At 39.8% G+C, this 144,179-nt stretch overlaps 1 protein-coding gene and 1 non-coding gene across 3 annotated transcripts; one reads left to right on the top strand and one right to left on the bottom strand.

Annotated features, from left to right (window-relative positions):
* Positions 1 to 18,141: 18,141 nt before the first annotated feature.
* TRIQK (triple QxxK/R motif containing) lies at positions 18,142 to 75,708 on the bottom strand. Of its 2 annotated transcripts, none has more exons than XM_032183098.1 (4): positions 75,655 to 75,708; positions 58,434 to 58,514; positions 28,126 to 28,211; positions 18,142 to 18,693 (listed from the first exon to the last, which is right to left on the bottom strand). In XM_032183098.1, exons 2-4 carry the CDS (start codon positions 58,492 to 58,494, stop codon positions 18,580 to 18,582), a joined length of 261 nt encoding a protein of 86 aa, XP_032038989.1. In that variant the 5' UTR covers positions 58,495 to 58,514; positions 75,655 to 75,708; the 3' UTR covers positions 18,142 to 18,579. The 2 variants fall into 2 exon arrangements, with proteins under 2 accessions (XP_032038989.1, XP_032038988.1); XM_032183097.1 differs by lacking the exon at positions 75,655 to 75,708 and adding an exon at positions 75,348 to 75,442.
* Positions 75,709 to 112,686: 36,978 nt separating this feature from the next.
* Positions 112,687 to 112,768, top strand: TRNAS-AGA. Its single transcript has one exon. It is a non-coding gene; the product is annotated as a tRNA-Ser (tRNA).
* The last annotated feature ends 31,411 nt before the right edge of the window (positions 112,769 to 144,179 follow it).

The following is a 144,179-nucleotide window of genomic DNA, read 5'->3' on the forward strand; positions in this document are numbered from 1 at the left end:
TTTATTTTGGTTCATAAATTCTTTTACTCTTATTGTCCCTATTTTCTCCCCTGTCCCACGGGGAAAGCAGGAGCAGCTGAGCAGCTGGGTAGGAGCTTGTCTGCTGTCCAGGGCCAACTCACCACAGTACCCCAGACAGCAGAAAGCATCCTGAAAGCAGAAAATGGGCAGCAAGAGGGATGGATGCACCTGGACCGTGGGGAGGGCATGCTGAAGGAATATCTCTGCACTTTCAGCCTCCTATGAGGCCTTACATCAGGTTGCATTACTTAAGATTACATGAGATTACTTAAATGAATCAAGTCTTTTTTGGTTTGGGTTGGGTTTGGGCCTGAGAACAAGTACTGCTGTGTACCTTGTGCCCAGTTCAACTCAGCCCTCTTTCTATCCAAAAGAGCAGCTTCACCTATAACATCTGCTGGACAGAGCACCTGACTTGTGCCATTCCCAGGCCTTGACCAGACCTTGTCTGGCCATAACTGGTAGGCTTGGGCCTAAACCTTGCTGAGGTTTAGGATCCTGCCAAGGAAACAATCCAGACAACTGTGGCAGGTTCTACCATGTTCTGCCCTGGTCTCACTTGCTAGTACAGACGTGGTGGCCTACAAGTCCCTGTCCTGGGATAACCTGGGGGGAGCACATTACAGGGAGCAGGGACACAGCAACCATACTGCTGGTGCTGGGTCCTGAGCCTACACAGGTTCATGGGTCATTTACACATCAATTGCCCCATGGCTGCTGTGTGCACAAGGTGACAGCTTTGTGATCTGATTGTTGCTCCTTTAAATGCCCAAATATTTCTGAGAGCAGGAGCTGTTTGCTCCTGTGAGCTCTGAGGTCTTACATGGGTGTGGGTGCCTTTAGGGTTAAGCAGTGATGGACTGTAGGTTTCTAAATTTTATTCTTGGACTTCGGCGCCAAAGTAGGTGGTCTGAATCTCACCAAAGATAAATTACTGGCAGTGAAAGCAAAGTGTAAACATAGGAAAATGTAAAGGCCAGTGTAAAACTGTATGAGTGCATGGCATTTTCCTCTGGAGGCCCTTGCCTAAGTCAATCTGTCATACAGCGGCTCATCAGGCACTGTCAGACAGATGTCTGTCCTTCCACCTTCCTGTGGAACTGCAAACACAAGAAGAGAGCAATTTGTTAATGTGAGCCCAAAACATGCTTGTTTCAATGGGCCTTCAGGAAAATACAAGACCAGCATAATGAGTGAAATTTTAATGAGGGGTTTTGTTTGTTTGTTTGTTTGCTGCTTTTTTTTTTTTTTTCTCCTTTGTTTCCTCATTTCTTTTGTCTCTCCATTCAGGTATTTAACCATTGCCACTGGCTACTAAAATGCCTTTCAGCTACATTATTTCCACCTTTGACCTTCAGAGCTGGTCTTACTCCAAATTTGTTTTTTTTGAGTGATAAAACACTGCTCTGGATCCCATGCACGGGATCATTTCCCTCTTAAGCAACAGCAAATCCTCAGTGCTTATGTTCATCTACATCAGTTGTTTCACACACACAAGCAGCCTTTAATTGCTGCCGCCAATTAAAAACGTGTAACACAGGCATACACACTTCATCCCCGTGGTGCTGGGCTCGGCCTCCCTTTCAGCTGCAGCTTGAAGGAATACCACTCTATTTATCTCCCTGACACACAGCAAACGGCAGTGTCACGCAGTTCAGCGTGCGCATGAAAAAGCATCTGCGCCGATCACAACGCTATTACTCTTAATCCCTCTGGCCCTGATATTTGTTCACCTCATGCCAGGAGGAAGAATAGGGGGCAGTTGCTCTGGATAAACAGGAACGACCGTGGGAGATGCCCTCAGGAGAAGCTCTGTCATGACGGGCCTTCCCTGCTCTGACAGCGCCGCACAGCCTGTCGGCTCGGCTGCTGCTCCCTGCAAGGGAAGTGGCAGCATGGCAGGCTGCTAAAGGTGTGATTGATGGGTGCTGTCGGTCCCTACCTGTCACCTCATTGCACTGACAGGGGTGAGCTGCACCCCTGGGAGACAGACTTACATTGTGCAGCCCACCTGTCCCTTGCAGTGAGACCCTAATGTCCTGCTGCAGTGCTCCTCGCAGGTGGCGATCTACTCTGCAGGCTGGGGAGGGTCGAGCAAAGAGCTGGAAGCCCTGTTTTTGCTGGCAAGGGCAGTGATATATCTCTCAGAAGTACCTGGAGACACTGGAGGAGCGCTGGCTGCTGCTGAGGGCTGGTTCAGCCCGGGGTTAGGACAGATTCAGCCACAGCTGTGGGGACGTCAGAGAGAGAAACTTGTGGGATGCTGGCACGGCTCCACAGCCGTGCATGTGCAACGTTGAACACGTGCAGAGGGTTCGCAGTGTCTGCCTCTGAGCCCAAGGGATGACAGAGGTGACACAACTGTTCACCCCTGCCTGGGGGAGTCCCTTGTGTGTGCACGTGGCTGCGCTGGCACACGCAGGTGTGAATTCCTCACCCTGCAGGAGCGAGCCTGAACACCATCTGACTATGGCTCTGGTTTTGCATCAACCTAAATAAAACTATCCGGTCAGAATAACAATCTTCCCTGGGAATCAGGGATTTTTTCTTTTTCTTTTTGTGTGTGTGTTTGCTAGCAGGAGACTTAAAGCAACTTTTTTTGACATAGCAATTTAAAGAGGATCTTTCTAGCCACAAAGATCATCTAAATCAAACCCCAGACCATTCAGCCAGCATCAACACAAGAAACGAACAGCAGACAAATCCAGCTGCCTTCCAGCAGCCCCTTCCCTCTCTCGCTGACCCCTTCCCCTCTGCTGCAGGCAGGCCATGGTTGACACCTGGGCAGCCTGATGCACCTCTCCTTGCATCTGGCTCACTGCAGCACTGGGGCTGTCAGGCCACAACACCCCAGAGGGCCCATCCAAAACCCACGGAATTCAGTGGAAAGGCTCCCACTGATTTCAGGGAAGGTTTCATCAGACCCTGGTCCCTTCCAAACTTTCACTTGGTAGCTCATAGGCTGGCACTGGTGGCACATGAAGACTTCGGGGGAAAAACGTGCTGTTCCTCTGCCTGCACGGAGAGCTCTGATGCCGCTGCTGGATCACTCCTTTCATCTGATGCCTCAGATAAGAAAGCGTCTCACAGCTTCCCTTTCCCCTCCAAATCAAAGGCAGCAACTGCAGCTGCACAGCCCGGCGGGTCTGTTTAGTTTCTGTGAGCCAACAGCCACCAGCTGTAGAGGCTGCTGTGCTTTTTGCTGGATGGGAGCTTTTAATTCCCATAGACAATGTGTACAAATATTTCTCATATCAAAATTGTTCCATATCTTCCTAAGTTAATTAAATGCTAATTTTCTAATGAGGTGACAACAATGGCAACAACCTGTTATCTGCATGCTAGCTAGTGCCCGTAACCAATGGGTGAGCACAGAAACCTTGTGCTGTTATTAAACTATATTCTTATATTAATTAATTACTTTTGTGGCTGTATTATTTTGAAGCTGGTCAAAAATGTGGATAGTAATTAAATGTAAAAAACATTTACATTATTTTTGAGATTGCAGAGTTTCTTTGTGGTATTTATTATTTCACGGTGTTGTTATAGAAACCCCTTACACGTTTTCATGCTCATTGCTTGTTAGTTTAGCAAGAAATGCTGGAAGGAAAACTCAGGATAAAAGTGCTGTTCAACATACCTTGAGCACAAATTAAGACATAACAGTTCCCTGAGTTGTGGAATAAAAAGGAAAAAGCTGCTTGGAATTCCTATTAAAGGGTGGCCATATAGCTGTCACATATTCACACCCAGAAAATGACTTCGGCACTCAAAATCTCGCAGAGGTTGAATTTATGTGCCTACATCCAAAACAGAGATTTTGTTGTCTAATCCAGGAGGTTTCTGAACTTCCCCCCACTTCAGCTGCCAGTACAGAAGATCCCCAGACAACTTGATTCCTGCTGATACCCAAGAGCTCCTCAACCTTAAAAAGGTCAACTTGCCCAACATCCTGTTCATGCACCAGATTAGTTGGGACCCCAAAAACATGTTCCTCCACTTATCTTCCCTCAGGACTGCTTCAAGTCCTCTGAAAATTCCTACCAAACAGCTCTGAAATTGGATTTTACATAAAATACAATGACAGCTAAAAATTTCCTTTGAAATATGCTGGAGTCAAATACTGCAATATTTGAACAGGATATGAGAGATACCTTCAATGCATTACTCTGTCTGGTCTGAGCTCATTCCTCTTACACTCTAGCCAGGAGGCTTCATTTCTCTGGAAGTCGGTGTGAGATTTTCCCATCCCTTTTCAGACAAAAGCCGTGGTAATTTGCATCAGGACTGTGATTTTAGAGACGTGACAGCCACTCTGCCTTTGACAGAGAAGGTTTAGGCACCTACCATCAAGAAAGTGTTCAGACGGCGGGGAAAAGGACAAATCCTCATGATGGCAGAGAAATTCAAAAGCCATATTGGAGTAGGGGAGGGCACATGATTTCAGACAGGCTTCTGGCTTCCACTTCTCCCTGTCCTTTGATTGAAGTAAGGCATTGTGCTCCATCCTTGTGAATCTGACATTCCCCATGTGCTGTTCATGGAGTGTGGGCAACCAACTAAGGACCAGGGAACTGACCTACGGCATAGTGCAATGCTAGAGTGTGGCAATAGTTTAAAATATCACTGGACTTGAATCTTCTTAAAATCTGGCATTTTGTATTTGGGAGCTTCCAAACGATTTTCTACCATCAGGCAGTATGGCTCAAGGGGACAAAGGACACATTTTCCCCCACTGTTGGAGAGCAGGCTTTGCTAATGAAGACTGCTCCAGATTTTAGTAGGAATAAATTGTATACACCATGTTTTGATAAACAAGTAGCAGAGTTCCATGTAGATAATTTTGCAGCTATTTTTAAATGGTATAAATCTTTCCACAATGAGCAACAGGTGAGATGCACCTGTAAACCATTTCTTTCAGTGCTTCAGCAGGAGGATGTCCTACAACTGAATTATAAAGTCTGCCAGGAAAATTAAGCCATAATGTGAAATTCATGTTCAAAAGTGTTTAAAACAATTTGTTTACTGAATTCAGACAAATGCCTCCAAACTGTTTTCATTGCATTTAGTGCTAACTGAGCCAAGGCAAAAAATACACTGATAACAAGCTACAAGTCCATTCACATTAAGCATTAGGTAGACAAATACCGTTCCTCTATTCCTCTGTGAGCTTCTTTCTATTCAAAATCTGGACGAATAAATCCTTATTATCCATTCCTAGCATTAGATGATGATGATGATGATAAAAATAATAGTAATTTACATTTCAATATAATATTTAATTCATTCCACCTCTGGTATAAATCACAACATCTGGTTAAACACAGATAGTATCAATGCTGTGTGATAGATTAGGACCAGGAGAAGGGGAAACAGTGTAAATAAATAAACAGTTTAAATAAAAGGAAAATTATTTGAATTGAGGTCTGTAGGAAAGCAACAGATAAAAAATGCTTATCTTTGTGGAAAAGTTCTATAGGGTATAGGTAATCATGAGTTTTTGGAGATTTGCCTCAACCTAAAGACAAAATCTGTATAGCTATCCTGATACCATATTTAGGGAGAGACTGGGGAGAGAAAAACTGCCCACAATGGACCAAACTGTGCAGCTTTCCAGTGACTATGAAATATATTCTGAGAAAATCTTGGGATGAAGTCTGATGGCATCACAAAGTGAAATGCTGTTTAAGATGCCTATCTTCATCCAAATCTATCACATTTATCTTAATGAATTTAGTAGTATTCAGCATCATGGACTTAATTAAAATACATAAAAGTATTTTAATTATTAAAATATTTTAAATTATTTTAATTATTTATTATTTAATCATTAGAAATAAGTATTTTAGTCTGTGACTTAATAGCATATACAACTGTTCAATTATTTTTTGGCAATGAGGGTCTAGGTTTCTATAATTTCAATTTAGGGCTACTCAGAAGTTGCAACTCTGCTATCTTGGCTTCCTGTGAAAAGAAGCCAATGCAAACCACTTGTTTAATGCAGCACAAGAAAACACACCTGTGTGGGAGACAGCAAGCGATACAGCCTTCTGAAGTTCTGCTTAGATCTTGGTCATGATTAGAGAGATACAGCAGTGAAATACACTAGGTAACACAAAACAAGAGAGAAAGAGAGAAAGAGAAAAAGGGAGAAAGAGAGAGAGAGCGAAAGAGAGAGAGAGAGAGAGAGACAGAGAGAGAGAGAGAGAGAGAGAGAGAGAGAAAGAAAGAAAGAAAGAAAGAAAGAAAGAAAGAAAGAAAGAAAGAAAGAAAGAAAGAAAGAAAGAAAGAAAGAAAGAAAGAAAGAGAAAGAAAGAAAGAAAGAAAGAAAGAAAGAAAGAAAGAAAGAAAGAAAGAAAGAAAGAAAGAAAGAAAGAAAGAAAGAAAGAAAGAAAGAAAGAAAGAAAGAAAGAAAGAGAGGGAGGGAGGGAGGGAGGGAGGGAGGGAGGAAGGAAGGAAGGAAGGAAGGAAGGAAGGAAGGAAGGAAGGAAGGAAGGAAGGAAGGAAGGAAGAGAACAACAACAAAAAAAACACTCTTGCTATAATATCCACAACAGCTGATGAATTGCACAACTCGATGAATCCCCACAATTGCATTAATGTTGGGGAATTACAATATTTTCATCCTTGTTTATGTATTGTAAAAGTTCTGTTTTTCCATTTGCTTCAGGAATTCCTAATCCATTTATTTGACACTCAAGAACAAAGTTCTGTCATGTTTTCGATGCAGTTTGGGCTGCTTCTCCCTGCGTAGAGCTCTCTCTTCTTCAGCAGGGGTTGCACATTGGACTGGACATTTCCCCATGTCCTTGCTGGCTTCAGAAAATGTTTTGTCAGCAGAATGGGCCCATGCTGTCACCACATGTGATAGAGCTGAGGGTGATGCAAGAGCTTGGCTGAGCTTTGCAGTCCCACTGAGCCCTCCTCAGTGTCCAGGCCTTTATAATTCTTCCCCTGGGGAAAAGTCTTTGGCTTCCGATTTATCCCCCAAACCTCATTTGGCCTAGTCTAGTCCAAAACTACACTGTTCTGCTGGATGGTTTTAGAAAAGCTGGGCTAATGTTTCTATTGTAAATTAGCCCCCAAGAGGCTCCCCCTGAGCACCAGGAGCCCTTCTGTGCTGTGCGGGTGACGGAGCCCTGGCACAGGCTGCCCAGAGGCTGTGGGGTCTCCTCCCTGGAGCCCTTCAGCAGCCGCCTGGATGTGGTGCTGGGCACCCTGCTCTGGGTGTCCCTGCTTGGGCACGGGTGGCACCGGGTGGCTCCAGAGGGCCCTGCCAGACTCAGCCACTCTGGGATTCTGTTATGGCACAAACTTAGACTGACAGAGAATGAATTTATATGGGAACATTGTGTGCTTTGGAAGGAAAGATGGCTTGCTCACTTACTACAAGGCAATTTCTCCAGATAGGCATTATAATGAACACAATGGGACGATGGTAATGTCATTCATGTGTATGTTGCCAGTATATTGCTTTAGGTTCTTACATTCTCCTTAAGTCATAAACAAAAAGGATAAAACTATGCTGCAGCAAATTTAGAACATTTACATAAAAAAACTGAATAGGCACAGAGTCTTTCTCAAAACCCTTTACTGCCATGCAGACAACAGCTGTGGGCTACCCTAAGAGCAGTTGGTGGCAGCCCTTCAGAGATCACAGTCCCACAAACCTGCACACTCAGAAGCAAATTAAGTACTGGCGTGCTGTGAAGTGGGCCAGCCTGTCACCAGATTCTTCCAAAAGTTACCCATAAGGTCCCAGTGCAGACAAGGGGCCGACAAGCTGGGAGGGCAGCAGTCCTTTGAAGGCAGGGTCACACATCTACAGCTCCAGACTGCCTTCTGCTCCCTAGTGACTTCTGGTGTGGGCAGCTGTCCACTGTACATCCAGATCAGCCCTAAATCAACCCTAAACCAACCCAACTTCCAAGTTTACTTCATTTGTTACTAGAGCTGGATTTAGACACCATCCTCCTGACAACTTAGCGCACAGGCTTTGTGTCCCCTGAGGCTTCGGCTCATCCTCCCACCTGCATTCCTGTCTTGGTTTTGCCTCCAGGGTATTGTTTGCTCAGGAGTGCTTCAGGGATAAGCCCTGTCAATGCTTAAACAGCTTGGAGGGCTGATGCAGCAGCAGGGAGCATCATCAGCCACCCTGGCCCTGCAGGGACTGAGGAGTCCCAGAGCAGGCAATACTATGGGGAGAAGTGTCCTGAGGGCATAATCATGAGCAGACCCCTGCCTTCTGTAACATAAGCTGCCCTGCCAGAGGTGCTGCATCCATCCCTGTGAGGAACGGCGATCTGCATCAGCCAGAGTGAATCAAGCTACCGTCTGTGTGGGCATTTTTATTTATTTATTTTTTTAAATGCAGCTGCCACGTATATATAGAAAGCAAGTCATTAGGAACATTATGGTATTAGTCAAATCAACTTTTTCAGAGGGATGAAAGCTAGAGATGTAATTCACAAATAGTGGGTGTTGGTGGGTGGTAGTGTTACACAGAAGCTTTCAAGCTCTTTTCTCCTGTGTGAGCAAGTTTTCATTCTTGCAGAGGCATACTGTGGAACTGCTGTTAAGTGGCCATGTGAGGTTTGTTTTTCCCAAGCTCCCCAAAGTGAGCTGGCCCAAGGCTTGGATGAAGAGGCAGAACGGCTCCTTTGGACCATGACACTGTTGTGGGTTTGATGTTCTGGAAGAAGGGACTGCTCTGATTGCTGGTTGCTACCCTCATTTCAGGACTGCATATTCAGCCTTACGCATCACTATTATTCTTCCACTGGGACATACAAAGCCCAAACATTTTTCCATTGTGCTTTCCAAACAGGCACAAGAGCATTTTCTGGAGTACTTTATCCCAGTTCCACCTTCAAGGACATCTGTGATGTCTGCCTCTAAATGATTAAGACTAGCATACAGCAGAGCTTTTACAGAATATCTTCCTTTTCTTCCTCATTAGTCTGCAAACTTCAGCTCACAGCCTATGCTAAGGTCAAGGAACACCTTGTGAGAGGAGCAACATAAGACAGAAACTCTCACACATGTGATGGTCTCTGTATTCCTCAAGACTTCTGAGACACAGAAGAACTTGACAGCACACGGAAATGTTGCTGGTGGATCTGTTTTTGATATTTGTCTCTGAGGCACGTAATAGTGGGGTATCTATATAAGCTATAATTTAATGAACTGAGATCTTTATTTCTGCAGCTCTCCAAACTGGGGCAGCTAGGTAGCCTGGTGTTTTGTAATCCTGTTTTACTTAATTAAAGTCTTCGTGTTGGCTGCATGGAAAGATATGTTACCCTGTTACTAGCAGATGATGAAAGGAGGCAGACATCATTAGTGTACATGACTCCTTGCTCAGCCTCCATCAGAGCTGGGGCCTCTGTAGTTCGTCTGGAACAGAATTAACATATTTCTCATTGAAATGTTTCTTTTCTCTCTTGTTCAGCTGCATAACAAGTATACATTCCCCATAACAAGTATTAAACTGTTTGGTTATCTGCAATGTGCCCAGACTTTCACAAAGATTCATTCACAAATGAACTCCTGCTGTTAGGTCAAAGAAGGTCTATTTTAGCACTTGCAGCTCCTATAATATTAAGCTGTTAATGAATTGACCAAGTTTTCATCATACTTGGCATGAGGGATGCTTCTCGTGGCCTCAACTCTGACTCCTGAAGAGCAAGATTTCACTGGGGTCCTCTCATAAGTTTTCTTGGGTTTATGCCATCACAGGAGGGAGTGCATAAGAAGTAGCATCTGGCAGTACATCTGCATCCAGTCCCTGATGGCATCCTGAGATCCATCTGCCCAGGCGCGCTCCTCCCTTCATACAGAGCTTGACATATCTGGTACCCCACTGCCAGACAACCTCAGCACATACGTCTTGCTCCAAGGGAGGCTGAGTCACTTTTTCAGTGCCTCCATCTTTTGTTGACCTCCTTGCTAACCTGATGTAAGAGTATGTGGTCTCTTTTCAAACTGCTCACCGCTCTCTGGAAGAAATCTGCTGAAGGTCTTGACCTGAGCAAACAGACCAAAGGCCCTAAAGTCTTATTTCTTTACAGAGGACACAAAACCAAAGCTGGTATCTGCGATAAATATTGGTAAGTGGGCATGACAGATCTCAAGGCTTTGCAAGGAAGCAGCAAGGAGGGCCACGAGGCCTGCTCTACAGTTAGCTGATCAGTTGAAAGTCAGTTGTCATTTCTTTGTTACTGTTTCTTTGTTATTGATGCATTTTACATTATTGTACATATCATCCAATAGATCCTTTCAGAGAAACCACATAATTGAATACTTAACAGGGATACTTTAATTTTCTTCAGTTCTTGGAAGTACACAATCATTTTTTATTCAGAGTTGGCAATGAAGATCCCCAAACTAGTGGTGGAATGGGAGGGATAACAGATTTGTGGAAGCGACTCTACAGATTTGTACTGTAGGGGAGTGAGCATATGACAAAGGAGTGAGACCTACTTTTATCCTATATACATGTACATCGTAATGAAAACTTCCTTTCAGTATTTATATTACCTTTTAAATTTAACACATTTTATGCCCATGCACCTCTCCCGTGCTGCAGCAATGATTACTGTTTCCAAATGCCCTTGCTCACAGGGAGTATTTTTTCTTTCTCCCTATCTGTACATTTTACATGAAGATGTACAAAATAGAAGCTATCTTCTGCTGCACATGGTATTCATTTAGTGACATGTCTCTTTCATATCTAGGAGCATAACATAGTGTAGCAGAAACATTTGTCACCCAGAGTTTGGGGTGCAGCAATCAAAGGAAACGTTTCAGGTTGTCTCAGATGCATTGCCTCTCCGTCAGCCTGTACCACCAATTTAGTCCAGCCATAGCAGTGTGTATTCAAGAGATTAGACAATCTATCTGAAGAGTTTCATACGTGTTTATTTTTTTCTTTTCAGTTGTCTTTCAGAATTACCCAAAACATGATATCAAGCTGAAAATTTCCTAATACAGAAGGTAAAACCAGCAGTCAAGGAATAATTTCAAAACCTTTGTTCTTGTTAGTCATAGATCTGAAATTTCCAAGAAGAAATTATCAAATTTCAGCATCACAGTCTTTGGAAAAAATTCATACATATGACAAGTAATTCATATTTTGATGCAACTTTAGCAAAGAGAAGTAAATTATTACCATTGTGTAACATTTCAAATGAGATGCTACATTTGACCAAACTGTATCAAACCAAAACAAAACAGCTTTTCTATTAATTAAAGATGATGAATGTCTATGAGAAATAAACAAATAAATAAATCTGCAGTATTGTCATGAATAATACAATCATGTTTTTAGCTTGTCTTACTTTAATGTGAACTCACAAGTCTTCATGTATAAGTGTGAAGACTGTTAAATAACATTCACAGGAATACAGCAGGTTTTAAAGGGCTGCTTTTCATACTCAAAACCTGGAAAAAAATTCCTAACATAGATTGCCCAACTTTACATGAATTTGTGGCTTAGAATCACAGAATGGTTTGGGGTAGAAGGGACCTTAAAGCCCACCCAGTTCCAACCCCCTGCCGTGGGGAGGGACACCTCCCACCAGCCCAGGTTGCCCAAAGCCCCATCCAGCCTGGCCTTAAGCACTTCCAGGGATGGGGCATCCACAGCTTCTCTGGGCAGCCTGTGCCAGGGCCTCACCACCCTCTGAGTGAAGAATTTCCTCCTAACCTCTAATCTCTTCTCTTCTAGTTTAAAGCCATTCCCCCTTGTCCTATCTGCCTGAATAAAGAGTTGCTCTCCAAGTAAAAAGTTGCTCCTCAAAGATCTGAAGAAGCCCCTCTACTGTCTTCTCTGTTCAGCACTTTCTGATATTATTTGAAGGGCAGAGACACAGTGGCATAATGGTAAAGTAGTGCCTGAGACGAGCAGATTGAGAATAGCTAGTTAATGAACAAATAAACACAGATATGACCATCTGAGTTTTAAGAAGGGACAGTCACAAGCTCATTTGGGCAGCAAGAACCCATGCTAGTTATTAAAACAGCCCTGCTTTAATTAGAAAACCATAGCACCTTAGCTCATCTTTTAGAATGAGAAGCTAAAGGAAGCCATCAAAAGATAAGAAAGCAGTAAGGACATAAGAACTCTAACTATGTGGGCCAGTGTGAAGGCTCCTGAGGTAAGAAAGGCTAAATAAAACCTTCCTGACTTCAGATTTTGCTGTCCTTCCCAAAGCAGAGCAGGTCTTTCTGTATTATAGAGTAATAACTACTTGAGGTCTCTTCAGTTTCAGCCATGTGAGAGCAGGGCAGGTGGCAGCTCATCCTGCCCTTGCAAAAGGATTTAGTCTACAGCTTTCCTACCAAAAGCAGTAGGCATGAGTCTGGTATCTGTTTACTGGAAAGCAGTCCTGCACTGAGTAAGGGAAACAACTGTGCAGACACAAGTTTCAAACGGACAACAGCAACAACAAAAAAACTTTTCTGGCACCTCTATGAGAACCCAATAAATAAAAGTAAAAAGCCTCAACCTCTCAGCTTCTCTGTATTTGTGGTAACAAATCAGACTCCAGTGATGGTAGGAGACTCGCCCTCTAGGTTAAGCACTGCTCTGTTCTTTTTTGTAGCCTGTCCAAAGCAATCCAGGAGCGCAGCCTGCTCCAAACACCAGCAGCTCCCCACTGAGCAGGGGTGATGCTTGAGGAGTGCAGAATCAGCAAAAGGGCTCCCTGGCCATTTCCCTCCTCGTCTGTCCTCTCTGCTGTTCGGATCACAGGAGTAGAGAAATGAAGACATTGCCAATATCAGTAAGAACATTTACATTTAACTTAACAACATACACACAGTGCTACTCTATCCTGGCTTTGTTGTCAGTGGTGGTGGTATTTTTAATGTGAAAGTAGTAACAATTAGCCAGGAGCAAATTTACCAAACCCAGTTTATTCCTTACTTAAATATATGAACCATTGATCCACTGAGAAGCTGCTTCATTTCAGACATCTTTATTTCCTCCTGAGCTCCCTCCCTCTTTTTCTTTCCCCCTACAAAAAAGAAAATGTTGAGGGAGCTCTGATTTGACATCAGAATTAGCATTTCTTCCACCCTCTTCTCCAGCAACATGGTGAGTTGCAAGATGTCTGTCTGCTGGAAGAACTGGCCATTTTAGTTCTATTTCCTTCCACTCATTCCCAGGGAGGCTGTGGTAGGACAAAGACATCAGTTTGTCACCATACTCCATACTTACCTCCCGTGCCTCTGCTTTGTAAATTCCTACAATTTCCTTGTGAAATGGCAGACTCCCAAAGATCTGTATGCTGAACAGTTTTTCCAAGGTTCAGTAAAATGAAGCTCTTCATATCTCATAACATCCACATCTCTAACTGACCAGAACAAACACCTTTTGGGAAGAATTTAGAAAAAGTAGATAAACTGCCAGCTCTTATCTACTTTTCAGTGACCAAGAATAAGACAAGGGAATCAGGACTCTCATTTGACTGATGTATTTATTTGTGGCTTTAACATGCAAAAACAGTATAACAATTATAGAAGTTAGAAAAAATATATAGCACTGAAAAAAGTACTCATGCAAAATGAGGCTTCTACTTGAACTATTCTTCACAATCACCAGTTAGTTGATTTGTCCCAATATTTATAGTTCATCGTTAAAACTGCCAAAACTGGCAACCACCAGGATTGTTGTCTCAATTAAGGACAGTAAACAGATTGTCCCATTTTTTTTAAATGAAAAAATCCAAAATGTAATACTTCACAGTTTAACATGTTTATTCATTTAAACGAGCTAAAAAATAGTGGTGTGACATCTGCTTGAGAGACACTGGTACCTAACATTTTGGCTGTCTCCCCACCAATTTGGTTCTGATTAAGGGGGGGTGGGGGTGGAAGAAGAGTAAAGGATTCTGTCAGTTAAATGCATTGATAAACTACACAAAATATTTCTTCACTCTTGGAAAAGTGTAGAAATACATCTACAAAAGAATGTATTACAGCAAACTAAGAGGATGATGGGGAAAAGTGCTGTGATATATCAGCGTCGGCTCTTTCAGGGAAAAATATTGTAAGCATATGATCACAGACAATCTTTGCCAGTTTATTTATCTCATGGATTCATTTCCCAAAGTGCAGGCATAATCCACCACAAAATCTTTTAAGAAGCAGTTCCAACGTCACATTTCTGCTGTCTTATTGATGTGCCATATTGTTATTTTCTTAGTCATAAGCATCACTAATTATTATGCTACTGTAAGTAAAACTTGAAATGCGATCAAGATCTGTAGTATCCTGTTTGTTGGCACTCTAATTTGCATAGTCTGCATTTCAAGTACAGTACTTTACAGAAAATTGTCCCAAATGCATTTGACCTTCACCAGTTGGCTCAGTTGTGCCTTTTATAGGCACAATCCCATATATCAGAGCAAAATGAATCATCACTCTACTGGGAGCTGCTAGCAACATTTTCCTCTCCAAAGGTGCAGCATTCAAAACTTGGCCCTAATTCAGTAGAAAAGCCTCTTTCTTGATAGCACTTCTCCTGGACATGGGATGGGTGGTTTTGTAGGGCTTCCACTGTGCTTTTGTTTAGTTGGGTTGTTTAGAAGTTGCTTCCAAACACAGCTTGTTAGGTCAACTATTCTAGATTATACCTAAATGAAAGGATGTTTGCTGGTGTTGTGCATCTTTGCAGTTATGTACATGTTGTCCCTGCTCCAAGCTGGTCTGATGAATGGAAGGAGCTATGACATACCCTGAATCACATGATGTCCATATGATATGCAAGAGTGAACTTTAAATAAAGCGTTCTTCAACAAAAGTTTAAATACATCTCTAGGGTCCATTAGGGAAATGCTTAACATGCCTCCTAAGCTTCCAGTAAAATATATTTATGGACTCTAGGAAATAGAGTTAAAGCCTTTCCTTGGCAATGCTCACCAGCAGCACTAGTAAAACTACTATACTGAGGCTTCTGTCCTGAGATGGTCTACATGCTGGTTCTGCCTCTGTGGGATCAAAGGGAAAAGAAAAACTGCTGAGGAGATATTTACTGAGCAAAATCACTGCTGGAAGGCTGTCGTGCCTTCCTAGCCAGAGACTCTTCCAGATGGGACATCCTCTACCACCCACCGCTTGAGGGCCCAGTACAGGCATCTCCACCACAACCTCTGCCTGAAAGAAACTTTGTTTACTCCACAAGCAGACTCAAATATGCTTCCCAGAGGTACATATCCTTGAAAAAAAATACCCAATCAAGCCAGGGCTGCTGTGTAAGTGATTTGATCAGCAATCTTTCTTTGAAGCAAGTGTATAAAAGCATTACTTTTATAATAAAGTCATGCTGTCTGAAGTTGATGGGAGCTACACGGAACAACTTCATCTACACAAGATCTGCTGTATTGGTTGGATAAGATGCTAAGGGAAGTTCTCTTTATTGTCTTTTACGTAGGCTACACTTAATTTTAATATGAGCTCAGAGGTTAGAAAGGTATAGAATAATATAAATATTCTAAAGCTGGTGAATATCACTGTGCACATTTGAATATTGTGCTGTCCAGATTGCTTTAGTGTCCTTCAAAATGTATATGTAATTCAATGTGACACCTCCAACATTAATAAGAGCACAAAGATAATACAAATACATTTCTTAACGTAGGCACTAAGCAACTCATACAAAGATAGATGGTCCAAAATTGAGGAGGCATATTTCAATCTGTGATATAATTAGGAGCAAAATAAGCCACATGTTTGCAAGATTCAAATCAGTCCCTATTCTAAATTACCAGGTATGGTCGCTACAGTGCTCTAGAAAGTAAAAATAACTTCAGGTTGATTACGATCTCCTTTGAGTAAATCAGCTGTAATTTCAGCAAATTCATAAATGTTACTCATAATCCAAACTCATTGTTAATGTTATTGTGCTTGTGCCTTTTAGAAAACTAACGATGAAAAATTTTATGAAAGGTGGAGGCTTTTAGCTTTAAAAACAAACATATTGACATGGTTCCATTAGAAATTATTGTGCTGATAAGAGAAACAGTGTACTTGCTGCAATATTTACCAGGTATTTCTGTGTACACTGAACAGAACTCTATCCAGTTTATCTAAGCAACAGAAAATCTTCTCATTACATGAAAATATCTTTCATATAAATGAAAAGGCCTAACCTTAGCGAAGCCAACAGGCAAACTGCAAACTATGGCACTTGTTGGCGATATGGACTGATAAGCCACAAAACAGGAAAATTGCTTCAGTCACACATTTATGCACTTCAGATTTTGTCTGTGAGTCATAATTATGGGAAATGAGATCTTCATGTTCTAAGAACTTCATAAATTTGACAGTAGGAATAGCATGCTTTTTAATGTAACCAATTCAGAAAGCAAGTTATGAGACAACTTGCATGATGGGGATAACCACACATCATTCTGAGACCACATACCACCCAGGGAGCTACATACACACATTAAGAAAGCAATCCTTCCAGCATTTTATGGAACAAGAAAATTGCTCATGCAAAGTAAAAGGAGAGGTCTGTAGGTTCTGTGACATGTGGTGTGGCACTGGTGAAATGAACGGCATGTCACATCCAAGAAGACAGATTGTGATATGCTTTTCTCCACACTGAAAGGCGGGCCATGTGTCAGAAAATGCTTCACCATAAATTCAACATGTCAGTAAGCGTTCGGTCATGTATAAGAGTATTAGCCGCCTATAAGTCATATGAATGTATAAATGTTAAGTTTTTGTGTCTGTAACAGTCATAATTAGAAAATGAGACATATTTGCATGTATATGTTTTTCCCTTTCATATTCTTGGAAGACAGTTGTACTCTGAATTTCTAGAGGAGTTGTTTTGCATTGCATAAAGTGAATGAGGAGTATGAGAGATAAGAAGTGTATCCTTAGGGAGACATAACGTATATGGTCATAGTTACTGTATGGTTTAAAAATTAACTGCATTAATCTAAGTTCCTTAAGAGGTGATAATGGGACTGTGTCAATTTAAAATAAATATATTCTCCGTTATAATAGTTGCTAGGATTTGGTATGCCTTTGTCTTCAAAATCAGTGTATGGAATCTTACTCAGGCATTTCTGGAACAAGTCAGTAAATGTCTCATTTACAATTAAACCTAGCCTTCAGCCCACAGACTGGTATCAAAGATACAACCAAGCTAGTTTGCTAACAAAATTTCAGAATTATAGTAGCTTTTATGGAAGTTAATCTGCCTAACTCATTTGCACATTCAGCACTAATGGCTCCATGCTCTTCTTGGTTTCAAAACGAAACCAAACTAGAGAAAGACTGACCACAAATTTAAAGGATCAAACCAAAACCTTTACAACCATAAGCTCAGTAATATGCTGAAGCTGAAGCAGAACAGTGTAAAGGCAGAATTTAACAGCTCCCTGCAGCTGCTTTGACATATCAACTTCTTCAAGTTGCTTGTGGTTATCAAAGGCATCAGAAATGTTATCTACACTGCATATTCTGAAAGAGACTTTGTGAAAATTAAAGGATGACATAAAGCCAAGATTTTCCCAATTATTAGAAGTGTACATAAAAAAAAAAAAAAAGCCTCTTAATACTTACAACTTCAGACATTAGTTTGATGATAAAAATGATTGTATAACTACAAAGAATTTTTTTACAACATCCCCCTCACAGGTAGAGCCAGTTGATACCACAAACAACAGGAAGACTATAATTAAAATATAATTTTGACTTTATATTAATAATAGAGCAATACACTAATTAAACCCAACATCGACTGAACTTTCTATTTACACTAGTTCAGACAGCACAGGAGGCAAAGAACTGTGTTTCAGAGGCATATGCGAATGCTAGAGCTTCTGTCATCCAGGTGCCATTTCTGACAGAACACATGTGTGCTGAACAGTTGGCAAAAGAATGAAAAAGATTACTGTAGATATATGGGCACACAGAATCTGGGATGACATAAAATTAAGTCCATATAGGAGGTGACAGACTGCTTCTAAAAAGATAATTTTTTCCTACAATGTCTTCCATCTTTGTGTGTGCATGTGTGCGCACACATTTACAAGAAAGATAAAAAGGGAGAGGAAGACCGAGGGTTTTTTTGATATACTTTAAATATAAAACAATAAAAGATTATTTTATTTGGTATTTCTGCTTCCTCTTGGGAAAGGGAAAGGAACTTAATTTGGCTATTAGGAAGCTTTGATTCCTAAATTTACTCAAGGCAGATTCTTCTCCTGTGAAGTCAGCATCAATACCCATGGTAATAATAGCACCTGTCTTTCGACATCAAAGTTCTCTGCCTGAGAAAAAATAATGTAAACAATAAACTTCATGTGTTGTACTGCAGCTCCTGGCTTCGGTGTTAACCAAATATACTTGCCGGGCGTGAGCGTTCTTCCTTTATTTTGGAGATCTGGAATGTAGAAGTAACTGATGTATTGCAAAACTTACTAATTTGGACTGCAAGAAATGGCATTGTTTACTGTCTCACAGTGAAGAGACTGTGTGTTCCTACGTAGTCTTGTTCAAGCTGAAGAAATCGTGATGATAGATTCATTGCATCTGCTAGTTTTCATCTGGATCCAGATCAAGGTCAACTTCACTGGAAATGTTAAGATAAAAGAAAGCATAGAAAGCCAACAAAAATACCAATATAGCTGCAAGGACAAGGGCAACTTCCTGTAGGAAAAAAAAAAAAAAGTAAAACAAAAACTGTTAGAAACACTATCATAATTTAAGATAAATAAGAAATAAATGTCACTTCCCTTCTATAACGCACATCAAAATAACACCAGACGTAGACTCTGCGTAATATATCAATACTTTAATGATTTATTCTTTTTGATCACCAATTCAGAGTGTTATAAAATCCATTCACTTAATAAAGATTTTGGTGAGTTTGATACACTGCCAAAAATAAGACACTTGGCTTAAAGATCTTTGGTCTGACCTAGAAATAGGAGCTTTATGTCCTTTTATTATTCCATCCCTTCCTTTTTAAAAGAAAACAGAATTCATGAACCACAGTTTTGAACACAAATTTAAGTTATGAATTTACACTGTGAATTTTGATGTTTTCTAGCAATATGTTACTGCTTTTTGCCAACAAATTTGTAATTTTTTAATGAAGCAAACACAGTATGGTGGAAGTCAATGAAAATTGCTACCTCTACCTCCCAACCTCCTGGCATGCATTACAATATGGATCTACAAAATCCTTCAGAATTGGATGAAACTTTTCTTCTTTCCCCTCTTCAATAAGGCAAAAAGCACAACAATTCACACTTGCACTTGCCTCTCTTCCCATAAAATACTGCAACTTGCTGCATCTTCCTTAATTAACATAAAAGAGTCTTCCAAAGTATACATGATTTATAGCAGCTTTCAGAATCAGAAAAAATGTTTTTCTACTAAACGTCATATTCACTATGTGACTGCCTATCATCGTATTCTATCTTAAGGCTGGACTCTGTTAAGCTCCAGCTTTACATCTTGGATATAACAAATCAGTGTTATCATTATAACATTACTTCTTGCAAAGTTGCAGTGTTTCTGATTTTTAAGTTTTTTTTTTTTTCTTTTTTCTATGAAAGCACAGCATACTCCCTTTACTGCTGACTCTCATTTTGTTAGACAATAAAAGAAATACAAATTATGTATTTTATGTATTTTATGTAATTATGTTCCTCCAGCTCATAGTAAGTACCACTTCCACAGCTAACAGCACACGTTGCTTCATTACCTATCATCAAGAAGGATTTTTGAAATCATGTATGGGGGTACTCACAAGGAACAGGTCAGTTTGCCCACCCCCACAAACTGCCTACCCTCTACAAAAAGAAGCAATAATCTCCCCTCAGAATCTCAGTTTCACGTTAACCCACAAATCGTCTGCTTCAGAGCAACCTACCCATATACTTCAAAGGAGAGAAATAGTTTAATAAATTTATAGCAACTAATCTGAATTGGTACAGAAGATGCAACATCAGACTTACTTTGCCACTGGGATGGAAAAGAGATGCCTACATCTCACCTAGACAATCAGACAACCTTTTCAGGTGAAGGAGAGGATCTGACCCTCTTCAGTGTAAGATTCCTTCTGTCCTAAACAAGATATCTAAACGACGTCACAGGGACATTCTCTAAAAATGCCTATTTCTCCCCTTAGACTATGAAGGAAGTGTAGATGATGGGTCAGGTGTAGAGACCTACACTGCAGGACAAGTCCCATCTGGGATCTCCAGATTCGTGGTAGCTTTGTGGCTGACTTTGCATGTCCACTGCCATGAAGGAGTTAAAAGTGTGTTAGACTTTTTAAAGTCTAGCCCATAATCTGGCATTCTTCTATAGAACAGCATTTCATTTGCATTTACATGAATGCATTATATAGTTTATCAGAATGTTGGATCAATAATTCAACATATGCCATCTAATAAACTTTGAAATACTACTGCCTAGTTGGTGTATGCTTTATAGGAGCCTTTGTTCTATAGAAACCTTTGCTTTACATTTTATATGGATGATTAATTGATATGCACTTTAAATTTATTTTACATTAAAATCGTTCCTTTGAATTTGCCGAGGCTGTTTGCTAAGGATTTCAGCTACATTTTCCTCTTAGTGTTATCCCTTTCTCTGAGCCTCACCCTCCTGTTTTTATATGATTTGATTAAAAAAAAAAATACATCTAATTCACTAATATATTAAAGGAAAGTGATTTTTGCTTTGTTGCAGTTACAACACGTCAGTATCTCACAAAAGGGCATGGCAGCATCAGACAGGTTTCATTTATTTCCTTGTATCCACAGCTGTGCTCCCAGACCCATCTGGCCACACAGCTACTAATCTTAAGAGGATGTAATAAACAAGTGACATACAACTGCAAGCTCCATCTGCTCAGGAGAGTGGACAACAAAACCGTACAATGCAGGCACCGTTCACACTTGACACAGACAGCAAATTCATTCCAGTATTAAAAGTTTTTTCCCTTGTTCAGATGTCACACTTGCCATGTTTTCTGCTCTACAATCAGGCCACCTTCCCTCTCCTTTCTCCCCAGACTCCCTTGTGAAATACTGTGGTAGCAGCAGCAAAACTGGGGGGAACGTTTGCATTAAAGATTTGTTTTCTGGGATGCGAAACTGGGAAAATCTTGATTTTATTCTCAGGCTGCCCAATAACTGCTTGGGAGCAGTTCTTTAATTTCTCTCTGCCTACGTTTTACAGCAAATAACACCAAGACAACATTACTTTCCTTACGCAGGCATTAGGAAGTAGGTGAATGGATCAGTATTTATTAACCCTGGGAATGACAAGCCTTATTGAAATTCCAAGTTTGTGACTTATGCGAACACCTTAATTCTGAGTTACTGAAGAAGGCTGAGTAAAAAAAATCTAAAATAAATGGTCTAACAAAGGATGCCTGGCTCTTAGCTAGGGATATGCAGCCTCTTAAGAATTGTATCCAGTTTATGAACTTTTATAAACATAAATTTTGCAATGTAAGTAGCAAATGAGATGCTACACCACTACACTGCCTTTGCAACAACCGTACATATTGTCATTCTAATTTGTTTTATACTTATCAGGCTTTGCTATTTGTATTTTAAGCCATGCATAGAAATGAAATGTTAAAATACTCCCCGCTTGGCATATATAGCTCCCTTTCTCTTACACTTTATGGATCATCCCTATCATCCCCCTGCGAAATCCATTTACTCAGAGGATTTCGCCATGAATAATTAACCAATAAGAAGAAGTCTTATAGAAATAAACTTAACATGATCACAGGGCTTTTTCTCCTTTTTTCTTTTTTCTTTTATAACATGGTACAGAACACTAGGAAATAAAATCCCTGCTCTCAAATTCCAAAGTACAGTCAAGAAAGCTTTAAAAAGGAACACAATTTTCTACTATATTCTCTTAAATTTAGAACAATTTCTGCAGAAATCTATTGATTGCAGCTTAGTTAAGTTTTTCAGGAACTTCTCCATAAAGGAAACACATGCCATTGCAGAATAATGTAGATTCAATTCTCCTATCATTTTTGTCAGTTTTATGTCTCTCCATGCCAAAATACTCCAATAACGTCCTCAGATTCCTGATGGAATAAGTTGCAGAGTTGGGATCTAAATGAGATTAAACAGGATATAAAAAAACAACAACATCAACAAAAAAACAACAACAAAAACAAAAAATGGGGGACTAGATGAGGAAAAATGTTGAATATAGTTGCACAGATTTAGACACTGTTTATGACAGTATCATACACCACATATATAACGTAATACCACACTCAGGAAATTTTATTTTTTTTACATGTTAAATTATTTGTTTATTGTCCTCCAAATAGAAGCATATATTTAGTATATCTTTTTCTTTTTTATCAAACACTATCTTAAAAGTAGGTTAAAGTGTACCACAGATTTCTGTCTCTGAAATTGTAAACTATTCCTAGATATTTTTGAAAAGGGATAAAAAGAAAATCACATGGACCAAGGATATTTGTCTTTTTAGAAATAAAACTTACATGGACTTAAAAATAAATCTTCTTATCCCATATAATTTCTAAGTGGAAGACTTTGGCTGGGCATTCACTGTGACCATTTTTTAGAATTTCAAAAAATAAGAATTAAAAATGAATGTTTGCTTGTTAACAAAACATTTAACATCTAATGCAAGGCAACAAAAGTAATTTAGTAACTTTTATCAGTAATTTTTATGTTATAAATTTTAACCATTAAAATTTTCAGATAGCACAAAAACAATTATGGCCTTAAATAAGGAAAACAAGGAACTACTACAAAGTCATCTAAAACATCTGGCTATATGATCACAAAGCAGGATTCATTTTAACATAGCTAAATGCAAGATAATATAGTTGTTATAATTGTAATACTGTAGTACTACAAAGATGCTACTAGATAATATTGTAGCACTTACAAAGGCAGTACTTACAAAATGGAAAACTCTGCCTTGAAAGCCTGTGACTCTAAAAAGGTCTTTTGATTTAAGAAGTAACCACTTCCTCAGCACGATCCCTACATGTGGAAGGGGGGATTTCCAGTAAGGAGATGACTGTTATTTATTTTATCATAGAGAAGAATGAGAGGTAGCTTGGTTACAGCATATAACTATACGCCATATACCTGTATTTAAGTAAGATGCTTCACAGTGTGGGGTCTTTCTACCTCGTTTATAAGAACCTCTTGAGGTCCTGCCGAGGTTAGATAAACTCGGTCTTGAAATAAGATGTAATTTCCTAAGAACAAGAATGAATGAACATTCAAGTAACCTCTTAGGGAGAATACAGACTTCCATGGCCATGAGTCTTTTATGGCAAGATTTCTCAACTAAATAAATAAACATATAAATAAACAAATAACTTATTCAGCCATTGGGAAGAATTCTTCAACTTGGGCATTTGTGAAAGGAGGCCCTGGCTGCTAGCTAGATTTGGTGAACAAAAGCCTCCAGACTGCTCCCTTCCTTCAGAGCCTGGGAAGACTAGAATTGCTTGCATGGTCAGTGCTATATTCTGAATCCCTGGAGTACTAGATTGTCAAAAATAATGACAGTTCATGCTTCTGTGCTTCAGACTTTTCTATAAAGGATCAGAGTAAGAGTTTCCTTCCTTTCCAATAAATTTCCCTTCAATTATATTGATTCCGTTACCGGGATATGATGTTTTATTGTTGGACTCCTTTTCTTTCAGCTGTCCTTTGGAGTGGGTCATAGCCAGAGACTAAAGCCTGAGGAAGATGGACTTCTGCTCCGAGATGGTACAGAAAATCCTCCTAAGCTTCTGCCTGGTGCATCTTGTTCACATGCTGAAAGTCACCAAAATTACTGTGCTTAAGTGTACAGGTCAGGCCAGGGTCAGATGGGAGCAATCTGATTTTGTTGTTCACTTTGTACACTTTTTTCCTCCTCTCCCTTCCATTTCAAGGTCAGGGATGAAAATCTGACTGCTGGAAGCACTGGGAATATATCACACTGTTCATTGGTGGTACATTAAGGTGCCCTGCTCTTTTTGTGAGGCACATAAACTGGTTTGAAGACCCAGTACTTTGGGTCTACAAAAGTGCTTGGATTTCCTAGAAGGTATCTGGATGAAATTTTATGATCTGTAGTATATAGGAGGCCAGATCAAATGATCTAATAGTCCCTTGTGGCCTTAATTTCTGCAAAGCTATGAAACTGTATTCCCAACATATCTTGGCAAACAGAGTCCACTAACTTAGCAGATTATGAGCAGCATGAAATCAGAGAGCACCCTTTGCCAAAATACACTAGGAATGTTTTGTTATCTCTTCATATATAACTTGTTCCAGATGAGATAAACTCTTAATAGAGAGCTAGCTAGCTAAACAATAGATTAGGCAGATATGCAGAAGAATGACAGACAGTGAGCTTCCACTTCTCTAAGAAACATTTATTTCTTAGCTCAATCAATGTACTATGCTGCTAATAATTCTCTATGGAGTGGTATTCTGCAGCTGATTACATCTTTGCAAGTGGGTGTAAAATGCTACTGTTCAGATTTGTGTCTGCTTTTCAACAAGAGAGAAAACGTCATCATCTATCACACGGACCACAGATTCATTCTTGTAGCCTGTGAAAAAAAATATCTCCTCAAGAATTCCCATTACTTTTGGCCTCTGCATAGAAAAACCCAGCTATCTGGGGCTGAACTTGAACACTCCTCAAACCATTTTCCCCTTGCCACCCTCCCACTGGCACCTCTAAGAGCTGAGACAGCACCGACAGCTTAGAGCCCTTGCTACTCCACCTGGTCGTCACCTCCAGGTGTACTTCCATCTGCAGGCAACAAAACAACCACAAAGAGAAAATTCAGAGGCTTCCTTTTTGGTACTGCTATAAAGAATCTTGTCTTACCCAAAAACTGAGAGACTTCCAACATATTGCTTTCTCTCCATGTTATTTCTTGAGACAGGGGTCCTGCTTGTCCAAGGCACACCATGTGTTTTGGCACTGTCTGCATTGGTGTCATGTATACAAACAGAGCCAGCACAATAGCTCTTTTTCAATATTTAATTTTTAAGCATGTTTAAAGAGCAAATATTACACTGAATACTAGCATGGTCACCCTGCTTGAACTAACTTTTGATAGTTATTAGTGCTTAGCTACTTCTCTGACATTATCAACATGGATAAAATCTCTCATTGGGGAAATTAAAAAGTACTAAATGGCAGTGACTGAAAGAAACTTTGTTACTTTAAACCTTGCATTAAAATGACAAGGCAATCAAAGTTTGACAAGACAAGCTAATTAGTATGCCAGCGATGAAATGTGAAGGATCTCCAGGGGATCAGTTCTCGAAAGTTTTATGTCATTTATAAGGCTTTTTTTTTTTAAAGCAAATGTTGTCAGCTCTTATGGTGAAATACACAACAGTGGAATTTCATTATCTTCACAGATATTGAGGACTACATCCCCTCTCTGTTTTTCAATCCTTCATTTTCCCTAAATACTTTAGTTTATATCTAGTGGTTGTTCTTCCCATGGATTGGACCCCAGGCTAGAGGTATCAATGAGTACTAAAAAAAAGCCATTGTTTTAAATGGCATTTTCATAGATGTAAAAAATTTTCCTCTTTCCTTGAGAGGTTGTACCTCTATAAGTATGATACGGTTATATCTCCTCTACAGTATTTTTATTATCTGCAACTTAGCTTTTATAGGAAAACGTTAATATACTTTGAAGTGCTGCATACCATATCGTGTACTGAAACCTGGAAAAACAAATAAATGGAGAGTATACATATGTATGTTTTTTCTCAAACATTTAACAAGAGCCTTGGCCATTTCTATTTAAAGTGCTGCCTACTTATTGCATTGCACTGTAATTACACCGCTTTTCTTTCAACACAAACTGAAGTTAGTCAACTGTCACTGCACAGAATTGGAGCCTGCATCGTATAAAAACACTAAAACCTCACCCTTAGAAAGGTGAACCATGTTGTTTATCAGCATCAGAAAACTTTGCTAATATGAAGTGACAGCTGTGACAATACCTTCCCAAATGAAGAGCTCAGGCACACGCAAAGCTCTGAATATTAGGAAACAAACAATTATGTGCATTTAACCTCAAAATAGTTTCAGAACTGTACATAACCTGATGGGTTATATAAGCTCAGCGAGAAGGCTGTATACAAAGGCCTTGTCCTCCTTGCTCCACAAGCACATCCCTGTAGGGAGAAGTAACCACCTTCCCTTCCCTTTTGCTTAAGCTCTGACAGCTTTTGTCAGCAATTAGGAAGCAAGGAAAATGACTGAGATCTGTTTGGGGGCAATCAGAATCAGATTTTATAGCCCATGTGTGCAAGAAATGTAACAGCCAGAAGACAATATTTTAAAGTTTTTGTTGTTATTGTTGTTTTGTTTTGTTTTGTTTGTTTGTTTAAAAGGCAGAGGCAGAATTGCAAACCTCAGACACCTAAAACATTGCAACCAGTAGATCCCCAGGGAACACAACACCCCATGACCTGGAGAACATGTGTGCACTTTGATGGCAAAAGTCATTCCAAGCTGCAACAAAGCTGGCATTCTACAAAAATATGTAGGAACACATTTGTACAGGATAAATTATTCTTGTTCTCCTTATTCACTAATATTTGGTATTCATTATACATGTGATTACACATATGCTTTTCTATTCTCCATCATTTTAAAGTAATAATTACTCAAGATAAAAATGAAACAAAACATGGTTTGAAGGACATATTTTCCTCACTTGTAAGAGATACGCGTAAAACTTGTACATTTCTAAAGAACTAGGCTGTACAGCAAAAGTCTCCAGGTAGAACATCACTTTTAAAAGGTCATGTCATTGAAAGTAAAATGAAAAGAAAAAGTAAAATTTAATAAGAAGGGAAGGAAAAAACATCAAACTCAAAAGGTTAATAATCTATCCTTTAAACAAAAAAGGCAATCTACTTTTTCTCATTAAAACCTGACACACAGCACTAACTGAGGAGATTATGTTGTGAAAACATACTGCATCGCACGGTAATGCTTGATCGAGATCAGCAATCAGGAGCAAAAAGAAAGCACTGTTTCGTGATTATAATAGCAAATTCTGGAAGACAACCAAATACATCATCTGGCAGCTCAACAGCTGTTACAGCTTGGTAGTAATACCTTGGCATTTGCTATAAGCTATAACTTGAAAAAATTGATTTCTCATCTGCCAGAAACAAGAAAATGTTCTCCTTTTAACATTTCTAAAGTTCCTTTCACTAGAATACTCAGGTGTCTGATCTTTTAAAAACAAAACAAACAAACACACAACATTTTTTAACCTTCCTGCTAAGCTAATTGTATATCACTTTGATTCAAAAATAAGTGTGATGGAAAAATATTGGATGCCACCTAAATAAACAATGTACATTCAGCCAAACTCCATTCTGATGACACTGGATAGAACATAATATTCCTGATTGTCTTCCTTCTTCATATTCACAGTCATGATCAGCCAGCCATTATTATACTTCATACCAGCCTGGAACAGGGACATTTCCAAAACAGATTTCAGTCCCTTTCCAAGTATTTTGCTGTTAGTTAAGCCTACTGTTTTCCAAGTCAGAGGTAGTACACAAGAATGTAGACTGAGATAATAATGCTGTGAATTTACAATATTTAACAAACACTGTCTTTAAATGACACAAGAAACTTATTCTAGAATGCCGAGTTCTTAGAAATGGGTATAGGACAGGAAGAGGAAGAAGGGAGATGTTTGTGTATTGTCACTTTTGTAACAATATAAAATCATTAAAGCATTTGTTTTGTGCACAGAGTGGCTCACAGGAAAGATCAGTTTTCTAAGTATACAATATTTTATTGACATTAAAGTATGCATCATAACAAGAACATGGACTACTTAAAACCCTTTAGTATTTCATCTATTCTAGTTATCTTAGGGTTAAGTAAAAGCAATCCATCATAAATATTTTAGATTCTGGCATTCCACTTAGATTTTGAAGTGTCATAAACAATATCTCTCAGAAATCAATATTCACGCAGTACATCTATGGGGAAAAGAAACAAGAAATACACAAAGGTGGTATAAGCTATCAAAGAGAACTCTACCTTCACGCCTAGTGCAGTTTTCTTGGCCTCTGCTTTTAATCTTGTTGCTCTTAACATAGGCCTGGTTTTCTTATAATCTTGTTTTCCTAGAGCAGAAAAACACACTTATTGAAAATGTTGCCAAAAATATATATAAAAAAAGATAAAGAATGTTAGCAATTATTTCAGTTTGAAAGTCAGATCTAACATTTTGAAAACGTCCCCCAGTTCAGCACTTTAAACAGAAGCTGCTTTATAAGCCAGGGGCCCAACCAGTGCAACAACGGTCCTCAGCACAGGTGATGATAGCAACAAGCGAGAGTTGATAAATCAGTGCAGAACTTATTACTCCGAAGAGACATCCAAATACACATACTGACAGCCACCCACTAGTACAATGTTTACTAAATTGTTCTGTAAGCATCACACAGCAAATAAGTAGATTAAAGACGGATGACGTTTTTTTCCCTCACTTTTCAATCAAAACAAAATTTTCGTTACCATTTTTGTTGGTTAGTCATCTCTAATGCACTTATAAATGTGTAATACGTGACATTCTGGTGAATGTAAATGTTTCAAGATTCCAAACTGGAACATTATTTGTGAGTAGCAGAACTCGGAGACATGCAGGTCAGTCCAAGTAAGCATTAATAAAACCACTGCTTCACACTATCTGTTTATAGAAACACGTTACACAGAATCCTCTAGAACTGTCTTAGATGGACTTTTTTGAAAAATATGGGGACTACCTCTTGCAGCCACTAAATAGTGCAGCCAAGTGTTTCATTACTGTGAGTCTATATGAACCGAGTTCAGAGGAAGACATGAAAGTACTTAGAAATGTCATAAATCTTTTATCTCAACTTAATAATAAAGCATAAAATACTTGATATCTCTCAGGTATATTTTTCCGACTTAAAGGCTCCACTACTGTATACTATTAACCACAGCCTCTTTAAGTCCACAGAAGTCAAGGTACTGATACAGTCAGCAAAGGAGGAGAAGGAAAAGAAGAATCCTCAAAGAAAATGCTCAGAGGGGTAGAATCCCAGTGAAACCGCTTTGTCTTTTCAAAAAAGTCCTTTCCTCCACCCCCCACCTGCCCCATGCATACATGCATTTTGTCCTTTTTGCCTATTTACAAAGCTGAGCTGCAATGCTTAAAGCAGAAATCTTTCATTTTTTCTTTTTTTTTACCACTAGTTTTACATCTAGGTTTCATCGTTGTTACATTCAGATAACTTAACCTTCCCTCTAAAAGAGTTCTCAGTAGTTTTGTGCACGCAACACTCCCATTTAATCTACCAGATGGGGCCTTATGTTCACAATCAATAGTGCAATCTTCTCATTTCATTGTCATCTTCAAAATTGGGATATTACAGCACAGTGGAGAAATTCTGAAACATGAATTAAAAAAGAATGATCTTCTCCAGCGATACCCTGAATTCATGGAAACACACTTCTACCTTTGTCCACCTTTTCTGTTTCATTTCTCTGCTCATATTCAATGAAGAGCTCTTCCCTGTGTAGAATATCGTGGATGCTGAACTCGCATTACGAATTTGCTCTTATGGTATAATCTCTCCTCAACCCTGGGGATTATATATTGTGAAGGTCTCTGTATTATCCTCTGGTCAGGTATTATTCATAAAAGAACTGAAATAACTTAGAAAATACTCAGTGACAAAAGGAAAAATAACCTAAACCAAGTGAAAAAAAAAAGCATATATCCAAAGAGCCTTCTTAGAGGATGGAGTAAAGATGACAACATGACTATTTATGTCTGATGTTCCAACATATTCATCCAGTCAACATATCACATTTACAGGACAGGATGACTGCAGCATTATTCTTCAGAAGTCAATGATATCTGAAAGCAGGATGCAACAATGCGGAGTGCTGTAATATTCTGTACAGTTACAGAAAGAAATGCAGGAACAACCCAAATGGTTAAGTCATGAGATGAAACCAGCCTGGAAGACAATGTGTTTCTTCCTCCTGAAGTACTGCAGTCGTACCTTTGCAATGAAATAGTTAAAGAGCTGTCAGAATTTCCATTATAAATGGCAGGAGTTTATAACTCATAAAAATTCACTCCAGGGTGAAATTTGGCATAGGTATACCCCAGTCTTGAATTTTTTTGTTTGTTTGTTTGGAGCCAACTTTCAATAAAGTGATGCAGCTGTTCTTACTTACTCATGAACAAACTATAGAAATTTATCCAGCTGATATGTTTTAAGCACAACAAATACTTTTGTTTAGAAGTATAAAACTGACAAGGACTAGGTTCAATTTCAGTTCTCGTAATTCAGATTTGCTGTTCTCCCATCTGGGGTAAATAAAGCAGGACACACAGAGGTTTCCCATCCTGTGATGCAACAGAGTTAGATAACAAAAACTAGAAAGCTTTGTAAGGCCCATTAGGAATGAGAAAAAAGTCAGATACTGATCCCCACCTCCTCTTCCTCACATTGCCCATTCTCCCTCCTCCTCTCCAAGGACCAACTGTGAAGGTGACTAGAGCAATGGTAAATATTACACAGTCTATTCCTAGAAAAGGGAAAGATTATCGGTGTTCCTTCACTCAGTTTCAAACATTCTGGTACTGTTTAATCCAGTACTGTCAGTATGGCTAAGACTGTATTCAGCTTATCCATAGAATATGTCCAGATTTATATTAAATCTGATATGAACAACTAAACCTCCCTATATAACAAATAGGCTATTTTAATAATGACTCTAGAGCTGGTAGTTCTCCAAATCTATGCACCTGTCATTAATTTACCATTCTCCTTGCTAAACGTGAAAGCCAAAGGAAAAAAATATATATGGTAGGGAAACAGTCTGAGTCCACGAAGTGCAAAAGTTTAAAAAGGGCATCTGTGAAGTCCTTTGTAATGAAAACCAGATTTAGCTATTGTACTAAAAGACTCTTAAAACATCTGAACTTTCTGAGGCCTTGGGAAAGACATCTGCACTACAGGACTATAAAGAACTATGAAATGCAAAGCCCCTACCACGTGAATGCTGATCATTACCACCTGGAAAACAAGCAGGAATAAATAATAATAGCTCCCTATGTTCTTTTGAGTCTGCAATTTCAACCAGTTGGAACACGTATATTCACACTCCCGATTTCTTCTAGTTTTATCTACCTCATCCTGCAAGCTGTCTTGTACATTTATCTGTCAGAGTCATCAGCTAAAGCTGTTTCTTCTTCCCAGGAAGTGACCGTCAAAGCCAGTTAAGATGGACTCATCAGACAAAGCCTCATTTGTCTGCTTTACCCAATGTCTATTCAAGACAGACAGAGAGTTTTCCTGAGGGAACATAGGAGGGCCAGAAAAGAAGCCAAAAACATAGATTTGGAAAATTTCCAGACCAAATCCTACTTTCTGTATTACCTAAGCAAAATCCTTTCCTCTTGTACTTCTTCACATTATCATTATTATCAATTTTTCATTTCTTCTCTCAAACTCCAGTGCTGGCTTTCCTTTTTTTTTTTTTTTTTTTTTTAAAACAAACAAACAAAACCACCTACCTTACTTTTTTTTTTTTTTTTTTAATTTATTTAATAAACTCACAACTTCTTTCTTTACAACTTTTCTGAAGTCCATCCATCACTTTATTTCAGTTTTTAAGGCCAAAGAACTAGTCCATGATAAGGAAATTTTTCTTACTGACTACAGCCATCTATTCCCTGCTTCTATTGCGCCTTGCCAGTCCCTCCCAAGAACAGCTGCAAAGACCATCCACCTTTCCATTTCAGTGCTTGAAGTTGTCTTCAGAAACTCTCCAGTGCTCACCCTTCATCCCACCCCTTTTATCCTGTCCTTGTCTGCCCATTTTTTTTCCTGCTCCTTGGGTGGCAAAAGGACCTCAGTAGCAGCTGAACAGAGTTGTGCCCATTTAAAAATCCTTTTTTGAAACTTTCCAGGAGTGGAAATGGACTCTTCTATTGGCTGTAGACTTAGAAAAGCATAAAGATAACAGTGAAAGATGGGGGAGTTTTTCAGCTACTAAACACAGCTGTATTGTGAAAAATGCCAAAGTGTTTCCCTCAGAGCAAATGTTAGGTATTCATACAATATGCAGCATAAAGTTGTTTCTCCTCACGTAACTAGGATTAAAATGCTATGGATTTCACAAGAAATGTTGTGATTTTTCTCTATTCACACTAGAGAACAAGATCCCAAATATCTCCTATTCAATAATTTTAATAATAGATTAGAGAAGACCTGATCTGGTATATTCAGTATTCTCTTTAACTAAACACCACAATTAATGCAAAACTTAAGTTAAATAACACTTATGAGCTAGATAAGTTCATTAAGTGCTGAGTGACCTTTTTTTTTTTTTAACTCTGCAGAAATCCTGTGACATTACGAGGTACTATGCATAAATATTTTTGCATAGATAACAAACTCTGTAACACATGTAACTGAGAATGCAGCACGCTGAGCGCTATATGTTAAGAAAATGGACTACACCTAAGATTTTGTAAAGATGCTGCCATTTACCATACAACCTGAACCTATATAATAACTTCTTAAAAAAATATTGGATTCCCGATCCTTCTAGATGTTTACTCTTTCATTCCAACAATAGCTCATTACTGGAATTGAATAACTGACTAAAGACTGCCTCTCTGCTTCTCAATTCATCAGGCTTAAGCAGAAACAGGACTGCATCTTTGGCCTTTGTTGATACTGCTGTCCAAGCTTATTATCATATGAATATCTAGTTATTGTTTTATAAATGTTCACATTTCAGGAGCTCCCTGCTTTCTTTTCTCTCAGTAGACTTTACAATATCCACCTTCATTATCATCATGTGGCAGCACTGCTCTTTGCCTGCATTTGCTACTTTAAAAATTAATGCACTGCTATTTTCTGAATACTGTACTGCGTAAGCTGCTTATGAGTACATTATGCTATCAAGCGAGCACATGCAGAAAAGCTTCCTAAACTGTTATTCTTTCAATGAAAATACAGCTGGTTCTGCTTCAAAGGCACTTCTTTTCACCTGCAAATGGACTTGCTCCTACACTTATTCCTCAATTCATTGTCTTTTATTTGTGTCTGCAAATCTTTAATTGCCTTTAATTAGAAAAAAGTAAATTCAGTGCTTTAATCTTGCAAATACATTCAATCATAATTCTGTCTGGGATGAATACCAAGTTCTATTCACTGACTGATCTTTATAACAAAGGTATATAAATTTATTGTCCGTTTATATAGACCACACCAATTAAGCCACAATGGAAAAGCAAATAGATAAGAGTCAAAATATTTGAAATGAGAAATGTGCAATCTAAATTTAATTACTCAGACGAATTATTTGAAGATGAGTTATTTACAGCATGCCAAAAAACCTGACAGATAGTAAAATTTGCTAATCAACATTACAGATTTAAAATTCCTTTCAACACTTTCAGTATAATTTGTAGCAACCAACAAACTGCTGTCCTGAATCTTTCTGTGCCGGTATTACAGTCATAATCAAAACATTATTAAGATTTTTTTCTACATAGTAGCAATACATTTCATATGCTAAAGTATTGTTTAAAGCATAACAACACTATAGCTACTGTGTAAATTTTAGTTACTGGTAGTAGTTTAATTAAAATACATTAATGTAACTGATGCTGACACCCAGACTAAAATGTATACATAGATAATTAGAAACTAGAGATAGATTGGGGTAAGCTTTACTGTCAAACTGGAAGTGTGAAACAGCACACCTAGTTAAGCAGGAATCATTGTCATTATTATTGGTTTGAATTAGTGAAGGTTGCAGGAACCCTCCCGTGAAATCCTACTGAACAAGGACAGAAGAAAATGGTCCTCTGGACTTTTTAGGGTTTCCACAGTCTGCCTTTGAGGAGGTCCTTGATTTCCTCACTGTAACAGGGGTAGCAAAGGGCCACAAAGATGATGAAGAGCCTGGAGCAGCTCTCCTACAAGGAGACGCCTAGAGAGCTGGGACTGCTCAGCCTGGAGAAGAGGATGAATCTCATCACTGTCTGTAAATACCTGAATGGAGGGTACAATGATGGCCATCAGGTGTTTTACAGTCGTGCCCAGTGGCAGGACTAGAGGCAACAGGCACAAACTGAAACACAGGAGGTTCCATCTCAATGTCAGGAAGCACTTCTTTACTGTGTGGGTGACGGAGCACTGGCACAGGTTGCTCAGAAAGTTTGCACAGTCTCTTTGCTTGGAGATCTTCAAAAGTCACCTTGACATAGCCCTGGGCAATCAGCACTAGCTGGCTCTGCTTGTGCAGGGGGTTGGACTAGATGATGTCTAGAGGTCCCTTCCAACCTCAACCATTCTGTGAAATTCTGTGAATCAGTAATGTAACTGATGTGCACCAAAGGAATTGCCAACATGGTTTCACTAAGGGCAGATTGTGCCTGACAAATATGATGGCCTTCTACAAGAGGGCTACAGTATGGGTGAATAGGGGAAGAGCAACTGGACTTGTGCAAAGCATTTGACACTGTACCCCATGATATTCTTGTCCCTAAACTGGAGAGAAATGGGTTTGACAGATGGACCACTTGGTGGGTAAGGAATTGGCTGGATGGTCACACTCAAAGAGTTGTGGTCAATGGCTCAATGTCCAGGTGGAGATCTGTAACAAGCGATGTTCCTCAGAGGTCAGTATTGGGACCGGCACTATTTAACACCTTTGTTGGTGACATGGGCAGTGAAATTGAGTGCACCCTCAGCAAGTTTGCTGATGACACCAAGCTGTGTGGTGCTGGAAGGAAAGGGCTGCCATCCTGAGGGACCTGGACAGGCCTGAGAGGTGGGCCTGTGTGAGCCTCATGAGGCTCAACAATACCAAGTGGGAGGTCCTGCATCTGGTCTTGGGCAATCCCAAGCACAAATACAGGCCGGGTGGAGAACAGGTTGAGGAGAAGGACCTGGGGGTGGTGGTTGAAGAGCAGCTCAATATGGCCAGGTTGGATGGGGCTTTGGGCAGCCCGATCTGGTGGGAGGTATCCCTGCCCATGGCAGGGGTGTTGGAATTAGATGATCTTCCAACCCAAACTGTCCTGTGATTCTGTGAATTCAATAGCTTGCAAACACAGCAAGTTAACTGACTCAAAAGTTCAAGTCAGTTTGTACTTTCAACAATTCCATAATTTTACAGTAGTTTATTTTTTAATGGGATGGAATAAAGTTTATTTTTTTCCTATATGCCCTGAAACTCCTGCAAATGGACTGTCTCAGTAGCAGAGTTTTTCTTTAAGTGCCTTTATTAATGCCAACAAGTTAGGTGTCTGGTATGGGGAAGGAAGTGTTTTCTCAAGTGCTCTGTAAAATCATCCAGATCCACAGAGGTATGAATGCAACTATCATCTAAGATGTGCGTACAGAAGTATATGCTTAAATGATTTTCAGAGAACTTAAACTAGTCACTGTGCATTCAGTGAGTAACAGAATTTGAATCCAGTGAAACTCTGTGAAACTCTAATCATAACTGACATCTATGTCTTAAATACGCACACATCACCTATAACTCTACAACTTCAAATTTGGAAATAACTATTGGTCTGGGAACCTCAAAAAAAAGCAAAATTCCAAAGAAAATTCTGTCCTAAGCTCAGTTAAAATCAGAAGCAAATCACTTACCAGTAAGGGTGCATTTAGGGTGTTATAATCTACCTTTGAGAACTGGTGCCAGAACTCTTGTTCATATGCTTGAAAACAGGACCAAGCCCTCAAGTATTTAGTATAGTTTTTTGTGGTCTCAATGTCACGCAGGCTATTCAAGTACCACTCTTTTCCAGAAAAACAGAAAAGAGGTTTTCTTGTTTTTAATTGCTGCGATTACAGAGTTTTTGGAGTCTCAGGTTAACAGAAACACTTTGTTATGTCTTACACATACTCAAGAATACGTGTGTATTCAGAAAAAGCATGAAAACCCCCCACAGCCTCTCTCTTTTTTATTCAGGTTTAATGGCAGCTCAAATCACTGACCATTTTTCAATCTTGAGAGACAGAACAGCTTGACACTAATAATACATTTGCAAAGGACACATCATCATTTAACACAACATTAAGTGCTCAGGGACAACTTTTTACCGTAGACACAATGTGCTCTGAGCTCAGGGTTGACATTTAATGCTACAAAGATAATCCAACCAGTCATTCATGAGGGGTAAATTAATTTTCAAGCAACTATATTTCAGCTCTAAGCCAACAAGAAGGATGCATTAAAATGAATAAGTTCCTTGTATGCTGTCTGCAAGATTAAAAAAAAATATTAAAATAAAATCAAAATATAAAGCATCCTTAAATATATCAAAATATACCCATTTAATTATTGATATCTTTCTCTGATTCCAAAACGCAAGTCTAGTAATATTTGTTAAATATAATATTCTGACTGAAAACAAAATCCCTTAGAAAATCCCTCTGAATTTGCTCTGAGTTGCCATGAAAAGCAGTATTAATGAATGCTTTACATTTAAAATCTCAACCAGGGATAGATTGACTACAACGGGCACTTAAGAAGTATAGAAAGGTGCTAATTCAAATACTTTTATAAGGACTATTTCAAAAATATACATAAAAGTTTAAGAAAATACATTTCAGAAAGCTGGTTATCAATAATGTAGAAAAAAAAATCAATACTTTAAATCAGTTAATTCAGTCATGAAATTTCATTATTTTCAACACCTGCAGAATATTTTCAATTAATTGTAAGACCATAACAAAGGTTATGAAGAACAGCAGCAAAAATATTGATGACAGAGTTTGATGGGCATATTTTTTCATACATTCAAAATTAAATAATCTTTTTAAACCTTTTGCTTAAGCTCAACAGGTGTGTGCTGACAGCTATTAAAAAGCAATAGCTCCATGTAGCAAGGAGTATCTTGAACACCCATGATGACAGTTCTCCAATTAACCTCTCCAACAATCTCTCTAACATTTTTCATTCAGACAACTATGAAAACGTTAAATACCTTTCTTAAAAATAAATTAACATAATTAATTCAAAACAGGTCACTGGGTGAGTGTTTCACTTCTTTTCTTCTCCGCTTACATAATATATACATGCATTAATGTGTGTATGTAGTTTTGAGCACATTTTTATTACTTTGCTATGGAACAACTACCAGCATTTGCACTCTCATATACACAACCACGTTTTAGTATAAATTCTGAAACTGAGGAAAGCAAAACAAAAATGTGACTGCTTAGGAGCAAAGTACCAACATTGACATGAGTACAAACATGCTTTTATCAAACATTTGATTAGATTTGGGGGAGAGAAGGGAAACTATCCAATGGTTTCTTTGACAATCAGAGGTGTGAAAAAGACAGCACAATGTGTGGTAAGGGCCACATAGCACACAAAGACGCTTTCTGCTTTTTTGAGACAGGCTGAGCCCAGCTCCAACTTGGCTTACACCGATTTTATTAACTTTGCTGGCTGCAAATAGAGGAAAATGTGATATACCTCGTAATAAGTGGAAACAGAGTTACAGACTTATGGTCAAAGCTTTCTAGGAAGACAGACACAGCATGCAGCACAATCCTTCCAGAGCCATGCAAGGTCTGCGAGTGCTCCTTCGTTCTTTGCAATCTCTGTCTTTGCAGCCTCAGACTTTCTTTAATATATTTTTTTTCAAGGGCACACTCATAGCCTTACCTAATAGGTAAAAAAGCCAAACAGGAGGAGATCTACCAAATAGAAGCTATGCAGCAAAGTCAAGAGAAAATGGGTGTCATCGTCATAGTCACCGACACTCACAGTATCTGGAGGACCTTCCAACAACCATGTTCAGCGCAAACACAGTAACTGCAGAATCACAGAAAAACAGGTCTGGAAGGGATTTTTAGGAGTTACTTTGTTTGTGTCCTCGCCCCAGAGGAAGATGAAGTTTGGATGGATGTTTGTCTACACAGCTCCTAACAGCCCTTAAAAAGGGCAACTGCACAGTCTCACTAGTTTTCCCCTAGTTCTTCACAAACATTATCATGAAGTTTTCCTCATGTTCAATATCTAACTTAGATCTTCCTTACTGAACTCTTAGAACATTACTCTATCATAAACTTGGAGGACAGTTGACTTATTATCTGCTTTTTTATATATGGTAATCTTTTACTCCTACCTCTTTACTTTCTCCCATACTGAATTTGCAAACTAAATTCATCATCCCATTTGCAATTAAAATACTGGGTCCAGAACAGACCGCTATGGACCCCTCATTACACTTTTACAAACAGACACTAAGCCATTAATAACCACCAAGTACAGTTTTCATAACAATTTGGTACCTATCTTGGAGTAGCTTCATATTCACACATCTCTTTTTTTTATCAGAATACACTGTCAAAACGCCTTGATAAAGTCGAGGCATATGGCACCTCTTCCTTTTCTCCATCCTTAAGATTTGCTACTCTGTCACAGAAGAAAATCAGATTGGATTGACAAATCACATTGGCTGCTACTTACCTCCTGGTTGTGCTGTAGATTCTTACAAGACACCGTGTGTCCCTGTCCTGAAGGGTGTGAAAGATGAGGGAGCTGCGTTCGATCATTTATGAATATTATATGTCCCATCTGTTGGATTGTTATTGTGATGTTGGCTGTGTAATTACTAGAGGTTAGCTCCAGTAAGAGTGAGCTCGTCCTTACACAGGAGGGCAGAAAATGACTACGAACAGTTCTCCACGGAGAGTATTTAAAGAGGATAAAGGAAAATGTGGAAACTGACGACCAGGTCACCCAAATTCAGCTGCCCACAATAAAATATATCTATGTAACAGATGCTCCACAAAACATCTTCCCTGTTCTTCTCACCCCCAAAACTAGAGGCAGAAATTTCTCCCACTTTCTTAGATAAAGTAACATTTTTTTGACCTTACACAGAATATGAGTGACTGAGGTCACAGCAGAAGTTAAAGATCCCCTGCCAGTGATTTTTTTCCCCCAAAAAAAAACCAACACACATGCAAATGACTCTAAGACCACGATCCAAAGAAAACCAATACCCCCTCTCCTCTTTCTCCACTGAAGAAAACCCGTTCAACCCTCTGAACCAGAAAGAAACCCTTCCAGACAATGCCTCTGGCAATCAGTTTAACCTCTGAGCGCATGACTGGACCAAAGCAACCACTGCCTAAAAAAACATTTTCAATACCAGTAATGCAAAATTTATTCCCAATTACTCTGATGTATATCATGCTGGTGCCAGACAACATCACTGAATCACTCACGACAGTGGTTGCTGAATAAGCACCGCAATATCACCACGCACTGTAATATTAAACCTTCTGGATAAAGGGTCGGTGGTGCTCCAGGAGGTCAGCAGAGCTTCTCTCCCCCTCTGATACAGTTAACCCCTCGCTACCTGATGTGTCCAAAAATAATGATTGCACCCTGTCGCTGCGGAGAATCACGGGGAGACAGTGGCACCACGTGGATCTGTAATCACCCCTTCACCCATGGCCCTGCCAGTATGAATTTGTCCAGTATTAATACATTAGCTGTCATTAAATTCTATATTTGATTTTAGGAGAATCAAAATAGACTTGAAGCAAACAAAGAACTTTGATAGAGTCACATTATGAGCCAGGGGCAGAGACTTGGAGACAGTGCAGCTAAGGAGAGGCTAGGCTGACTTCCTTCTAATGCCTGCTTGATGAAAACATTTTTTAACATTAGCCTGTGTCTTTGCCACCAAGACTAAAAACATTCTTTGCTTCAGATTAATGCGCTGGTAATTAATCACTGGTGGTCACAACTTGCCAAAGAAAAGCTCTCCGACTCTGAACCAAATCATACCTGAATTGGAGCTAGAACTTGTGTGTAAAGGATTAAATGTAGAGATTTAGTCCAAGCATGAGATTTGTGGATTTTGCCTAGGAAAGGAGAAGCTGCAAGCCCTGAGAGAGACACCCTACGAACACTCACAGCCAGGAAAAACACTTGAGGACAACACTTGATCTAAAAAGGGACAGAGTGGGGGAAGGAACTAAAGACGTCTGGGTGAAGGGACTTGCATGAGGTCAGGCACCAGAAGAATGGCACAACTGTGATCCTGAATGTCTTAACTCCTGATCCACTGTCTTATCCAGTGGATAATGCTTTTCTCAGAATTGAAAATAAATTGGATGCTGTCTGCCAAGATGCAGTAATTCCTTACTAGTAAGTCATATCATTCTGGACCAGCTGTATGTTACAAGACCATCCCAAAATACAAGTTGTAATTTATTAATTCTGCCTAAGTAAAAGGTTTGTAGTAATACTGTCAGCATTTGCAGTTCTCACTTCAATGAAGCATATTGCAAAGGATGCTTTGTCAGACCTATATATCACTGTCACTCCAGGAGTCAATGCACTGACAGCCTTAGCAGAGGTGGATGTTACAGGATACTGTGGAAGTGATTATGTAAGTTGGAAAAGCAGGTTTCTGGAGTCTCACTCCAGCAATGCAGAAATCAGAGGCTTTTAATGGAATTAGCGGAGAAGGGAACATCTCTTGTATACATCACCATTATCCCTTGAGATCCTAAAATTACTTGTGAGGAATAATCTCTCCAACTCACTCATAATTTTAGCACTCCTAAGAACTACGTATCTTCAGTTCACCCATAATTTAAACTTCTTTCCTTCAACAGAAACATCACCTGACAGGTCTTAACTAAAAGTGAATGACAGCAATAGCAGCTTACTTATAGTGTAAAGGCAATGCATATTTATGAGCTCCCAGAGTAATGGCTTATGGACCTCAGAACTAAAGGTGTAATAATGTCTTCAAGGCACATCAGAAGGCACAATTTTACCTTCAAAAGCCAAACTGGGCTGTAGCCAGTGATGAGATCTGTGTTTGTATTAAGATACTAAAGCTTGCTGCTACAGAAAGAAAAGATAGAGAAGCCTGTCTGGCCTTTACGTTTATCTTTACTTTTCCAGACTTACTATTCCATCTTTCTCTCCCCTTTTTGAAGGCTCACGGAAGAAGAACTCCATGTGTGTATGTAGCATATTAGAACATGTAAAATAACATCATCTTAATCCAGACTTCAGGACTGGACTTGACACCTTAGAGGAGAATGTCTCATATCCATTCACTGTACCCATCAATATAGAAACAAGAATAGCTAGACTTGGCTTTACACCTCCTCTTTAGGCATATATATTTGTCAATTAACTAAAACACCATATTTTTTCCAATCACATTGCCATCAGAGCGATGGCAATGGCTTTATCTGAGACCTTTTGATTTTATTTCATTATCTCCAGAATCAGCCCTCTGTTGATGTTTTTATGAATCAAGTCAGTCCGTTTCAGTAATGGTTTTATTTTGAACCTGACTTCATTATAAACAATTTAAATAATGAAAGGCATCTACGAGGGCAGTTTACTCAAAGAAGAAAGGACTGTTCCCAGCATATTTTTTTTCCAAAACTTAATTCCATAGGACGACCTTCTAAGTATGTTGCCTCTTGTAGGACACATAAAAGCTGGAGTGACTGCTGAGGAAAACAGCCTAGAGTCTGGGAAACTATTCTATTAGAGCAGATAAAACATGGATCTGCTTTTTATTCCTCAATCTGCCACAAAATTATTGTATAACCCTGGGAAATCTCTTTTCCTCACAAGACTTTGGTACTCATCGAAAACTCTGAGATCCTGGTGTAATGGTGTAATAGAAGTGAAAAACACTCATGAGCGTTATCTATTTGAGATGATTCTCTATTGGCCTATATTAATTTATTTTTTAATATTTTAAAATTACATTTACAAATATAATGAGAAACAATTAAAAAGTACCTGAAAAAGTAACTGAATCTGCTAGTGACCCTTAAAGTCAATTTCTTATTCATTAAAAATGCATGTTAAATATTTATAAACCCATGCACAAAGCAATTTCAGTTTCTGGAATTAAAAGCATACACAAATGCTCTAAATTAAACAGAAAATTAACTTTTAGCTATGCCTGCTTCCTCACAAACTTACTGTTGACATTGGTCTGATCACAAAGGTCCTAAGTAACGTCCCCCCTCTCTTTTTCTCTGCTGAAGAAATCTCTTCATGTAAAGTCACAAAGTATGGACTAATGGGTGATATAGGACGCAGAATTTCACCCACACACTGTTATGTGCAGCCCAGCAATTCGGTCCTAGATGAGGTGCATCTGCTGGGGGTTAGTCCAAATGTGCAGCACCAGCAGAGACTCCTCCGCTTCCCGTGGCAGGGTGCTCTCAACAGAAAGGACAGGCATTGCTCAAGACAGACAAAAGAGGTTATTTGTAAACTCCCAGAACAGTTCTCTATTAACATTCCTCTCTCTGATTGATTCTTTAAACATACCAGGACGGACATATTTATTATACATAGCATGCAGAGTGAAAAAACAATCAATGCATTTCTTTTTCAGTCATTTTTCAGTCCCTCGCAACCTAGAGGTTTGTCTCATACTCAGAGTGAATTGCTTTTGTGAATGTCTTGTTTCATAGATAGATTGATACAGAAACACAGAACAAAACAAAGCCACACACCCTCCCTATGGCCTGTTTTTGAACAGTTCAGTTCCTCAGAAGAAAAGAGACATGACTGCACTTCCAGCAACAATGCAGTCCTTATGACAAATATATTTTTCACAGATCCAGGAAAAAGCCTGTGGATTTGATTAAGCTAAGTTCTAAGAACTGGGCAAAGGGATTTTGTATATGCATAATAGGGACCACTAAATTATTAAAGCAAAACTAGTGCAACTAACATTTGAGTGAAAAGTGCATAAAATGAAGATTTCCATCAAGTTGCCTCGTAGTTCTTTTGATGCAAAATCCAAAGGAGTGTCAGAAATACAATGCTAATTTAATGTTCAAGTTCTAACCAGTTTTTTTTTTTTTCTTCTTATGATAAAAAGGCTACAGAGTGTGGCAAAAGAACTCACTGAGAATTCACTCAGTGGTGTGGCAGTGCTTTATTTTCTATTGGTCCTCCACCCTCAAAATAACACATAAAATTCCCGAGATACCCACCTACCTGTATTTTTAATGCAGATACACATACTAACAGGTATGAAGGCAGGCACTGAAAAGTCAAGGAATTAACATAAATTGTCTGTTCCTAATCTATAGCTGAATGAAGAACTCAATTTTACAATAATGTTCAGAGGCCCCTTCTCCATAGAGAAGTAAATAAGGATGATAAGATTCATTGATCAAGGAGTATGGTACGTAACAAGTGAGACAAGGGACCAGAGGAAGATAACAAATGCATTTTTGGTGAGGATAATAGACAAGGACCAAAATCTCTCTTCCTCTCTCAGCCACATTTTATGTATGACCTTGGACAAGACTTTCAAGTCCTAGATTGGTCTTCCTTCTTTTTTTGGTAGTAAAAGTGTCGAGATTTTACAAGGTTAAACATATAGCAATGTCCTCATTCTTCCAGGGCAGCATCCCTCACCACCATCACATAGCAGCCCTGGCTGATACGTTATTGACCGACAGTCCAAATAAATGCATGTACCTTGATCACTTTCTAGTCCAGGGATTTCCCTAAATATAACCCACTTCAGTCAATATAGCCACCTACTGCAAGATACTCTGGGAATGAAGCTCTTGCAATCTCCCCCATCATAGTGTCCAGTTCCACGATCACAGCACTTTTATGCTGAAGACTTCAGCAATGTTTAGTGCTACATATCCACATAAATTTAATTTAAAATGTGCTAAGCTAAAATTGTTCTTGGGAAACAACTGATTTTGCATATACTGTTCAATACATAAATAGATGGTTTTACTTCTGAAGAACTCTACCTAAAAAAAAACACTTTATGATGTGATTATTACCACACACATATATTATGTGTATTATCACACACATATATTATGTGATGTATGCAGTGCAGACCACCCATATTACCATGCCCTTATTCTATAGCCTTTGGCACCTGCTATAAACTCTATCCAAACTCTTCCTATTTACTTACTGAACGAAATATGTTCCTGGGTTCCTTAAAAACCTACAAATGCTGTGTGCTTCTCTTTTCTGTCCCCTTGGAGATGAAGTATTTACTAGAAGTATTTGGTATGAACCTTTTGTTTTGTTTCCCATTGACATTTTTTATGACGAGAATGCCTGAGTCAAATCCTATTCCTGCCAGCAGGACATCCCACAACAGCTAAGGCCAAGGGATAACAGAAAAGTCTCATCAAAGACGTATCTTGGGATTCCCCAAGAAATCATATACTCTAATTACTAATACACTCTCACTCTCTCTCTCTCTCTCTCTCTCTTCCTCAGTACTGTCCTTGTATAAAATAAAATATAAACAAAAGCAACAATATCAAATGTACCTAGCAGCTTATCAAAACAAAACAAGAACAACCAAACAAAAACCAGGAGAGATGATGCTACGGAAATGCTTTGAAAGTTTTACCATACCACGTTGAGAGTACAAGCACTGAAAAACAAAATGTAACACGACTACAGATATGTACCCTTTTTCTTATATCTCTCTCCTTCCATCCCAGACTTTCAGTATGAATTTCATCTTCACTTCAACAAGAAGAAAAAAGCGTGTGAAATTCAACATGATCTTTTCAGTTCTCCTTAAATTTTGATTTTGGTGAAAACACCCAGTATTAATTTTTCCACAAGTAAAACTACAGGCAGAAAGTTATGGTAATCCTTCCAAATGCATTTTCTAGCTATAAATATCTTGGAAAGCTGCTCCACTTCACAGTGAAACTTTGTCCATATGGAACATATGACTAGAAAGGACTTTGTGAACTACTGAAATCCAGTATTCTGTTAGTGAAGGCACCCATATCATTCAGTTTGGTTCAAAACTGATCATAGGAAACTATCAGTTGGAAAGCAATCTAGAGCTTTTCTCTTCTCTAAACTACAGGCAGGACATCACTCAAGAACCTTAGTCTCCTATTGGTAAGAAATCACCGTCTGTTTTCCAAATGGGTCTCTTTATGGACAATTTAAATACAGTTACAGACTGGGTGCATATGGACTGCTGTTTTTCCCTAGTGTTCACTCCTAAAACATTCACTAAGAGCAAACACATTTGTCTTAGCTTGTGTTTGGCTGGCCTAAACAAGTTAACTTCAAAATTGTTTTTATTTTCTTGGTCATACTAATAGTTCTTTCAGCATCTCTCTTTCAATTCACTGAAGAGCAAAACAGTAATCAGTACTTCATATGCACCATCACTTTATTCAATAGCTGTAATATTTCTTATCTCTACATTCAATACACACAATGATAAAACACACAGTTTCATTACTATATTTTGGGTGATCATTGGAAACAAAGGCTCCTACCCTACCCTACCCTATCCTACCCTACCCTACCCTACCCTACCCTATCCTACCCTATCCTAATCATTATGCCAGTACCATTCTAAGTAAATACACCCTGCGTTTCAGAAGCAAATAATCAGAGAGTAGGTCAGAATAATTCAGGCTGGAAGGGACCTCCGGAGGCTACCTGCTGCAGCCCACTGTTCAAAGCCAGGCTAACCTCAAAGTTAGATCATGTGGATTAGGTCTTCATATGTGCCAAAAAGTCTCCAAAGACGGAAATTCCACTTCTCCAGGCAACCCCTACCAGTGTTTAGCCTCCTTTATAGTGAAACTTTTCCAGAATTGTTACCCACTTAGCAACGCACACAGTTCTTTGATACTATTTTGACAAGAGACAATAAAATCCTAAAGCAACAGAAGCCCTTCCAGTGTCTAAGAGTTATTCATTTTTTATCTTCGCACTTATGGATTGGATTTTGCTCCTGGTTAAAAGGATGAGCTTCTGAAATAACTTTGCTCAGTTCAGTAGTTCAATACCTGTTCCAAACCTCCACCAGAGTAAAATCCAACCTTCCAGCCACAGCCTCTTGACTGTTGGAAGTGCTTCTATTTAGACTAAAAATTGCCTAAAACGTAGCTATATAAAGCAAAAAAGTTAACACTGAACTATGCGTTTCAATTTCTCTTTTTGCACTGGGGGAATGACAAAGATGGGGAAAATGATCCTTCATGAACTATTTTTTTTTTTGCTTTAGTTCACAGTGAAACATTTTATTCTCCCTCTCTGAAGAGTATGTAAAAGCACTTCCCTCTCTGTCCCTTTCATGACGATTACTCATTAGAATTTAATGGTTTTCTCTCCACAAACACAACAGATCATATTTGCTTTTTCCATTAAGCCATTTGGGCAGAAAATCTTCCACAGAATATATGCTACAGGGTCTGTGGTTTTCCAAGCTCCCTATCAAGATACACAGAGCCTCCTGTGCTGCAGACAGGAGTCTGATTTTCTTGTACCTCTACCAATCATTTCCATCTGGTATTGTACTTAACAGGCTGATTTTCTGAGACACTTCACACTGTGAAGTATGCTAAGGATTGTACCTTCAGTTCTATTTGATTTGCAATTTATTCAATGTTTCTCCCTGTACACTTCATTCTAGTTTGCACTGTTCCCACCTTTTCCAGAAAAGACACAGAGGACTGCAGTCTAGCTTTTCTGGAAGTATTTCTTCTCTGAAGTATTTCTTCAGAGATAATCTCACTAATCATTTCATTCTGTTTCTTTCTAATCTTTGGTAGGCACAATACACAGTACTATACTTGACCATAATGAAAAAGGCTGTGCCAAAAAAGAAACGCATTTAGGTTTGGTTGTGCCTTCCACACATATGAAAGACAATGTCATTGTTCTCTGCAGAGAGTACAAAATATCTCCCAAAATAGATGGACTTAAATGATGGTATTTGTTATTCACAATATAATTCATCAAGATCTGACCCACAGACATCACCCAACTGAAATCAAAAGTGATTCCAAGGACATCAAGTACCTACATAGGAAGCTAATCCTTCTCACACTGCCTCCTAATCTGTCCAATCTGCGTGTTAGATGCAATAAAGGCTCTCTATAGACTGACTCGAGATGTAGTTTGGCTTTACAATACCTTCAACAGCAATACCAGCTTATGGCACTTGTTGGCCTGGGTTCTGGCACGTGTCTCAGTCCCTGCAGCGTGCCATCCTGCTCTTCAATACATATGAACTCAGCTGCACGCAGCCAGATGATGAAGCTGATGAGGGAATTGATTCAACTGCCCAGCACATCTTTTTCTTCAAGCTGGGTCAAAACAGCACACAAACAGCTGTGCCATCACAAATGATGGTGTAGTGTACACTGTGATATGGGGACAGGAGCAAGTAGCAAGATTCAAGTGCCTTAGGTGGGTGTTGCTAAAGGTCACTTTGTAATGTCAAACTGCACCCTCCGGCTATCTGTTTGCAGGTGTAGTGCATATTATACAATGCCACTAGGAACTGGGATTGAACTCTCTGCACTATCCAGTAGCTAGCACAGTCCCTGATGCAGTTTGTGCCCAAGGTAAGCAGCTGCCAGGCAATTCCCACACATGGTTCAAGAGTTAATATGGGCCTGGAGCAACTTCCAGGAAGCAGTCTGCATGCAGCCACTCTGTTTTAGGGATAAAGAGTTTAACAGTATGGTCAGGGGCGTTTGATGGTAGTTAGCCTCTGTGCCAGAAAGCAGTCCCAGGCTTAACTTTCACATGCAGACATAAAACATCAGCCCAAATTCAGACTTTTCACCTGTTAGAATAAAAACCTACAGAGATTATTCTTATACCTCTTCACTCAATACCTCCAAAACTCCTACTTAGATTCTACCTTAATTCCTTCCAGCTCTTCAGCAACATTGACTGAAAGTCCCTCAGGCAAGGCCTACACAAATGCACACTCATCCAGACCACGCTCTGAATTGGCTAGGTAAAAGCCATTTTTAAGCTAGGTGATGCAGTGCCATACTGCGTGGCATCATGGCCGAGTTAATTAGAATCACAGAATCATCTAGGTTGGAAAAGACCTTCACGATCATTAATTCCAACCATCATCCAGACCTGCCAAGTCCCATCTCCAACCCTTGTCCCTCAGTGCCATGTCCATGTCTCTTAAATACCTCCAGGGATGAGGACTCCACCACTTCCCTGGCAGCCTGTTCCCATACTTGACCACCCTCTCCATGAAGAAATCCTTTCAAATGTCCAACCTAAGCCTCCCCTGGTGCAACTTGAGACTGCTTTCTCACATCCTGTCACCTGAGAAAAGAGACCCTCACCTTCCTTGCTGCGACTTCAATCCGTGCAGTTGCAGAGAGGGATGAGGTGTCCCCTCAGCTTCCTCTTCTCCCAGCTAAACAACTCCAGCTCCCACAGCCGCTCCACATAACTCTTGTTTTCCAGTCCTTTCACCAGCTGCATTGCTCTTCTCTGCACGATTAGTGCTGCTACGAGGCAGGTCAGCACGTGCACAATGCTCAAGGGGCCCAAAGCTGAAGGATTTAACACACCCTCTGAATTCAGTCTTGCAACAGCTTCAGTGAATCTGGGCCACTCTCATCAGTATGCCATAACCTTGAGCTGAAGGGACCATGTCTAATGCTGAGACACTGTTTCCTTCCATATGCTAGTTCATTATCCAGCTCCTCGCTGTTTTGACTGCCAACAAATAATGATGTTTTTCAACACTTCTCCGCTAGGAACTGAATGCACAAACATTGCATCATAAATGCCACCCAACATCTGCCAGGCAGTTACCATCTTCCCATGACTATCACCTAGGCTGAACCTGAGCAAGTGATTTAGTGATGAGCTGTGTCACATCCCGTTACCTATTACATCCTAGATCATTCAAACCCCAGTTCTAACAAACAAGAAACATATTGACAGGTATTTGGTTAAAATACCACAGGAAAATTAATTCAAAACAATTAAACATGTATTCTAAATTCAATGTTATTTTGTTACTGAAAAATCAGAAGTCCTGATTCAGGTTATCAGTACTGCTACAAATCTTATAGCATCAATGCAGACATGGTACAAAAGATAAGACATTCACAGAATGTAAACTAAGGCAAAGGTAGCCTTTTTCTACCCTTCATATTTAACAGGCAGTCAAAACTCTTGAGGATATTATTATTTAATATATAAGTTATTTTAGAACAATAGCTTTGCAGAGCAAAATCCGCTCAGTCAGTCCAATGTTAAATAGCTGAGGTGATTACAAGAAAAAGACTTGAAGTAAAATATTTCAGATACTAAACGATAGATCAGTGACTTGCCTTATATTATCTGTAAATTTATTAACTGCAATCAGAGCACTCAATCAGAGCAGAGTACTGGTATAGAACCTACATTCCACTTCACATTATATAGCTCTTTTGTTCCCTTCATGGTGCTGTGCTGTACTGATCCAACAGCTACACAACTGAAACATCTCAAAATAACCCCGCCTATGTGAATATTTTCAATAGTGCATAGTTTTGATCAGCCTTAACCATCAAGTAAAAGCAAATGTCAGTCGCATCATGCTTGCAATTTCTGTAATTCCAATTCAAATTAAGCAATTGCCTTTTTATATTTTCATTCTAGCATTTTGAGCTCACCAAGATGCTTCTCCTGCTATTTCACTTCCCATCCAACACCCAAAGCCTGAAAGTTATATTTAAGACTCAGCAGGCAATCCCATAAATAGTTCAAGACCTTGTAAACCACAATGAAGCCAGTTCCTAACTTCTTCCAAAATAAGACATTATAGAAGAAAAAGCCTCCACTGAAAAAAAAATACTTCAATGCAAATAAGTTACAGAAATCCCTGTCAACATGCAATTAATGGACCACATGACAACCATCACCAATATGTAAAAATCCATTACAAATTCATCCTGCAGAAGCCAGATGGCTGTTCTGTGGTCATGCTTACCCAGAACACAGACACCTAACACATTTTTTTATGGCCATAAATAGGTGTGATTCCTGCTGAACTGGTCACGTCCTGAAGTATGAAATACAAAAGCCCCTCCAGTTAAACCTCTTGAAATGAAGAGAATTGAACCAAGGGGATTGTATGTGTTTCCTTTTGCTTAGTGGCCCCTGCAAAGCTCACCAGCCTCCTTGCTGCCTTCATTTCTGCTAGCCCAGACACTGAGGGAGCAGCACAGATTTAATGGAGTGCCACACTCCACTGGGAGACAATGGCTGGGCAAAACCTAACAACACCAAATAAATAGCTCAACATCTTGTAGCATTGTAACTGAAGACATGTGGTTACAGATATGCATTATGTTCATCTTAAGCATAAAGCAAGAGCATCTGTGGAAGTATGCACTGACCATTTCATTTTTATACCTTCTGCATTGCTGTCTGATGATAAAAAAAAAAAAAAAAAAAAAAAAAAGAGGAAATCAGATATGTAATTCGTTGCTCAAGTCTCCTTGCATTTATATTGAAATATTATTACTTACAAGTATAAGCACATGGAACACAAGCGAATGAATAAATATAAATACTGTATACATAGAAAAATGATGTCTGAGATTTTTTTAAGAAATGTGTCTGAAGTTAGATTTACAGATCCACATTCAGATGTGAGTACTTTGAAGTCTACCCTTCATGCATATGAGATAAGATTTTCAAAGGCTGATACAAGAATTTCTAAAATTGTTAAACTGCTCTGCCTCTAAATGTAATATATACATGCTTATGTGTCTACAGCAAAATTTTTATGTATTTTGGATAAGATGCAAAGAGGTTGTTTTAGGATGATTTTTGACTGCAAAAATGAATCCACTGAAGAATGGATCAGGCAGCTCAGAGAAAGCACAAGCACAAATATGTATCATTGCAAGAACCCTGTAGACACCAACTACCTTACAGGAACTGCAAGTGCTTGAAATAACACCATACTGAAACGCAGCTCAGCAATTGGAAACAGTGAGCCAAATTTCACTGTCATTTACACCTATAAAAAAATTCATAGCGACACCACTCAGTGAAATGGTGATGTTGTTGATGAGCTTAAAATAAGAGCAGACTATGAGCCTCCATCTGTATAAAAGTACTAAACATGTGTAGTATAAACGTATAGTAGAAGTAGCATAATCAAACAAGTTCAAAGAAACAACAGGGATTTACTGTGGAGAAGGGATGGAAGCCAAGGGAGTTGGATTCTCCTATGAAGACAGGCTGAGGGAGCTGGGGTTGTTCAGCCTGGAGAAGAGAGGCAGACCTTACAGCAGCCTTCCAGTACCTAAAGGGAGCCTGCAGGAAAGCTGGGGAGGGACTCTTTGTGCATAGGGATAGGGCAAGGGGGAATGGCTTTAAACTAAAAGAGGGGAGATTTAGGTTAGATATAGGGAAGAAATTCTTCACTCAGAGGGTGGTGAGGCCCTGGCACAGGCTGCCCAGAGAAGCTGTGGAGGCCCCATCCCTGGAGGTGCTCAAGGCCAGGCTGGATGGGGCTTTGGGCAACCTGGGCTTGTAGGAGGTGACCCTGCCCATGGCAGGGGGGTGGAACTGGGTGGGCTTTAAGGTCACTTCCAACCCAAATCATTCTGTGATTCCCCACCTTCCTCCTTACCATCATTCTCCACAGCACATGGCATGCTGCAGATTCCCCTCCTGTCCCTGCTCAGTAATATCCATACAAACACAAGTACATATCCAGACCTACCATCACCTTCTACGCTCTCAGCAAAGGCAATAAAATACAGCTTTACTGCTTTGGACTTAAAAAAATAAGTGAGCGCATACCATACGTGCTTAAAATCCATCATCAGTCTTCACAGAACGCATTTAAAAACATCCCAATTGATGAAAAATGAGGATTGCATTAGGACAGCTAGTCTAGGTTTCACTTCATAGCACTGTTTTCCTCAGCTGCTCTTTAGTTTCCAAGAAGTGATGCCACTGGCATAAAATTGAAATTAAAGCAGCAATCACTGGCCAAAAGATATAGTTCAGTTTTTGTGACAAAGAAATTCATTCTCCATGGCACCATCTCCCAGACAAAAGAACGACTACACGTGGTATGCATGGCACATCAGCATAAAGTATGAAACTCAGCATAGGAGAAGATTGCAAAACTTGATGACACTCTCATGTAATAGCAAAAGGAGTGGTCTTTTTTCTTCCCCTCCACTTCTCTTTATTATGTGCTTAATAGTATCTTTTTATTTAAAAATTCAAGAGATTAGAGTTACATCTGTATAAAAAGTCCTATCTATTTATTGGTTTGTTTTTCTGCCCCAAAATAAATACTAGGAGAGGTCTCTTCTTTTTTTTATCTTGACTTAAAATTAGTCAGAACAGCAGGTATTTGTTTCAGTACTTTTCCCCTTCCCATCTTTCCCCTAATAAATAGTTGACTGATACCAAATATGGGAGAAAAAAAAAAAAGATTATTAAAAAAAGTAGGTTGGAGAATTTCACTCCATTGACATCAGTCCTGGTAAATATTTGCTTGTCACAAGGGACAGCAATCTCAATGATGAAAATACTGCCTTCTGGTGCTGTGCCTTCTCTTAGCAGACAAAAGATACAGGAATTACTGTTTTGCGATAAATGGTGTGATTTCGAAATTTTCAGTACAAATTCAGTCCAAACATATTTTTTGCTGCTGTTGGTGTTGTTTCAGAAATGAAATCTAAAATTTTGATGCTGACAACAAACATATCCTGATCCAAAACAAAACAAAAAAAAATCACATTTCACTTCAAAGTATGTAATGTATTTCAGAAAAAAATATCAAAACATAACAGTTTTTCTGAGCTGAAAATAAAGACAATTAAATTTGAGTACGTATGGCACCATTCAGGATAAGAAAAGCAGAGGAACATTAACTCTACAAAAAAAAAAAAAAAAAGAAAATGAACAATAATGGAAAACAACAAAACAGGTGAGGTGGTAGACAGTAAAGGGGTTGTTTTTAACTGCAGGGCAATTGGATATGGCACACTGCCATGAGAAGGGCTTCCTTCTGGAGACAAGGAGGCAACAGGTCCATGCTCAGGACTGAGCTGGTGGCTGGAGGTGGGAACTCTGGAGACGTCCATGCTGCTGCTAGTCACATTCTGCTCATCCCTCTCTCCATGACCTATTACTTCATATCGTCAGTGCAGATATCAGTGCACAAAGCACTACTGGCTGGGGAGGCTGGTCCCCATTGTGGTCACCCAGCTGAGGTACTCTGTGCTGGAGGCCGGGAGGCCACTGAGCCCAGCCCTGACCAAGGAGCTCATGCTCTTCTCCACAAGCTCTTCTCCATCTCATCAGGAACGTAACCTCTGACACTAGGAGGAGGTGCCTTATTTTGGACAATTCTCCAGCTCCCCACACTCAGGAGTCGTAGAAAAGGGGCCACTTCACCCACAGAGCTGTAGTTGTTCAGGCTGACAGCCCTCTCTCCACACCAGGGTCTCCAGGACTCCCACTCTGTGTTACTCCCACTGTGTTACACCAGTGAGCACCACCACCACCGAGCCATCACGCTTGGTCTAGCACCTTGTGCTTTCCGAGACAAAAAGAGAATTTATTTTCATTCATAACTTTCACTCCTCCCCAGGGGCCGCACAGAGCCTGGCTTACCCCAGAGCTGTGCCTACACATGTTACAGACATGCAGGATCAAGCCAGCGAGTCCAAGGACTCAGAGCAGACAATAAGCAGACCTTTGAGTCTACAACTTGGAAGTTGAATGATTGGCAAACAACCTCTCCTCATGAAAAATTATGTTACAGCAACACAATAGTAATGTGAGCCAAAAGTATGTCTATTCCTGATTTGTAGACCAGGTTTTAGTTATACTATAATCCTCTCAGTATGCCTGCTTAGGATCCCGCAATCACACGAGTCATGAACACTACCCACAAATCCTGCGGCTCCTATGCTGAGCAAGTGACACACCAGATGAAGAGGGATGGAAAATATACATGTGGAATTGTTCTGGGAACTTAAAACGCACATAACAGTAAACAAAGCAAATATGGTGCAAAACCTGTTGCTATTTTCACAGCATTTGTGAAGCAAAGCTACGTAGATGCGGAAAGATGCATGCTTCCTCACACCTCTCCTCTGATCCCAGCAAATTAAGCACAGCAGCACAAACAGCAGCAGTGATAAATAAATGCTACGCAGAGGAGCGCCTTGTCTGCTGCTGCATTGTGGGGGTGTACGTTGTGCATGCTCAGGTATAAATTTGTGTATGGGAAAGACAGCTGAATAAAATCACTCTTCCTCATGCTTCCCTTACAGTGTGGGCTGCTGGAGGCGATTGAGCACAGATAAACTCCCATGGTGTTGTCCTTCTTCCTCTCCTCCTTCTCCAGGCACTGTCCAAGTCAGTTTGAAAAGGCTGCTGCTGCCGTCCTCTGCCTCACCTGGGGACAGTCTTCAAGCAGCCAGTGCTAGTTTGGTCTGATAAGCAAAAACTTCCCTTTACTCCCTGCAGGAAAGGCAGTGCTGCTGTTGGATACTGGTGCACTTGCAAGCACTACAGACAAAGTTTGGCTGGTGGCAGAGAGGTGGCTGGAAGCCAGCTGACACAGAAAAGCAATATCAGTCTTTATTCTGGGGGAACCCTCTAAAAGCAAAAAGCAACTGCTAATGGCACAGCAGCAAACAAAACACAAGCGATCCCTCACTCGTGAAGGAGAGAAAAAGAAGAATGAACTGAAGCGATCAACATGAACTTAAACCATGGCATAGGGCAAGCATGTGGTGTGCCGTATGGAAACTCAGAACAAAACAGAAAGCTTGGAACAAAATGAAATTAAAAATCTGCTTTTAGTTCAAATTACTCCACTAAAAACCTAATTGAAAATTGTGTTGAAGTTGACATGACTTTGTGACATGTTGTTCTTTGAAGACTGCATTTTCCATCCAAAAAAAGGTACTAAGAATGTTTCAATCTGGCTACCTTCTATTCAGCATGGCTAGGGAACAGTAAATCATGAGCTAAAAAATAACACCATGCCATTAGTCAGCAAAAGATAGCTGTTCAGCCAGCAGACATCACAATATTTTCAAGAACCCATACATGCTGAACACCTGGAGACAAAGAATAGCGATCATTCACACATGGCTTTAGAACTGTAAAGGGACTTGATAAATTAAGTTTTTAGAGACAGGCCCCATGCAGCATCCCCTTGCCCACTGCTTCTAGATTATAACCTATCTGGGAAAGGCAATCCATCTCCAAAACACATGATCCTTCTGTCTCTCTTTTCCCACAGACAAGAACGACCTCCCAGAAGCTACAGTCCTGGAGAGTGACAGTGTTTGGTGAGCTGAAGGGTCTTCTACTAATCTGCCTCACACTAATGCATCCCTGCAAAGGTATCTAAGCTGCCAAATCTAGGATTATATGAAGACTAGATTTTAAGAGAAAATTGAAATTCTTCTTTTATGATTTTTAATAAGTATCTCAATGAAATCAGGTCATGAAGAAACAGATTAAACAGAATTAAAATTAAGAGACTGGAGCACCTCTCCTACCAGGAAAAGCTGAGAGAGCTGGGACTGTTCAGCCTACAGAAGAGAAGGCTCAGTGGGATCTCATTAGTGTATACAAATACCTAAAGGGAGGGTGCAATGAGGACAGAACCAGGCTCTTTTCAGTGCTATGCAGTGACAGGACAAGAGGCAGTGGACACAAACTGGAACACAGGAAGTTTTATTCAAATATAAGAAAAACACTCTTTACATTAAGAATAGTCGAACTCAGGAACAGGTAGCTCAGACAGATTGTGGAGTCCCCATTCCTGCAGATACTCAAAAGCCACCTGGACATGGCAATCTGCTCTGGGTGGCCCTGCTTGAGAAGGGGGTTAAACCAGGTGACCACCAGAGGCCTCTGCAAACCTCAAACATTCTGTGATTTTGTGACTAACAGATGAGTTATCATCACTTGTATAGAAAAAATAAATAAATAAATCATGTAGTAAAAAAACAAAACAAACAACAAACAAACCAGTCTTCCATACTCATCATGGTCAGAAAATCTGTTTATTGGACCAGGTTAGTATTTATTGTACTAATAGACCTTGGGAGCACAAGGAGAATAAAGGGATAGCTCCACTAAGTTCAGTTACCAGGCCTGAAGCTATCCTAAGCTGCCTATATGTAAAACTCAAACACACTTGCAACATTAAAGTATAAAACCCTACCCATAAATTTTCAGCTCCCCCCTGTTACATTCATTAAGTTCAGTGGTGAGAGCAGCAAGCTAATTTCCATCGGCAAACTCTGCGGTTGTATTAGTGAACAACCAGAGTGGGAGCTGAAAAAAATACAATCAGAGCAAAAGGCAATGGATAGTCTATTTCAGTTCTTGCTCTCTGTCCTCTAAGGAATAATACAATCACAGAAACTGGAGACAGAAAAACACCTCATACATTATATAGTTTATTTGCCTGCCAGTGTGAGATTCTTCCCTACAATAATTTTTAACACTTGCCTTTGCCAAGCTAAGAGCAATGCGTCACTTCTAAGGAAAATGAGCTTATTATGAGACCCCTCAGACACTGCACTTTGCAGTACCCAATAGATCACGGTGCTGCATCGTATAACAGGGAAGGTGCCAAATTGTTCAGACAACATGCTGTACAAACCTAGCCCGAAACAGAAGAGCCAGCTACATAACAGCATCCCTCTGAAAGATGGGCCCCTGTGTACATTCTCTTGTCTCCTTGCTACAACACAGCGTCCTCTTCCCTGCTCAAGTCACTGCGGATCAGTCCTGGCACACAGGTGTGAGACATGCAACCACGGTGCCGAGTGGCATTAGCGTGCAAGAAATAGCTAAAGCTTTGAAGTGTGAGGTCATTTTGCAAGTCCCATACTTAGTGGCAGTTTTACCTTCTCACTGGTCCTCCAGTGGTCCAGCCTGGTCCCAGGAGGATCCTGCTGAAGGCAGAGCCTGGGCAGAAGAATTTCCTGCTGAAAGGAAAGAAACTTCACGAACCAGAGCCCTGCCATGCTGAGAAGCCCTCTCAAGATCCCTACCATGCAGAAGACTTCAAAAAACACAACTCCAATAGTCACTTGAAGGTGTTTACAAAAGGAAGAAAAGCAGACCTGCAAGAGGTAGCTGGTAAAGCACTGACCACAACAAAAACCATGCAGAGATGATGTCAGAAAGCTGATGCAATAAGCCTCTCTAGACACCCAGTCCCATGGGAGGTATTGTCTTGAAGATATGCTGAGGGGTTTCTACTTCTTACCTAACCCACTCTGGTGAAGTATTTGAGGTGTCATCTTCTCCTAGGCAATAGTTTCCTTGCAGGGTTTTCTAAATTGCACGAAAGCACAGAGACCATCTGAACATTTTCAGTATATTTGCTTCCCATCTGTAAGTGTACTTGGAGATTTTCAACCATATTTCTAACTATCTCAGAGAGCTAACCAAGGAGGTCTGCCACACTAACTGCCCAGGATTAGGAAACACAGAGCATTCTGTAGCTAGTTTTTAAAAAAATTAAAATAGTCCCTTACTTTCAACTTTAAATGCAGAAAAGCCCATTAAAACAATTATATTAAAATGTTAAGGTAGCACTAAAAAAAATAAGGCACACTAAAATTACAATTGTTCACATAACCTTAGCTCTTTCACCATGAGAATGTGCATTATAAACAGCCTTTTCTTCCCAGACACTTGCTGTTTTTCCGCATATTTAAACACAGATGTGAGTGCTTAGCAACTGTGAAACAAAATCATTTACTTAAATAACTAAGTATAGATTAAATTACTTCACTTTATATATGTACTTTTAAAACATTGTATCTGTTTTATAATAATATTTTACACCTAGAGAGACAGACTCCTTATATATGGATTGCAAAAATTAGTCACTTACCTTCGCATATAAGCTATGAAATAGGGATTTGTGTCTGCTCTGTGTGTATCTGTGCGAGTGTATGTGTTTGTGCATGAATACTTTGCATACAGGTACCTATATTTACAATGGGCAGTAACAAGAAAAAAAAAAGTAAAGAACTTATTCAAATGTTAAAAGTATTCCATAAATGTGAAAATAAATGTATTTATACCATGTAAAGGTCTGTACATGTATCATTCAGCATATCAAAAATTGTAAACAGTATTTCTTTTACAAATTTCCATATTTCAAACTGGAGACAAACAGGAAAATAATGAAAGTTTGAACAGTTCAAAAACATCACGTAGCCACCTAACTGCAGCCTTTCACTACCATTCCTAAATACAGAAAGTGGACTTTTTAAGTTACACAAAACAGAGTCTGTATAAAAGGTTTTGCTGAATGAATTAGTCAACAGCATACAACATATGTTTTCTTGGAGTGTCCATTATTTTGCATCACTTATTTTAAGCAACACAAAGCTTTTGAGGAAAAATAATACATTTTGTTAAACCAACTAGTCTACCTGCACAAAACAGAGGTTTTTTTAAGCACACAAAGTTTTCTTCAGATCTCTTACCTATTTGTTTCCTGTATTGGTCAACAGGAGTCCTTGCTGTAGAGGCATCTTTTCTACCCATTGTTTTCAATTTGAAAATCACTGTCAGTACCAGAAGGAAAAAAAAAAAAAAAAAGACATTATTCCTAAATAACTTACTAAGGAAATCAATGATTTGTAACACCAACAGAAACTGTAACAAACAGCATTTCAGCATTTACTATATTACATCTATTAAAGATGGAAGCCTACCCAGAGACACCGAGACACCGAAGTTAATCATCACCATTCTAAAAACCATTAGATAAATTCTAACCATACCTTTTTCCCCCACTGCATAGGTTATTAACATTACCAAATGCTTGTTACCTTGAGTTTAAAAGAAAAAAAGTATTTTAAACTGATTGTTCTGTAATTTAGTTTTCAGTACTACTACTGAATTTCATCCCATGTATATATATAGATATATATAATTAGTAAACCACGGAGTGAATGCAGCATTGTGAGCTTCTCCTATTACTGGTACACACATCTGTGCAGGAGTCTGAGGCAGGACGAGGCAGGGTGTGTGCACCCACAGGTGTACCTAGTCAAAAAACCTGAGGGATTTCTCCTCAGGCCACCTTGAGCAGAAGATAAGATAAGAAAATACCTAAAATACAGCAATCTCCCACTCTCCTACCTTCCTGCCATGGTCCTTAGAGATCCACAAATGGAAAGAACGTGGAGATGGAAGGTGAAAGCTGTGAACTCTTCTGTGAACAAGCATCACTGAGCAGCAGTCTAGCAACCCCCCATGTAACGTGCAATGCCTTACGGGCCATCATTCATACCCTCACAGGGTTGCTACAAATGTCTCAAGAGATACCATAAGAATCTAGAAGAATGCTCGTTTCATCCTTTTTTCCATAATCAAAAAATACCTAGCAAGTCACAGTCATTGCTCTAAACACTGGTTTTGAAACTTTTCAGCTAGGCTGGAGACAACCTTCGTCACAGTGATGATAAATCCCACCATGTGAAGACATCCTTCATCCCACACTTGACCATCCGTATGCCACAAATGTCCTACCATCAAGCCCTGCACACACCATAGGACTGATGTTCTCCAGAAGTGCCTGATTTACCATCTCAAGCGCAGATCAACTCCAGCAAGCACAACAGTTGGCCAAGATATGCCACAAAATTAAGTATTTGCCATTTCCCAATGGACCTTGATGAGGACAGTGCCAAGGGCAAACTCTGCGTCACCACAAACCGTCTGCAGATTGTGCACATATGGCCTTGAAGTATGGACAAGTTTCATGTTAGGCACCACCATCTGCAAGAGGAGCGCGCCCCGGTTCTGCCAAGGCACGTTGTCTGGGGAGTGTAGCCCTTGAAGGCACTGCCATGCCAAACCATGTGCAGAAACACATGCCAAGTCTCTACTGAATGGGTTACGGTTGGTGTCACAGCATTCAACAGCCACGGCATTTCATTCTTAACTTCAAACAAGGTTCGAAGCAGATGATCCCATCAGTGATTTGTGCATTTAAAACCATACAATCTCTTTTTTTGTACTTATCTCTTTTATAAGATTTATTACAATTTAATCACAGAATCACAGAATTTTCTAGGTTGGAAGAGACCTCAAGGTCATCGAGTCCAACCTCTGACCTAACGCTAACAGTCCCCACTAAACCATTTCCCTAAGCTCTACATCTAAACGTCTTTTAAAGACCTCCAGGGATAAATGTCAAATGACAAAACTGCCACAAACAGAGACTGAAACAGGCTCCTTAATTCAAAGGGTAGGATACGGGATGTAAAATGAACTTTGGTGCTCAAAAATCAGCAACATTGCTAATGCAATAACAAGATATAAAAGAATACTTTTTTTTTTTTTTTTAATCTGAATTGAAAACTCAAAGTGCTCTAATGTTTCCACACATCACTGTGGTTTAATTCAGAGAATATTCTCATTTTATCTAAAATGCATAAGCAGGAAGCTGTAATCCATCGGGGTTTTTCCCCCTCTATTATGCTTCCCAGATATTCTCTTGACTGATACTCTTGCATAGCATTCACGTTGTAATAACAAGAGTGGAAAATAAAGGTAACACTCCAACTTCCAGCTAGTTGAGGAGATAACAGATATTTTTTTGTGCTGCAGAACTAGTTCTTGGCTTGTTTTATGCCACTGCAAGAAAGTGTTTTGACTTGCCTTTTGCAATTTCAATAGCCTACAAATGTTTTGTAACAAAATGTCAGCTGTGAAAGATGTTTGCAGTCTTAGCAGTGCCAACAAAACACAAGAGAAGGCAGACAAAAAAAAATTAATTATTTCCCGTTATTTGGGAACATGGCTGGCCTACTTTAGCAGAGCCTCTGCCCACGTGGCTCGGCACCACGGACCCTGGCATCTAGAACCTGAAAAGGCTGCGGCTCTCCTTTGTTCTTCAAAGCCACGCCGCCATCATCCTGCATTTCCACCGCTTTGATGGTTAGATAGCAAACGCCCGGGAAGCCCACGGAGACATTAGCACATACAGCCGCAACGTCTAATAAGACAGCTATTTGCATAAAAGATCAGCCACAATTTAAAATGTGTTGTGATAGATGTGGAAGGGGAATAGCAGATCTATATTAGCATGTACGAAACCAAGCTTGTTTTCACAATGTAATTCCCCGGGGACCATGGCTCATCACCTTCTCTTGCGAAGAATCCTCCATTCCCCGAGGAAGTAACTTGCTACGAGCCAGAGTTAAACTGAAATATGGATTAATAAGAGATAGTATTTATTATGTATGAATCTCGCTGTAGGAATGGCTTCAAACGCAACTTTCTGATCAGATTTCCGTAAAGGAGAAGCCAGGATCCTTTATGACTCCTGAAACCATCTGAAAAGAGACATTCCCCTATTTAAAATAGCAGCGGTCATCCCGCAGTTATTGGTCATGTTAAATTTCCTGCAGGAAATTTGTCTTTTTCAGCCCATCCCTTCTGACAGCAGCGGGTGGAGGACCTGGCCTCTTCTCCATGTCTCTGCAGAAGAGGGACCACAAGGAGCAACATGCGGCAGCCGTTGGGTCCCTGGCATGTCAATGATTTTGCGACCACCCGAAAAGATGCAAAGGAGCTGCTCTTTTCACAGGCTACTAAACGGACTGCAAGAGAGATTTCAGATCACTGGAAGTCAACGTGAGCTCTCAACTTCTGAGCTTCTTCAAAAGAGGATTTTAAGAAAATGCAGCGAGGTTGACTGGAATGATTATTTGTTTATTGCTATTTCACAGACTCTACAAGGTCAAAGGGATTTCTTTGTTTTTGTGGTTTCCTTAATTGTTTTCTCACCGTCTTTCCCTTCCCGCCTAGTAATTCACTTCTGAAGGCTTACACCCTCAGAAGAACAGATGATTTTTCTTCTCCTCCTGTTCTATTCATTAGCAGTGACTGATAATAATTAATGCACACAATAAATTGCCTATTATCACCTCCAACAGTCAATAGCATTTTGTGTTATAAAACAGTTCTGAAAGTCCATTCAAGGGATGACCACAAGAGTGTTTAAATCCCAATGCACGATTCTTGACCAAAAAAAAAAAAGTAAAGCCATTATGTTAATGAAACAGAAATACGCTGTGATTGACTTCAAAAATAATAATAAAAAATAAGTGCAGGGACTATATAGCACAAAGACTGCACTTTATGCATTCATGGTGCAATACAAATGATTAATAATAGTAATAAAGCTTGGAGTGTCTATCAGAGAACACACAAAGACCTACATATGTGCGTATGTACCAACTACCTTAGCAATGATATTTGACAGTCTCCTATGTCTGAATTCTTCAACAATAAGCTGCCTCAATATTAGCAGAGGACACCTTAAAACAATAAAAATAATGTATGGGATGACTGTTTTTGTTGCTGAAATATAACTAGTCAGTTTAAAGAAACACTAAAAAAAAAACACCGCAGAACAGAAAAGTACTGTGACGAGTTGTAATTGAAAATGCAGGTGAATGCACAATGAATATCTGCGTTTATTAAGAAACACCTTATCTTTAATTACAAATGGATATCAAACTTAAAATTCCTTTTTTTGTTGTCTTTTTGCTGGATGCAAGGCAGGTTAATAATTTCAACTCATAACCCAAACCATTTTTGAATATGATTCAAAGCCTACTGTCAGTGAAAGAACTGTTTTTCATCAGTCACTTCCATAGTCCACAGTTTAATAAATAACAGGTATTATGGCTCTTACAAGATACAAGAGATAAAAATAGCCTTTTAGCCTCCTCAGGTAGAATCCAAGGAAGGCACTGGATTCTCTGTGGTCATCAAAGACTAGGTATCTCTGCATTTAAAGTGAGAACATGTCTGCAAATATATATTTTGGACATTATTGCTGTTATTTTAATTGGCTTTTTTGTGTACCACCTAATTACAGTAACTGTATTCTGTGAATAGCAATGGAAGGAATTTAATGCAAGCAACCAGCAGCCAAAACTGCAGGAATAATGCAGCTGAATATTTTATTCACACTTTGGTCAGGAATAAGAATTTAAAAAGCTTTACTAGTACTTAAAAAACATTCACTGGCTGACCTAAACATGTCTTATTCATAAGTCTTACAGCAGTCTTCACCATTCCTTTGGAAACTTTCTCTCAAAGGATGAACATGCTTTTTCAAAGGAAAAAATACTTGCCCGTAGTGCTTCTGGTAGAATCTAGCTCTGCTTTCCTTGGGGACTTTTTATTTCTTTTTATTTTTTATTTTTTTTTAATAAAAAGAATTTTAATTTGATCTTGGAAGTAGTGGAGATCACTTTAAATTCAGTTAAATTTGGAAAAATTAAACAAAAAAAGCACAAAATGTATAAAGTCAGGTGGAAAAAACGTTGCTCAAATAACCCAAGGTTACATCCATCTAGGAATTAAAACTTTTATTCTGCCATGCATCGGGCCATTTGGTAGCTCCATGTAAGCAGCAGGCACAGAACTCCCATTGCTACTTCCAGGAAAACTTCTTTGTGCTTCGGGGAAAGGTGCTGCTCTGCTCTTAGTTACACAACACCTACGAAACCCATGAAATTAGCTCCAAATTTATGTTCAAAAGCAGTACACCAGTAATAATATTCCATATGAACACTTAGTATATTCTCTGGGCCACTTCAAACTCCTGAGCAGTCATCAAAACCAATTACAAAAAATAAATTCCAACAACAACCCAGATTAGTTCCACCTAATTCCAGGAATGTGAGACACCTAAATTCTGCAGAAAGGCCACCTCAGCTGCCTTTGCAGTGCAAGAAGAGATGCAATTGTAAAGAAATCAAAGCCGAACCAAAGCCAAATCACCTCTAGGAGTTCTGTCTCTGGGAGACTATGCTCCTAGACTGCAAAAATAAAGATCTTTTGAAAGACTTCACAGTGATGTAAATTTGTTTTTGTTTAAAGCAAAAAGAGACTTTTAAAATTGTCAGTGGTTCCTCCTATGCCCAGCAAAGTTTGTCACAGCTTCTACAGGAAGAAAAACCAAAATGTATTTGGCCAAAACTCACTTACAAAAACATTACTTAGACAACTTAGACAGAACATACACAACAAACTGTGCAGTAATTGGTTTTATAGTACAACTTATAAAAAACATGGCATTTTGCAGATGTGTGTTGCTATTTTAGGGATTATATGCACCTTACATTTACTTTTCATTATTAGGATTTGTTATTTGTCTCTAGAACCAAATTCTCTACGGATTTCAGAGCTGAACAGAGCTATACCATCTGTGGAACATATATACTTTTTAATTTGAAGACAGATCTTCGTCCAACCAAATTTAAAATTGCAAACTTTCAAAGCTGGAAGTTTTTTTGTAAGAATATATGACGGCATTGGTGCGTCAAGAAAATACCCTTGAAGTTCACGAAGGAGAAAAGAATCCATGTGGTTCACTTCTGCCTCGCCAGACAGTTCAACGTGTAGTATTTCCCAGAGGAAAGAGCTAAAGGGGAAATCACTGCTAAAGGGAAAATTATACAATAAATGACACCATATGCGGTATTTCAGAACTAACATTCTTCAAAATACCATAATCTGTTTAAACATTTTAGGGGGTTATGGTACAACTCAGGGGTAAATTGGTGGAAAGAGGCTCAGGCGGGCACCTAGCCCACCCTGCGCTCTCTGCCACCCGAGTTAAAACTTCATCAAGTCCAGAGCAACCATGGGAAGCAATTACTTGTTCTGCCTCAGCACATGAGGCAGCCACAGCAAAGGTTTTGTGGCTCAGTTAAATACAGGCAGCTTTATTCCCGCTTTGATCGCCAGCACGCACACCTTCAGCACTCATTTCCTTTGATGAAGTAGGGGATAATTTAAATAACAGGTATAAAGCAAGGGGTCAGAGACCTTAAATTTAAAAATCAGCTAAGTCTGTCTAAGCACTTCACTTTTAATATGTTATGAAGTTACAACTCTTGCATTTAGTAGAGCACCACGTGGCTTCACTGAGCTCCTATCCCCAGACCTCAGAAACTTTTCTTTGCCCTGCTGGATGGCACTGTACGGGAACAGCAACTTCTTCCTTCCCTTCTTTGAATTAGAAAATACTCCCTTTATTCGTTGTCGCGTTGGTTTTGGGAAGTGACAAAAACCCGATTTTTTCCAGATGTTACTGCTTTCCTGGATTTGCCACAAGTCATAGCTTGCTGGGTGCTTTAATTATACACACTTTCTAATTCCTCATTTGAAGATCTTAAGCTTAGGCTCATCTTTGATGGAAATGAAATTCCTATTTCCTCCTTAAATTAGAAGAAATATTTAGGGAGTAATTATACTTCCCTTCAGCATGTTCACCTTAAACTGGAGGTCACAACCACCCAGAGGACCGAATGTCTGATTTTTGACATTTTCAATGTTGCAAAACGGGACACAACCTTCAGTGAGAATAAAATAGTAACTTTTTGATGTTATTCACAATAAATAAATGCATATTAATATATTATTTTGTTTCCATTGTGCCTTTTCTTTTTTTTTTTTTTTTTTTTTGCTTGTGTTATACCATTAGAAATACATAATTTCTGGGTGAATTATTTAAAAATTAGAATTATTCGAAGAAATACATCAAAAGACCTTTTGAAACTGATGGAGTTCTTCCTTGCCTCTCATCCCATTTTTCAAAAGTTACATTTTAAAGTGCATTAGGCTAAGTTTCAGCTTATTTTTTCCCCATTATTTCTATTACTGATATTCCAACTACTTCGACTTCATTTTCATTGAACTTTGTCTATCGTTCATGGTGAAATACAGCTCTCACCAAATAGTCCACCCCAACCTGCCGATCAGCCTAATACATCGAAACCAGAAGAAGAAAAGAGAATAGCCACAAATCAGCCACACAGGCAAAAAGCTGAGAGGCAGACAAGTGTGTCCTTCTAGTCCATATTTCGCTGCAGTGTAATACAATGTCCCATCACATATGACTTCAAGCCGTAATAATTGCTAAAACTGGCCACCACGCTTTTAGTCTAACAATTGTCTCACTTCTTACCTTGAGCAAGCACGCAACTATTGAAAGCAGGCTACAAATGGTAGCAGCAAATAACACTTCAGCACACGTAGACCTAATTGTAACACTTCAGCAAAACTGAATTATTAGCTCCATTGCAAAACCCAGTATTCAAAAGGACTTAATGTTCAGAATAAATGTGTTTTTTTGTTGTTGTTGGTTGGTTTTTGTTTTTTCCTCTGAAACTACTGCAGCTCGATAAGTATTAAATAGCCTCATCTATAAATGAAGAAAAACAGTTGTATGCCCCTTTTGTTGTCTCCCATGATATTTTAGGGATTCAGGAAAGCAACTAAAAGCTTAATACACTCACACACACACACATACATATTCTAGTCACTATGTAAAAGAACCATTAAGTGTAAAGAGTTTGAGTTCAGTGGGTTTGGCATCTACATTTTCTTCTGTTTTTCAATAACTGATTAAAGACAGAATAACCTGTTAACCTTCCCCACAAAGACCAGAAGAGGAAGCTGCCATGCATTTCCTTAGCCTAACTGCACCGCATCATTTTTGCAATTTTTCTTTAAAATTGTCTGAGGTGAACACTGCCAGAAAACCCGAATCTACAGGATTTAGCACTAACATAGCAAATGTAAAGTTCAGCCCTACAGCACTTAATAATGAGCTTAATAGTCCGGCTTAGTGAACAGACCCATCGATGTTAGCAGCAGCATTTTCAAAACCAAGTCCTACTCTACTAGCTTTGAAGGATTAGGCCATAATTGGGTGCAGAGTTTAATACAGCTTAAATAACATCGGTTCAGTAGGTTCCAAAGTAGTTCGAAACAATAGCCCAAGCACACTCTCTGCAGATTACATCTAAATTGCTCAAGACTTGGCTCTCCTGAAACCTACCTAGACAGCCCATTAAACACAATGATTTTTAAGACAAAGAACAAAGTAATAGTGTACACGATACCATCTCTTGAAGAGGTTTATATTCTATTTGGGCAAAAAAGTGAGCATAAAATCAGTGATATCTATCAAAATACGAATCTTGAAGGAAAAAAAAATGAATTAAAGGAGTGTATCAAAAGCAGGATAAAACCTTCATATGTGGAAACAGTCAAATGAAAAAAATGAACTGTGATAGACATCAGAAAATGTGTTAAACTCTTTAGTTGCCCTGTTTCAAGGCAAAGAGGACAAGCGTGGAGTGCAGCTGGAAAAAAAAAAAAAAAAAGGCAGCAAAAAGAAAAATCAGCAGACGGTAGAAAATGGAATAATGGTAGGTCATGTGAACTTTTGAAGGTGCCTGGTGCAATCATTCAGGCACATCTGCCTAGGTCCTTCCTACAGCCTCCCTGTAAACTTTATGGCCATCCTGGTTGTTTCGATACTATTTTTTTTTCTTATAAGGCAAGTTAATGAAAGCCTATTATATAGTCTAATATAGTGCAACCATCTTTCCAGGTCTTCGCTCTTCCCAGAACTGACAGTGCAGGTCAGGATGCTCAAAACCAGACAAGTTTGGTCAGAGAGCCATTTCCCTGAGCTTTTTCTTCCAAATACCATTCTCTCCCCTTGATGGTCTCCTTGAGGTACAGCACAGATTCTATAGAGTCCTTCTATGGTCAGGATACAGAATTGAACAGAGCCTATACAATATACATCACTTGTGTGCAGTAAATGACAGAATGCAAGTACTTTGGATTCCCTACTCTGCATATATGGCTATGTTTTAGTACTGTACCCACATTTAGATCATAATTTCCATGGGTATATATAAACACACATGAAGATAAACAGGCTCTCTTCTCATGTAGAACTGGAAGAATTCATCCAGAAGCTTCGCTTCGTAAATCATTTCAGATGTATTTTACTGAAGCCATAAAGGATATTAGCAAGTGCACTGGGACCTTTTGTTTTAAATTACTATGATCTGTTACTTTAACAGAAGTTACTAATATTATTTAACCCCACTGGTGTACTTAAAATGAAAATAGTTTGAAGATTTTTTAAATAGGTTTTGTCTCTATAATAATCATTTTTCCAGAATACCCTCTTCCTACTTAGCTTGTTAGTCCACTGCTTTGTATACCCAGAAAGCTTCTGAAAGAACCCAGACCTGCAAATTATCCTATCTTTCAGAATAAAAAGTTAAAAAGCAATCTAAGAATGCTCTGTTAACCTTTTTAATCCAAATTACAGAAAGATACATTCACAAATTAAATTGTATATGTCAGAAAAATCTAAAGAAAGAAGCATCCATTCTTGCTTTGACCATTTTATGAACACAGATTAAAAAATCCCAAATTATCAGCTGCTGAAATTTCTTGTGGTTCCTCTAAAATCATACTTATATTTATTCATGCCTAAGTCCAAGGTTGAAAAAACACATTATAGAAAGCTTTCCATGATGCACTCAAATATCAAAAAAGAAACAATGCTTTCTGCATCGTGTGGAAAGGAAAGAAATGACAAAATCACAGGGGTGCCTCTCAGGATCACCTAGGACACCTAATACTACATACATAGGAGGGACGGGTGTCTAACATCTTGCTGAAGCCCAGCATGAGTGAGGTAAGGTAGACGTGTGGTCAGAAATATCATGGTAATCTTAAACCCACTTTCGCACAGGCATAGTGCCAAAGGCAGGCACCACCACCAAAGCACCACTGCCATTAGCAGCAGTAAGCCTGTGTTTTCACCATTTTTGGTATTTTTTTCAGGATACACTTTTCTGAGAAATTCCAATTAGAAACAACAATCCAGGACTGGTCTTACCACAGGGATTTGAACTGCCTCCCCACCTCCACCCCACCCTATCCTAGGCCGCACCAGCCCCTTTTGCCTCTGTCCTGCGCCAGAGGCACCTTTGGCTGCAGGAGCTTCCTTACAGACCTGAAGTTTCTCATGGCCCCAGCTTTCCACCCAGATAAGATCGTTCATTCTGCATACACAGCACTCCTACTTCCTAAATACATTTGCAGACAGATCGCAGTCTAACAAAGAGACTCACGCTGTGGTGATCCCAGCCATGCTATCACGAAGAAGCCAGGCTTCTTCATCAGCCCAGCAGTCACTGAACCACCACAGTTTGTCACACTATTCCTTTTACGTTTACTCCCAGACAACTGGCTGAAACAATGAAAAGCATCACACCTGAAACTAACTCTGCTGAGAGCCCCCACAAGCTCTCATCCGCTGACAGTGGCCTCCAGCCATTGCTTCTGAGTGCTGGCAACTACCCAGCTCTTTATCCATTTTATTGTTACTGTACAGTCCTAATTTTTAAATTAATTTTAATCTAGTAACAGTAAATCAAGGACCTAATCAAATTTAAATGTTAGCTATACGAATAGGGTACTTTCAGTTTGACAGCCAAGACACAAAAACAAAACAAATAATCCATTGCTTCAGGTTAACTGTTTCCTTTTGGCAGGGACATAAGTAATACAAAACTGGTCTTGCAGGAAAGTGATGTAATCTTAATTGCAGGCAGCTTAATCAGCTCCACACACAATGAGTTCAACACCAAAACTGCCTACTGGACAATTTCTGTGGCATACTCACTACGTGACCGAAGGATTTATGCTCTCTAAGAAGAGCTTTTGGGCATGATCACTTTTAAAGGCAGACAAAACCAGGAGGTGAGAGTTGAAGAAGAGGTGATGATACGGTAAAGCCAAGCACTGAAATGTCCCCTGCGCTGATTTGGTTGAGCAACAGGTGGAAAACACGGGTTAGCTGAAAAACAAAGTTAAAAATGTGTTCACCTGAAACTACAGGGGAGTCTCTGATTAAGATGCTGCTGCCCCCAGCTCTGTGCTGGGGGTGACCTGCCTGTAAGAAAAGGCAGTGAAGTGGGGTGTATTCTGCTCCAGGAGCCCTGTTCACAGCCCATGCAACAGGTCAAGATATTGAAAAATAGATTTAGGTTAAGGTGAGGGAAGTAAGATGCAGGTAGGGCTGACTCTTCCCTGCGGGCTGCAACTGGAGCTGGAGGGATGGGGAGAAGGCGACCAGCTGGCAGCATCTTCAACCACCGCATCGAGGGCTTCCCGAGCACATCTGTCAGGGCCAGTTGTGAAAAAAACTGAGAGCAAGAGTTTGTAGAATTGAGAACTTCATATGCACAGATTACAATGAAAACACAATAGCCAAAAGCACAAAAAGCTACAAAGGCTGATTGATAATGTAAATGTGAGCAGGAATTACCATGGGTAAACTTAACCTTTTCTTCATTTACATCACACAGTGCAGCCAGAAAGAAAACAGTCGAAACTTTGAAAGCTGCTATGCTTCCAAACCAATCTGTTTCCCCACTACAAAAAACAGTTCATAACATAAAAGGTTATTCTGTTTCATTATTTATTTTATTTCAGTGGAAACACATGAGGATAAACGTGGCTTTCTGGCTAGAGGCAACTAGCTACGGGCCATGTAACCTAAGCTTTTATTTTGTTGTCTTACTTAAGGATAGAAATAACAGCATTAGTAGCTGACAACAAACTGGTCCTGTGCACAAAATGGTGTGCATCAGCATGCCCTCTGGATTTTAACTTACCAATACTATTCTCAACATTAACCTAATGCTAACCTTTGCTCTTTTCCTCTCTCATACTTGCCCTTTCTTGCACAAGTGCCTCCTCCACTGTAAGCTTCTGCTGTCAGAACAGTCCTTCCCTGTTTATTCACTTCACCAGCTCAACAGCTATTTCTGGATTTTTTATTTTACCATTCCTCTCCTGACGGCATCTCCTGACCCTCCTTACATGTGCTCTTGTGCTCACATTCACTAATTCATCACACTGTGGCTTTCCAATTCTGTCTTGTTTTTGATGGTAAACATATTGGATGAAGGATGATGCCAAGAACAATCACAACACATGAATAAACAATATTTTGTTGGTATATGAATTATCACATTAACATTCGAAAAAGTCCTGGGACACAATAAACTATTGTATAAGCTCCATTGTATCATTGTAATATCTGGTTAGAGAGGCAAAATCAAACTTTAAAACATTACAGCTGTTTTTTAGCCTTGCTGTAAAATAAAGTAAAATAAAGTAAAATAAAGTAAAATAAAATAAAATAAAATAAAATAAAATAAAATAAAATAAAATAAAATAAAATAAAATAAAATAAAATAAAATAAAATAAAATAAATAATAGTAGAAGACATTGAAAACAAAGGAATTAGCACTGTCCATGTCAAGAATTTCTGGAGTGAGTGTTTACTTAATGCACTGAATTATAGGGGTAACTACACAGAGCCTGTGATACAAAAGTGCCTGGGGTGCCATGACATTTTCCCATGACCTTCAAATATAAGTCTAATAAAAAGTAAAAATGTATTGGGAATCATAGGTGTTGCAGACAATTTTGGGATGTTAAAGCTGCATTAATGCAAGTCCTTCTTGGAAAAGCATATGCAAGTGCTTTTTCTTCTTCTGTGGCAGTACCAGTGGCCATCTACTTTTGTTGTTCCACGAAACGGAGTTCCTCTATAAATGGCAAACACTGCAATTTTTCTGGAGCCATTTTTCCTTTTTATCTTCTTTCCAGAGTGGAAAAAATCTTACCTGATTATTCCAAGCGTCGAAAAATACTTCAAGACCAAAACTGATTATTAAAGAGTTGTAACATAAATTGTGATTCTTCATCTCTTCTACCAACAACATCATGATGTTTATGTTGTGCATAATATTGCAATGATGTATGAGATCATCAGCTTGCTAACTAAAAACAGTTTCACTGTGCCTGTGATTGATAAACTATGGAAGTATTAAAACATTAAAAATGTTAATCTTTGTAATAATCTCCTGAAAAGTTTTTATATTAATTTAAACCATCGATCATTTTAATATTTAATCATTGCAGACTTCATTTGAAATGAGGATAGCCATTGCACTGAAAAGCACTTCATCTTTCATTTTAAAAAATGATCAGCTTGTATGTATTCCGCCATGCTCTTTACATTTTTTCCCCAAGAAAAAGTAGACCTGTAAGCAAATGAAAAAAATCTACAAAAAACAACAGAAAACTATAAAGCGGAATCAGAAATATGAACTTTTGCAGTTCTGCTTCCCAGGAATAACTGCATTATAATGGTAGTATTGGAAGAGGGTCAGAGGATTGAAGGAGATGTCTATGTTTCCTTCTCTTTATGTATTTCATAACAAACATAACAATTTACTTAAGAAGAATAAGCACTTAACGGAGTGCCTTGGCTCTCCAAGGTGACGTTAACCCATTTCAGTTTTTTTAACTTGTAACCCCATTTTGTAACATTAGCCTACATTAGGGATATGTAAAGACTTTCCAAAGTATTCTAACCTCTCCTCTTCTGTAATTCACAGCTTGTCTTGCCTAATGAAAATTCAGATTAATATGGAAACATCCCAAAGGAAAACAAAACCAAGAACTTCCTAGCTATGAGAAATATCTCAAGGAAATTCTATAATTAATCAGAATTGTAAGTAATGTTGATGATATTCACCTGGTTTCTTCTGAAAGATTTTAAAAAATATTTAAGAAACAAAAATTAATTCATGGTATCAAGGAACAATTTACACAGACAAATCCAGGGCAAATGTCTTCATTGCACTACAAAACAAACAAACAAAAACCACAAGTTGTCTTGTTTTCTGTATAGTCCCTATGAAAACTGGTTGTTTCCTGGAGGTATTGCCATAAAGTGCACCAAGTTTCTATAGTCCTTTAAGACTCAGCTGCAAGATATGGCTGAAATATCTGAACAAAGTAGATCCTGGCTATACACTGGGCAGCATAGCAGGTTAATATATTAGCTTACGTGGCCAGGTATTCATTCACTCTTTGTGATCAATAGTGGGTTAGAGGATTTTCCCATACCTGCCATAAAACTCACACAAATTGGCTTCCTTTTCTTAAAAAAAAGCTGCAGTGTGATGGCAAGAGGTATGAAAAAATCAAGGAACAGGTAAAAGTGCATATGGAATCTTCCAATGTCCATAAACTGATTCTGTGTAGTTCAAGTTTATGAAAATTTAAAAGAAAAACAAATAAAAGCACTGACTTTATGCATGATTTTTTAAAGAAAAAAAAATAATTGTTGCATATTATATTTTACTGAAGTCTGTTTTAAGGAAAGACGTGGAAAAATCCTATACATTAAATATGATGCAGTAATTGAATTCAGGAGCTCAGCTGTTTGCATCTGAAGCAGAAGGGATAATCCTGTTTTTACAGAACTTAATAGAAACACATACATAGACATATATGTGTGTATATATAGACACAAGATTTAAAGTTAATTACACGAGAAGTTTTGCCAATTATAACAGGAATTTCCATTTTAGTGATCGGATATAATCTGTTCAAACCTAGGTATTTGAAAAGCCCCCATATCTATGTTGAAATAACTGATTTTTTTCTATAGAAAAAAAATACTACAAAATTTTAGACTAAAAAATCAACTGTAGAATATCACTGCAAACTCTTCTTTATTAAATCAATAAACAGAATAACAGAATCATTGATGTTGGAACAGAGTTCTTGAGGTCACCTAGTCAACATCCCTACTAAAACAGATTGAGCTAGCAGATTATAAATACAGAGTTATACAATAAATTATAAAAAGGATTTATATGTTGAAGCAAGAATAGCAGAAAAAAAAAAAAAAAAGTGAACAATTGTCAACTCTTTACACTGGTGATTAATTTATTTCAAAGTAAACCCTTCATTGTTTTCTCTATGCTCATACTTAGAGTACTGACCTGAAGTACACTTCCATCTTCAGGGCTTCTATAAACACACAAAACAAGTCCTAGAGGGGTAAGTCGTACTAATTCACAATCAAAGATAATCATGCCAACAAAAGCATCTGCCAAGATTTTCCTTTGTGAACAGACAAGCTATTTTCTGAACAACCAAGTTTGTCCCTAGCCCATTTTGTACCAAGAGGTGAAGTGATTCAGCAAGGCAAAACATGCCAAATAGCAATACTTAAGGAATAATTCAAATTTTGCCATAACTGTAGATCTTCTGCATCCCTTTTACAGTTTCCCACTACGGAAGTCACTTATCAGTAGCGAAGGCTGGAAGAACCAGTCTTTATTAATAGGTATCCTCGCATCCTGATCAGTAAATAGCTCTCTATTTTAGGAATGAGCCGGATCCTTAACAGCAAAGAACTTGAGCCCCTTAGGATGTCACTGAACTAGCGTGTGGGAATGCATGTGCCATACCTACAGCCCAGTTACACCATAAGCGCTCTTAGAGGGGTGTTCTGGCACTATACTCGATCGTCATCACTACGTAGGCTGTTGAGACATGCAGCAATTTTAGAACCATATGAAAATGCTGGCAAAAAAACCCTACTGACTTTGCACTTAGAAACATTGCGGTTCCTGTATTTCTGTCCAGGATCTTCTGAACCTAAGCACGATCAATGCACTCACGGAAAACACAAGGGAGCCCAACATCCCCAGAGGTCAACACCCACAAGGTAAACACTGCAAAGGCAACAAATCCAGGTTGTATCTCATTTAGTGCCTGTGCAGAGGCAGCTGATGCAGCCTGCTGACCACATATGGCTCCGTGTGCCTTGGTCCCAACTCATGGTCTGTGGGGGAGCAGCCTGAACACGCTGCTGCTAGTTGTCCCACTCCCAGCCACCTGGAAACCCCACGGGCAGGTCTTTACATGGGATGGGATTTTTACATGGGATGGGGTTTTTACATGGGACAGGGCTGTACATGGGGTCAGTGTTCTACATGTGAACCCAACCAAGCTGCCTCTGTGGGTGCCACATGAGACTTAGTGCTCTTGAGGGCGCATCCTGCAGCCCATGGTGGCCTCGCATGGACCCATTACAAGCCTCCTGTCAGCCCCACCACCCTCAGCAGCCCCTTGGCAGGGCCAGCGCACGCCTCACACCCCTCCCTGACCACAGAGCCCCCCAGCAGGGGATGTGTTTCCCACAAAAGCAGCCTTGGCCGGCAACCCAGCCTGGCACAGGCTGCCTGTGGGCACAGGGGAGCAAGGGGGCTGCCAAGGATTGCCTCAGGGCAGCGGGAGGCGGGGGAAAGGGGAAAGCCCTTTCTGCCCACACCCAAAATGGCCGCGGCGGCCACAGCCGCTGCCCCCTCCCGCCCCCCTCAGCCCACGTCCCGTGGGCGGCACCCGGGCGCCGCGCTGGCCAATGGCGGAGGCGAGCGCTTCCTCCCGGCCAATGGCGGCGGGGCCCCGCGGCGGGCAGCGGGGCCGGCCGAGAGCGCCGCCGGCGCGGGCGCGCCCTGCCCGCAGGCCAATGGCGCCCCCGGCGCCCCGAGGAGGGGGGCGGGGGAGATAGGGGGGAGCGGTTGCCATGGCAACCGTGGGCCTAGTGACTGCGGCCGGGCCTAACCCCGCGGCCCGCCGCCCACCCCGGGACGCGGCGCGGTACCTGGGGCCGAGCGGCGGAGCTCCGCCTCCTGCCTGCTGCCTGCTCCCTCCTCCGGCGGCGGGGCGGTGTCCTGTGCCGCCGGGCCTCGCGGCCGCCCCCCGCCCCAGCGCCCCCGCCGCTCCGCCTCCCGCTCCAGCCCGCCCGCAGCGCCGGGCAGCGGCCTACGTGGGGCCGGGGCGGAAGGGGGGCCGGGCCCAGCCCTCGGCACCTGCGGGTTGCACGGCCCCGGCAGCCCTGGAAGGGTGCTGGGAGGTCGGGCGGGCGCTGTGCCCTGCCTCACATCCCCTGTTCAGTCCCCACCACCCACCTGTGAGTCTGCCAAGCAGGCGGAATTCAAAGCATGTTGGCCACACGCACCACGATCCCGCCCGCCCCCATAGGGACGTACATTTAAGACCCTAAAAGCACCCGTATGGCAAGTTGCCTTCCCTGCCAAGTAACCTTTCACCATCCCGAGACGATGCCCCTGGCACCACATAATTCATTTACTTGGGTGCGAGCGATCAGCCCCTGCCTTCGAGCGGCATGCTGATTAGTATGGCAAGCGCGCGCCTCGCTCCCTGCAAAATGGCACTTGATATTCGGGGGTAACACTCCCCTGGAAGTAGAGATACACAAAACGAAATATTTGCATTTGTTTACCTCTGCAACTTAGGAAGTGAAAGCCCTACCCATATGAACTTTTCCCGTCTTTCTAGATGACATGAATACAGAGCGGAGAACCAGCCTGAAGAAAAGTTGATTCATCAGAGTTTCTGTCTGGCACGCGTACCAAACCGCAGGATTTTCTCCAGTCATTTCTGTAGCAAGCTTAATGGATGGCTGAAACAAAACAGCTTTCTTAGAAATACAGCCAACCCTGACTTCAGCCGATGAGAAACAAGGCGTTTTTGTACCTTTTCTGCCAAGAAGCCTCATGCTAACACTATGTAGCTCTTGGAACAAGGCAGCTCACTGGCCATGTTATGTTTTCTTCTTAGGGTACCTGCCCCATGTGGGACAGAGTGTGTTGCACCCACAGTGGGCACAATCTCTGATCTTTCTAACTTCTCTGTGTTCAGAATTTGTAATGATCCTGTATTTCTTTAAGCTCTTAGCAAGAATCACATACATGTAAAATACTTACGTATTTTGTTTCCATTATTGTTTTAGTATGGTTCAGTTAAACTCAATTAATGATTATGCTCACAGATATTTGGATATAGTAGCATGTGCAAAACAGCAATCACACTCAAATAGCTGTTACGCATGGTTTTTGACTAGATAATCACAACCAAAAAATAAATAAACATGAAGGAATACCGGAATCAGCATAGCTAGTTACATGGTTTTGTATTATCTGAACAACTGCTGAGGAGTTTGTCCTTGTGAGACCTCATAGCAAAATGCATTCAGTGCTAGTTCAGTTCCACATAATTTCTCCTGATCGTGGTATTCATTTCACTATCAAGTTATTCTCCTAAACAACACAGCTGTGTATGACCAGCAACCTTGACATAGAATCCTTAAAGAGTTAAGCATAAGGAATTACAATTTCATGAAAAGGATCTCTACAAGCACTGAAAAACTTTCGCCATTTTTAATTTCACTGTCCTGAATATGTTTCTGAATATATGTAATCTGTCTCTTACAGGCATAAAAAACACAAGAAATAGAACTACTGAATATGTAACTACAACTGAAATGCATATCAATCAGGGAGGAATAAGTGCTACCTTCTATTGATGTTACCACACCCATCAATTTGTTGCCAAATCCCTTTAGCAAATGACTTTAAAAGTCCAAACCTGTTTCTTAAAGCTACATGGTTTCATTTCATCTCAGGAATTTTCAAAGAAAATATATGGGCTGTTGTTTTCAGTGACTGTCTTTTCCTTCAGGTTACTCTGACAATTTAACAAAAATCTGTTCCTTTTTGTTCTCTTTCTATGCAGTAGTTTTCAACTTTATGATTTGTGAAAATTTTTTGAATAGAAGTTGAATTAAGTTAAATTAAGTTGTTAGCATAGGCTTGCTTTTCCTTTTTATCTTTTGTGGAGCTCCTAGAAGCATTCCATGAGCTTCCAGGGCTCAGCAGATCAAAGGCTGAAAAACAATGCTCAACATCTTTGTTCTAAGATGACAGTACAAAGTAGACTAGCACACAGAATATTAACTCCCCAAAATGCAAGAACTTTGTCTACTCTCTGACCTGGTATCTCCCCGTGTATGTCTAGCCACCAGATCAAGCTCAAAGATATAAAAGCATGTTATTAATTCTTTTTGGTCCATTCATTTTGTGATCATTATCAATAAAAGTTCTGTCCCATCTCCCACTCAGGACTTCAACCCAAATTTTGCCAACAAAACTATTTAATTGGTGTTAATATTCAGGCTAATGTTAAATCTTTCAGGTAATACCTTTCTCCAGAACTCATAAAAGGTACATAAAAAGTATTGCCCATCCAACCACATACCTAAAACTCTTTTTATGCTCCTGTCACTTCACAACAATGTCATTTTGGGCAGCTTTGACAGATACAGTCTTGCTCTGCTTGTATCCAAGCAGAATTGCTGCTGAAAGAAATAATCCCCTTATCTCATTCCTTTGTCCATGTCACTCCACCCCTTGCATCTCTCCAGTGTTCCTATCTGTACGTGGTCTCTGTAAGCACTTTGCCTTCATTCTGAAGGCCTTTATTCTCAACCTGTCTTGGTCCTCACTTAGCTTTAATATCTTGCTTCTCACAACTGACTAACCCAGGATACTGGATTCCACTGCGCTTTTATTCATTTTGTTTATCAAATCCTGTTGTGCTTTCTCCCATGTAACAACAGTACTCTCAGACCCATCCAAAACCACAAGTACGGCAGAAAATATACTGCAGCTTGATGCCGTTGGTGTGCTGAGCTGCTCCTATCACACTAACCGGTACTGCCTAATTAATTATCCCATATTTACCATTTCTGTCTGCTTGTTCGTGTCTTTTCTTACATTTCAGTCGCAATCTCTTTAGCACAGGTACTTTCTTCGTGCTCTTTGCTTGGTTAGTATTTAGCACCATGGTTCCTAAAATTATACATTCTTAAAGCATCTGCAACATAGCCCATAGCAGAGCAAGCCCTGAAAACGGTCCTCATCCCTGCTCCCCAGGTGAAGGGACTGCCGAGTCCATCCTCTCTCATTCTAGCCTTCCAGCTGGAAATCTCAACGCAGTGTCAGTCATGATAGATGGTGCATTTTGTGACACAGACAGCCTGCCATTAGGACAAACTCATTTCACTGAAGAGCCATCTGATGGTAATGACTTTCAGTCACAGATTGACCTAGGCCGGCTTGAATCAGTGTGCTGGAGGTGAAAGGCTCCATATTCCATTACCAGTCCTCTGAGCCATCAAGTCTACTCCATCCCTCCCCTGCTTAATCTGTATTGATATACTTGGTAGCATTTTCCTAACTGCTATCATCCATACAGATGTCTGCCGTCATTTTGTTGATCCAGTCAATCAATACTACATTAAATGTTACCTTCAGTTTACCCTTAATTGTCTAAAGTAGATGTGGTATTTTCATTATTTATACAGCCATGCCATTAAATTATGCATTCCAGATTAAAAGAATAAGAGACTTGTTTACATTATTATTATTGCTCTGGCATCAACTTTTGGATTTCTGTGTAAAGAAATTAATCTCCTATCGGAGGGGGAAATGGGGACTGACAAGCATTAGCTCCTGTTGCCTCTGGGACGTAATTATGCTTGTAAATAGAAAAACAGAAAAATCATAAGCTTAACACAGTAGAGACTCTTGAAAGTTTCATCTCAGCATGAAGCTATGTTTTAATTATTATTTTTGTCTGTATTGTTCAGATCGACAGTGCACCAACTAGAATAAGTGCTTATCCTAGTTAATTCTTCATGAGGCTTATGTCACTGGTAGATGCATTTAATTTATTTCCTTTTTCTTTTCTTAAGCCAGCACTGACTAAGTGGTTATCTATAAACATTCAACAAAGGTTTTACTACATCAGGGCCAGATCCAAAGCCTATTGAGTCAGTTGGAAACTTCAAAGGTCTTTGAACAGGCTCTATTGCAAGACAGAGGTAATCTATGATTTGTTTGGGAACCTAGAATGAAAATAAACTTTTTTTTATATTCTGCTATATTAACAGATTTTCTATACAATAGAGACCGTATATTCTTCTGTCAATGGAGTTTGGACTCTCTGGCCCCCCCTCTCCCTCTAATACAACAATTTTGTACGTACACAGCTAGACAAAGTGAGACAAAGCTAGCAAATTCAAGCTAGACAAAGTGAAAATAGAAATAACACATACTTTTTCTAAGCATGATACTGAATTCTTCACTGTTTTACTGAATAGCCTCCTCACCACCACCACACCTCAAAGCTTTGGAGAAGCTAAAGAACAAACTTGGGGGTGATAATCATCCCTTTCACCTCTACATTCTATGTCTCTACTTAGCACACTACAATTAATGGGTGGTTCAGTATTTTATTTGTTGCTTTACATTGTTTGGCCTTTTTTAGTTACTACTTAGGAGACAAACTCTTTTCTGAATAGTTTATTTGCCTTTTAGTTATTCATATCACTCATATTTGAGTGATCTGGAAACAGAAATTAATTAATCTTCACTGCAGACCTATAAGATCGCAGGCTAGTGGCACTACAGTTTTACAGATGGGGAACTGAGCCACAAAGACCAGGTGAGAAGAGCTGGGAAACTAAAGACCAGCACATCTGAATTCTCTACCAGGGAAAATGGTTGAAGGTACAATAGCAAATGGAACTGGATGGATGTCACACACAGAGGAAGATACATCATAATTTTTGTAGCTGAGGTCATGCCTTTTGCATCTATTAGAGTTCTTTGAAAGACTCACCTGAAAATGTTGATAGAGGTGACTGATCAAAATATTGTAACTGGAAGGTCAGAACAGCTAAGTTACTATGGCATAAAAGGGAGGTTACTTCTCTTAAAAACAAACAAACAAACACACACACACACACAAACAACAACAACAAAAAACACTAATTAATAAGGTTAAGGTTAGGTTAATTCTATATCTACCCAGGACTGTTCTTTCACACTGCAGTCGTGGCACGTGCCCATTATATTATGGTTCTTTGAACCTTCTCAAGTAGCGTGGCTCCATTCAGGCTACCTGTTAGTGACCATTCCTGGCAGATGATGACTTGTGCTTCAAGAAACCTGAACCACGCTTCGCAATAGTTTGGCAGAGAGCTAGCTGGCATAGGCCAGTACTGCACTGGAGACTGTTGTAGCTATTTAGTAGCACAGGTGATGAAATGCAAGTGCCTAGGATCAGCCTCTGGCAGGGCTCACTGTACTGTTAGAGGCATTGCCTTAGTGAGGTATTACCAGCCAAGAGAGAAATCCTAGAGTCACTGTAAACAGTTCTCTGAAAATATCAGTTTGGTGCTTGGCAGAGGTCAAAATACCAAAATAGACTGAGCCAGATTAGCTTAGAAAGGAACAGAGAGCAAAACAGAAGTCATCATTATACCACAGTATGTAACGACAGAGTGTTTGCATCTTGAATACTGTGTCTCATTACCCTGTCTCAGCAAAAATATGTAGAACCAGCAAACATTACAGAGGTGGGTTAACAGGGATGATCAGATTTGGCTACTGTACAAGAGAAGATTAAATAGGTTAAATAAAACCCTGCATCCTGGAAAACAGAAAACACGAGAGAGGCACACAAAGTCATTACTTGCAGAGAGAGCGTAAATAAGGAGCAATTATTTGCTGTTTCCCAAAAAATCAAAAATAAGAGGGCGCCAAATAAAATAATCAGGCAGCAGGTTTAAAACAAATAGAAAGACCTTCCCTTCTGAACAGAACACAATTAAATAGTGGGATCCATTGCCAAAGCTTCCTTTGGTTTGTGCTCATAAAACACTCAGGAAAGAGGAATCTATCAAAGGCTATTAAGACATAAAAAATATAGCTACAACCTGTGAGTCAGAAGGTCCCTAAACTGCAGACTGACAAAAGCCGAGGACATTTGCTGGGGACTGCTCTGTACTCGCCCTATTCTTACACTCCATTCCTACGAATTTGGTAACAGTCCCCACCAGAGAAAGGACGTTAAAGTGGGTGAATCCTTTGTCTAACTGCAAACAGTTGTTCACATTAAAGAAACGTTGGGTATCTGGATGCCACTTAGGACCTAGGTCAGAAATTTTGGAGTACACCTGCATTCGGCCCTATCTCCTGGATGTCCACAGACCAATGCTGTAGCCCTGTCTCTGTCTCTGCCACTCACTGTGACAGATCACATGAGTTTCAGAGAAAGTGTAGTTCATCATAGACACCTGTACAACAGCACCTACTAGAGATTTCTTACTTTTAGGATTTTTTTTTCCCACATAATTTCTAGGGCTATCTGCTGCAGTCTATGAGATTTTGCAGAGTCCTTTCTTAAAATATGCATGATAGAAGTGTGTGAATTGTTCCAAAAATGGTCCCATCAACAACAAATTCAGAATTAAGGCATGTCATTTAACCCTGACTATTACTCTATTACATGATTTTATATCCAACAACTGAGTTATGTGCTTTGTTTTGGCGAAGTGCATTGAATTGTTTGGAATTAGTGGCCATAATAGTTTCAAAAATTTGTTTTTCAGGATAAGGCCACTTTTGTAGGAATCAATTGTAATTATTTGTTTGGCTTCAATAAAAAAAAAAAAAAAAAAAAAAAAAAAAAAAAAAAAAGGTGATTCTTATCAGTCTGTATATTAATTCCAACCTCAATGTTATTTACTACCTGCCAACCTTTTTGACCTCCTCATTTTTAATCAACATTAATTTATTCCATTATTATTCTAGCTGGAGCATTGGCAAAACTCTTAAAGCATGAGTAGCCTGCTATCAGTCCCTACAAAACTTCAGTCGAAGTCTATCTACCTTCAGTAATAACTACTTTTTGGGATCACCACCTATTTTCTTTGTGTCTTTAATGTGCACTCCAAAAGGAAAGTCATGCTTTACCATTTCTTCCCACAAACACAAATGGAATGCCTCCTTAGCTTAGCAACAAACCTTAGAAAGAGGGTCTTTTAGCTGGACAGCCTAAGTGGCTGTTTGCCTCATGGCTAGGGGCTTTCAAGGTGCAGGAGCATCCTCCAGGCTGCTCTCGGGGCTGTGTTTGCTGCTGGTCCTTCTTTGCTGCCTGGAGGGAAGGTGGTGGTGCCAAGTGTCTGATGGGGCAGCCTCCCCACACACCTTTTCCCTTTGGAAACATGAGGCAGACAGATCCTTCCTAGAAAGATCCTGGTGTCACCTGCTAGAAAAAGCAGATGGGATTTTTTACCCAGTCTGAATTCAAGGCTAATGTGGTCACTTTCTCTCTCAGCACTTCAAACCACTTAAGTACAGACATAACTCGTACTTCCTGGCTAGCCATGAGCCCAAATACATAAGATAATTAGTTCCTTAATTCCCCTTGACTGCGATAAGGCTTTGTGAGGTTCATTCTCCTCAGTGAAATCTGTATCTAAATGTCATCACAACCAGAGTCTGGATGCCTGCCCCTAAATCTCAAGCTCTTAATGGTGGATGGCATTTGTGGAGAGCAACCTCATTCTCCTCCTTGTTTTACAGGAGGGGAATAGAAGGGAATGGTAGCAAGCTGAGACTCCTCAAACCTTACAAAAAATTGCCAAGCATGTTCTATTTAACTGAGGAAATACTGAATTGAAATGATGCACCTTGGTGCTCTAATGTTTTATCTCAGCTACTGCATGTTGTGTCTCTTCTTGATACTGCCCTGCCTTAATGGCTGTGTGGATTCTATTTTTTTTTTATGAAATTTATATCATAATAGAAGCTAAATTCACCTAGAAAGGATATTCTCTTGGTTAGTATGGCCAAAATGCATCACATTTTCATTTTCACGTTTAGAGCATTCACTGACTCAACACCTTTATTCAGGGAAAACACTTACCCAAAATGAAGGGCACAGAGATCTGAATGCAATTGCTTTGTCACATTTTGTAAATACATTATTACTAATACTGCTAATACTAATATGTTGAACTATGCACCGTGTAAATATACAACTCTTTGCCTGAAAATTTCTGAAAATGAGCTTCTTGTAACACTAATGAGCTACACAGTAACAACAAAGTACTGGACACGGTTTGAAAGGGGGATCATTAGCTTCCAAGGAGCTGTTAAAAATGTCAACATCACTTTAGGATAAGGCACAAAAAACTGCCCAGTAACAAGGTGAAAAGCTCTTTCTTCAATGTTATGTGTAAAACGTGTCTTAAGAAATTGGAAATAACTGCTTTTTTTCTGGAACATTCTTGGTTCAAGCCCAACCTGTATTTATAAATAAAAATTGGTTTCATAAAATATCAGAAATTAGGATTAACTTTCTACTGGGAAATCTGTTTCAGGATAATTGAATTCTGTAGTGACAAAGAGGAAGTACATGCAAATAATTAATTAGCAATAATTCAGTATGGAGAATTAATACTTACTCTGCATAACAAGGCAAAAGGTATCATAGCTGAAAAATATTATTCTTAGTTATGAACATTTTTGTGTGTTTTTATTTTTATTTTTTTCATCCAGCATTTAGTCTTTTCATTCTTACTGAAAATATCATTTATTCCAGAGCTATATGCAAAAATCCTCATTCTGCAAACATTTATGTATCTGCTTGATTTTATACAATCCAGTTCTGAGTTAAGAAAAGTTCTGGCTTCTAGGGACTTCAGTTCTCAAGCACTTCATTCTCTAAATCAGCTTAAAATAAAATATTTTTGCCTCCTTAACAGACTGCACGTTTTCATGTTAGCAGAATAAATAATAAATTAATGTGACAGGAGGAAGGATAAGTCTGAAGACTGAAATGCTGCAGTTACAACTCTAACCCATTTTGAGAAAAATTTGATCAAAGGCATTTCATGAACAGAATTTTTCCCTTTTGGGGTAAATTGTCTTTACTGTGTGAAGAGAAGCACTACTGGGAGCAGAGAATCTTGTTTTGAAATCTATTTTCCTAGAATGAGTGCTTTACTTTTGCAGTTTCATAGCCGTTAGTCTTTTTCCAGCACTAATCATGCAAGTGATGTCATAAAAAGTAACTTTTATAAGTTTTAATCACATATATTTCAAATCTAAAATAGGCTGTTCAGACAATACACTGCTTAGAAGACCCTATTATACCATGCAGTAGTGTGTGATGAGGAGATGCTACATTTATTTTAGGAGAGAAAGAAATCTGTATTTCATTTGTTACACTGCTAACTTCACTTTAGGTAATTGCATTCAGCTTTATTATTGCCCAGAGCAATAACTGATTGTTAGTTATTGAAGTCTGAAATGATTTTCTCATTTCCCAAGGGAATCTGGAGATTTACATGGTGCACAGCAGTAACTAATAGATATAATCTGGTCATAATGTAGCCCTATAATGTGTTATTTACTTGTTGAGAACACGGATGTTGAACATTTTAACATTTCCTCAAGAAGTGTGGCAGATTTTGCTGATGATATGTGAGCTTTAAGTGTGCACTACTCTTAGTGTCGCAATGGTTGAAATGCCAGCAACCATTAAAATATATATATATAAAACACTGGGGACCACATATAGGTACGGCTGAACTGCACATTGGACAGCTTTTATCATTTTTTCTCCCCTAAAATGTATAAAAATGAATTGAAAGTAATCTATGATATGTAATATTTCATCAACTATAGATTCTAATTACTTTGTCTTAGAATTTTATTATGACATGAAGATAATTGCACCAGGATGTAGGAAGGCTTTTATGGAGCAGATCTTGCTTTTCTTGCTCTCCTCTGAATTGTGCGCATCTATTTCAGTACCTGTGTATGTGCAACCCTGAGTATTTTCGGTGGCTGTGTACCTTGTTTTATGAACGTGCTGTGGCATCCTGTAGTAAAAGGATATTAAGGGTGTGTTGTCACGAGCAAAATGTCCCTGGTTGTATTCTGGAAGCAGCAGACATTTTGAAGATGGGATTCAGCTGCCTTAATATAGGCATCTCACTCGGTTTTGCATGCCATGGTGTATTCAAGGCTTCCCCATAGGGATGGCACCTAAAGCACGGAGCCTGCAGGGCATTTTGCCCTCCTGAAGCAGACAGGTGAAATGCTTTCGTGTCTAGTGACGCCCCCTTTTCTTCAACAGGCTGCCCCTCTGGATGCTGGCTCCTTTTACTTGGTGCCCAGCACAATGGACCCCAGCCTTCTTATGACCTTCTGTTAATACAGGAAAATGAACCCTGAAGAAGTCACTTCAAATTCAGCAGTTTTCTGGTGCATATGTCTGTCTTTCAAGCCACATTCAGAAGTAGGATCTTAAGGAAAGAAAAAAAAAAAAAAGAAAACTTGGGTTCATCCTGGCTTGCTTAGTTAAAATACTCCATTTTGAGGCTACAGTAAAATGACCTGTTAATAAACAAACCACTAATAGGAAGCAAAGTGATCTTTGCCTTATGATATATCCTGGCAATGCATGTATGCAAGTACCTTATACATGATACCCAAATAGATAACATACCAATGGCTGCATTGTATAGTAGTGTCACATGTTTTATTAAAGCAGGTTTTCCTTTCTATCAAATATGAATGTTTTATGAGGGTTTCAAAGTATCCCTCGTGGAAACATTACGGAATCTGTTCTCTTCTCAGCCCGCAGGGGATTTGTGACTGTTATTCACATTAAACCTAATGAGAATTACTGACATAAATACCTGGTGCACCAAGATACAACAAGGCCCTTTGTCCTTAGCATCTTCATCACTGCACAGGCTCCACCTCTTCCTTTTTTTTTTTTTTTTTTTTTTTTTTGTGGAAGATTGCTTGAGGAAAGTCCTCCTTGACAAATCATGATGTGCTACTTTCTTCTACTGCAGAGACAGACCCTCTACCACACAGCAAAGGTCTGGATGTCACTTTAAAGTTTTATTGGGATTCTTATTGGGTGGGGAGGGAACCAGAGGCTTTTCTACTCTCTGGATTCAGCTCCAGACTGTTTACTGTCTGGATGGAAGATGAAAGGAAAGCGAGAAGGAAGAAAGCAGTAAAGCGAGGACTGCAGGAGGAAAGGGGTGAGTGAGAAAGGACAGGACGGGTCTGTGCTCTGATAAAAGCAAAGTACACAATTAAGAGTTAAAAGCTATCCCTTCTCAAACAGCGATCAGAAAGAGCAAAATAAATGCTGTCCAAACAACACCATCCTCCCTTGAAACCTCGTCCCTTATTATTCTCCCCAAAGCCAGAGCAAACAGCCAGACTGTGCCTGGGAGTTAAGAGGCTCCTTAAAGCCCACAACAGCTTTCAACATGAGCTGCTCAACTGGCAGCTCCCCTCTGTCCCCACACACACTCCAGAAGGAAGGTGCTTCATCTGCTCTACTCCTCGTATGCTAGCCTAGATTCACTGCCTCAGCTGCACCTGCACACGCTATAAATAAAACCACCTGAAGCAAAAAGCCTGGGTTCCAGTGGATAATCTTGCATATTATGCCGTGATGGATCACTGCCGATAACACGTACTAAAAATGTCACTTTTCACACTAAAACCATATATCAGGTAACTCCTGCCGTGGACCATCAGCCAAGGCCACACATATAATCACTAACAGATTATGGCTTGATTTTTTTTTTTCCAAAGGATTTTAGTCAAAATTAAAATGTCTCAGTCACCCCAAATCCCGTAGTGCTGTGCATTTTCCTCTATCTTTGTTCTGATCTCCTCTGCCTCCAGTTGTGCTACATGCTCTGCTAGTTCTTTTTTCCCACCTCAGTCACCTCCATGAAACTCTTTTGTTCCTGCTCTTGCATATTATAGAGAGGTCCTTTGTTGCAGATCCTTTCAAACTTTTCTGTGGACTTTTAGTTAGCTTCTAGTGATAGCTGTCACTGCACTACTTCTGCCCTTTTGCTAATCCTAACAGCCTCAAATTCCTCCTGTAAAATTATATGTTTATTTTTTTACATAGGATTTTTTTTTAGATAGCTAAGAAGTCTATATGTAGAAGATAAGCTTTTGAAAACTTGTCATACAATAGCTTAACTTATCCATTTATTTTTTTTTCTAATTGCCATCTTCAGACAATCTCTGTTGTATCCCACTTGTATGCACATCTGTCTAGTTCTGAACATCTCTCAGCCTTTTAATATCAGAATCCTCTTTCCCATGCTAATGATAAATCCAGCATTCCGTGATGCCTTTGTCATAATTCTGGGGACTCTGGTCTCTCTCTCACTGCTTCAAGACTTATCACCCATATTCCAGAAAAATTAGATGGATCTAGAAAAGCCACTGAAAACCTTTGGATGCTCAGATGGACAAGAAATGTTTGCTACGGAAATGAATTAACATTACTTTGCTGGAATACATGCCAAGGGTATTGGAGTGCCTGGTAGGAACTAGTGCCTGCTAGATGATAATATTGGTCAAATAACAAAAAGGGTATGGTAATACTTTTATAAAAGAGTAACAGAATAACAAACCCAAGAACAGAACAATTTTTATCTGATTATTATGAAGATTTCTTACTATTTGAGAGCAGAGGGACTGGAGTAGATTTTCAGTGGAAGTATTTGTAGCAAAAATAAATAATTAAATAAATAAATCGATAACTTTTAAGATAGATGTTATGAATTATTTGAAGGAGAGTGCCTGGTGTGGTGCTTGTGATTGCCAGGACATAGACTGAGTGGTCCAGGGGTATTTACTGATCCTTTTTTTTCGCTGAACTTGAAAACATGTCTGTGAGTGCTACATCCCTTTCCCAGATGCTATATAAGCAATCACTTCTGCAGTGTAGTTTTGTTGATTCTTTCCAGTCTACACAAAATACTGCTAACATTTCTTTGTCTGAAGACATTTGTCTGATAAGATCAAAGTCTTTTTCTTTTTCTTTCCACGTTTTAGAAAAACAGACTTACTTTAGTCGTATTTCTTATCTGCATTAGTAAACAAAGTATGAATCAAAATGCATGTTCCTTGCTAATGTCTTGAAAACCTGACTCTCTAACTTAGTAAATCTGATTTTATTGAAGCCCCCACAACCTATTGGATAAATATGTCAATATTGTACATATCCTCTTTGGCTTGCTACTATTTTCCTGTTTTAGACAGATTAACTCAGCAAATAAACTAAGTACACATTAACTGTATTGACTGCCAGGTGAATAACTTATCAATTATATATACCTAGCTTAGATTGCATTATCAATAAAGAAACCAAGATCTATTAAGATCAGCTCCTAAAGTTAACTATTTCACTGCTTACTGCTGTTTGGCATTCTCGGACTGTATATTAGATCTACGACAAATGAAGGACAAAGTTTCTTCATTTCCAGAAGACTTTTATTAGGAAAAGTGCTTTCAGTTGGAGGCAGTGGAAGTTTCTACAATTCTGCTGTCCATCAAAGCCTGACAAGCAGACCTTCAGCTGACTGAACCTCGGTTCACACTATTTTATGATACCAGTAATTGTCACTGGTGTTTTAATTTCTCATAAATTGTTTCAGCATCTTCTTACATCCCCTTTCCACACCTTTCTTCTGAACAAAAGAAAATAAATATTTAAGCAGTTGTTTGGTTATCTGCCCATGCAAAGGACTCAGCCTTCTTAAAATCATACCTAGACCTCTTAAGCTTTTGTACTAAAATATGACCATGTTTGCTAGCACATATTTGATAGGGACATATAAGGTCATAAAGATTTCCGTAGACCTTGAGACACAAACTCTAACACCTGATCTCTTCACTCTTTATAAGGGAATGTGGTAGCAGAAATGCCACTGATTTATCAAAGAAGAGGGCTACAAACCGACTGGTATTATTTCACATTGTCTTCCATTAAACTACCAAAACTTTAATCAGGGAAACAAGGTATTTTGAAAGAATGGAACAACACATTCGGCAATGAAAGGGAAATCACTGCAGTGTTCTTGTGATGCCTTATGGATTAGTAATCTAATTAGTAATTAGTGGTGCATTCATCAAGGTTGGACCCATCACCAAGGAATATGACAGTGCTTTCAGGAAGGAAGCATCACCGTCCCTGGGTACATGGGGTAGTTATCCTGAACCACAGATAAAATTCCTACATAAATTGTTACACAGTCTTTCACCCATATTTTACAACTTAGGCTGCCACTGTTTGTTTACAGGAAAGGATTGCAGTTCTTCTGATCATATCATTTTTAATTGACCAATATAAGAACAAAGCTGAACTACACAAAAATGTTTTTCCAGGCTTTGAGGAATTATTAAATGACCTTGTCAACTCCTGGAGGATAACAAAACCAACATTTTGAAGTTAAAGTGAGAATTTTTCCCTGTTGAAAATTGCCTGTTGTTTTTATTATTGTAAGAACTGGTCCACTGAACTTAGCACAGCCTCTGAGGTCTCAGTGAGAATCCTATGATTAATGAGGTAGCCATTAATGTCAGTAGATTGAACAACTGAAATCTGATTATATTAAAGTGCTTCCCAAACATTAGGGTCACATTAACAGTTTATTGAAACAAGCTGATAAAATTTAAAATGGTCATCTAATTCCCTGGGGTTCCTAATTGTTGCATGATAAATCACTCTGTAGAGAAATCTATTACAATGTTCCAAATGAGAAAATGTAATTTACTGTACCATTAGTGGGGTGTTTGAAGCACATCAGTTCTTTCATAGGGGAGTTTTGCCAGAACAAGACAAAACTCTGTATATGGAGATTTTTTTTTTCTTTTAGGTCAAGATAACGTTCAGGCATTGAGCTGCCTAAACTATGTAAGAAAAATGAGGCATTTTATGGAAACGAATCATCTGACAGTGACTTGCAAGTCTATTACTAAAGGTCCAGCATGAATGAGCATTCATCTATATTTATGGTATTACTCTACTTACAAGCACATTTTGCAGAGATTAAAAAGTTTTCATGACTCAATTATGATGGCTTCTTAAAGGGAAAGAATCAGCTTAAAATTTGCATATTTCTCGTTTCAGAACCCCCGTATGCTGAAACAAATATCTATACAGAGGAGCCAGGTTACTCATGTCAATATCTGCAGAGTCTGTGTCAAAATTCATAGTTTTTTTTTCTTCTTCTGGTGTCAAAAAATGCCCTACTGTCAACTTTGTGGGCAAAGTTGGTCATTCCTGTTGGGTTTGGATCTTCCCCAAATTCACAGAAAATTGGAGGGTAAAAAAAAAAAAAAAAAAAAAAAATAAAAAAGAGCATTAAAAGTAGAATGAGCTTTCATAATTACAACTGACAAAGACAGGTAGGCAGATATCCCTTTATCTCAAAAATAGGCATCAGACTGTGGAGACTTTCTATACTTTGAGATATTTTCCCACATAAGAGTGGAAGGAGTTGCTGAGTGACTGGAGACCCACTGATGGGCTAAGTACCCTCTTGTTTTCTTCACTCACACTAAAGAAATAGTCCATGGATAAGGGACGACATTTCTGCAATGGAGGAATAACGAACAGCTAAATGATGAGCACTTCCACATATGAAAAGAAAATTTGTAAGCATTCAAAAAATGCATGACATTCAGGACATGGAGTTATTGGTACTGTTTGCAACTCTGTAGCATCTGGAAATCTCAGCAACACAGCAGAGGTGTGTGTGCAAGGAGATGCACCAACGCAGGACAGAAAGAAATGTTCCAGTAAGTTTCAGAGGATAAAAAAAGGTATGGCAGGTGGATGTGAGGAAGTTAAAAGGAACAGCAAAAGAAGCAGCAGTCTCAGCATTGTTTGCTGTAGGTTTCACAGAAAAGGAGAATTCTAGGCTGGCTGTGCAGAGAATAATGGGGTGCAGCTTTGTGGAAATTTGATTTTCCCAGAGAAAACACATCTGGAAGAGAAATTACTGCCACCACTTTTGTTTTATGCAGTACCTCAGTGGTCAGAATGGTCTGATGGGAGTCTTAAGTGCCATTTGCCAGTCTCAGTGGTGTGGAAGTCAGGATGAAGAGGATGCAAAATTGTTTTTGAACAGAAAAGAACCCTAGATTTTAAAAATACAAGAAACAAGAAAAGAAATAGGGTTGCAGATGAAGGGCAGACTTTTTTTTTAAGATGCAAACATATTTGTTTTTATACTGGGAGGAAGGAGCAAGGGAAGGTTAAACAAAAGCAAGAAGTAAGGGAGTGACTTTCAAGTCACTGTTATGAGAAGGTCCACAGAGGATCAGGCAGTGGACTTAAAACACAAATCTAATCTGTGGAACTCATTGCTACAAGATACTGTGGAGATTAAAAAAAAAAAAAAAAAAAAAAAAAAAAAAAAAAAGTACTTTTTTGTTTGTTTTGTTTTGTTTTCCCAAAATTAGACTTTATTTAAGATAGGTTCATTAGCATCTATTGAACATGACTGAACAAAAGCAATTTTTGACTTAAGAAGTCACTAGAAAATGCTGGGGTTTATTTTATTTTCCTTACCACCTGCAAATTACTTTACTTTCAGATGCAGGTCACTAAGGTACAGGTCTATAAGCCACAAGCAAAAAGAGTCACTAAAAATGATAAACACATCCGTCTTTAGATGGTCATGATGAAAATACCAGAATTTCAAGTGCCCTTTGAAACAGTTGGAATGGTTCTGCCTGATCTTTCTGAGAACATAAAGCCTGCCCATACTTTGAGTTGTGCCTGACTATACAAAGCACAGTTCATTTTAATCACAGAATCACAGATTCACAGAATTTCTAGGTTGGAAGAGACCTCAAGATCATTGAGTCCAAGCTCTGACCTAACACTACTGACCTAACACTCTGACCTAACCTCTGACCTAACTTCCAATGGCCTGATGGAACCTGGGGTTCCAGCTGCTTTTCCCTAATCACTAAACCCAGGGCTGAAACTGCATGAGATCAAACCAATATATTAGATCTTCTTTCCCTTCTCTAGGCTGGGCATCGCTTAGGTTGTCATCTCAATTCATATCATGTCTTATCAACTTCGTTATTTTCAGTGGGTCAATCATCTGGCCACACTGAAAAATGGGGATAGGGAAGAAAGAAGAATTAAATTCTGCTGTGGAATATTTGATAGAATCATAGAATCATTAAGGATGAAAAAGACCTCCAAGACCATCTAGTCCAACCATCCCCCTACCACCAGTATCACCTACTAAAAAATGACCTTGTGTAGCACATACAACCTTTCCTTAAACGCCCCCAGAGACAGTGACTCCACCACCTCCCTGGGCAACCCGTACCAATGCCTAACCTAAAATAAGGCACTTCTTAAGTTTGTTTTCTGAGATGAAGAGATGGGATAGAAAGATGGAATAAAATGTGTAGAGATAATATGAAAAACTCCACCTGAAGAAGGAGAAAGCAAAGGCAAGCTAAGGAAAGGAGAAAAATCAAGGGATCAGCATACTTCTGGTTCAGGGTTGGCTGTAACTGAATTCCTTTCAGCATAATTCTCATTCAGATTGACATCAATTCATTATTTAGTTTGTGAAGCCCACAACAGTTTGTGTGAGTTTGGAAAATTAATCACTGAAAAATGTAGAGAGATGTGTGCCTCTCTCTTCCCTCTTTTTTCTTCTCTCTTTTCTTGTCTCTCGTCTCTCATCTCATCTGTCACCTCTCTTCTCACATTTGTGCATTGTTTCTGTCCATCTTCTCAATTATAGCCCACAGGGTGGATGATTTGGAAAGCAATCAGTATACCAGCACCAGCTGTATACCAGCACCACCTGGAGAAGGAAAGAAAGAAGGAAAAAAGTTGAAGTCTCTATCGAGTGTGTCAATTTAGTGAATAGGAGGTCTTTTGGGGGGGAGCAATTTTTCCTCATACCTATACCATTGCACATGAAAAAGTTTTCCTCTCACTGGAACCAATATTGAAGTTGCACACTGAGGCACCATCTGGGCAGTCCACCTAGCAATGTGGCTGGAGAGTCCTCCACCAGTTTGCCCTCTGCACTCAGGTGGTTTGTGCTTGGGACTGGTATTTTGTTCAAACTTCTTCACCAAACCTCCTGCACCTGTGTGCAGTTTTGGGCACCACAGTGTAAGAAGGACATAAAAGTATTATATAGTGGACAAAGGAGGGCAGTAAAGATGACAAAGGGTATAGAGGGCAAGAGTTTCCTTGCCCAGCTGAGGTCCCTTGGTTTGTTCAGAGCAGAGCAGGCTGAGGGGAGGCCTCATGGTGGCCTGCAGCTCCCTCACGAGGGGAACGGAGGGGCAGGCGCTGAGCTCTGCTCTCTGGGGAGAGCGACAGGACCCGAGGGAACGGCATGGAGCTGGGACAGGGGAGGGTCAGGCTGGGGGTTAGGGACAGGTTCTGCACCCAGAGGGTGGTCAGGCACTGGGACAGGCTCCCCAGGGCAGTGGTTACAGCAGTGGAGTTCTGGAGGACCCTGGGGAGTTCAAGAAACATTTGGACAACGCTCTCAGACATGTGGTCTGATTTTGCAGTGGTCCTGTGTGGAGCCAGGAGCTGGCCTCAGTGATCCTTGTTGGTCCTTTCCAATTCAGGACATTCTATGATTCTATGATTCCATGACCACTGAAGTTGCAACGTGGACATACAGTACTGGAGCTATACAAGGCCCCAGAAAATCAACTCCCCGTCCTTCCTTCCTTGTGCCACACCAGTCAGTAATGTAGACCTAGATATAGTGTCCTGTCTTTACTTAGTCTCTGTAAGTCTTCAAAAAAAGAATCTTCAAAATCTGTCAAAACACAACACAGAGGGACAGAAAAAAAAAAAAAAAAAAAAAAAAAAAAAAGCCAATGAAATACACTGGTAGACATGCTAAGCCCAAACTGTCACCAATGGAAGTAATGACACACAGCTCTCTGCAGGGAGGACAGGATTGAAGATTCAGCCACCACTCTTATAATGTCTGAACAGTTTTCTCTCCCATGCAGAATGAACAAGAAACAGGAAGAGGAGGTGAAGGACTGAGAAGCTGCCCCATGTAGCACAAACACTGGGTCACTGGGTTTCATTGCACTGGGTTGTCATGCTTGTTACCTGAAAGTGCTGCATCTCAACCCAAAAGGACGTCACTGAGATTTGCATTATACTTACTGCATAATCGAGTATTCTGAAGAATTGGTAAAAAATAAAGTAGAAAATAAAGTAAGAAAAAAAAATTAGCAGATCATTTCCCTGACAGTGACTGATTTCCTAGTCTATGTGTTAATTCACTGCACAGCTATCGGTTTCAGAGGCAAAAACTACATCACTCGCATACTCTCTCTCCCCTTTTTTTATTCTTCAAGAGTTGGCTGACTTTGAATTGAAGACTGCAGAGTCACAGTAGCTGTGGATGTGCCCCCACAGAGTTTTTTTAATACACTATTTTACTGGGAAAAGGTTCTTCAGATATAACTTGTCTGTCAATTTTTCTCTAATTATTGTTATTACTACAATCTATGAATGATATCTATGAATTTCTGTGGATCTGTGATAACTATGGATTTCTAGGTTTTGGCATTAGAAATGTGAATATTGCCTAATGTGCAATTCAGCTCCTCTGAAGCTGCTGAAGGGTTCCATGCTGGTTTGCAGGGACTGCTTGCACACAACACGTTGTAAATTGGCCCTTTGAATGGTTAGCAGTAGAGTTTTTTGTGATACCCTTTGTGTGAAATTGCCTTCCTGGTTTTGGTAAAACCTGACTGAAGTCAATAGAACTACTGCAGAGATGAATTTGGACCTTTATATTTTGTTTATTCTTAAAAAGAAAAAAGAAAGTAAATTGCCTTTATGGAATAAGAAAACATACATAGTATTTACCTGAAAGCTCTCAAAAGCTTTTTCATAAATACATGTCATATTTCTGTTCCTATAAATGTGTATTTGTATTTTTACAAAAAACCTACTTATTAGTAGCACAGTTAAATAAGTGTTTTGGATGTGTAGTAGGAGTTTCTTAGCTCAAGCGTGATTTACCTTATCGGCTATAATGACTACCAGGGTAAATGCATATTTTGCTGTAACTAAAAATGCATATTAATAATATTTTTATAATAGTTTACATTTATATAGCGCCTTTCATCCCAAATACCATAGGGTATTATATATGTGAATAATCCCATTGAACTGGTGTGAATAGTCCATTGAAACTAGTGGGACTATTCACACAAGCAAGACTATTCACATGAATTAGAGCTATAGAGTCTGGCCCTCAATCTATAATGTATTTTTACTCCACAAAATTGACACTCACCATACACGTTAGTTTTAAATAAATTAATTGGAGAGGAGATGAAATTGCAAATGCTGCTCCTTCCAATATACTATCAGAAATTCACATTTATGAATAAGGGTAGGAGGCCAAATAATTTAATCTCTCTCCCTCTCTTTCTCTCTCTCTCTCTCTCTCTCTCTCTGGAGTATATTAACATGATAGTTTAGTGCTGATTTAAAATGAAGATGTCTCTTGTTAATGGCTTATCCCCAAACAACTTACTACAAATAAGGGGCTTAACCCTAGAAATTTTTATTTAAGGGAACAGTTTTTAATCACATAAAGAACCTTATTTCATTCAATGGGATAAAGCACATGAGTTATGATAAAGACTAAGTCCAGATAAACCAGTGGTTAATGTAATTGATTTCTTTTTGATCTATATTAAATAAATATTTTACACTGAAACAGCCACTTGAGGAATCAGATTTGGGTGACAAACTCTTGGTTTGCAATGCAACTTTCCATTTCTGAGGCTTAGAGATGCTCAGGAGGCGAACTTGTTGCAAGATTCAAGATATGTTGTATTTTACTTTGCAAGCTCTAATTCAGCAATGTACCATCAATAAAACTACACAAGAGAATAATTTAATTTGGCATATTTCACAATCCTTGTGAAAGGATTCTTGCTCTGCTCTGCTCCATGTTGTTTGTTCTTGCCTTTTCAGCACACCCTGGCCTATGTCTAGTCACACAGTTGTGCAGCCACACAGCAATTACATCAAGGACTGATCTGACTGAAAGGTAAACAACCTTTTTGGCCAGTTTAGCTTTGGTCCCAACTATTTGCCCAGATGAAATCCATGACTACAGAAACAGCTGTGGAAGTACCAAAGAGATTGTGATGCTCTTCTTAAACAGTAGAATGGTGGAACCAGTTCCTTCAAAATTGACCATGAAACTACTGCTATGATATATAAGATGTGAGGTCACCAGGGATCTGAGCATTGGAAAGGCTTAAAATTTAGCGACAACTCAAGTTGGTTTTCCTTCTGGCAGAAATAGAGGAAGCTGCCTTGGAAAAATATCCTCACACACAGAGGTAGGGGTGGTGGTATTCAGGAGAACCCCCACAAAAGGGTTGGGTGTACTCTTGAGAGAATCTTTTCCACTCATAAGGTTCTGAATAAGGTTCCTGCACATGGACTTAGGGAGTTAGTATCTGGCTTTTCATGCTTGCCTTTACAGTTCAATGCAAAGCAGGCCTCCCATAAGAGACACTATGGGAGGCCTACTTTGGGGGGTCAGCACTCCCAGGAAGATGGGGGACTCTCCTGCCAATGAGTGAGACCAGGACTCATGTTCTAGCTCTACAACATGATGAAAACATGATGAGATCATGGTGAGTGATGATGAGAAAAGATTGGACAGCCCTGTTCACCTACCAGCACAGTAAAACTGAGCATAGCACCCAGATAGGCCCTAACACCCTAAGGTGTGCCCAGTTAGGAGGCTGTGGCAATGAACACTGGATAAAGGTTTTCAGGAGTGACCAGTGTGCGACTGCTGATCTTCAGATTACCTAGGGGTGAGGGATACAACACATCAGTAAGGCTGACTTGGACTGGCCCATTGGCCAGCACGTGGGCAATTTCTTGATGTATAAGGAAATAGAGGTGCCTAGGGGATTTGGTTGCTTTTGAGGACCTCAGATTTTCCTGCTATTGAAACTAAGTACTTCAAGTGGCAGAGCATTGCCTGAGTCCCTTTACAGATTAGTCCTAAATTGTTAGAGAAAGTGTAATTTATATAATATAATACAATATAATATAATTAATGTAATTTTATGTAATGCTTCCTATGCCCTGTCCTAGAGGTTGTATTACCACCCCGAGGAAAGGCCACAGCCACAGGAATATGAAGACAAAAATTTACTTTTCAGTGTTGTATCCATTATTTGGAGTTGTCTATTATTTCTTAATATTACATGGCCCAGAAGGGCCTTATTCTCTCGTTCAAAAATCAAATATCCCTTCAAGGGCATTTAAGAATCTCTGTTTGGAGGTCATATTAAAATGAAGCAAATAATCATTGAAGAAAAATTTTAAGCATATTTAATACTTTGTTTTCCTAAATATTTATTTCAAATACTTCAGATTCACTATGCTTTTAATACTAATGTCATACTTAAAATAAATCACAATGTGTACTTCCTGTGATCTTTTCAGAATGCAATAAAACAGATTGTTTTTAATGGCTGTTCCAGCAATGAAAAATATCTGTGTTAGGTGGAAACAACAAATTGATGCTTTTTCAATTCCTTTTAATGGCATGAGGATCTTTGCAACATGCTGTGAAAAATATTCTCTTAATGATAGGCCTGTGGCACAACTTAAGGAGTCATCAAGAAATAAATGCTCTGCTGTCTGGCTGGCAGCTTGGTGTCCCTTAATTGAAGTATTATAAGATTCTGTGCAGAGTAAAGCCTCCAGGGTTTTGTAGCTAAATGGCACGGACACCTCTGATGAGACATGCAGATGAAGATGTGTCAATACAATCTTCACCAATTTGCTGTAATAGCAGAGACTGATTAATTTTATAACCACGGGTGCTTCTATTAGCTAACCTAAGGAATGATTTAGACTTTATTAAGCGACTTATTTCTATCTTTTTCGAGAGACTTCTACAGCATAGTTTATCTTCAAGTGCTAGACAGCATCACTTTTTCTAATAAGGATTCTAAATTTATTATTTAAGGAGGGATCATGAGTGTGACTCAGTTACGTGCAGCTTAGTGGGGGCGAATCTTTGCGACTTGGCAAATCAACTGTATTTAAGTTGGTATTTCTCAAAAAATAAAGTGGCTTCATATCCTATGCCACTGAGATGGCAGCTCCTCTATACATTTTTAATGTACAAAAAGGGAAATTGAAGCAACTAAATCAAAAGTATGTGGCTGTATATTTTTATCTTTCTTTTCCTTTTTTTTTTTTTTTTTTCTAGGCTATAAAACTCTTTTAATATTTTATTATAATTGCTTATGGACAACTAGCATAATTTGGTTACCTGTGATCAACCAATAATTTATATTTTAGAACTTTTTTCAATAAAGCATGAATTACAACATGGACAATGCATTTCACGATTGCTCTGCACGGTGCTGGCTGTGCAGTCATGCTGCGCTTTCTCCCAGGAATAGGGAACCCAAAATGACTCTTGTACATTCTGGACACAGCAGACAGTTAGGAAAATGGTCTTTCTTGTCTGGATGGAAAAAACATGAATTGATCGCTGTCATCAGTTTTCTTACCCTTTCAGCAGGAAGACTGATGACCATGTTTTTTCCATTGCAGATGCCAGCATGCCTCCCACTGCGAAAACTGTGCGTTCCACATTGTACCCTAATGCTGCCTCCTGACATGGGACTGCATCCTTAATGCTGAAAGCAAATATTTTGCCATCGAGTAGAGACAAGATTCCCTCCTTGTGGATATAAAAGTATTACTTATCAAGAATACTGGAGACAGACTGACCTCATCCCTTTTTTCTTTATTATTATTACTTTTTAAATTAACCAACTCACATACAAACTAACAGAAAATATGCTCTTCACTAAAGCCAAATCCATACTCCAGAAATTACAACCATAAGCATGGGTATGGTGTAAACCGCTTCCAGACCATGGGTCGAAGATGTACTCCTACAGAAATGGCAGAAAAAAACACTTTATTTTTCGCTCATCATGGTCAAAGAATCTAGATGCAATATAATTCAGAATTGTGCTTGTTTACTTAAAATTTTAAGTCTGATTCTGGAATGGATATTTACTGCATAAACTCGTCTACTACAAGCTAGGAGAGCTGCACATCACATACAATCTGAGATTTACAATTTTTTTCCCACCAGCAGAAATGCAAATGTGGGATAGTGTTTCTCTGGATAGTGTCTTATTTCTTACTGTCCCTCTCCCCTACTGCCTTTGTGTATTATTATTATTATTATTATTATTATTATTTATTTATTTATTTATTTATTTATTTTTAGGTGAATCGCCGTTTTTCACTTTTTTTCACTTCTCAATTGTGGCTGACTTCATAAATATATTTCAACATTTATACATTTGAAAGTTGTTCTCATGACTTGTTTCCTGCAGTTTCTGCTCCTTAACCAACTGATGAAATTATTAAACAGTAATAGATCATTCCTCAACATTGAACAACAAATTCCACTTTTTCTTATGCGTATGTGCAACTCCCTCTAGTAGCAAGATTCTTGGGAAAAAAATACTTCAGTACTTGGTAAGTTTAGCCTACAAAATTTATGGGAATCCCTACTTTGTGACTTGTCTGAGATCTTCTGAAGGTCAAATTATTTCTAAATGTGAGTCAGGTAGTTTCCATATACATCTTTCTCATATATCTGGCATTAGCCACATGCCAGTGGGGGCTTGCTCTAGTATGGCACATGCTAGTATGGTACATGCCAGCTATATCTAGACTGCTTCTCCTAGTATTTCAGGGGAAAAAAATTGCTCTTGCAAAAATGAAGAACAGTGCCACTGATTCAGGTTACATTCTTGTTACAGTGAGTAAGAACTTGCACCAGTGCTCACAAGTCTCTCTGAATACTGCTGTGGCAGCTCCACAGTGTCTTGGCACCAAGGAGTTTTGCCTTCACAGATCTTCACAGAGCATTTACTGGAGATCTGTTCCCTTGGGCTTGAATGGCAGCATGGAGAAACAGGACAAAGGAGACACGGTTGAGGCAAGTTTTAAAAAATATATATTTATATGTGTGCGTCTGCGTGTGTTTGCATTTACACATCCATCATCGCCAATACACCTTTAAAAATAATTTTGCCTGGCCAGATCACTTTCTGAATTAAAACACAGGCTATTACTTCAGCTTATGCTTGTAATTCACGTAATGCCCCTAGCCCCCTGCCCTCAGCATCCTCATGGAGAGACAGGAAGGAGAGCTAAGCTCAGATAGGCTCCTTGGCACCATATTACCTATCATATAACCCCTGGAATGGTGCTGCACCTAGCACTGATTGAATCACTAAGCACTATTGATTTCAGCTTTCTAGAGACGCCATTCATACAGCCTACAGTGTATAAAAGAGCTTCTATTCTCCTTGAAAATGATTTAATATAAATAACTAAAATAAATGTCAGTGGGAGATCTGTGAACTTATTAAGAAGAGGTAGACCTCTTGATGTGCTGCACGTAGACTGAATGTGTATGCATATAGATTTAAATAATGATACGTGTATTTTCAGTCCAAGTCTGGCAGAGCAGCAGAACGGACCTCAGAGTGAGTGCAAATACACCGGACAAATTACATAATGTGCATCTGCATAGGGGAACCCAGACCACAGACGCACCGTGCAGATTAATCCTCCTCCAGAGACTCCTAAAGGCTGGAGAATGCATGCTCATAAATGTGGCCTGCATCCCTTGGTCACAAAACGGTCTCCAGGGACCCGTTTGCACCAACCTTGGCAAGTTGCATTTGTGTCTTTGAGGGTAACTAAAGAGAATGAACAATTTCTGCCTGTCTTCCAGAAAGGCCCAAAGGTGCCCTGCACCTTCTATTTCTGTCCACTTTGGGCAGAGGAAGGTGATGGCCGTGCAGCCCTGGCTACACATCCCCACGGGCCGTGTAGCTCTGCAGCAGAAGGAAACAAAGAGCAACTGCTTTGCAAAGAAGCAATGATTTTTCCCAGCATCTCCCAGTCTTTAAATAGTCTTGTTTGTTTATGCTTTCTGGAGGTGAGGCATGGAAAATACAATACCACGCCAGATCTAGGCATTTCAAGTTAACATTTAAACTCTGATTCATAATCTGCTGCAGGCAGTAAAAATCGCTCTATCACCTTTGATAGAGTCTGAATCAGGCACATATTGAGACCTTAACAAAATCCAAAACTACATATGCGCACACACACACGCACGGAGTGCTCTCACAGTACATGCACCTACACATGGCTTTAAATTTTCAGGCTAACATAGCATAACACTAAAATATAGAGTGGGCCATTGCTCTGTTAGCTTTTGAAAAAAAATTAAAATAAAATAAAAAAACATTTCCCCTAAAAATGGACAAGATTTTTTATATTATATGTTTTTAAGGCATGACAACCATCGAAAGAGCTATTTAGTATGTTACATGGTTTAATAAAAATAACTTGTCTGGCAATGTCTGAAAGCTTTTGCAGCTGCAGGGGTACTTCTTGGAAATAAATTTGTGTTTACACAGGTGCAGCCATATTTAACAAAATTTTTATATGCAATGCAAACAGCTGCCTGTCTGTTTTCTTTGGCAGAGCTCTTTCCAACTGAAACAATTTGTATCAAACATCTCTCTCCGTGATACCTATATAAACAATAGACAGAATTCCTGTAAAAGGAAAAGGTTTGCAATAACGTGTCTTTTAGATAAACTGGAAAGCAGAAGCAGCCTGATTAAAAAAGCTTGGCCCTTCATGAAATATTTTACATTTGAGAAGACCTTGGGAAGCCGCTGAGGAAGTATTAAGCACTCAGTAGGATAACTCAGAGGATTTTATCAAGTTACAGTCACGCTGAAGGATCCCATGACCGGTTAAAGATGCTTGGGAAACTGGATATTTTCCTTAACAACGGTACAGTAGATACAGAAGTATACTATATTATTCAACTTTTCCATACATTTGTATAGCGTGAAGTCTCTGCCAAAATATTTAACCTTAAGGCAATTATCTTCTTTTTTTTTTTTTTTTTAACTTTACTATATTTTTTTGTATTTTCTCCTTTTTTTCCCATTGTATAAAATTCCCGTTCATTCAAAAAACTACCTATAATTTATGAGAGCCGTAGTAACCCTGCACTTTTCCAATTCTTTGCAAATATTCATGCTTTTGAAAGGCTGCCCTATCACCAGCTTGCTTTCTTTCAGGCAAGATTCAGAAGAAGAAATGAAAAGTCTGTGCATTTTGAATATCTTGTTGTTTCGTAGTTGGGGTTTCATAGACACCTACCTCAGCCTTCCCCGCTCCAAACAAAAACAATGAATAGGAAAGAAAGGTTTTTCCACTTAATTCACCTTGACATTCTCAATCCCTTCCTCTATTTTTTCAGAGACAAAGGTTTTCTCTGTTTTATTTGCAGGAAAAAAAAAAAAAAAAAAAAAAAAGTTTGTGTTAATATTTATTTCTATTGATTCATATTTTGTTAAAAGGTTATTGTACACATACATAAAACAGCTCGGAAATTAAATATTAGTCTATATTAGCATTTATAAGGAATAATTTTCTGTTCACAAAGGAAGATCTAACTCTCCAACATTATCTTCTTGCGAGTTTTTTCCTTCTACTCTAAGCATGCAGTATTGCATGCAGTATATTTTATCAACATTTTTGCTTCATCAGAGAGTGGAGACTGTGACAATGTTTTTTGCATCCTATCTACAACAGAAATCAAATGTCTAGTTTAAGATTTTAATAAATTATAAATTTATATAGCTTCACTGACTTCAACAGAGGATCCAATAAATGACCTTTTCTTAACCCTGGGCAAGGCATCTCCAGATCTCTCCATAAGATGTATTCACCTATACATGTTGTATTGCCATATAAAATGACAATTCACATTACTGCTGATTGGAATTATGGCCACAGGAGAAGATTCTGTGATTGTACATTTTCTACACTTTCTGAATTGTTTTGGTCTTCTGTTTGAACTTTGTTTTGATGAGTTGAGAACCCAAAAGATGTGTTAAAAAAGTTGTGCTCCATGTGTAAAGACTGCTTTATGTTTACATGCCTGCATTAACTGCAAAAAGTAGTTAGAAAATGAAAATTCTTTGTGGGTATTTAGCTTCTCTTTCCCATCCAAATGGCATTTAAAGCTTTGACTATGGTGTGATTATTTGTTTCTAGGTTTAAGAGACATGCTTCTATCATCAGGCATGCCTGCACATTTGGTAATTGTGTAAGCTCTGTGGTTTTGGTAGGAATAGATTTACTGAGTGAATGAGAACTACACATACCCCTTAAGCTCTTAAATTTTCAGACTGAAAGATTTCGCTGTGGTGCTTTTAGCTAAACCTTACCCTAGGCTAAATTAGGGGCGCTACTCACTGACAACCATGGAGTCAGAAAATCCAGTACATGTGACATGCTTGTGATAACAATCTTTTTCCTAATAAATGAACAATTAGATAAAAGATGATATTACATTATACTGAAATTAAAAGCATTAATAAAAAAGAGATGGAGAAAATTTTGATTCAGTGGAGGAAATTTATTTACACATTAACTTGGGATCTTGTGCTCAAGAGCTATGATCTCACCAGACATTACAACAGAAGCAGACCTGAGTGTGGGACAGCAAACCAAAAGTGTTGAATATAGCACCCCTTTATTTCATAAAGTACTAACCAGCATTTCTTAGCACTGCTGGAAATGGTTTCTTTTAAACAAGTTGCCTAGCTGACTACAGGACCATGACACGTTTATGAACAAGCTATTCCAGTATCTTCATCAGATTCTAACTTTCTTTCCACCAAAACTCCCTGTTTAACCAGCATAACCAGCACCTCTCTGTTCAGCCGCAGAATAAAAAATATTGACAGGACCATACAATGGAGCCCATGTTTGTGTAAGGACACTAAAAGATGAACTGAAATGCTACAGAATACTGCATGAAGTTTAACAAGGCCAAGTGCCGGGTCCTGCACCTGGGGCGCAATAACCCCAAGCAGAGCTACAGGCTGGGAGAGGAATGGTTGGAGAGCTGCCAGGCAGAGAAGGACCTGGGAGTGATGGTGGACAGTCGGCTGAATATGAGCCAGCAGTGTGCTCAGGTGGCCAAGAAGGCCAACGGCATCCTGGCTTGTATTAGGAACAGCGTGACCAGCAGGGCTAGGGAGGTGATCGTCCCCCTGTACTCAGCTCTGGTGAGGCCGCACCTCGAGTACTGTGTTCAGTTTTGGGCCCCTCGCTACAAGAAGGACATCGAGGTGCTTGAGCGGGTGCAGAGAAGGACGACGAAGCTGGTGAGGGGCCTGGAGAACAAGTCCTACGAGGAGCGGCTGAGGGAGCTGGGCTTGTTCAGCCTGGAGAAGAGGAGGCTCAGGGGCGACCTTATCGCTCTGTATAGGTACCTCAAGGGAGGCTGTAGCGAGGTGGGGGTTGGCCTGTTCTCCCACGTGCCTGGTGACAGGACGAGGGGGAATGGGTTTAAGTTGAGCCAGGGGAGTTTTAGGCTAGATGTTAGGAAGAACTTCTTCACTGAAAGGGTTGTGAGGCATTGGAACAGGCTGCCCAGGGAAGTGGTGGAGTCACCATCCTTGGAAGTCTTCAAAAGACGTTTAGATGTAGAGCTTAGGGATATGGTTTAGTGGAGGGCTGTTAGCGTTAGGTTGGAGGTTGGACTCGATGACCTTGAGGTCTCTTCCAACCTAGAAAATTCTGTGAAAAAATTCTGTGATTCTGTGAGAAGCTGAATCCTTAGCCTTGGATCTGAGTATGAAGATACACCAAACTGAAGATGTATAGGGATATCCCATAATAGTTTAAATGATGCAAAATTTCTGAGAAAATTTTGTCTTCAACATAGATATGTCTAATGAAGACATTAGACCCTCCTGATGAAAGGAATTCTAGGGCAACCACCATGAAAATAAAGAATAAGAATGCAATAACAGCAATAATACTGAATGCTGGTTAAATAAGTCTGAGACAAAATTGACGTGATACATTAAAATCAGACAGTAATATTAAAAAGATGATACTAACAGCTACCTCAGACCCATCAGATAAATATCTTAAAAATGAATAAGAACACAACTATGAAGGTTAACTGCATTCCTTGGTATAAACTATATTTTGAGTTATATCACCAGGACAAAGGCCCGTACTGCCCTACCATGGGCGATTGGTGAGGAGACCTTATTCCGTCCTTTGTCATTAGGTTATAAATCACCCTTCTTTCCTTTCATGCTCTCCTCTTGCTTCCTCTACTTGAAGGTCCAACATTAATTTAGGTTTGCTATGTGCCCATCGTGCACATCTGTGCATTCGCACCTAGAGTGGACATTGCTGGCAGAGCAGCCCAGTCCAAACTTACAGGATACAAGCTTCCTTTACAGGTAAATGGTCCATCCTGCATTGATCTGATCCAGCCAGTAATGGTGTCATCCACTTAAAGACACAAGCAAGCATTGTTATCCCTGGTGCCTAAAGATGAAGTTAAGTAATTGGGAATTATTTATCCCAAGATTACTTGGCAAAGCAGTGGTGCAATTGTATTATTGCATCAGTCAGATTGATCAAATATACAGCAAACTTATGTTGCTTATGATAATGCTAGTGGAAATAAATTATCATACAGATAATAGGAAATAAAATGGGTCAAGGACCCATTATCTATTTTCCATAATTCTCCATTCTAGCTTTCAAAGCAAGGGGCACATCTCATATCCATATGACTCAATTTAATCAGTATCTCTTCCTATTCCCCAAAAAGGAAAACAAAAGTGGTCTCGTACTATATAACCCCTGCTGGTAACAATCCTATTCCCACTTGGTCTCCCACAACACACCTTTGTATTAGCTGTTCACTGGAGTGTGCTGTAACTGGACTGGGGAGTGCACTAACAATAAATAGTACGGACAGCCAGAGGCCATATTTATGCCATGACCATAATTGCGCCATGGGCACCCTGCTTAGCTTCCTGGCTCCATGCTTCATTGGCTCTAAGGCATTTTGAAGGTAAGGGAATATTATAATTTTGATTGAGCTAAGGACTTAAATAAATCCCAGAATTCTCCTTATGCTCTAGCATAAGTGCTTACATCTCAGCAGACTTTCAGAATAATATTTGGTGACTTTCAGAAGAATTTTATATCACAAAGTCAATTTAGATACAAAAATAAATAAAAGTGTATTAGTAAAATGTTTTTTTAAATTATACTGACTGAGAAAATATTGATTTAAATATATTAATTCCTGCCTGCCTCTCAAAACCAACCAAACAAAAAAAAATCAAGAGACAAACCTACCACCTTTTTATTAAACATCACTGTGACATTTGTTTGTTTGTTTGAGAGAATAAAGATTTCTATTCAGTGCATGGCAACATCACAAGTGAAGTTTGTTATTAAAAACAGATCTATGTCCTAGGACTAGAACCTAAAGTCCCATGAAGCAATAAAACCTGTGATAGAAAGGATAAACTCTTTTTGCTAAACAATACAGTCTCATCAGCCTCATGATCATTGGGTTTGGAAAACGAGTGAGAAATCTGCCATCTTTGATCTCCAGGAGGTGTGCAGTGCCAAATGTATTTGGCTTAGTAATCAGCAGGTGCTGTGGTAAAAGAAAAGTTCTGAAGGGGTGTTTGAGTGCATTTCATCCTTACTCGTCCTCACTTAAGGCAAACACAAACCACTCAGTACTGTCATCTATTGACTTCAGAAAACAAGCCCGTAACTGCGGCTCTAAATCCCTGTTGCCACTGTCTTTTATTATGTAACCGAGGCTATAATATTATCGTGTCCTCACTCTGCCTGTGATCACAACACCACTTCATTGTTCTGGTCTTTTCTGTTTGAAACAGATGTTTAAAAACATTTGAATAAGATATTTCAGTTTGTAGACTTCTTGTCATCATCCTGCAAATTTACTATAGTCAGCAATGTAAACACGTACTTGACAAACTCCAGCAGCTTGTAGACTTCAGAGTTCATCCACTCATTTCAGTGAGGCAGATGTTTCATTTTAATACTCTTCATACTATAGATTAGGATTATGTTTTTTCTTTCTTTTTCTTTCTTTCTTTTTTTTTTTTTTTTTTTTTTTTAAAAGGGAATAAACCTGACATGCTACTAATGTCATTTCACACTGTGGGCCAGATGGCGAAAAATGCAAAGGCTGCAACTCTGTTTATGTATGGGGAAAAAAGGAATTTTGTTCCTGAAAGACTTTCAGCTCAATCATTTGTTACTTTAAACTAAACACTAGATGATGAATAAAGTAGGACTATCTGAACTTCAAAAAGGTCCTTGAGATTAAGTGCTTAACAATGTAATGCATCTGGAGGAAGAGTATTACATTATTCCTGCTGGCTGCATAGGAAAGATGCTGGGAACGTTTTCACTGTTGTGGCAGCCTAAGAGCAGGGTGCTTTAAGACAACATTTGGCAGTCCTTTGGAAATTTCAGGAGATATAAATCATATTTCCATCACTTTTTTATTATTATTACCAAAAGACAGTACTTGAGCAGAGGATTGGCACACTGTCTGTGTTAAAATAGCTTGTTTTATCTGTCATTTCAAAGCAACAAAATGGTATATTTGCCAAGAGCTCTGTAAGTTTTTTGCAAAGAAATTTAGCATTATTCTAGGCATTATTTCAATACAGACTGGGAAATTTAAAAAGGAGAGCATTTTTTTTTACCTCTTCTCTGCTCCCGAACAAGTTTTTATTGATTTGCAGATTATCACAGACTTCATCTAAAATCTGTGATTCTACATGATTTTGAGAGAAAGCCTGAGAAAACTCTAATTGTGCTTTGAATTGTTTGTTCACAAAGCAAATGTTCCAGAGTGGGAGTGGTTTTGGTTTGGGAATCAAACCTTTTTATTTTTTTTGGCTCAGCGCTGTAGCACAATTGTAGTACATCTTGGATATTGTGGTCCAGATGCTTCATTTTGCTATGTGGGTTAGTGGGCCAGTATTTTCTATGAAGTACCATTATTCTTCAAGAATGGAAGTGTCTCTCATGCACCACTGGGGACTTCAGTTTGCCAGAGAATTACCCTCACACAACGGTGGGAATGGGAGGAAGGCAAGCTACAATTTCAGGTAGGAGTGTGGTGTCATATTGAACTCTAAAAACTTGCATTTGGGACAAATTATCTCTCTCTCTCTCTTTTTTTTTTTTTTTTTCCTAATTAAAACATGTTTTAAAGTTTTTGGTGGTAGTTTTCCATGGAGATTTTACTTCCTCAGCTAGTTGCAGTAATTCCAAAATAAAGATAGAAGCAAGGAGGGAGTAAGTAAGAGGAAATATTTTGTTCCTTGTTTCAAGAGGCTTTATTTTCATGAATTTCCCTGTGATCATCACAGCCCATGCTGTGTCTGCCACTGGACTGTGTCTGGAAGAAGACAACTCCTAGGCAGCTTTTCTCAAATGAGTTATGTCAGATTTGTAGAGGAAGGAATTAAGTATGTAAAGAAGGGGAACAACCTTTTGAAATGAAAATTGTCTGGATGAACCCAAGAAAAACTCAAATAGAAGAGCATTGACCATCCTGCGACCTCACAAAATTGCTTCTTTCACTCTTGGTTGAACACAGTGATGATATATCACAGTGCGCATGAGAATCTGCACAGATTTGTTAGTATATCAGGCCCTAGTTAAGACTGAAAGGCAAAGAAAGGATATGAATGGACTGCATCTACCCCTGAAACATTTGCTGGTGCTGTACATGTTACCACATGAGTATTCTCCAGTGTCAAAATGATCAGGAATAAGGAAGAAAATACATAAAGATAAAAGACGTTCTCAGCAGTACTTTTGAGAGTTGAACTGAGTATAAAGGTAGCACCAATGGAAATTAACATAAAAGTTTGGTTAAATCAGGTAAATAAATGCAATGAAAATGAAACTACATCAGGTGTAAGTAGACAAGATCAGATTTAAATTTAGTATATAATCAAATAATATGTGCTTAAAGTGGATAGAGTCCTAAAGATTATGGTCATAACAGCAAAACACTCATATTACTTAAGAAAACTTCTATTTGAAGATGAATATCTAAGAGATCTAAAGTAAAACTAACTTTAATACTGCTTATGTCTTTATTGCACTCAAAACACATCTTAAAATTTAAAATTATAATGCAAACCAGGATTAAACAAGTACTGAAAACTCTGATTGAACCTCTTCAAATGGCTGAACTGTTTGAATGTGCCTGAATCTAACCCCTCCCCATGCATTTTTGATTCTTAGCCAAATACAAATTCAAAGAGGGTCTAACTTATCATTTTAGATACAACTGAACTTTTCATGTGAGGAACAGACCTCACAAGTTTTCCAGCATTCATACTGCTAGAAATTTCTGAAGAATAACTTGTCATGAAAGTTTTCTCCTGTTGCAGACTAGCAAATCCTAATATAGTGTCTAACTTAATACAGCTTCCACTCTATATCCAAACTCCAGTCTACACCTAAACAAGATGCAAGTGCTTGCTGAATCGAGTTTGGCTTTTTTTTTTTTTTTTTTGAAGGCTGAAGTGTATTTTGGAATTAATCTACTGTCAATCTTCCATCAGTCTTTTATATTGTCTATCAAAACTGAAATGGAAGTATTTTGATATATAGAGACTCCATTACAGAAACAATACTCTGCATTATGACTAGGAAAGTCTTCTAAAATCTCTCTGTGTTACTTAATTAAAAGATAATGGGCAGAAGGGATAATAGGTTGTTTCTCAAATTTTAATGAATTTTATCATCATAATGATGATTACCAAATGTCTATATTTGCAAAAGAACAGCAGTTCATAAATATCAAATTTGTGCTATTATTAACATGCAGAATGTGCCAGTTTTTATCAATATAGGAATCTGGTAATTATCACTACAGCTATTCATTAAAATTAAGAAGTAACTAAATAAGGAATGGGAATGCCATTTATTTCTTAACATCCAAAGAGCAGAAATATCTACCTATTATCCTTTTCAGGCATCTGACACTGTGACAATGGAATAGAAGGTTGTCACGGTATAATAGTCCCCAGCTGCTGGGTGGATGTGAGCTGAAGCTGAGGCATTTATCAAAAGTAAACACCGGGGGAAGCCGGGAGACATCGATAGCAGGGCAATGCTCTGTTAAAATGACGGCATTTCTGTTCCAGCCAGTGGGGATGCAAACACTCGGTCTATGAGTGTGGGTAAGTCTTGCTCACCGCATCACGGGGCCCATGTGGTGATTGGTAGGGGAGCAGGGGCCAGCACTGACACCAAACTGAAGGGGACCTTCTGTAGGGCTTTGTGGGATGTTGCGATGTCATGATGGAGGCTCCAGGCCTCCTGGTGGTGGTTCCCAGCCCCATTGCTTACCCAATGGCTGGAGCTGGTGGTGGATCCACATACAGGAGGACTAAGGGCTGGAGGAATGATGAGTCTATCTTCCACCCCTGCCCCAGGGACACCTTGGGCACAAGCTCCTGGGCCTCTTCCATAAATATGCGTAGTAGAGCCAACTTCAATGACCATGAGAGGCCTGAGGGGCAAGGCTCACCCACCATGAGGTGTCCCCAGTTTCACCATCATTGCTTTGGATGGGATGGTGAGACGCAACCAGGAGAAGGTTCAGCAGCTGTGTGGGCAGAGTTCCTGAGGCTCTGCAAAGAAGCCTACCCATACAGCACACTCATATAGCTTGGCCAACAGTTAGTACACACCTTCAGGAGAGCAGCCACCAAATATCCAGGCTGTGATATCAAATATCCAAGCCAAGTGATATCTGAGGTATGGAAAAGGGTGCTGCTGGAAGGGGCTACCACCATGACTGGAAAGATATTAGTACTGGCCAGCAAGCCTCAATTGCATTGAACACAAGATTTTGAAGCAGACATGGTCTTCCAAGACAGTGAAAGAGGTAAAAAGGTTACATATTAAGGCAAATACCAGTTACCTCTGTTTCAAAAAGGGCTTTCCGCTCTTCTGGCATTATTATACATCTTCAGCCTCACTCACTGCCCCCTCCTGTGTAAAATTTACACAAGCATTGAAAGATTGTGGAATACCCAAGGAAATCATTTTTCAGTCGATTGAGTTCTTAATGGAAAAACCTCCCTGAATGCTATCTTACAAATTAGAAGATCCCCTGCTTTCTAAATAGTTCAATTGAAATCAGCTTTTGTATTTATCCTTCAGGTCATTCAGGCTCAAATGTTGTTAGCTCTGAGTCAAAAAGTCAGATTTTTAAAGGGAAAATGTCAAGTCCTTTTAGGCTTCAACTGACCTTTTAAACCAGATTAGGGATTTGAAGCATTACACATGGATTTCTACATTTTATATCACAGTATTTAACAAATGATCAAATACAACTCCCAAGAATACTATTTTTACAAGCTTGACATTTCAGGCCTTAAAGGATGTTGCTGGTCTTTCTTTTACATAAAATTACCCTGGAGAAATTCAGTCTGTTTTCTGCTCTTCCATGTCTATTTCATAAGAGGAGAAGTTCTGTGGATTTTATTTCATACTGTTGTTCTCTCTCTGGCATTGCAAGCAGCAAAATATCATGATGAAATGCTTGAGATATGTTAAAAGTGATTGCTACAATGAATTCACTCAGTGGGTGTCACATGTGGTTAGAGTACAACTTGGGTAGTTATAGATGCCAACAGGGCCCTAGGAACAGATCTGACCTTACGTTTGTGCCTGGAATGTCAGATAATGCCACTAAAAATGCACTAAATATTCCTGGGAAGTGACAATGGAAACCCTCCTTTGGTTCCAAGTGCTACCCACAGGTGAGACAAACACACTGTGAGGCAGAATGGGAGTGTGGATGTATGACAGAACACTCATGAGGTGAAGGTGTGAGCTTGGTCCAGTGCCTTAAGCTTGCAGATACAGCAGTAACAATAAGAGGAGTCTGATTCTTAGCTACTGAGGGATGTAATGGGTCTCTGACAAGAGCCTTACAAAAATAAACTGAACAATCATGGTCATTTGGGACTTCTAGATGAATATACTTATGGAGAAGATAGAAACCAAGTAAATTTCCATTCTGCTGAGGTTCAAATGACCTCTCCTCTCCTCTCCCACATAGCCCTGTTTTGGTTCTCCTCAGTGATCTGACTCCAGTAAAGACAAACATAGTGCAATATTTTGCAACACACTGCAGTTCAAAGGGATGAAAGCACAAGAGGTTGTTACCAGTCAAGTATTCTGCATCCTTTGATAAAGAAAAGGAGTTTAAAAGATATTTTTTTTAGACAGAAGAAAAAAAAAAAAAAAAAAAAGTGCTGAAAATAACCTGAAGTTACAGCCCTGTGTCGGCAGCATTTAACACAAGTATTTTTGTATATTTGCCACGGGTGTTTTTGTATTCTATTTGTGTAGTTATGGTCAAACCGTGCGTAGTCGTGGCCGAGTGGTTAAGGCGATGGACTAGAAATCCATTGGGGTGTCCCCGCGCAGGTTCGAATCCTGCCGACTACGGCTCTGTATGACTTTTGAACTGGTAATGACAGACAGACATACATGCAGAAGGCTGAGGTATGTAATGACTTCTTTGCCTCAGGCTTCACTGACAGTCAGGTTTCTCAAGTTTTTAATTTCCCTGAACCCATAGATGGAGTCTGGGGGGAGCAAAGTCCCACCCACTGTAAGAGCAGGTGTGAGACCGCCTGATGAATCTAAACAGGTACAAGCCTATGGGACCTAATGACATGAATCCCAGGGTCCTGAAGGAATTGGCTAATGTAATTCCCAAGCCTTTCAGTACTTAAAGGGAACTTATAAAAAAGGTGGAAGGTGATTCTGCTTAATCAGATAATGACAGGACAAGGGGGAATGTTTTTAAACTAAAAGATTAGGAGATTTAGATTAGAGATTAGGAAGAAATTCTTCACTCAGAGGGTGGTGAAGCACTGGAATAGGTTGCCCAGAGAAGCTAGGGATGCCCCATCTCTGGAGGTGCTTGACGCCAGGCTGGATGGAGTTTTGGGCAACCTGGTCTGGTAGGAGGTACCCATGGCAGCGGGGTGGAAGTGGGTGATCTTTGAGGTCCCTTCCAACCCGAGCCATTCTTGATTCTATGATAAACAGGCAGTTACTGTGCAGACCACAGTGCCTATGTGTAATTAAACACTGGCTTTAACATCTATATATTTTAAGTAAGCTCTGTAGCTTACATTCTGAAATAGAATTCTACAGTTTCAATTGCAAAAGTTACTGGTGTGTTGGAAGAGACTGAAGTGGTAAGTTTTGTTATGCCCAGAAATCATGCTGACTTTGATTCATATCTGGTAATTGCTAACAATAAAATAAACACCATTCTCTGTACAGAGTAACTGTATATCCCTCTACACTTTGATACTTTCTGCATCATGACACTAATATTGTCATTATAAGATCAGGATAATTCACTTTTCCCAAATCCTACATTTAAAGGGAAAAATATAAATGGAGCAATCAGCAGCTCTGTGCCTGGGATACAAATCCATTATAGTCTGAATCTAATGGATCAGAACTGGTTGGAGCAACAATTTACAGTCCTTAACTTTAGTTTTGCTGGTAATTTAACTATTTTCAGCTCTTTTTGTGGATTGGTTTAGAGAGAATTCTAAGTTATTCAAAATAATACTTATAACACAGAAATAAGCATTTGTTTCTTATAGGCAGATGTAGAAAGTCATGACAACACCTAATGATAAAATTACCAAAGACATCTGACAGATGCAATCTTTCTGATGCTATTGGTTTTTTCTAAAGTAAAATAAGCAGCTATGCAGCTGTTTTAAAATGTTTGTCAGACTTTATCAAAATCATTTACCTATCACCATATATTTGTTACTTGTAATAGAAAATACCTGTAGTATGACAAGAAGATGAGGTTAATCTGAAGCAAATCAACATGATAGTTTTCCATTATTGGAACTCAAACAGGCTTGTCAACAAGGGATGACACAGAATAACAATGCTGCTGCTGTTGTACAAACAGGCATTCACAGAACAGAGTATTTTGAGATATGTTTTTCTTCTTATTTGGCAACATTATATCATGAAAATGAGGCTATTCTGTTAAAGCTCAGGAAGGCAAGCCCTTTTGAAATGACATGTTCTTCTCAAAGCTTTTACTTTGCTTAAGTTTGTCTCCTTTCCTGCCACACAAAGGAGTTTTTCATTGCTCTAGTCATTATTATAAAGACAGAATTAAAACGAGCTTGCCAGAAACATTAGGATTCATCATGTGCTCCAGTCTTAGTGGGGAGAAACTTGTTTCTGATACAGAAGGTGTATCTACTTAATTTGTAAATTTTACAGGACAGGTCTTATGGTCATCTTTCTTTGGAAGCAATTATACCTGGAGCCTTGTTGAACTCTGTCTGACTGAAGAGACTTGTTTATGCCAGTCAGCTATGTGCACTAACAATTAGATGTTTGTTTAAGTTGCACCAAAGTGCTCGCAAGGTAAAGCTCCTAAAAAAAAAGGATATTGCCCCCATAGCTCCCATTCACTGTGCTCTGGAGTTCCTTCTTCCATTAACCAGATGTGGCAAGGAAACACCACCTCAAAACTGAAATTGTTAGTTACTAATGATAACTTAATGGATATAGCATCCCACTTGATCTCCAATTTGGGGGGCATCTTGTCACAACAGACTTCTATACTAGGTGATGAGAGTCAATGAATTTTGCAGAACTTAAGGGGCAAAATATTTTTAGAGTTACAAAGCAGGAAGACAATCAACAGGAAACACTGTCTGGGATGGATGGAAAAGAAGGTTTGATAATATTAAACACTCTACAATTTTGGAGATTGTTGCTATTAAAAGTTGCAGAAGCCTCAGTTGCTGTTTCAGAGAATCTGTCTGTTCTCTCTTAGGTATGCTGCAGGAATAACTTTTAGCAATTTGTTTTGGGAACAGCCTGACTGGTGAGGAACAGAGCTGTCTTTCTAAAGACAATGTATCCCTGAAGTGCACTGGTAGAGCTACTGGTAGCCAGTGGGCCATGGTCCTGTCCACACTGTGCAACAGGGTGTGTTGCAGAAGCTCCTGAACAAGTGCCAGATATGGTGGTGAGCCTGACATCATGTCTGTGTGCCCAAGCCAACGATTGCATGGCATTTCTGATTTGGGATCTCAGCTGCTATCTGTGCAGACAGTTCCAACAGCAGCATGGACCAGGTTGCTCAGGTGTCTCTAACACAGCGTCCCTTGTGCTCTGTGACATACCCATGTCTAACAGTTTTGTTCAGCAGTTCATACTTGATGCTTCCCCTTCTTACTCTTTTTTTTTCTGATTTCCTCAATCTGAGAAGTCACTCTTCTCTCCCTCCTGCCCCTGCTCCAGGAGCATTGGCAGAAGCTGCCCACGTGTTTTTCCCTGCCCTCTGCATGGGAACAGTCCATTGGAAGGATACTGGGGCTTTTGGGGGGGAAAATTGTCACGACTTTAAGAATGGCAAGAGAGAGCGGGATAAGGTACATGTAACGTTAAAATGATTCTGCGTTCAGCACTGAGGCCCCCAACACAAAAATGACATGGGCCTGATAAAATGAGTCCAGAGGAGGGCCACAGGGATGCTCAGAGGGCTGTAGCACCTATCCTAGGAAGACAGGCTGAAGGAGCTGGGGTTGTTCAGCCTGGAGAAGAAAAGGCTCCAGGCTGACCTTACAGCAGCCTTCCAGTGCCTAAAGAGGGCTGCAGGAAAGCTGGGGAGGGACTCTTTGTCAGGTGGTACAGGGATAGGACAAGGAGGAATGGCTTTAAACCAAAAAAGAAAAAAAAAAAGAAAAAAAAAAGTAGATTTCAATTAAATGTTAGGAAGAAGTTCATCATCTCTGGAGGTGCTCAAGGCCAGGCTGGATGGGGCTTTGGGCAACTTGGTCTGGTGGGAAGTGTCCCTGCCCATGGCAGGGGGCTGGAACCGGGTGGGCTTTAAGGTCCCTTCCAACCCAAACCATTCTGTGATTCCTTTTCTAGCCCAGAGGACTTTCCTAGGGCTGTACATCAACTGAAAGGTCACAATGAGATTTGCAGAAGCACATGGTTGCCTTGTTCCCATTTAATGTCTGCCCTAAACTAGCCAGAACAAGAAGATCTGGCAACCCTTCACTAGGGTTCATGCTGTTTTCCCACCACATGAACTCACACATTGCACCGCTCTGTGTGTGCTCTCTCCCTTCCAATTCACTCCTTTCTCACAGTCACCTGCTTTTCCTCTCCCTCATCCTAAAGCACACTGCTTCCTTCCCCTAAACTCCTGCTTGGGCTGCAGTTAGCAGCTCAGTGCCTCTTATGTACAGCATCCATGCTTTGAGGCATAAAGCCTTTTGTTTGCCTGAGAACACTTTCCCTTGCCCTTGACTTGTAGGCAAAAAGGCTTTTCTTTGCTAACTGTTACTTTACATTTATATTGGGTCTATCTTCTCAGAGTACCCCAAAGCACTTTACATACTCTATGCAGGAATCAGTGGAGGGTGACTGCATTGGGGCTCTCTTGTTATTTCTGTATTCTTAGTTACAGCACTCTGTGTTATGGAAGCTGACTTGGTGACTGACAAGGTTAATTCTGCTTTGCCTAATTCATTCCAGTAGAAAAGCCATGAAAAAAGTAGATTTTAAGTGTATAGCATTTTAAAGCGAATATCAAGCACACTTCCTACACTGTTTTAATCTTTCTCTAAGGGAATATATGAGAAGCATAGTTGATAGGAGAGAGTATTTACATAATTTAGATTACTCCAGAGCACTTCATTATAATACCTAGAAAGAGTGGGAAGGACAAGTCGTTGGGAGCTGGGTGTCTGGGCATCACAACCATCCTTAGCCAATGATACACATCAGCCCTTTCAGCAGTCAATGAGACTAGGGTTTGGGTGATGTTCATCAGAAAAGTGTAAAACGCACGAGTAAGGAAAGTCTATTTTACATTTCCAATGACATGTCTCTATCTGTTATATTTCAGCCATTAAATAGAAAAAACAACCACAGGTTATGCAATATGAGATGCTGCTCTCGTTCCTTGCTGGGAAAACACATGTTGGTATAAATGTAGTCTTACAGGGACAAAATATAGTCACATATTTTAAGGCTCTACAGCCTTGAAACAACAGTGATTTCCCTACTCACTTTGGAACAAAGGAGGAAGTATGAATATGTTTAAACTTAAAAGATCAATACTTCACAACATTTAAGGAAGAGAGAAATATGGCATTTTATATAACAAGTAAATTCCTTTTTGGCTTAATAAAAGGAGTAGGGTATATTAACTCCTATTTTGAAGGTGACTTTTAGAAGGGTAGAACACAACTGATAGTAGCGGCATTACATATGGAAAGTGGTGACACAGCAATCACAGGATATGAACAGTGAACCCTCTTACTTTGGGGAATCACAGATGCATAGCCAGCACTTAATGGGTACCTTTTTAGCATGGTTTGTGCAGCTGTCCTCTTTCTGTTTAAGCCGTGACACCTCCTTGTACCCACTTCCAGTTGTTTGCCATGTGATAGATAATCACAGAAGAACTTCAGGTTGGAACTGCCAGCCACACTACTGACAATGGAAAGGATGCTGCTCACAGCATGGAGAGCAACTCCATTTTTCAGTCCCCTGGCCAAAATTAAATGAATAAACCCCTGAATATGAATATATCCCAGAAAGAGAGGCTTTAGGAAGGTCACTCTGCCAGCACAAGCATTTCATTGAAAGGTCTTCTTCCAAATTGCCGTGGAATCATAGAATGATTTGGGTTGGAAAGGACCATCACCCAGTTCCAACCCCACTGCCATAGGCAGGGATGCCACCTACTAGATCAGGTTGGCCAGGGCCTCATCCAACCCAGTCTTGACCATCTCCAGGGATGGGGCATCCATAACCTCTTTGGGCAATCTGTGCCAGTGCCTCACCACCCTCTGAGTGAAGAATTTCTTCCTAACCTCTAATCTAAATCTCCCCTCTTTTAATTTAAAACCATTTCTCCCTGTTCTGTCATTATTTGACTGAAGAAAGAGTCACTCTCCATATTTTTTATAAGCCCCCTTTAAATATTGAAAAGCTACAATAAGGTCACCCCAGAGCCTTCTTTTCTCCAGGCTGAACAACCCCAACTCTATCAGCCTTTTTTCATAGTAGAGGTGCTCCAGCCCTCTGAGCATCCTTGTAGCCCTCCTCTGGACTCATTCTAACAGCTCCACATCCTTCTTGTTGTGGGGGCTCCAGACCTGGACACCGCACTCTAGGTGGGGCTTCACAGGTGTAGAGCAGAGGGGGGACAATCACCTCCCTCGACCTACTGGCCACTTTTCTGTTGATGCAGCCCAGGATACAGTTGGCCTTCTGGGCTGCAAGCATGCACTGCTGACTCACATGAAGCTTTTCATCCACCAGAACCCCCAAGTACTTCTCCACAGGGCTGCTCTCAATGAATTCTTCTCCCAGTCTATATTCACGTCTGGGATTGCCCTAGCCCAGGTACAGCACCCTGCACTCTGACTTGTTGAACTTCATTAGGCTCACATGGGCCCAATTCTCAAGCTTTTCCAAGTGCCTTTGAACGGCATCTCTTACTTCTGCTTTATCAACTGCACCACTCAGCCCGGTGTCATCTACAAATCTGCTGAGGGTGCACTCAACCCCAACTGTCTATGTCATTGATAAAGATATTAAACAGTATTGGTCCCAGGAGAGACCTCTGGGGGACACTGCTTGTCACTAGCCTCCACCTGGACATTTTGGTCTTGTTGATTGCAGTTGTCCAGCAATTCTGAAGAAATTGAGCAAGCCCATTCCCAGCAAGTCCCTGGACTTGTGGAAACTAGTGTCTGTTGATGCCTGGTTCTACCCAAAAGTAGAACTTCTTCCATGGCAGAAATCATAATTTGCAGGAAATCATGCAGTATAGTGCATCATATTTTGTTATTATAAAAGACAGTTCCATGAATATATTGCATGGCCCTGATATTTTGTGGAAGGTCACCGAGTCTGGTCTAATGGCTTCTGCCTGCAATTACACTCAGCTGAACCCATTGCTAATGATGATGACTACAAGTTCATTGAGCTTTACACCTTGGATGCCCAAGAATATCAAGAGCTAAGCAATGACTTTGAAAGGAAAAACAGTGACATATTCTTGCCTATAGGCTAAAAGTCTCTTCATCAGCCTGCACCTTAAATCCCTTTTATAAAACCTTATTCCCTGTGTAAACCAGTAATGAAGGTGATGGATGGAATACCTGGAAGAAACTTCTGACCATCTATTATAGTCTCCTGGTGGTGTCCCAGTTGTGCTTGTCTAGAATTAAAACTATTTCTTATTCTTCATAGATGGTTACTGTGTTCCAAAATAGATCACCATTAAAAATAAAATAAAATAAAATAAAATAAAATAAAATAAAATAAAATAAAATAAAATAAAATAAAATAAAATAAAATAAAATAAAATAAAAAAGTGATTTTTTTTTTTTTTTTTTTTTTTACTAATTACTGAATTACTAGAAAGGAAATTAAATCAAAATATGCTTAAGTAATCTTGTGATTTGCTCCATACTCATAAGGTGATCTTTACACAGTTCCACACAAGATATGGCTTAGTATACAGTTATTTCTTTCTGGTTTATCCAGTGTTCCATACATGCTCTGGCATTTCATCAATAACACTGTCAGGGATAGATAAGCTCATGGTCATGAATTTTGATAACTTTATTTTTCTGAATCTGAACTTCTTTCTGACTAACATATCCCTGTGGTGCTAAAGCATTTCAGTAAAAACCCCAAATGATGTTCAATACAGTGGAGCTCCTTTTCTATGCCACCTGCTTCGACAATTGCAGTAGGAAGACAAAAAACAGTACGTGCCATGATGGCATGGGCAGCTCTTTTAAGTATTCACGAGTACATTGATTTTGATTTCTCTAAGTTTCCTCAAGGCAATTCAGCAAAGATTTTTCAAAGGCAGTGCTTTACTATTCTTCGAAAAACAACAAAATTGACTGGATAAATGAAGCAGTGTCTGCCTTTAACCAGTTTAAAGAGCTTTCATTATCTTGCTGTGTCCAGACTGAACAAAACTCCTCTTTGTAAAGATGAATACATAGAATTATAAAATAGGACCTGACCTTTTGTAATGCAAGAACCCCCAAATGAACACAGTTTGTGCACGTTCAATTCCCACAGCGAGAAGTGAATATGAAAATGGCAAGGAAATTCAGGCACCCAGGAGCCTTCAGGCAATGACATTGTGGTTTAGAAGGTGAACAATGTCTGATTCAGGTTTTCATAAAACTTAAGAATTTCAAAAACCTCCAAAGAGCCTTGATCCAATACCAAACTCAAGGGTCATTTTTCTTCTCTAAGTTCATTTTCACGCTAACTGTTGCCCTGGTCCAAGCACAGTAGTCCCAGTGCACTATTCTGTTAGCATGAATACCTTCACCCAGAAAGCACCTTTCAACAGCTTGCAATTATTTTATGATCCTTCCATTTTGTCAGCGTCTCCATGATCTGTAATGCAATATCCCATATTAAGGCAAGATCATGCCAAGATCTGTTTTCCATTGAAACAGAATGTGTCAAGGAAAATCCTGGTCTTCATTCAATATTTCAGATCAAGAATGGGCTTGCATTCTTCAAAAACTAATTTTACACTTGGGACAAGTGCCGCCTCTGAGTTGCTCAGACAATGCCACAGTCCTCTGAGCAGCAGCCACCTTGGACGTTTTGAACATACATGTATGAGCACCTATCTCTTCAAGTCACGTTTTAAAACTTCACAGACCGTGGGACGGTGGTGTTGATGATTAGAGAGCTCACATTGCATCTCTTTCCTGGCAGGCAGAGATGGAGATGAGTCAGCCCGCAGCTCCAGCCCTGCTTGGGACCCCGTTTCCTGCTACGTGGGAAGTGCACATCTGTTCAAATATCATGGGAGAAGCCGAGGGACCCTTTGGGATCCAGAGCGACTACTAATAGGGAGTAACTCCTCCAGGAAGCCACCTACCCTCCATCCCGTGCTGATTGACCCCTGGGAAAGTGGGAAATAAAAGCAAAAGGTCATGCGTGCTCTGCATGCACAGGACATCTGGACCTTGCCAGCGGCTGCACCACCACGTGCTGCCCTTCGCCACAACTGGAGGGAGCCCACCCAGCAGGGAAGGCTGGGCTTGACCAGGGCTGGTCAAGAGCAGGCCTTTTAAACAGCAATTAGGGAAACATTTGACTTTCAAGTGCTGATCCTTGCCTCACAGCACAGCTTCAGGCCCTTTCCCCTCGCCTTCAATTACTTTCACGTGGCTGTGTCCTTGCCCACGCTGGGAGACTCCTCCACCTTTCCCTTAGGCCTATGGAGGCTGCTGCCTGGAGCCATGGCCCTGGCCCAGCCTGGGTCTGCTTCCTGAAGGCACCGGGCATCGGAGCTTTGTTGTCCTGCTGTCTCTGGCTAATTGGCTCTCTGAGACCTGATATTCTCCAGGACTCTTTGCACAGACAGCCCGGGAAACTTAGGGGGACAGAAAGGGCCTGGGGGTGAAGCGCTAAGTCTATTGAAGTAAGAGGCAAAGCTCCCTTTGACTTGAGCAGGGTCAGAGTTTTCCCCTGTAGCTTTAATTAGCTGGCATTGTTGTAATTGTCTTGTGTAGTCTGCTACACGTGGAATGTAAAGCAAGGTATGTTCAATACTGGTGTACACATAAATGATTTAAGAGGATATTAAAGCAGAGGAGTGCATTTAAACGGAATGAAGTTACAGGAGCAGGCTTCTTTAAACACCGCCTACTCCGTGCTTCATAATGAAACTGAAATCTGCATGAAGCCATGTGCTTTAACAAAACAAACTGGCTCCCCAGAAAGCCACTACCTGTAAACCACTGGACAAAATGTCACAATAAATAAATAAATAAATACATAAAATAAAATAAAATAAAATAAAATAAAATAAAATAAAATAAAATAAAATAAAATAAAATAAAATAAAATAAAATAAAATAAAATAAAATACATCTGACAAAAATAAATAAATAAATAAAAATCACCTATAAACCATTCAGAGAATGAAGTTTTCATACAGACTTTTGGGTTTTAAGCAGGATGAGATGGCTACCCTGTCAGGCAGAGGAAGGAAGACAAATCTCAGCCATCTGCAGAAGGGAAGGGGGAGCGTGGCTACAGGATGCTCGGCATGCTGGAGCGCAGGGGGCACAGGGGACGCGTGTCAAGGTGTCACAAGTTGTGCACAGTGGCCAGAGAGCCAAAGTTGGAGACTGACTGATATTTTGACAGAAGCCGGTGTGCGAAGAGTGTTCTATGCAAATGATGTGCCTGGGATAATGAATAGGATAATTTTTTCCCCTTCTGAGAGTTTCAATGGAAAGGACACCTGGATTTCACAGAAAAGCCCCCACAGAGGAATTAAAAAAATGTTTTATTCATTCATGATGCACACTCTGTCTTGTGTGCAGATTTTATCATTTCATTGTCTCTGCTATCTCAAAGAAGAACAAACAGCTGGGTCCTCACTAGATGCCTCCATGGAGGATTCATTTTGTTTAGTTATTTTATTTTATTTTATTTTATTTTATTTTATTTTATTTTATTTTATTTTATTTTATTTTATTTTATTTTATTTTATTTTATTTTATTATTTTATATATATATATATATATTATTTTTTTTCCTTTCCCACAGGAAAATACTAGTTTAATTGTACAGGAAAGAAACAGGCGATGCTTCCATATTTCCAGTTTCTTACCTATGCTAAGTGAAGGGTCAGTACAGCGTGGGAGAGTACAACAGTGAGAGCCACATCATTTTCTGACATTTTGGATTCCTTCCTCATCCATAGGTGAAGCTGATCAAAGGGAAGGATCCAAGTGCTGGAGCAAGGAGCAAGTACTACCACTGCCCTCAAAAGGTGTGTACAGGGCTTCAGTTTAACAGAAAGTCTGCAGTCCAGGAGTCAGCTCCTGTGTGTCATCTGTGTTCAGCTGTTGTTTGTATGACACAACTACATGCAAGATATCTGAAGTGAATCATCTCATCTGTTGTTCCTTAGCCTCCTCCAAATCTTCAGTCTTTGGAATCTTGCCTTTAGACATTCCTTTGATGCAGGATGATGCACACTTCAATTAGTAAAAGCCTGTGAAGTACAGGTTAAATTTGCTTCTTGAGTTACATTCTGTCAGGTCATTCCGCTCTGTGCTTCAGTTGCACAGCTTTGCTCCAGGTCTTATTTACACTAACAAATTTCAACGTCCTAACATGCTATGTATCATAAATTTAATACCAGCAATTCTGATTAATTTGCATTGTATTTCTAATTGCTTACATGATAGCTGTGAGAACAGAAAGTACAATGCAGTGTGTCCTGAATTCTCTTAAGGGAAGAAAAAAATTCTTTCCATCTCCTTTGTTATTGCTATAACTATATTCTTTGCTAATGCTATTTACAACTGAAATTTATAAACTGAAAATAATGTTTTACTCCATAATTTTTGCTAGACTTTACATAGTGACTTTTCCTTTTAGGAAACTCTGGGGAGACAGCATGTCTCTATCAAGAGAATTCCCTACATAAGGGAATTAAAAAAACAACTTGTAATGAAATATGCTAGCATTTGTATAAAAATACATTGTGTGGGACTTTTGCCTGTGGCAGTATGTACGCACATGAATGACAGTATTGTGTGAGACAGAGCATTGTGTTGTTCAGTGCCAGTGTATAAAGCTACACTCATTTTGCATAAATATTTGACTACTTTCTGGGATGTCTGGGATTTTTATTTTTATTTTTTAAGTAATGTTCCATTTCTCCTTCTCTGCAACAGCTCCTTGGATTTGCATGTCTCAACTGTGGCTGTCAAAATGGGGAAATGCTCGCGTGTCACTTCAGTAAATTTGATCAAATTGGGGAGGGGAATAAGAGGGAAAAAAATGTATACCATGAAAATCAACAAAATCTTACCTTTTTTGCATAAACTATGCAATAAAAGTCATACAAAAGAGAGTACACTTTTAGGCAGAAACTCCTTTAAATTTTTATTTATTTAGTCTTTGCAGTGTTCCACAAACTTAGGGGCCACATCTACAACTCCATGGAAAGCCAGACAATGCCAGCAGAGGATGTGGTACTGGTATATTTACAAGTGTTTGTGTTTTAGTGTTTCAATCACATGTAGACACATGCAATAAAGTTTTTTCTCTATTCTGTTGCTTCAAAGCAGTCGTTTCTTATGTAGTTCATATGATGATGACAGTAAGTCCCAACAAGATTGATCTGGACTGCTCACTTATGCGAATCCACTGCTTTATAGCCTATTACAAATGTATACATTTAATGAGCAGGAAGGTTACATCTGCAATATGAGAGATACCTTGGAAACTAGAGGTTCAGAATAACATTCAAAGGAAGGAAGAGGCAAAAAAATCAACATGAGCTTCAAATGCATTGTGATGATGAAGCTAGTTTCAGCTTTGTAACTGGGTGGGCCAAAGTGGTGATAGCACACTGGAGAGATTAATGGTGGGGCAATGTGTTCAGGTTCAGTTTTAACTTGGAAATTTTGAGTTTGAAAACAAAACAAACAAACAAAAAAAGAAATCATAAACTTCATGTGAAGGCTAGAGAAAATGCTTTACAAATAAAGACAACTCATTCAGATTCTTTAACTTATGAAAACATAGACTGAGAAATGACTTGGCTGCAATAGAGAGATGGTTGGATGGTGAATACCAAAGGACCTTAAAGTCCCCCTTAATCTAACAGAAAATGGGCTGACACCAAGTTAGATGTTAGAGATAATACAAATGAAATAAAATTTAACAGTGTGAATTATCAAAGTACCACAGCACAGTCTCCATCTTTTGGAAGGTTAGTCAACACCGGCTTCCTGGAAGGTGCTGGTTACCCATCCATAAATTATGTTTTATTTCATAAATGGTAGTGGTAGTCAGCCCTCAGAATAATAACTGGGTAAGTGATAACAGACCATGTTGTCTAGGAGAGCCATGAGATAATGTAATGTCTGTACATGTACACCTGAGTAGCTCAAAGGAAGCTCTTGCAAGGTTGGGTCAGGATTAATAGTTCTCCCATTGCTCCCATTTTGCTACCATTTCTGCCCAGCTTGTTCACTCAGCAATTGCAAATGTCAGCTGTGACACTTCCCATAGACATCAGTGTAACCAAAACTGAAGGGAAAGCAAGAATCGAGGGCAGCTCAAAGCATTGCCTATTAACAAGTTGGCAAACTGAGTTATCATGTATGCTACCACTCCAGGGCAACTGCACAAGTGCAAATGGCTTTTCAGCCCTGGGTATCTCACAGAGAGCAGTCCCAAGGGGTTCCCTGACTCTCCCAACATCCAGTAAATCTAACCCATCTCATTTGGCCTAACTAATTTTTATATGTGCTAGCAGGCACTTGAAAACACTGCAGAGGACTTGCCTCACTGTACAGCCCATTAGTAACTTTTCTGTCACCTTGTGCCTGTGGCCTGGGCTACAGGACTGAAAGAATGATACCCAAGCTTTCTGCCTATACATTTCTGTTATTTCTGTTTCAGATGAACTCAGAGTATTTAAGTAGCATTGAAATCAATCCCCCCCCCTTTTTTTCCTTTTAATAAGCAGTGTTGTAATTTCTTATATACTTAGGTTTGAAAAAGTCATAATTCAAAAGCGAGTATAAATCTACTTTATAGTATATCTGATTAAAAATAAATAAATAAATAAGTAAATTTGACAAATTCCATTCTAGTGTAATATGCTGTAGAAAGGAATTCAAGAAACCCATTTCAGATGGGAGAAAGGCTGAGATCATGAACAAGCCACAGAACATGAAGGCATTTTTTTCCATGTGCTGTGTCAGGAAATAGGATTGGCAGAGGGCTCAAGGAGCCAGTCTTTAATTTGAGTCTGTGAGACTGGCAAGACTTGAGTCATACTCTGCTAGTCTACGGCCACAGCAGGAGCAACTTATGCCTTCTGCATATGCTGCACTGCTGTTCTCCAGTCTGTAATGTTTGACACTCTGCTGCTGTGAAAAAATTGCCTACGTGGGTCTCAGCAGGGTAGGAACCTCCCAAAATGACCACTCCTAAACCAAGCCCAGAGTCTCCATATGTGAATAGTTCTGATACTCTACTGGTCTCCTCTGAGAGGTGTCATGTCTAGCAGTCACCAACCCTTCACCAAAGCTGCTGCTATCAGTTAAGTTTAATTGGATTTTAATATCTTAAATGGAAGATGACTCATGCAGGCAAGATTTAGTAAAGGTGAAAGGCAGTGATTGCCTCTTTGTTCAGATAGACTTGGATACAGTGAGCCCCTCTGGCATTGCTCCATTCTTCCAGGGTGCTGAAGTAAGATGGAGTGGCAGAAATGTCCTGCACAGCCTGTGCTGTTCTCACCTGCGGGGTGGCACTGAACAGCCCCACATCTCACTGAAGACCAAAGCCTACTGCCAGCGTACTCTTCCTTGCCTTGACTCCTGAGAGGTGGCAGATACCCATTCCTCTTTCTTAGGCTGCTCTCGAGGAACAGACTAAAGTAGCCAACAGGGCATTACAAGAAACCTCATGAGCAGCCTGACTAGCTATGACTCGATATCCCATTAAAACAAATCGGAGCAGGGCAGCGAACTACATCTCCTCTCACTTCCCCAGAGGGTTGCAAACCTTGAACTTCAAGATGCAAGAGCCTGGCTTTAGACCAACTCTATGCATGACTGGTGAATTAGAAGGCAAAGTTAGACTCAAACTGGGACCAAATTCATAACACAGACTGTTCCAACAAGCCTTAATGCCTGTAGACCCCAGAGCACCTCCCACAGGCTTGATACACTTCTGCATGGTTTCCCACCCAAAAGAAAGATTAATATCTTAATAATGGCAACAGGCATTCATAATGTTCACCTGCATCACACAGACTGCATCTCTTAATAGGGGGAGGTAAACTTTTGATATCTCCATGGAGCAGGTGTGGAAACCATTATGCATATATTGGTCTCACCAGGTAGCTCTGACTGTGAGCAGAACTTGACTGTGCAAAATATCCTATACAAACACAAAAGACAAAATTTCCATAATTTTAACAAGCCAGATTGAAAGGGGAAACAGAGGTGGAGAGAGGTCAAGGTACTTAGTTCAAGGGCATTCATCAGATCAATGATAGAGCCAGGGCAGGCAGTTGCCTTACATTGTCTCTCTGAACAGATAAAGTAGTGCTGTGAGAATGTCCATATTTGTTAGCATCAGATATTTTCATTATGTTTCTATTGAATTTTCCTTGGCAGGGGTTCTTCATGTTACTGAAATCTGACCACATTTTTTTGAAAGAGTGATTTAGTTCCTGTAGGTTAATAGATGTGGTTTTTACTGTCACAGAGAAAAGCCACTATTTTTGGTACTTTAACAAACTTGTGTTCTGGTGAAGGAGGTGAAACAGCTGAAAAAACTTGCCCAAATTACTGCACTTGGTCAATGGAAAAATCAACAGATGACAAAAGTTAAAACATGTTGCAATAAAGTGCAATCAGCTACAGTTTGTCCTGGGGATTCATTCATCCAGTGTTAACCCTATGTGAAAGGAAACCCGATATGTTTTCCCTATTGCAAACAGCTCAATAACAGAATTTGTCAACTATCCCCATGTTAATTTCTCATTCCCACATTGCTGCACTGAACAACACTGAACATTTTTTTATAGTTAGTGATCTCAGTTTGTTTTCTAAAAGAAACTATCATATTTAAAGTTGAAAACATAATATTATATGTTATATATAATATAATATAATCAATATATTATATAATATAATAAATATATATATATAATTTCATATAATATAATATAATATTATATGAAAAAATAGAGAACAAGATTTTTTTTCAAACTTTTTAATCAAAGAAATACCATTGAAAATGATTTGCTTTGTTCTTGAAAAGAGAATCAACAGCTTTATGTCCATTTGTTTGAAATACTTAAACAAGCAAATACATATTCTTTTCCTTACTTTCATGTGAGCACCCAGAGCAATTCAGGAGGTTTTTCAATAAAATGTTTTCTGACAGAAAAGCAGTTTCTGCAAAATCAAAATTTCCACAGGGAAAATTTATCAAGTTTCTTTTCTTTTTCTCTAGGGAAAATAGAATTTAAATATTTAGTTCTGAAACATGCTTTGAAGTGTGTGAATTACCTCCAAGCTGAACACTCCACTTTCTTGCATCTATAAATAACCAGTGTGTCTCTCAGTCATGCATATTGGTGATGCTAGCAAGCAGTCCAGTGCCCAAGCACTTACTCCTGAAGGGCACAGAAAGACATCCATTCTCACTTAGTCTGTGTTACAAACATTACCAAATGCAATTATCAATCCTCTGAGAGACTGTGCAGAGGAGAAAGCATTTTACATTCTGTATTTTCAGACAGAAGTGGTAATAGCTGGGAGTGAGAAAGAGTTTGGTAGCATTTAATCCCATGGCATTCCCCTGTCGATGAGGTTTCTTGTTACATCGCTCCACTGCTTTGTCCCAGAAAGTGATGACCAGCTCAGCACCGTGCAATGCTGTCTGCAGTTCACAGCATGGGCAGAGCCCCATGGCAGCCCAGTACGATTCCAGACTTTTATTATGGTCATTGGAAAATAAAGTTGCTAAAGTATCAAGGGGAAATTAGAAACATTTGGACAAGAAAAGTGAGTTTGCTCTGCATAAATTCTGGCTTAATCCCTTATTGTATTGTTATTTTCATTATTTGTTATCAGCTATTATTTAGCTATTGCATGCTAAGATTATATGTTATATTCATTATTTTGTCTGCTATCAATGGCTGTTTTGTAATCTGAATAGTCTGAATCTCCATGGCAAGAAAGATGACAAAAACATATGCAATAATAGAAACACAAAGGTTTTTATTAGGTCTAAATTATAAATTATTGTAAGTAAATAATATGAATATTCTTAAATTATATACCAGAACTGGAAGGCAGTTAAGTGGAAATAATACTGTTAGTGAGGGTCTGCCAATCAAATGTTAAGGTCGTATTCTTTTTTGGTTTTAATGGGCATCTGGTAGCGCTGCTACTTAATTCTCCTGTCCTGAAGAGTCATGTGCTCCTGTTAACAAAACCAAAAACAAACAAACAGACAAAAACTAGCATCTATATATATTTTGAAATAAGCTTTCAGTGACTGTCGGAGTACAAAATCAGGTATACGGTTGGCAGAGCTCAGTATCCCACATATGATAATTGAGGATGAAACAACCTCTGCAAATGGTGAATGCAAAACCGTGTTCTCCGGGACTGTTATCTAAAGCCCTAAAACAGAGACTAACTTAAAACCAATGTCTGAGATTTTATATTGTTCCAGAAGTAGCGTGACAGAACAGCACAAAAGGTGTTAATGTTGGAAAATGAGATAGCTGTGTTATTTGTGTTTTCCATATCCATGCTATCCCAGGCCTCTTGCACACAGTATGAAAAGAAAGCTTATACAGGGCAGAAGCATTCTCAAGGAAACCTTGATTTACGCTGCAGTATATTATCCACATAATTCACCACCCTGTTTTGAACATCCTAATAACTGCACATTAAATTGAGGTCTTCTTTGTGTGTTACCTGATTTTACCTATCACAAAACACAATTTAGACTAATTGTGACAAATAGACAATAGACAAATAGACAATAGACAAATAGAGAAATCTTTTAACCAGAAGGAGGACAAAACCAGGTTTATAGTACCATGATTTTGGTTTGTCCTTCTAGAAGAGAACCAGAAATACCTATGAATAACAAGAACATCCAGAGTTGTATCTGCAGGGTTAAAGCTGAACTGATTTCCACGGGGTCTCTTCTAAAAACCAGCAGGGAGGCAGGGCTGGGCAAGGCACAGTTACAACAGGGCAGGGGCTGATGGCCCCGGGCTGAGCTGAAATAGGGTCCTGGTCCATGGCTGGGGTGGGGAGAGGGCCCAGGGGAAGATGGGCAGGAACAGGAAGGGCTCATGGTGCCCCTGGGGCAGATAACTTGGCTGGTATCACCCGTATTTTTCCCTTGAAAGTCTGTGAATGATACTGGCAGTGAAGAAAAGGCTCACAGAGTGTGAGGGAACAGCAAAGCTTTCAGAAAATTTGGAGTCCTCAGTGAGATGCAGTTCTGGAAAAGACTGTCCTTTCACGGGGTTCTTCATACTTGTAAAACCCACGTCCTGCCAAAGGTAGCAGGCACTTTAATGAAATGATAGCCTCTGTGTAAAGGCTTCATGAAGGGAATATTTTAAAATAAGTAAATAAATTGCCCCACTGAAATTAAAAAAAAATATATAAAAAATAAGAAAAGCAGCTCTAGAGGTGTTAGCTTTGCAGGAAATCCTGTCTCACTTGGATGGATATAGAGAGCCTGAAAAACAGCAGAACCATTAGGTAGCAGAGGTGAGAGAAAGAGGGTTACATACACACTTTACAAAGGGACACTATTCACCCTGTGTGTACATGGACTGCACACACAGAAGGCTGCACTCTTTAACGGAGATGTAGAAAATCCCTGCACAAAGTGCTCTTTCTACTGCTGTCTTTGAGACAAGCCACAGTGCATCCCTGTTGCTACACAGATGCTAAGCTGGTGTGTGTCAGCCAGCGTATCGAAACCTGCCTCATCAAAGCAAGAAAGCCTTTGTCCATCACAATAACCAACACTGAAAATAAATAAATAATGATAATAAAAAGGAAAATTAACACCTGAGGGAAAGAAAAGGAGTCCCAAAGCTGATCTTGAGAAACAACAGACCTGGGATCTGTTAAAAGAAAGGGTGAGAAACTAGTTCCAGGTGATGCAGCTACTTTTCTTGAAGTTGTCCTGCACTGAGACGCAGGTGTGGATTTCCAGAGGGCCCGGCAAGGAGGGTGCACTTTGACACCACCCTCCCTTACAGATCATACCAGATGGTTAGCTGGCAGTTGCACAGTTGCAAACCCATCCCATGTGCATTCACCCCCAGCCAGATGCACACATCAAGTCTTGTCTCTTTAGATGCTGTATCTGCCAAGTTGAAAGGCAATGAGCTTATTAATGTATACAGCCCTCAAAGCAGGATGGGCCTTATAGGTCAAAATTAACCCAGAATTAATTGTGCCCAAGACCAAAGCTTCACAGAAGTACACGTTATGCCCTGTGCTAGAAGGTCTGTAGACACAGGTTAATACCTGGTGAATGCCAGGGTTAGGGACAAAGAACTTCACCTGTTTAATTCAGATCAACTGTTAAACAAATCCTGGGCTTGAGCAGAGGCAGCTCAAGGTCAGACAGCACATCTGACACTGGGCTGTGCTCTGCATGGGACACCAATGGTTTAAAGCATGGGAAGGTAAAGATGGAGTAACAATGACCCAGATCACTTCTTCAGCTTCATATTCCCCTTTGCTTGCTATTTTGGATTAAAGCCTCTATGATGCAAGGCAGCACTTTATTAAGAAACACGCTTTTTTTTTTCTTTCATTTTTTTTTTCTTTTTTTCAGACAGCCAGATGAGTTTTTGGGGCCAGCTTTTATCTGTCATCAATCAGTATGCAGCACTCAGTGGAGGAGTGTAATAAAGCAGTTCATCAGAGTATGATTTGCAATAAGGTGAAAGTATTTAGATTCAGATGTCTCTGTTTGTGTGTGTGTGATGTTTCTGCCTACTGTCCATAATGAAACCCAAATGCAAGAGTGAAGCGTCCATTTCTGCCCTTGGTATTCAAATCAATACAGCTATATCCTTTTACCCTCAACAATTATGGCATGTTTCTTATTAATATCTACTTTGTACTATTTTACACTAACCTATATGTATATATACATTTTCATATTAGTTTAATAACCTAAAAACCCTAAAAGAATTTTCCACAGCTAAAAGGCCATTGGTGCCTGGCTTTCTGCTGCACAGATAAGCTTTGCCTCCTGTATGGCAGTAAGTTATTCTTACTGCAAATATTGTCAATATTCTAGAAAAGCAAGGCAGTGGACCATGTCCAAGCACTCAGAAACCTCAGTGATAACAAAGAATTCATACATAGGGAAGGAGATGTACAGTTCTGTGCCATCTGTATATCACCGGCTTTGAAACCCAGTTCACTCAGTAGCTGGATGCATGTAGACATTGAAAGGGACTAGAAAAAGAATGGGTCTTTGTCTAGTTGAAGAGTTACTTTGGATTCATGCCACCTGTCAGACTTGACATAAGGTCAACAGTGCCATACACTGCAAAGATATTAAGGAGAATAAGAATGGATCTCTCCCTTGTATCCATTGACAGCAACAGCCCTTCTGTGCCAGTCATCCATCAGTGCCAGTAAGACAGATTCAGCTCCCTGCCCCGGCCTGTGTCTGTACCGCCTGTGACCCTAGATTAACATGAATAAACTTGTAAGTGGGTTCTCTATGAGCTTGCCTGAGAATACCAAGTTTGATGGTAGGTGGCAGATGAACTGAAATGATGTATTCAGGATAGATTATTGAGGAGAAAAAAAACTGAGGTTGGGTATTGACAGAAATACTGAGATTCCTTCCCTGAATTAAGCACGAGCTATTTCTGCCTAGATGATAAAGCTGAATATATAATGATAACACAAGTCCCCAAGTCTTTGACTCCTTGTCTTGTGGATGTAATGTTAAAATAAATTAGGAGGCTGTCTAATTTGCTAGAGCCTGGGAATCTGTTCAGTAGTACGGGGACCACCAAGCTCAGGGATAGCCAGGGAAATCTCCGTGGAGGACTACTGCACAGGTACACGAGCACAGGAGACCTCTGTAACACCTGTTACTGAAATTAAATATATATATATATATATATATATATATATATATATATATATGTAAATTAGTTAAGTCTTGCAATTCAGACTGAGCCCAAAAAGAGACATACAGGAGAGAGTTACAAGGTCACTCTAAGGTTACCACTTGTAACCATTGTCACTGTTATTCTTTTGCATCATAGCATCCTCTCTAACCTCGATTGTGTTGTGTCATCATTAACACAGAACAACAAAAAATGTTTTACCAAAGTCTGTAAAGCTCTGGTGGGATGCCACCCACTATTCCAAAGAAAAGCATTTGCTGAACAAAAACATACCACCTTCATGTTAAGAGGCTGGATAGCGTATGTAGAAGGAATAGACCAATAAGACCACCTCGTCCTGGTGACAGGCAATCTAAGGCAGCCTGGTTTGTGTTTTGAGATCAGGCTGTTATAGATGGCCCAACCTTCAGGCAAACTGCTAAGAATTGGCCAAGAAAATTGTTTTATTGTCTGTGATTCCATGAGCGCACGATGAAACTAAACCAGAGTAACACCACTGAAACTGAAGGGGTACAAGATATCAAACCTTTCTTTTCTATCTCCTTTAGGTATTCAGTTATGATTGACATGAGAACCATAAATTAAGTGCAGGAGACCCTATCCACAAGAGAAGGCTCCCCCTGTTTTCAAATGCAGGGGTATTTATGCTCTATTTGACATATCACAGGATCAAATAATATTAATTTCAAGTCATCTAGCAAAGCATCTCTTTGTACATGTACATCTCTTGCAATTACAGTGAGAGTTATGAATATAGAAATACATTAAAATGACCAGATTTTAATAGATTGGTTTGGATACCAAGTGGACTTACAACATCTATACCCATTTTCTTTCAATTTAACTTAGCTGAAGGAATCGTCTCTATCCTAAAATTAAATATTCACATCCATTATTATTCTCGGACTAGGGACAATAATTTAAATTAATATCAAGATGCATTTTTAAAAATCATCAATCTGCCATCTTAACTACATTATTTTGTACCTTCAGGCACTTGTTGTAGTTTTTATGAACATGATTCAAATAAATTGGCTCTTTTTCCTCGGTGGCTTCTTTAATTACTTTGTTATTATCCAAGGAACTGGTTTAATTTAAATGAACACAGTGTTCCTGCTACTACTACCCAGAGAAAACACAGACTAAGAACATGCTGTTTTGTAGTTACACTGTATGGCTCTGCATGTGGATGCCAAAACTGGCCTGGTCTTACCCAGTTATCTGCCTTGTGTGATCCAACACGCTCCTACCAGCCCAGCATAATCACTTGTCCCAAACACCTTCTTATGAGTCTTTCCAGATAAAGAGCAAAGGTAATTAGGCAATTAGATTAAAGGACACTTTTACAGAACATTTATTTCATGCCCAGACTACACAGTTACTTCATCTTACCTAGGGCAATGTTCTTTTACCAAATATTTGTGTATTTTTAATCAAAGAAATGTGCCTAACAAATAAACACAAGAAATTAACAGTATTTGCCCTGTTATGTCCCTATATTCCTGCTATAATAATACAGGTTGGTAACCCAGTTCTGCACATAGGTGTAAGATTCCTCCTCCCCCTCCTTTTGGTGTCTTTCCAACTAAAGTACATAATAAAATACATAAGAGGGTGTTTAAAAAAAATACAAGCAAACATTGGTACTTCATAAAATATTTAAAGACCTTACAAAAACGCAAAACTGTATTTCATTTCCTGAAATAGTTATAGTTTCAAACTCCATCTATTTCTTTTAAACCAAACCCATATGTGTTTGAGGCAGTTTTAATCTGTGGAAATACTTTATTTCTGGCTGCCTGCATGAGTGAGCATTAAGTATGAAGCAACTAGTATGGCGAGTCAGGATATTGAGAAGAAATTGTTGTATCTCAAACAGCAAATTGTTAAAATCAGAGCAATTTCACTTTTTTTTTCCCCCCTGTGATTGAATATGAGCTACATGACAATATTATACAGACATGGCCTAGGTAGCTGATTTTTCTGCATGTTTTAATGATGACACATCTTCCCCCTGCCACACAGCTGCCATTTTATGTTCCTTTACTTGTGTCCTGTGTACAGAGGACACTTGCAAGGAGATTTTTTTAGGATAGCGTGCACACATATGGGCACGGGGGCCAAGACTTCTTACCTTTGCCTTTCCCCTACCACTTTCTTAATACCACAAGGAGCTCCCGGACACAAACAGCTCAGCACGTGAGGGCTTGTTTCCGCACGGAGGAGCACAGACACCTTGGGAAGTCGTTTACAGCAAGGTGAAACGTGTCCTCTGCTTTAACAGCATTTCACACCACTCTCGTACAGACAAAAATGATGCTCAAAACACAAGTCAGAGGAGGGCTGGGCCCAGCAGCTCTCTGTATTCAAGCTGTGCTCACTACAGATGACAACACTGGTTGGCCCTGATGTTTCTCCAACATTTGATGTGAATTTTGTTGCTGTTAGTCAATTAATATTGTCATCACAAAATCAGAGGGAGAGGCAAGCACAAGAAAGACTATGTGATTATTTTCTTTTTTAATGCGATCTCTGCTGAGCATAAGGTTTATATTTGCTTAATTAGGGCTTCACTATAAACATTAATGACCCTAAGGCCAACCTGATTTGTTTGAGAAAGGTAATAAATTATCTGCCAGAACAGTTTGATCTCTGTGTAGAAGTCTTGCTCCAGCTGGAGCCTGCCTACATCCCCAAGCTTCCCATCAGTTCATCTCACACGTCTTTTTACTGCACCACAATTCCTCTTGCAGCAGCCTCAGACATGTCAGCTAGGAAAAATATAAAAAGCCTCGTCTTTCCCTTTCAGATGGATGCTCTGCTGCCCACCACAGAGCTGCATTCGGAACAATCATTGCTTCTTGCAACTACCAGGAACGTGTCAGGATCTTGAAAGAAATAATTAGATGCCAACTTTGGATAATAGAGTATTTAAAAATCAATTAGCCTTAATGGGAATACTTCGCAAGTTTTCTCATGATTCTGCCATTTGACACAATGTGTTGAAGTGTGTCTCACAGACAAGTAATAGCCCAGTATCTCACGGGAAAGTGAAGCCTCCACTGTGATGTACTAAGAGTGCATTTTACTGCTTCTGGAGTCCATTCATTTCTTGCCATCCCGGCGTCAATGAACTTCCTCGCTGCTGTCAGCGTGCTTAGTGCACATGTCAAGCCAGCACTGTGCTGGCCCTGACATCAAACAAACTGGCGGCAATCAAGATATTACCTCGAGCTGGCAAGGAAGAAAAATAACAGGACCCTATAAAGAGCAATAACCGAAACACTTTCTTTATCGACCACCCCAAGTTTCCTGTAATCTCGTGGCCATAGCATAATTAATCTGCTACAGATGATGGCATGAAGAGTGTTGAGAAGAAACAAATTATATCTTCTGCTTCACACTCCATGAAAATGTCATTTTAAAGCTGATGTCTAGGGGGGGCGGGGAGGGGCACGTTCTGCTTTCTCATTTCCCAGGGTCTGACAAGGAGCCAGTCTGGTCCAACTTTGTCCCCTTGCTGTCAGTGCCTCTTTGCATACCTCTTCCTCCTGGAAAGCAGGCTGCAGACACGGCACCGCTGGGCTGCTTCACAATTGGGACACTTTGTGGATTTGCTTTCTCCCTGATTACTTAACATGATGAAATGGGGCAGCTATCTGACTAACCATTAGCTTCATGTGTCTTTCCAAATACAGCTGTAACCAAATCAGTTCAGACTGACTTGAGTGTAAGATTTATTTCTTTTCTAGTCTTAGTCCATAAAGCACATGCACATTTTATTTGTCTACCTCTAAGGAGAAGAAAGAAGCCAAAGAACCGCAGAAATGCCCCTTCTTCCCCTCTTTGGGCCATGGCACCGAGATCCAAGCACACAAGATGTGGCAGACTCAGGATCTGTTCCCATTTTCCTGAAGGGCACTCAAACCCATTTTTTCCAGTTCCTCACCCCCTCAAGAAGGATTTTCAATTTTTGTGTTTGGGAAAAATTGGGATGAAATACTGGGGTTTCAGAGCCCAGCTTAGAGCATGTTTTGTGTTTCAACCCCAGTAGCACAGTGCCAGCAGGGCAGATCAAGCATGCCCACACCTTGCAGCAGCCCTTTGCCTGCTCCTCCTGGGAGCTGAGAAATCCAGGGTGCAGTGCTTCATACAGCATTTGCCTCCGGTGTTTCAGGTCGTAAATCCTGGGTCATGGACAAATGGGGATAAAGAAGAGCCCCAGCCCTGCCTTCTCCCCACTCTTTCATGCCTGCGACACTTCTTCCTCCTTACACACACATTCACACAAAACAAATCCATAACAAACAAAAAAACAAACAGCTATTGTATTCCTGCCCAAACCTACTCAATGTTTTGTTGATGTTGTTTCTTAAATGCTTTTTGTGTTGAAGTTTCTTTGATGCATTTTAAACATTTCGGAAATTAAACAGAATGGCTGTTCATATAACAGATGAATATTTGCCTATTATGTGTCCTAATAGCAAAAAAATACTGCATGGCTAAAGGAATCATAAAGATTGAAAACAAAAATGCTTCATAAGCTAAATAAACAAAAACACATATATAAATTAAAAAGTAGCATAAATCAAATTTTGTCTGTGGGGTGCCCTTTCAAGCATCAGAGCGTGGGAAGAGACTGCTGTGAAACATTAAAAAAAAAATAGCTCTATTTGCATCATTCCAGTGGCTCCAAACAAAACAGCCATCATTGCATGAGATGAATAAGGGATACACTTTCCCCTGTCATTTTGCCTGGCACTTTCTGACATCAGCTCAAACTTTAAGCAGCACTCAGCCAATCCTATGGCATTACCATATCTCTTTGACCATAAAATAAATAAATAAGCAAACGCACCCAGATACAGCAGTGTATCTGCCTAAGTGGATTGTTCAGAGATATCCCCTTGAAGTTAGTTTCTCAGGCTTTTTAAATGGGTAGCCTTGAGCTCATATATCTCTGTAAGTACCAGCACTATGAATCACCTTGAAGAACTTAAAAAAAAAAAAAAAAAAAGAAAGAAAGAAAAAAAAACCTTTACAGATGCACTAAAAATGAAAAATGGAGTTCCTTCTGGCTTCCACTGCCTGAGCACAGTGTCATCTTTTTCTTTTCCTTCTTCTTCTAGTTTATAGATTTAAGGAATAAGCATTTCCCAGGGTTTGGCTGACAAATATTTGTATACGAAAACACCTGCACGATTAAACAGAACAACATGCTTATAACTTGTCCTTTACTCCGCTTAGCAATCAATTCTTTCGCAAATTTGCATAGTTATGATGACACAGTAGCAAAGGAGCTTTAAGCACTTGTTTTATCTGCCTCCATTTTCAAGTGCTTATCATTCAAGCGTATTAAAAAATATGGCTTTAAGCTGTGCAACCTGCTAGCTGGGACCCTGAGAGAGGATACAGGGACTATTGCTTCATGCTCCTCCTGGAACTAGACAGGAAAATGGTGTATAACAGTACCATGTCTTCTGTTCCCCAGGTGTAACCACAGATAGATCACCCTGTTGGACCAGACTAAGGACTAATACTCCTAATTAGCTGTCCTCATCCTGTTTGGAAGGTTTATATAAGGCTGCTGTAACAAAGTTGAGAATAAAGGCAGCCAGAGGCATGAGGGTTGTTCCCGAGTTCAAGTTCACTCCCTTGAACATATGGAGCAAAAACTTGTTCCCTCCTCTTTCCATCTCTCTTTCACTGCAGATATAGTAATGGAAGAGGTTTAATTTTGAGTTGTTACAATCTATTATAGTAAAAAAGCAAAATTTGAAATGGGGGGGATGTTCAATTTTTGAAGTGACTATATTTAAACAAGGATTTAAAAAAAAAAAAAAAAGCCTGTATTTTCTATTTTTTCATTGCAAAATAAATAATTAAAAATAAAAGATGGGCATACAAATTAGCTATACTAATAGGAGAAAACATTGGATCTTTATTTAGTATCAGGACACATTCAAATACAGAGGTACTTGTTATTCTGTAGTTAACAAGGAGTTAATTTTGAGATTTTCTTGCCTCCTTTCCCTTGCAGGCACAGTAAGAACTGCAAGGGAGACAAAGGATGGGAATACATGGGGGAAGGCATCCCACCAGTGGTGTTGTTTGTTACTGTCTGGCTTCCTGTTCTAATTTGTTTTCATACAGGTTTTCCCCTTCATCAGCCCATAGCCTGCTTTGTTTCTGCTTTGAAGCCCTACCAGGTCTGAGAGCAGCTGTGCTCGTCTTGGACATCGTGGCATCGCCAGGCAGAGCCAGAGATGACCCTGTGGGATGCTGAGAGACTGCAATATCCCCCCGGGGTGCTTTGATCGAGATTAGGCTCTGGAGGTACTGATGGAGACTGCCTCTTCCCCTCTGATCTTCCCATGCAGCAGCTCCGAGGAGGAGGGGGACAGTTTCACCTTCAGTGAGGGATCTGGCATCGAATCAGCTCATGGTGATGGGATGCAGAATGGGAACAGAATAAATTCATCTGAAAAGAGCTCTTGTGCCCAGACAACAGGCCTATAGGCAGGCGAGGGAAGCTGTGCATTTATATGCAGTGTGGAGGGTTGGCGAGGCTGCTCTCCGGGCTCCGAGCGCTCTCTTGGTTAGACTTCAACATGACAGACAGCCATCAGTGCAGTCACAGATGGGAGATATAGGAATTCTTCCTAGAGAGGACTGAAATAGCTCCTGACATTCAGAGAGCTGCACTGGAGATGGACACTTCTCAGAGACAGGGTAAAAACCACCGGGGCTCAGTGTAAGGGGGCGGGGAACATGGAAGAAGCTGTGTTTCCTTGAAAAAAGATTGCAGCTTCTCCTGAAAAGAGGCATCTTCTCTAGGCTGGGAGCCCCTGAAGATCCTCAGCCAGACTCGTTCCTTCACTGCCATGTCTTTCTTCTGGTGTTGCATCCTTCATAGCCTCCTCCCAAATCAAAGAGACACGGCCTAGGACCAGAGGAGAAGGCTGGGCAGAGGCAGCTCTCCCCCATCTCCAAGGAGGAAACTGAGGTGTTTTCGGAACATAATCACTATCTCATTCAGGCTTCTGAGAAGAATGATACCTACAATACCTACTATGGTCCTTTTCCAAAAAAAAAAAAAAAAAAAAAGAGGGAGAGAGAGAGAGAAAAGGAACAAGAAACATTAGCATCTAGGAATGAAAGACAGAGTGAAGGAATGACACACACTCAAACCTGTGGTGACTCATGTTCAGCACGGCACATCCAGCAGGAGTAGTGATGAGCTCTCACACGCATGATGATGCTCGTTCATTCAGACAGCTCCGAGCAAGCCCTAACTCGGAGTTTCTCACAACCTCTCTGTCCAAGAAATTCTTTGTCCAGCTTCAAATGTTGCCAGCCCTGTGATGGAATGAAGAAAATGCTTAACAGTGTTCAGAAGCACTAAAAATAAAGAGCCCAATGAAAGTTCAGTAGATTTTCACATAAACAGCGTGGTGGGGGAAAGGGTGAACAACATCAGGCCAATTGCTAGCCAGAATTACCTGCATTTTTATATTGCCCCTCAAACTGCCAGCTTTCCACTTATCTTTACTTGCACTTCTGAAGGTATTAGTGAATGAAGATTGGCTCTTATATTCTGAAATGGGTATAGCACAATGCCTCAATTGGCACATGTACTGTAAGCTTTTTTCCAGCCCCCAACCCCAATCCCAACCCCATCCCCAACCCCAATGGACTTGTCAGCAGTTTCTATCATTAGCAACATAATCCCTGCTCTCTCCCACTCTCTCTTTTTATGTTTTCCCAGGGCTGCACCAATAATGAATAATTTACCAGTGTGGAGAAAGAAAAGTGTCACTACTGGAGTCTCAAGGCTCATCACTCACAAACCTGTCACATGGTCAAGAGTCATCAGTGCCATTATTTGTGTGAAGAGAAATTAGCACTAATCTATCACCGAGTCTCTTGCTCCAGCCACTGTAAATGGTGCCAGATTCTTAACAGAGCAGATTGTCTGTGCCACTGCAAATTGCTTATCTTGGTAAAATTAAAAAGAAAAAAAAAAAAAGTCTTCTTCTCACTTACTTTGCAGACAACATCCCACATGTACTAAGAATTAAAGGAGAGGCACTGTAATGCAAAGGGCTTTTACCTTTCCCACGCTGGAGAAGAAGATTTGCCTCTCTGCTATTAATAAAGAGCACTTCCATTTGCAGAGAGGATTTCAAGCAAGGATTTCAAAGGTGTACACCTTTTGCAAAAAGTAAATATGCCTTTCCATGCCATAGAATAAGGATGTAAATGCTCAGGTTTGAATTTTAGGAAGGAAAGGAAATGCCCTGTACTGAACTATGAAATATAAACAATGCACAAAGTAGAACAAAATGGTGTCTTGAGTAAATAATGAGGGCAACAATGAGAATTATTTTGCTACAAGGGGTTTCCTCCTGTGAAAGAAAGGAAGAGATCGGTAATGCACTCGCATTTGTTTTGGCAGTGATTTCCATCTATCGAAACAGGGATTTTAACGCTGTGACCATCAGCAGGTTCTTGGAACAGCACCTACAGGAAATCAGCAGCAAAAGCAACCCAGCTCATCCTCGCTGCTGAAGATGTGACAGCTGGGGTTCGGGGGCAGGATGTCTCCCAGTCCCTCCAAGAGGCCTTGGTGGATCACTTCAAAGTGGTAGGCTTAGTGTCCACCAGGAACTGACCCCCATGGTTGGTAAAGTCCAAGCAGAACTCACGGCAGAAAAAAAAAAAGTGTTTTCTGACTCCAAGGATTCAGTTCATCTCTCTCTCCCGTCCTTTGTTCAAAATAATTTTCCAATTTTAATAGCTAGTGAAGTAGCTACTGACAGCCTGTTCAACTAGGGGGTCACGAATGAAAAATATAATACTTTGGATCATGAGAAATGCTGGCCTAATATCAGAACCATGCCGTTATAAAAAAATTGGAAGAAATAACTTTTTTAGTTTGATCAAAAAAAGCACTCAATTTGTTTTAAAAGTTTTTTTTGTTTTTGTTTTTGTTTTTTTTTTTTTTTTATCTCACTCTAATTGGATCTGCAGTGGGCCAGGTCTCCAGCCTGGCTCTGAGCCCAGCAGCCATCCTTTCAAGGCTTTTCAAGGCCTAAGGCTGCCCTCACACCTTTCCTTGTCAGCAAAGGTCCCCCAAAACCCACTCTCAGGGCATTCTACGCAGCTCATGTAGGAGGCTGCATGAGGAACATCACCCTGCCTTGGAATTAATTAGGGTTTGCACCTAAGAGCCTGCAAGGACACCACGCGTCCTCCCACCACAGGGTCATCTCCTCTCAGCCTTGAAGGCCGCGCTCTGTCTCCATTTGGACCTCCAAAGAGGCTGGCTGCTCTTGAGGAAAACAGGGAGAATGGCATGGATCAAAGACCAACCTGTCACCGCAAGAGGAGGATCAGTGCGTGGAAGGGCTCCTCAGCACTAAGATTGGGACTGACCCCAAGAGTAGCCAGCTGTTGTGGAAATATCTGCGTCCAAACACCACTGCAAAACCTCAAAGGCCTTTTCAGACATCAAAATAAATATAGGTTTTAAAGCCCAAAGATCTTTGGGATTTCCTCATATTTTACTCTTTTTTAATTAAAAAGAAATGTTGGAATTTCACACGACTCTCCAGTCACTTGTGAAAACTAATGACGTTATCCTAAAGCTGTATTCTTGACTGGATTTCCTGAGTTCCTTACCAATACTTAACCTCTCCACTATCCCTCATCATGATTTTGATTGTTTGTCACTCCATGAGTGTAAAGTGGTAACTATTAAACAAATAATTTGTAGGATCATATCCAGGCTCTCTCTCCTTCTCAAGCTCATCCAACCCCCTGCATTCCTAGTGTAGTTTTGTGTCCCAAACCAACACACACCCACTGCCAAAGAGCCTGAACCTCGCTGTACTGTGTCCCTGGTGCCCAAGGCTGACTCCCTTCTCCAAGGCTGAAGTTTCTCTTACTCATCACTTCCTTGCCAAGAGAAATGGCCTGCTTTCCAGAAACTAAAGCATTGCAAATGTGTTCTGGGACTGCAGGACCAGACATCAGGGTGGGGACCAACCCCTGGGAAGTCCAGCTACCGGAGGAGAAGTTAAGGGCTTTGAAAGAACAGCTTGACTAAAAAAGAGGCCTCTCCTGGTGGTGCTGGAGGGCAGCACGCCGTGTCCTCCCCCTGGTCCTCTTCACTTCTGCACTGCAAATCGCTTTTGCTGTTCCAGCTCACTGGAGCAAAGAGGTAGAAGCCCCAGCTACAGTGTTTGAAGGGACTCCTCAGACAGAAAATGCTTGTGGCTGAAGGCAGACTGTGAGACAGACAGGCGGTATTCAGATTTGGATTGTACTGCTATGTCACTGAGGAACCCCTGATGCTTTCTTGCTCCCTGAACACATCTGTTGCTAGAAACACAACAATATTCACCTTGTTAAAAGCAACCTGATTCACAAAGCAGCCAGGAGGAGCACAGTGACTGTGGAGGCTCCCGGGAAATTTTTCCACTATGCCCTGCTCCCTGCAGCTTGCAAGGTGAAGGAGAGGGCACCCTGGACCACATGCCTGGACCAGCTACAAAGGCAATCTTGGCAAACCACAGCCTCGTGATTAACCACAGGAGGACTGGTCCCCACCTTCCATGGGGAGGGTGAGAAACTAAGCTGTGAAAGCACCTTACATCACTCCACTGGCAAACAAGGGCTTTCTTCATCTGGCCAGGCAGTATGTCAAACCCATGAAACTGCTGCTCCTGGAAGGTCTGCTAGTCAGATCTTGGCTTTCTCTGTGATTTTCCAGTGTCTCCATCCCCACAATGGCATTGTCTGGCTAGATGGTGTCACTCCCCAGCTAGACAAGAACCTCCCAGATGACAGAGGAGCAAGCAGGCACCAACAGAAGGCATTAGAGTTTTCTGCAGCTGCATCTGTTCTGCCAAGTACTATAATATTTTCAGTCACATTCATTTTGCCTTCAAGAAAGAAGTTTATTATGACCTCAGACCACAAGTGGAGCCAGTCTGAAAGATGAAAAGTATATCATATTGTGTCTGATGATGTCAGCTCACACTTCTCTGTAAGCCTCCCCCAGACTGA

The sequence above is a fragment of the Aythya fuligula genome, chromosome 2 (assembly GCF_009819795.1).
Source record: "Aythya fuligula isolate bAytFul2 chromosome 2, bAytFul2.pri, whole genome shotgun sequence".
Classification (NCBI taxonomy): domain Eukaryota; kingdom Metazoa; phylum Chordata; class Aves; order Anseriformes; family Anatidae; genus Aythya; species Aythya fuligula.

Bases quoted from the DNA above. Each gene is read 5' to 3' on its own strand.
- TRIQK (XM_032183098.1), bottom strand. From the start codon at position 58,494: ATGGGTAGAAAAGATGCCTCTACAGCAAGGACTCCTGTTGACCAATAC. The intron at 28,212-58,433 runs GTAAGAGATCTG...TTTCTGCTCTAG, and splicing joins CCAATACAGGAAACAAATAG to GAAAACAAGATTATAAGAAA. The intron at 18,694-28,125 runs GTAGAGTTCTCT...TTTTTCCTACAG, and splicing joins AAACTGCACTAGGCGTGAAG to GAAGTTGCCCTTGTCCTTGC.